At 42.3% G+C, this 144,179-nt stretch overlaps 1 protein-coding gene across 7 annotated transcripts; it reads left to right on the plus strand.

The window, feature by feature from the left end:
* The first annotated feature begins 9,841 nt into the window (after positions 1–9,841).
* Positions 9,842–105,349, plus strand: BCL11B (BCL11 transcription factor B). Of its 7 annotated transcripts, none has more exons than XM_072337332.1 (4): positions 9,842–10,908; positions 23,862–24,230; positions 51,151–51,366; positions 97,955–105,349. In XM_072337332.1, the coding sequence occupies exons 1-4, from the start codon at positions 10,851–10,853 to the stop codon at positions 99,964–99,966; spliced, it is 2,655 nt and encodes an 884-aa protein (XP_072193433.1). In that variant the 5' UTR covers positions 9,842–10,850; the 3' UTR covers positions 99,967–105,349. The 7 variants fall into 7 exon arrangements, with proteins under 7 accessions (XP_072193433.1, XP_072193434.1, XP_072193439.1 ...); XM_072337333.1 differs by having other exon boundaries at positions 23,865–24,230; XM_072337334.1 differs by lacking the exon at positions 9,842–10,908 and adding an exon at positions 11,178–11,400.
* Positions 105,350–144,179: the final 38,830 nt, after the last annotated feature.

Here is a 144,179-nt window from a genome sequence, read left to right on the forward strand (position 1 = left end):
TGCCTGTGAGGTTTCACCCTGATAAGGGATACAGAACAGTTGAATATCCCTGCAGTGTGCCTAAAGATGGGGAATAGGAGGTCCGAGTTCCTCATGGAAGCTGTTTCAGATTTCCTTCCAGGTTGCCCGCTACATCTCAGCCATGGCAGCAACAGTGTCTGAGATGGGTCTTTGTGGAGAGAATGTTCTGAAGCTTGCATCCGTTCCTAGCTGAGAGAAGAACACATTGTGGTATATGGTTTCCTCACGAGGGAGGGCAGAAGGGCAGCGCTGAACCCTTCTCTCAGACAGGGCCAGAGGGAACAGCGTGGGACTGTGCTGGGGAGGGTCAGGCTGAGTATTAGGGAAAGGTTCTTCACCAGAAGGCAGTGGGTATGGAACAGGCTTCCCAGGGCAGGTGAGCATAGCCCTGAGCTGATGGAGTTCAAGGAGCATCTGGACAAAGCTCCCAGATGTATGGTTTGATTTCTGTGCAGTTCTGTGTAGAACCAAGGGATGGACTTAATAATCCTTATGGCTCCCATCCCACCTGGGATATTCTATGATTCAACACAGCCCTGGGACTCTGCTAGCACCTGACCTCCCCCAATTAGCTGCATGATGGTTGGGGGCAGGAAGCTGAGGGGGCTGAGGATGCCCTCCCAGACAACGGTGGGGGATGATTAGGCAGGGACTGGCAGCGTGCTCCTGCTGCTGCACTGCTACCACACAGCGCTTCACCGAGTGGCTGCAGAGGCGTAGCAGGCAAGCAGCAGGAGAGTAGGATGCCACATGGAGAGGAGGAGGAAAAGAGAGAGGTGGAGGAGTAGGCAGAAGGGAGATTCGGTATAACATGGCATGCCAGGCCTCCACTGCTGCTTCCCTCCCTCAGGCCTGCTCATCATGAATTTAATTTGCGCATGGGGTGAGGGGGATTTTGTTGGCATTGTTTGATTCTTATTCTGTGTGCTCCTTTCCATGGCAAACACCGGTAGTGTGCTCATCGCCACGCATAAAGCAGACGTGGTCTTGGGTGTACTTTAGGCTAAGGCCTCGATTCTGCAAACACATGAATAATCAAACATGCAAGAGGAATTAGTCATATGCTTAAAATGACACCTGCTTTTGTCTTCATCCCTCTTCTCCTTCCCCCTCCCAGTATACTTTTGCTTCTGGATGGCTAATTTGAGCTCTATATAGCAATTACATTTTGAATTCAGAAAAGAGCCATCTTTTTAAAATCTCAGTTTAGAGGCTGACCTCATCTACATGCATCCCATAAAACAAGCGGAATTCACATGCGCTTTGTTCCTATGAAGATTCAGTGTAAAACACCTTCTCTAGTAGGAAGGGTCAAGGCTTCAAATGATGATTATTCACAGGGCATTGCCATCTGAAAAGACGCATCTTAACCTGGCTCAGAGAAAACAGGTCTTTGATTTTTAGGTGTGTACTTTTGCAGATGTTTGTTTGTTTACTTTCCTTACAGGTGTTAATTTTCTCTCTTAAGAAATCATATTTGGGAAAGCATGTGTTAATTTTTTTTTTGAGCAATTTAGTGGAAGGCAAGGAAATTACCTGTAATTCTAAAGGGGGATCAGAAAATTCACAAAGTTAGCATAGCTATTGTTTTATATGTATCTATATGTTTAAAAAAGAGATTTCAAAAGACATTCCCGAGCTCTGGTGTGGAGGTTCAGAGTGACAGCTCCTTCCTTCTCAGTAGCTGCAACATCATTACACAAAAATACAGTGACACGGGAGCTGCTATTCAAATGTAGCCCTTCAACTTTGTGACCACAAGTGGGTTCTATTTTGGTCCTTGCTTTTGAGGCTGCTTTTGATGAAGGGATCAGAGTTTTTCAGCTCCCTGCCATTACATGTTGCTGTTGACCTCTACCTTCCTTTAGCTTTTAGAACTTTGTTTCCATTTCCATTTCTTTAGTCTGAAGGTTGGGGATGGGAATCTGTATTCTAAAATCCTCAGTGTCAACCACTGTGTGCTGTTGTACTGCAGCTGACTTTTACCTCTGTACATTGCCTGTTGTCTTTCTAGATCTGAATTGTCCCAGGGAGCCGCTGGAGGGTATGGCCTATGGACCTATACACGTTGGTGGTCTGTGACAAATCCTGACTTGATCAAATCAGCAACAGAGCCTGAGAATTATGTAGGCACCTAATGCCCACTGATTACAGTAAGAGCTAAGCCCAAGTCTGAGAATTTGGGCATGAGTTTTTTTTTCTGGCTTGTTGTGTTCCCTTCATAATCAGTGTTCCTCTCCTTTGGAGAGATTGTAGGCTCTGTAAGGACCTACCTAATATGTAGATTTCACTGTGTCAGTTTGCCACTATCTTCAGCAAGCCACTGGCAATCCAACTCTTTAGTCAAATACTCTGTGCTAATGTCATCCCATTTCTTCTCAGTTTTCCTGGAGCAACCTCCATCCCCAACACCAACTGGGTTGTGTTCTTTCCCCTGTGCAGATTCACCAAAACCTGCAGTATAACTTATTTCTGGACTGCCTTTATCTTTCCTCCCCCCTGAGCAGATCATGGTACTGCCCTTGCTTGATCCCTGGGCAAAGCTTCCAGCAGGCTGCTATAAATCTTTAGTCTGTGTATCTTGCGTTATCTTCCAGTGGCCCAGGATATGGCTTGGTAGTGTAATACTGAGTAATAGCATGACAGTTGGCATTTTAATATGACTGAAACAGAGAGGTCATAATGCTATGGAGAGATGGGCTTCTAGCTTCTAGAATTTGAAGCCTTGTTTTTTATCTCTGGTTCCACACCTTGGTTGAGTGTAACCTTTCGAGGTTATACAAGCACCTTTTTTGCCTCCCTTTGCTTACCACTACGAGAAGTCACTCAAGCATTGCCCACCTTTGTGAACTACCAAAGATGCAAGTGAGACATAAATGCAAAAATAATAATATTGATTTTGTGTTGATATTTTTCCTAAGGAAATCACTGTTTTCAACAATGCAGAGCACATGATTTCATGTTTATTGTGTAATAATAGCCTTGTGTTGTGATGGTAAGTAGGGCACATACAGTTCTTCAGTGATGTACAGTACTCCTTCTTATCTTTAATTAAATGCTATTCACTTGTAGTGGAGCATGTTCTGTGATTACACATACTGTCTCTAAGTAACTTGCCATCAAAACCACTAACTAAACTCAGTGCCCAAAGTGATTTGTGTCTTTTATCCCGTCCTATCTCATGCTATCCTGTTTCTTTTCTGTATTATTTCCAGTTTCCATTTTAAAAATTAAAGGGCAGAATTAAACACTTTTGTATGATATTCCTCCAACCATCTCTGCTTTGATCTAGGGACATGTACCTATCAAGCTCTCTGCCCTTCCCCAGAACAGTAACCCCTGGGGATACCATAGAGCATGGAGATGATACAATTTAATAAAGTCACAATAAAACATCCAAGGCCTTTCATACTTTTTCACTTTCTTTAACTCAATTTATTTTTCATTTCATGGACAGAGATTTAGTCCTGGTATTAGTTTATGATTTTGCTGAAAGAATTACCGAACACATACAAAAAGGAAATATTATTTTTATTATTTATTTCGTGCCATGTATACCATAGGAAAAAAAAGAAAAAGGAAAGAGTTGAAATCACTTCAGTACCGCTGTGTTTTTCATTACAAAGTTATTACATATAGAAATTACTCCAAATTATCTGAAATGAATGGAAATTATGAGGTTTAAATTCCCCAGGTTACTGCAAGCACAGCACTGGAAATTTATTTTGTCATCTTGCTGAACATAATTGCTACAACAAAATTTCTTCCATTTTACAACCGCAGCATAACTTATTTATACCAGTGTTGTTGTAATTTTACATCAATAAGTTGCATGGGAAGGAGTACACAGGTGGTAATTGAAAACAATAATTTGTAGTGGGGTCCAGGTGGAATGGTTGGCTCAGGAAAGACTTTATTTGCTGCTCTGCAAACACTTTGCATCTCTGTGGCCATTGAGTATCACGCCTCTGAAGCTTTGGTCCCTGATCTGAGGTGGCCCAGTCACAGACTCATAGAATGGCTTGGGTTGGATGGGACCTCAGTGATCACCCAGTTCTAATCCTCTGCCATGGGTGGGCTGCCGTCCACCAGCACAGACTGCCCATGGCCTCAGCCAGTCCAGCCTTGAATGCCTTCAGGAATGGGCACTCGTAGCTCTCTGGGCAGCCTGAACTGCATTTTGAAGTGGCAGCTGAGGGGTGAGGAATGACCAGCCAACACTGTGTCACTGACCTGCAGTTCCCGAGCAGAACAAAAGCAGAAGTGTAAGAGATCTGATGGAAGCAGGACAGGGAAAGTGGCAAGTGTGACTCTGACGTCAGAAGCATGACCCTGTCATTGCCACCGGGACCATCTTGAGGGGACTGAGGGGAAAGGAAACCCAAAGCAGCGCTGGGTATCCTTCTGTGTTCTCTGGGGTTATGATGGCCAAGGCCATCTGCTCCCTGTGCAGCCTGACAGCCTTCAGTGAGTGCAGAGATAGGCAGAATCGCTTTGTCTGAGAGGATGCTGTTATTGGATCGTTTTCAATTAAGATGTGAGTAGTTGCCTGAGACATGAGCAATGACGTTTCACATTCATACTTTGCTCTAGTCTTTATGAACAAGAATGTGTAATTTGGGTGCAATACACAAGCACTCCCAGGCCAGGCATCTGCACTTCTCTGTTGTCAACAGGAATAATGAAACTGTAGAGGCTGCTGCTGAATCCAGAAACCAATGAATGTTCCTCTTTGAGTTCAGCCACCCGAGTTAAAATAATAATAACAACAACAATAATAATACTAATAACAACAGTAAAAACAACAGCCACCACCATGACTATATTGCTATGAATATAACCCTATTTAAATAAAATAAAGAAGGAAAAGCATAGAGGAATAAAGAAGAGTAACAAAGGAGATGCGTTTCTTTTCTGATGTTCAATTAGGATTTTCATGATTCACAAGGGTCAGCCTGGAGCATCTCTGCCATGAGTTCAAGATGAAGATTTCATTGACACTTTCAGAGCTTCGAGGCCTTTGTTATTTTTGACAATCCCAAGATTTAAATCTGAAAATCATCTGAGAAAGCAGAGAGTAGAAATTGGTTGAAACTTACTAACTTGCATTTGAAAGCAGAGGAGAGCTCCTATATTATGGGATGTTTAAGTTGCAAGGATTATTTATGGAGGAGGGGTTCTTTCTTCCCCTTCCCATGCGAAATGAGTTGTGCATGAAGCTCTGGATAGAGACAGTGAGACAATGCTGTGCTTTCTCATAATGGAGCCTCTTTTAAAAGTACTTTATTTTTTTGGAGGAAAATCTCTCTCATTCTAGTTGTCTTTCTTTCTGTCTGTCTTTTTCAGTCAAACTGGTGCTAACCAGCGCTGGTTCCCAGAGCTCGGCTCATTGCATTAAGCAGCGATGGCACTTGCTTTCTAAAGACACAAACAATCCTTGGACTGGATTCGGTAGGGAACACGTGCCAGCACTTTTTGACAAAGCCTCCCCAGCAACAGCAGATTTTGCCCATCTTCTTTCCATTTATTTAGGTTTTGTAAATAACAATGACGACCCCAGAAGTGTGTGGATATCCAGGCAGCACCTTACTGGCATCCTCAGCAAACAGGATGCTGTCAGTTTGTGCTCTGGGTGCTGGTGAGGTGCTCTCACCTGTGACTGTGGGAAGAAGCAGGAATGTACTTAAAAACTGAAGAAAGAAAAAGGGACACAAACCTGCATTTTGTAAGATTATCTTATTAAAAGTGATTTTAAAAAGCAGCGTTTTTCTTCTGCTTGCTTTTTCTGTGGCTCTGATTTTTGCTTTTGCCTCTTTTGAATGAAAACAAACAAACAAAAATAATGTTGGAAATTAAAACCAGGCCCCAACCTTTGGGCATGGTTAACAATTGGGAAGGGCTGGAAAATGAGGGGCTCTGCAAGGAGGAAAAATGTAGGAATCAAAACAACAAACAGAACAACCTGGAGCACTGGCCAAGCAGGGCACTTGTGGGAAGGCTCAGAACTGAAATGCTAAGGAAATCTCACTTCTGAAATTCACCCCTGGAAACATCAGTGAGTGACAGACACCAAAAATGAGGGGGCACAGCATGTCTTGAATGCACAGCACAAGCTGCACCTGTTGTGCTGCTTTCCAGAAAGCAATTGGGAATGGGGCAGGGAATAATACATCATCCTCATAAGCCTTCATTTCGTGGCACCCTAAAATATACTAAATGATTGTCACAGAAAAGAAAATGAAGAGAATAAACATCCCGATTTATATATATTTGAATAGGTAACAAGAACAATTTGACTGCTTGCCATAAATGAAAAAAAACCATCACCGTATCATTGCTCTGATTGAGGTTCTGAAGCTCTGTTTATGGCTGCAAAGCGATTTGATACAAAAAGTAAAATAAAAAATAATAATAATAAAAAAGAAAACATTACACGTTTTGAGTTATTGTATCACCCAGAAATTTGATGCCACTTAACTATGTAATTTTCAGAAATGATATAAAACCACTGCAGAAAAAAAATATTCAGGGAAGCCCAAAAGACCTCCTTTTATCTTTTTTTTATATGCGTCTAAAATGAGAACTCACAGAGATCCTTGCACTGTGTGCGAAGGCTGAACTGCCACCTCGGGAGCTTTATTAATATGTATGTAAATATGATCTGGTTGGATCCTGTGCTTCTGTGTCTTTTCACAAGGTGGAGCGGCTAACGAAGCTGATCACATCCACACCCTGTGTTTATTCTTTCTCTCTCTCTGTCTCTCTCTCTCTTTTTTTCCCAAGCAGCAACATTGAAAGATTCAAAGAGAATGAGGATAGCAGCCTCATTTATGTCATATTGTCTCAGCTCTTCCTTCCTTCCTTCCTTCCTTCCTTCCTTCCTTCCTTCCTTCCTTCCTTCCTTCCTTCCTTCCTTCCTTCCTTCCTTCCTTCCTTCCTTCCTTCCTTCCTTCCTTCCTTCCTTCCTTCCTTCCTTCCTTCCTTCCTTCCTTCCTTCCTTCCTTCCTTCCTTCCTTCCTTCCTTCCTTCCTTCCTTCCTTCTCTCATATGCATATCAAAAACAATTTGCTTCCAACTTAGCATGGGTCGGGAAGAAACTCAAATCACATCACACAGAATCTGCAGCTCCAGTTTCTCTTCCCCTGAAAAGTTATTTGAGCAAATGGGGAGAAAGTGGAAATGCATTCGAAATGCACCCAAGTGCCACAACCAGCTTATCCTCTGCAAGGATATTGGGACTTCCTCTTCACGCTGCTATTTACATATCTATATCCGTGCCAAATTTTAGCTAAAGACGTTGTATGATTCCAAAAAAAGGGAAAGAATAAGCAGGAAGCTGAGCGTGTGTGTGCAGAGGGCTCTTGACTCAGCACGCCCCATATGTGGGGTGGAATGGAGTTACTCCACATCGCATCATCCTGTTTTCCCCTATGATAAGGACAGTGCTCCTCGATAGGAACTCTTCAAACCCTTGGTGTATTGGGCAGACAGAGGAGATTGTCTTAATACAATCATCACCTTAATACAAGTTATTTCGTGTGTGCTGGTGTTTTTCCTTTTTAATTTAAAACAAGGAACAAACAGCAAATAGCACCCAGAGAGATAGCCCAAAGCTTGCTCTCTTCTTGCAGGTTATGCTCTCTCTTTCTTCTTTGCTTTTATTTTAACCTATTTTTTTGGATAAAGAGCAGTGACTCCCTACTTTGGACAGGCAGCAGTGCTGGGCCAGGAGGGCACAGAGCAGGGGCACAGCTCACTGCCCTTTCCCGGCTATGGTTCGTGCCCGGCGCCCACGGAGGCACAGAGCGAAGCGATGCCCGGGGCAGACCTTGGAGACCCGGCCCCTCTGCGGCGGGGGGGTGGGGGGAAAGCACAGCGTCGGGGCAGCTGCAGCTGGAGGCGGGTCGGGGGACAGGTCAAGGTTAGAGAGAAGCTGCTATTGATCTGGCTTTGAACGCGAGACAGGGAGAGCAGAGAGACTAAAGGGGGAGCTGTGAGACAAGACATTAACAGCTTTCAGTGCTAATGATCACAAGTGCCAGACAGGGGAGGAAAGAGGAGACTGAGAAATCACTTTGGAATCTTTTTTTTTTTTTTTTTTTTTTTTTTTTTTCCTATTGGGATGTATTTTCAGAGGAGGAGGAGGCGGCAGCTGGAGGCTCCCCCGCAGCCCTGCCCGCAGCCGGGGCGGGAGGGGCAGACGGTCAATCATTGCCGGCCCTTATCTCCCGCTCCGAGCCCCGCTGCGAGCCGCTGGTTAATCAACAGATGCTGCCCGCTAACTTCCCGGCACCGCGCTCCCCAGGGGTGCAGCCGCCTGCAGCTCGCCTGGGAGCGGCCACGCTCGCTGCGGGCCGCACTTTACACGCTCGAGGGCTGACAGTGCTTCCCCAGAACATCGGGGCCCGGGCCCCGTGGGTATCCACATCGCGCGTGTCCGTGCGTGGGGCTGAGGGACCGCCGCTATCACCGCTCTCGTTTGACTTCGTGAGACCCAAAGCCGAGCGAAGACGGCGGAAAACTCAACAGCTGAAGTGCTGTTGGGGTGCCGGCCGCGTGCTGACATGACAGCAGCGGGAGCCGAGCGGGTGCACTGTGCGGTTGGGAGGGCCCGTGGCCGGGGCTGGGGGTTAGTGGGGGTGGGAGCAGCGTGCGGACAGATTTGCTGGAGGACAGATCCTCTCCAGTTATCCAAATTCTACTCAAAGCTGATTAAGGGCACCGAGCTGCTCCACTAAGGCTCTCCAGCGATTTCATACCAAAACATCCACTTAGCACAGAAACTGAAGGACGCGCTGCAGAGCGCTCTCCGGGTGCGTGTTGGGCTCTTCGGGTCCCTGCCGCATCCGCCTCCATCCCCCGGCCCTTCCAGCTTCCCTCTCCCTGTCCAGAACCGGTGCTGAAAGCTCTTTGCACGGACGATTGTTTGGTCGGGGAAAGAAACAACAACAGTCGGAGGAGCAGGTAGAGCGGAGTAGAGGGGAAAAAGTTGGTTCCCAGAATCTCCTAAGTGTGAGCGCACGCAGCTGCGGGCATTTACCTGCGTGGGAAATGGGGAAAGTGCCCGAGGTGCGCTCCTCGGAAGCCCAGAGTCTCCCGATTCGTGGCGGAGAGTGAATTCCACCCAGAGAAACCCTTGCCGCCGGGATGTAAGGAAAAGGGGTGGGAAAGGAGGGTCGGAGCATGTGTGCGTGTGCGGCTCGGGAGTGTGTGCGCGCGTGTCCCGCTGCCATCACGTTTCGCTTTAGGAAAAGAGGAGGAAAACAAATATATATCTCTCCCCAACCCACACAGATAGTGGTGGTGTTGTAAAACTGTCGGGAAGAAAAGCAGGGGGACGAGGAGCTGCCGCGGCGTCCGCGGGGACGGGCGGCCCGAGTCCCTCCGCGGGGAGCGCACCGCGGCGCCGGGGGCGATGGGTACCGGCGCGGCTCCACCGCCCTCACCCGCGCCTCCCCCGACCCCGAGCGGCCCCCGGCAGCCGCCCCCATCACAGGCGCCCCCATCGCGGAGCGGAGAAGTTTGGCCCCGCGTGAGGATGCGGCTTTGTATGTCCCCCCCCCCCCTCAAATGCTCTTTGCTTTGCTCCCAGCGCTCCGCATACCCGAGAAAGCAGCAGCGCACAAAGCCCGGAGCTGCTCCCGATCCGTGCATGTGCTTTAGTTTGTGTGTATGTGTGTGTGTGTGTGTGTGTATGTGTGTGTGTGTGTGTGAGTGAGTGCGGTGTGTGCGAGTGGCGTTTCTTGTTCTCTTGCAGGGTACAATGTTAAAAAGCCACCGCTAGTCGCCCCCAGTGCTCCTACTCTCTGGATCTTTTTGTCTCTAGTGCAGATTAAACGTCACGTCCGCACTTGAACTTGAATTTTATCCCATTGTACAGAGGCAGCCCCAGCCATAGAGAGACAGAGCGCTCCCAGAGAACCAGGACTCCGCCATCTTCACATTGCAATATATAATAGTAATAGCCAGCACCAGCCCAGCTGCACTGGGGGCTTCCTTCCTTCCAGTCCCAGCGCCAGGCGAGGGGGGAAGAGTGCAAAGTGGTGCAGGAGCACGGGCAATCCTAAAGCACCAGGGCAGAGCAGTGCCACTTGAACTGGGAAAGAGGAGACACAGTTTTGGCTGCCCCTTTTCAAACAAATTTCTCTCTAGATTATCTACCCAGCAAGGGTCAATCTCTGAGAAACATTTTATTTTATTTTTTATTTTTTTTTGGCAATTTTTTTTTTTTAATTTTTATTTTTGGCTGTGTGGGCAAATCCCAATTTCAGTACTTTTTTTTTTTTTTAATTCTTTTTTTTTTTTTAATTCCTGATTTTTTTTTTTTTTTGCTTTTTAATTTTTTAATTTTTTTTAAATTATTTTTTATTATTATTATTTTTTAACCCTCCTGGTGGAAAAGCGCACTTTGCCAATTTGCCAAGCACTCTGGAAACAGAGGGGAAAGAGAAAAGTGTACTGGCGGTGCACATCCTCCCAAGTTCAAGAAGAGGTTTGGAAGTCCGAGTGGCAGAAGCAGTGGAGAAAAGACAGAGTGTGAAAGAGATAAAACAAAAAAGAGCGAGAGAGCTTTTCCCGATGATGATGATGATGATGATGATGATTTTTAATTGAAAGGAGATCCCATCCAGTGCACCACAACAGCAGCAAAAGGTGTTTTTTGTTTTTTTTTCCTTTTTTTTTTTTTTTTAATTATTTTTTTTGAAAGAAGAACTCGATCGAGAAGAAGAAGAAAAGACGCAAAAAAGCAAGAGGAGGAGGACCGGCCCCCAACGCAGCCCCCAGACCAGTGCAGCTCTCCAGGCGATGCCAGTGTAAATGCCAGGGCAATGTCCCGTCGCAAGCAGGGAAACCCGCAGCACTTGTCACAAAGAGAGATTATCACACGTAAGTTTCGACTTGGAACCGGATCGAGCCGAAATCGAGGAGCGAAATTAGGGAAGGGGAGGAAGCGGTTTGGGGGGGGGGTGGTAGGGGGGGGTCTCCAGGAGGAACCAAAGCTTCGAAATGACTTCAGAGAGAGGGAGAGGAGAATGGAATTAAAGAGGGGAGGGGGGGGTGTGTGGCTAGGGGGGATGGGCTGGGGGTGGAGGGGGGGAGAAGCCCGAAGTTTGCCGTGCGTTTGCAGCGGTGCGGAGGTGAGGCGGGCGGGCGGCAGCACGGAGCGGCTCGGGGAAGGCGCTGCCGGCGGAGAGAGCGAGGGGAGCGGCGGCGGCGGCGGGGGCGCGGGGCCGGGCCGGACCGGGTCGGGCTGAGCCGGGCCGTCCCCCGGGGGCTCCGCAGCTCGTCTCCCGGCCCCGTTCCCCTCCGCCCGCTCCGGGGAAAAGTTGGCCGAGAGCCTTGCATCGGCGTGACAGCCGGTCCGGGGGGAGGACCAAGGTGGGCAGCAGGGACGGGGCTGAGGAAGTGGAGCGGCCCGGGTAACTTGCTCTGGGAGGCGGCGGGCCGACCGGGAAAGCGGCGCGGGGCAGGTAGATGGGCAGGCGGCAGCGCTGCCCGCCCCAGGTGCACCGCCGGCGGGGAGAACTCTGCTCCGAACGCGGGGGGAGGAACGTTGGGTTCGGCCGGGGCTGCGGAGGGGCCGGCGAGTGAGGGGCTGCCCCGAGTTGCTGGGGGGCTGCAGGGCACGGAATGCGGCCGAGCAGCGGTTCAGGGCCGGGGCAGGAGCGGAGGGTGCACTTTCCCGAAGCTCCCATTGTGAAATGAAAACACACACCGCCCCCCCTCCCCCTCCCTCCTCCCTCAAATAATAATAATAATAAAAAGCTAAAAAGCGAGGAGAGGGAAGGAGCTCGCCCCCCTCCCCCCCTACCGGGCATACCCCCTCCTCTTCGTTCCCAGCCTCGCAGCACAGCGAGAGGGGTGAGCGGGCTTCCGCAGGCAGTACCGGGCCACGTCCCTGCCGGCCGCCCCGAACCCCACGGGGTTTTTGTCACGGGTGGAGGGGTCGGTGGGGTCCCCAGTGCTCTCCGCTGCATCGGACATGGGGATACAAAGCGTGCGGGAGTGGGGGCGGGGGTGCTGGCTTCTACGTTTCTCTCCGAAAGCATCGGACCCGCTTGGTGGGGGGGGGGGGTGGGGGGGGAGTTCAGAAAAAGCCGCGCGCGCCGTGGGGAAGCTGAAGGGAGAGGGGTGGCCGGTCTGAGTCTCCGCACCCCGCCGGGAAGGCCGGACACCCCCCTTGCCCCCCCCCATCCCTCTCCCCCCGAGTAGTCCGCAAGTTGCACTGCTGCGGGGGGCGGCGGCGCGCACGGAGGCAGCCCGGGGCTGAGCCTGAGCCGCGGCAGATCCGAATATTTATGTTCAGATTTTAAAGAATTTAAATAAATAAAATATTCCCCCGGCTTCTCTCCCCTCCCCTGAAAGCCAAGAATAGGAGCCATCTGCCAGGAGCATTTGGTGCTTGCGAGCTCCTCTCTTTCTTTGTTACCGGTGATAAATTTCTGTTTGTAAGATTTCCCCGTGAAACGATAGATAGATGTGTAGATGATTTTTCCAGCTCCCGTGAGATCTTTTTTCTTTTCGTTGGGGTTGGTTTGGAAGGGATGTTTGGGGTCCCGAAATTTCAATTTCTTTCACTGTTTCTGTGTTTCCTTTTTTTTATTCCCCTTTAACCCATTCCTCCCCCACCTCCCCCCCCCCCCCAGCCCATCAGCTGGTGGAACACAAATGAAGATGCATCTGGGCATCAGCTCTCCTTCGGGAGGGGAGGTGTTGGGGGGGGGGGGGGGGGGGAGATTGTTTTTAATTCATTGTTATTTTGGAGCCAGATTTGCATCACCATAAAAGGTGGATTTCCCCCCCCACTCCTTCATTAATCACATTTTTGTTATTAAGCATCCGCTTTGGAAAATGCATTTCCCTTTTCCTTCGTGGTTTATCCCCACCCCCTCCACCACCTTTATTTTTATTTTTAATTTAAGAGGAAGCATCATCAACCCAAACACCACAGATCACCCCGTTCCATTTCTTCCACTTTCCCATCTCAGCTGTGAGGAGATGTGGGGTGTAGGGGAGGGGGTTGAGTGTGGAAAATTGGGTTTGTTGCGCACGTCTGAATTTGTTTGAAGGGGTGAAACATTTCTTTTCTTGCTGCTGTTGATGCTTGGGGTGGGGGGGGTGGGGGTGCTGGTTTCAGAGAAGAGAGACAGGTAGGTTTGTTCTTCCAATTTGATCTCCTTTTCTGATCGCTTTGCTTGAAAGTAAATAATGAGGCAGGAGAGCGTTGAGAGGTGCCGAGGAGCTGCGTGTACAATGGGTTTAGCTGGGAGGCTGGGGAGGAATGGAGAGCAGAGCGGTACGCAGCTTCCCTCCTCCCTTCTGTGTTTATCTCTCTCTCCATCCTAAGGAAGCTGGCGGAGAAATCATGCTGCATACTGAGCAGTGGCAGAAAAAAAGGAAGGTATCCAGGGGAGGAGGGGGTGGGAGCCAAGGGGGCTGCTCTGGGTTGATGTTGGGGGGAGCAGAGGCATTGCAGTGCACTGAGCCCCAGCTGTGGGCTGCAGGAGGGGGACTGCACCCTGCTCTGGTAGAGATGCAGTTTGCAGCTCGGAGAAGGGTACTGGGAAAGTAGTGAGCAGCAGGAAAGTGAAACACTTGCAGCAGAACAAACTCAACCCCAAGCCAAGCCCCTAAAGCCGGGATGGATTGAGAACTGCTTTCTGAAATCTCACATTTATGTCATGTTTAGCTTGGGCTTCTGTTTCCCTCCCCCCCAGTCTCTGGTTTTGGCATCTGTCAGGAGAGTTGCATTTCAGGATGGATCGGAGGTCTGTGCCAGGCAAGGAAAGGGAGATGGGGAGAGAGATGAGAGAAAATGAGAGAAGGGCTTTCTGACACCGCTTAGCTGGAGTTGATTTGGTTTCATGCTCGCGGTGTTCAGAGAAATGTTTAGACCCTGAGTGTAAGGCAAACAAACAAACACAAAAAGCAGAGATGCTGCAGTGGAGCTGAGCCTCAGAGTTGCAGTGTCTCATTAGCACCTTGGTCCTTGAGACTGCAAAGCAAAGCGGCCTGTTCATCCTGGCCAGGCTCACCCAGGCAGCCCTGCAGTGCTTGCATGTGCTGCACAAAAAGGGGAAACACATGGAGAGCACAGAGCAGCTCCAGAACATGGTGATGGTGAACAGAGCAAACTTGGTGGCTGAGCTCACTTAGATGGACGGACAAAGCAAGAGAGGCAATGAGGTAGAGGAGAGGAAACAGAGCTGTAGAGCTGCTCTGTGCAAAGAAGCGTTAGTTTGGTTTGATTCTAACTGCTGATTTTCCAGCTTTGGATCTGATTTTATTTTATTTTTTTTTCTGTTTCTTTTCTTTCTTTCTTTTTTCTTTTTTTCTTTATGAACTTGAGAAATCTGCCTTCAGACCAGCTCTGCATTTGGGTTTGAAGGAAATGCAAAAGGCGAAAGCATGTGCAGGGCTTGCTGACTGCAGGTTTGCAGGAGGCGGCAAAGCGAGAACCTTTCTTCAGAGCAGCAGAAGGTTGGGAGGGAGAGGCACAGGGAGACTGTATGGCTGCAGGTGCAGGGCCAGTTCCCAAGAAGGCTCTTCACTGCCTGGTCAACAGGTTCCCTAGGAAAAGTAATAATTTCCTGTATAGTTTTGCACTAAAAACAATAATAAGGAGCACTCAGATTTTTTTTTGCATGTCAAAGTTTTGCTAATTGCTTCAAGTAGCTTCTCTTAAAATGTGTTTAGATTCAGAGTCACGAGTCCGCTTTATCTCATGGAAAGAAAAAAACACACACACACCAGTGCAACCAACTCTCGTGCAAAGAGAATGCAAGCTGTGACTGAAGGCTTAGAGAGGAAATCGTTTTGGTGATGGCCGCCTTGGTTGTGATACCCGCACAGTGTGCACGGAACGTGTCTTAGAAAGATGTTACATGTGTCGTCTCTAAATAGGGCAGGAAAGAAAGGGGCCGCGTGCAGTTGATTTCCAGGTTGCTTTTCATTTGGATATGTTTGTATTTGATGTGAGACTGGAAAAAATAGTGGTGTGTGTTCATAGTTTCTGAGCTTTTAAAATATATTGATAAAAGTGCTGTGCAGTGACTAGATGGTGAAACTGGGCTGCTCCGTCCTTTGGTTGATGTGCTCAGTGGCTGAGATGGATGTTCAGCGGGTGAGAAATCATTTTGCATTTGTTTGCCGCTCGGCAGATGAAGAGCATATTTAGTCAGGCTGCTTTAAACATTGAGAACCAAAAGTCTTAAAGGTTTTACAACCCGGTTGCCTTTAATGGGAGTGGCCGGAGCCCCAGTCTTGTGCAAAACGTCTGTTTCTTCACAGAACAAAGGGTTGTCTGGTGGCAGATTTGACAATAATTATGACTTAGAGGAGTGCGCTCTGGTAGAAGTCATACAAATTATCGCCATCAGTTCCCGACTCCAGTTGCCACCTCCTCGGCTAGCGAACCTTTATCGCCAACAAAAACCCTTCGCACACAACGTTGCTTCCTCTTCCCCATTTCCTACCTCCATCGCTTCGCGCTCCGCGCTGTTTGTTGATAGAAAACACTTTCCAAAATAAACTTTGCTGGCTGGCAGCCGTGCCGCCGGGCTGCCCCGCGCCAGTGGCGGCTGCTGACGACTAGGGGGAGCTCGGAGCCCGCCGATGCGCGCTGAGCGCCGGGATGCGCCGCGCCGGGAGCGGCAGCCGCCGCGCGGTGTTTGCAGCCTCAACTTGGAGGATCGATTTTCACGCACAGATCTCCCCGGCGCTCGGTGAGAGGGGCTGAGAGGCAGGCGAAGCTATTTTTAGTTAAATCGCGGCTAATCGACTCAGGCGGACGGGAGTTTTTTTAATTAAAATTAGTTTTTAACAATTTTTTTTTCTTTTTTTCTTTTTTTTTTCTTTTCTCTTTTTTCCCCCCTTTCCTTTTCTTGTCGATGCGTGGTGTTTTAATTCTCAGTTTGTTGCTGTCAGATAGAGATTGGGGTAATGCTACCTGCACACCAGCAAGGCTCTGTGCAGGAGGGGAAGTCCGCGTTTGTTTTTTCAGTGGGCACAGACACAGAGAACACAGGAGATGGATCTATGCTAAGTTGGGTGTTGATCACATCTGCAAAAGCCACACTTACCCCTGCCCAGAGGCTCTGCTGATGTGTAGCTCAGGCCCTTATAACAAAAAATCCGCAGCTTCCGCAAGTGAAAATAAATGAAATGAAATGAAATGAAATGAGAAGAAGCATTTCTTTCCTAAAGAGATAAGCACAACCTCACATATACTGTGTGGAAGTTGCAGCTCTTCCAAGCTCTTCTCTGCCCGCCTGACTGCCCACCATGGATGGACCTTAGCGGGACATTCCTTGCTCCAACGTGTAATTTCATGGCATGCACATGAGAAGCTTCAATCGCTGGATGTCAGAGTAGAGTGCTCACTTTGCCCAGTATGAGAAATTAATCAGATGGTGATATTGTTAGCATAGTACAAGCAGATTCTTATTTTTAGTACTTGGTATAAGGATGAAGATTATCCTGAGACAGGAAGGCATGCTTTCTTCTAACCTGAGAGAGAAGTAAATTAGGTCAGATGAAAGATCAGGGCTGTCATCAACTGTACAAAAACCCTTCACTCTTGGGTAGTGAGGGCCGGCAATTTATCTGATGATTTCTCTACTTCATTTAATGTTTGAATTGAGCCTGTTGGAAGCCCACAGCCCATCTGACATAGCACTGACACTGGGAGAACGGCACCCAGAGATAGGAAACCTTCTCTTCTCCCTTTCCATGCCCCTCAAACTTTGCTGATTGCAGCTTTACTTCCATTCCGCAACTGCTAACTTTTACGAAGAGGAACAAGAATTTCCCTCGCCTCCACCTCTGTGCCTCTGCCCCCCGGCACACGCACATGTACATGCATGCTGTCTTTCCTCCCATCTTTCATCCGCTTCTCTCCCATCCCACTCTCCGTGCTGGAGCCCAGCACCAAGATGGCTCCTGCTTCTCTGCCCCAGAGTTTCCTCCTGGGGCAATGACTTCTCTAGGGCCGCAGTGCAGATGTCGGCAGCTCTTGGTCCTGTCTTGGTAGTAGCCTTGAGTGAAGCGCGTGGAAAAACAAACGGTGGCTGGGCTCCCCGCCTGCCTGAAAGTTACTGATGCCATAAAAGCACTTGGTGAAGTATCAGCATTGGCTGCAGAGAGATTTATATATGTGTGCCTTTTTAATGAGGGAGGGAAAAGCCATCAATAACGGCGCACATTGATAAACGCGTGATTCATTCAGCTGCTCCTACTACAGCACCTTCCTCTTTGGTGTTTATTTACTTTCTTAGATTGTAGCTGGAAAGGCTGCACACCGTTCCTCTGCACCCACGGCTGCAAGCCTCAATCCAGCCGTGTGCTCAGCCCCAAACATCAGCTCAGTCTGCTCCCTTCTCTCCTTCCCCAGAACTGATGCCGGCTCCATGCTGTAGACCTTTGCTGGAGCTTTAAGTAGCAGCTTTTTCTTCTTCTTCTTTTTTTTTTCTTTCCTTCTGAAGGAATATATAAAAAATGCCTAAAGCAGGCTGCTCGAAAACAAATTAAAGCAGAGGGACACACTTCACGCGTTGTAGGCACGCGCCAGTAGAAGGGGGTTAGAAGAATATCATCATTTTACTGGCAAAAGTGACACAAGATCGGGGATTTGATTAATGGTGCAGCATTCACAGGGACTTAGTTCTCTGTTTCTGACATATGCAAGTCTTTTGTGTCGTTGCCTCAGTGCAAGAAATTCCTTTTTTTTTTTTTTTTTTTTTTTTTTTCCTGGAGCAGCTGATAATTTGTATGTGTGTGCTGGATATGCCCAAGGTACTTTCCAAAGACTAAGCAGCAGACAGCGCAGGACAGAAAAGGAATCCGAAGTTAAGGGAGAGGGGAAAAAAAAAAACACTGGTTTACTTAACTTTTTTATGACCCCTTTTACTAAGCCACTGGAATAAGCCATAAATTCGCCGAATGTTATAATGAATATGCTTCAACGAGAGCAAAAAAAAAAACACCATAAGGCTTAAGGAAATTGTGTACGAGCAACAGTGTTCCACATACAGTGGAGAAACAGGCTCTTTTGAGCCTGATATTTCTGAAAAAGAACAGGGTGCTCGTGTGTTTAATACGCGTTCAGAACTAATTACAGAATTTTGATCACGCCTTTTAAACCTTTAGGTAAGAACCCGCGCTTCTCATATCCCTTTCTAAGGCAGCTCAAAGCCCTCACCAAAACACCGCTCCTGCCTTTGTGGCACGGAGCGCTCCTTTCTCTCCTTGGTTGTCGCTGAGTTTTAAATAAAACAAATCTATTCACTGGGGAACAAAGCATGCTTTTAGATCCCATCATCACATCCCATTTTATCTGCGACGATTTACAGCTTCTGCAGTCTATAGAAGTCCCTCTGCATTTTACGCTCTCAAAAGCAGTAAATATTTTCTGGTGAACGTATAGTTTACTTAGGAGGCACGCCACTCCCTTCTTCAACACCGCGTGGAGCTCCTGGTGAAATGCCATCTGACAAACGCTGAGATCCGTGCAGATCCTTGAATGTTCGTGGCTTTTGTTCCCTTTTGGTTCCGCGGGGTTACCGTACCGTTTCCCTCCTCGTTTTTCCCAAACCCCGTGCCTTGCTCGTCTCCTTACGGTCGGGCTCGCTCCGTCCCAGGTGTGCGCGGCGGCCCGAACCGCTCTCCGAGTGACTCGGGACACTTCTGCAAAGCCGACCGACCCGCGGGAGACCGTGCGGTGATTAATAGGGGGTCCCCCATCCCCCGGCCCCGCACGACCCCACGCTGAGGGGAGCTCCGCGGTAGGGGGGGCTGAGGCTCCGGCCCCTCAGGTGCCCCCCGGCCTCCTCCCGCAGCTCCGCGCTGCTCTCCGGTGCGCGGCTCCGTGCGGCGCGACTCCGCACGGCAGAGCCGCCCAGCTCCTCCAGCCGCCTTTGTGCACTTGGCGTGCGGCTGAGAGTCTCTTGAAAAGTAGCAGGGAGCTGCCGGCCCGTTTGTTTCTGGGGCTTCCCCACCAGGTCGCCTCTTTCGGCCAACTCAGCCTCACGCTTGTTGTTGTTAATTTTATTTTTAATTTATTTGAATACTTGTTTTTCTATCCTTGGAAAAATGAAGATTTGGTGGCAGTTAAGCTGCACCTGGTACCGCTTACTGTGATGCTGGTGCAAGGTGCAGTTGTGGACTCAACCCTGCACCCTGCAGCTGCGAAGGGACCTGGAGTGGGTTATTGATAAACTTGGGCTGTGAGGGGCTGCATCGCCTGCTATGTGGTGTTAGTCATTGTGCAGTGAGGATCCTGACACCGATCTCTGCGATAACCCAGCTTGGGAACGCGTGATCCAAGCTATTTCTACTAAGCCTGTTGATGTTACAGTAAATGTGACATGTGGGTGTTGATGGAAGGGACATAGTTTTCAGGCCCGCTTTGGGCAACACCCTGACGAGCAGTCACTTATTTGTGCGCTCTCCTGCTTCTCTTCGAAGCCAGCAATAGTTGTGTGTGGGCTCCTGGCCCTAAGGCAATCCCCAGCTCATCCCAAGGTGGCACCCCAACTTGGAGATGGGGCACTAACAGTGCTTCTCCAACTCCCCTGGTATAGGTTTGTGGCCTCACTGCAGAAATGGAAGGTAGTAAGGGAGTTCAACGCACAATGCCCAGCACGAGAGCATCCCTCTTCCCCCTTCCTCTGAATCACTTTGATACCAGGGGAGGGGAAAAAAAAAAAAAAGAAAGGGGATAGGAGCTCACTTTCTGACTCCTTTGCACCTTCCTCTCTGCAGTGCAATAAAAACACAAGAAAATAAATCTCCGGTAGCTGGACCCAGCTTCATGCAAAGCCTGTGAACAAGCATCTACAGGATTGTCCTCTGAGGCCGTTGAGATGATTTTGAGTAGCAGTCTTTTTCACTGCTAATGGGCATGGTTTTGAGACATTTGACAGGCAGAAAGTAGTTAGCATGTGCATTTGCTTTAATGTTGGGCATAAGAGTATTGTTTGCATGGGGCGCGTATGCTGTAATGATGTCACCACGCTGCAAGAGGAGTGCTGGTGGTTTTGCGACAGTGCCTTTGTGGAATTAAGAAAATTGTCTGCTGCATTTTGGCACTGTAGGCTTTGAGATGCTGCTCAGAATCCAGGCAGTACGCATAACGCTTTTCAAAGTAAAGCAAATGATTTAGATCATCCTGTTGCATTAATTTCATGAAGCCACCGAATGACAACAGTGTCTCTGATGTCCCCATAGATCACCCGTCCCTATCACCGTGCTCCCCTGGGAAGTGATGTAGGGCCTTTTGGAGGAGCCTCTGGGCACAGGGATAATGCTGGGCACACCTTAACACACCTGGAAGAACCCGGGCACAAGTCCTGCCTGGAAATAATTCATTTACATTTTTTTTCCCCCTTTTCCCACGTAAGGGAGGTGAGATGTTTTCCATTCTCCTTTTTTGTGTGGCTCGACATTTCCTTCTTTAAATAAATAAATAAATAAATGAAATAAAATACTCCCGAGGAAACACCCTCCTCCCCCCAAACCCAGCTACCAACAAACAGAAATTAAACCACAGAGTCAAATTCAAATAATGTGAAGCGACTCATTTGAAACCCACAGACACAAGTGGAGTCAGAACTTCAGATTGAGACTGGCCTAAATTGCCCCATTGCTATTAAAGGACTCCTTAACCGGCAGAAGATCTCCGCTGCTGTATTAACCAGGCGTGACCTGGTGCGTTATGGGCTGGACTTCCAGGCTTTTTTCTCTTTCCCTTTGTGGGTTTTAAATCTCTCCTGTAATGTTACTTGAATGTAGGTTTTTTAATGGCTTAATTGAGTTGTCAATAGGAAACCTTTTCTTTCTTTTTTTCTTTTTTTTTTTATTCTGAGTAAAAAAAAAAAAAAAAAAAATGCAAATTGACATGGATAAAATGCATCTGAAGATCTATTCAGTATTTTGTTTTTTCATTCTTTTATGTCTGTTTTCCATGTTCTGAATAAGGGATTGTAATATAGCTCCTGCATTGTTGGGTTTACGGCCAGTCTCCTGCTTGACGATTTGTTAAGCTAAAATCAGACGCAGAGTTGAGGCAAATAAAATGTTGGTAGTTTGAAACCCAATTACTACGGATCACGAGGGCTTCGCTCACCGAGCAAACGAAAAGCTGAATTTCGGTAAAGGCAGCGACTGCCAAAATGTGAAGGAATACCAGATGTTATTTTAAAAAAGTGCCATTGCAGAGTCCTTGGAAAGAGAGAGTGAGAGAGTGTAAGTGAATAGGCATATGTGGATTTAACTAATATTCAAATGAACTGCGGAGCTGAAAGGAAAGAATTCTCAACAGTTTAGCTGCTAAAACCTCCTTCATGTTTGCAGAGCCGCGTGGTCAGGACCCTTATCAAATGCAGCAGTTTCGCTACATTTTCTGAAGAGCACAGTTTAAATCGCAGGGAAAATAAATAAATAAATTAAAAAATCCTCACATCAAAAAGATAATAAAGTTGAGACCCGTGCTTTTCCTTTTATTTGTTATATACATGCCAAAATTCAGCCTTTGTAATTTGAGAGACCGACTTTAATCTAAAAGCTTTACAGGAACGTTCCGTGAAACTCGTAACAAACATTTCCCACTCTGCCACCTTTTTCCTTACACCCTTTGGTTCGGTTCCCATTTTCCTGTTGTCTTTTCCAGCTCTTTGTCCCATCTCCCGTCTGTGTATGTGCGTGTATGTCTCCCTCTGTGTATTTTTTCTTTTTTAATATTTTGACACTCTGCTCCCCCTTAATAGGAATTCTTCCTAGAAATAGCATGCACGTTTCTAAAGGACCCTTTTCACAGTCCTTTTCTTTTGGCTCTAAAATGATGTATATGTAATTGGTAATTAAAGGTGCAAGCTCTCTTCAATATAAACAATATTGCTCAATGTTAGATCATTAAAGGGAACCGCAGCACTAAATAATTACCTTTTGCATTGTGACACACTTTTCACAGCCATCCGCTCTCTTCCTGGTAGTCCCCGTTCGGCACAGGGTTATGGTTACATTTTCACTGAGGCAAGGAGGCACCTTTTCATAACATAAATTGACGAATTAATTACGTAGCGTTGTCTTCAAACTTGCTTTAAACTTAGATTAAGGGGAAAAAGTAATTACAGGTTTTTAAAACAATGCGTTTGGTAACCTTGGGGTGAGCTGGGAAGCCAAAGCCTTCCTTTGCCCATCATTGGCTCCATGGGATGGGGTGTGCTTGAGTCCTTTGCTGGGATCTCAGTCCTTCTGTTCCCTCCGTTCTTTCTGTTTTGCTGCTCTGATGTAATTTGTAGTACAGCTGGTAGATACACTAATCAATTATTTATTCTGGAGGGGGAAAACAGGGACGATTCTTTTTCTAACCTGTCCTTTTTGAGGCTCAACCTTTTTTTGTTGTCAGGTAATGCATTTCATCTTCTACCTCTTGTCCCTTTTCTATGATCCTTGTTTGTTTATTTATTTATTTATTTTCCCCAATTTGCTGAAGAATGAGACAAAACTCCTTTTGTCTTCGGCCAGGAGGGGAATCCAGATCTGGATTATGACATCTGCTTATCTCTGTCTCACTTCTCTGAGCTATTTGTGTAACTTGCTTTCCCCAGGAAATCCATAAGCAAGCCACTCAGGCCAATAAAGAACATTTCTCCTACTATTCCTTTAATCCTGATTCGATTAGAGGTCTCACTTGCCGATTTACATACTGTTAGCTCCTCTGTTTTGTTCTGCCCAAATCCTATAGTCCTCACAGAGGCAAAACAGCCTTAGGCAAAAGTCAGTGGAAATTCTGCCCAAGTAAAGACCAATGTTTGTATGATTTGGCAGTTACGCAGCAGAACAAGAGAAAATAAAACAAAAAACAAGTTTTACCCCAGAAGTGGATTGTGATCTATAATTATTTCATCATGTAAGAATTATCTTCAAAATACCCATTAAAATATGCTGCATTTTATTCATGGTAAAATGAGAAATTGCTTATTTCCTAGAAACGGATTCAGGTCACTCAAAAATGTTTTCACAGTCTTTTGAGGGTAATGGTATGAAGTCCACAAGGTCCATGGTCAAGATTTCTATAAAAGCATTTACTAAGCTAAATAGCAACTGCACAGGTATTTGGCAGTGGGAAAATGAGCGGAAGATTTTGGGCTCAGCCAATGTTCCAATGTGTTGCTCTCTTTCCCACTGCACACACTTTTGAAACGTCTTCACTTCTCATGAGAATACATCTTGCTTGCCTTCCAGTAAATAGTTTGCTCTCCCATCGTGCCAAGGGGCAGTCATTTCACATTGCTGATATCTGCTATGGGGCAAGGTGGTGGTATCGATGTCATGTGCCTGACCCTGCTTGCCCAGGGTTTCCCTCCCTGCTTTTTCCCTGCGCTGAAATTAAAGGAGAGGCTTGGGTGTGTAAGACTTGCTGGATGGGGTCTTGGCCAGATGGCTGGGAGATGCAGTGGGAATGAGAAGGTGGGTTAAAAAGAGAGGAACTGTTTCAGAAAGTGACTCAGGGCTTGAATGTTTGCAAAATGGCTCTTTGCTGATCTCCTTGCAGTGCTGGCAGCAGTGGGAAGGAGCTGTCAGGAAAGCTATGCCAGGTCAGCCTTTCCATTTTGTTTCAGGCAGGCTTGGTTGCAAAATATATTGAAATCATTCTGGGAGAGTGGAAAAGCTGAAAAATGAAAGAAAGATCTAATCAGTCTTGGCTTCTTTTGGGTGTGTGTGTGTGGGGGGGCTGAGCCTCTTGCGATGCATCCGTCAGTGTCTGTGAACACTCAAAGCAATTTCTTTCTCTTCTTCCCTTGCCCTTTTCCTCCTTCTTTCTCCTTGTCCATATAAAGCAGAGGCTGACCATGTGGAACCGGCACTCGCCGACGAGGATGAGAGCCTGGCAATAGCAGAGCCGGGTGGCATCAGCATCGCTGCAGGTGGGACAGACCCCGACTTGTTAACCTGTGGACAGTGTCAGATGAACTTCCCGCTGGGAGACATCTTGGTTTTTATAGAGCACAAAAGAAAACAGTGCAATGGCACTGGTGGTGTCTGCTATGAAAAGAGCATGGATAAGAGCAGCCCTCCCCCCTCCTCACGCGCCGAGCTCAGGAAAGTGTCAGAGCCAGTGGAAATCGGGATCCAAGTCACACCCGATGAAGAAGACCGTCTTCTCACGCCTACAAAAGGAATTTGCCCCAAGCAGGAGAACATTGCAGGTACAGCATGTTTTACACTCAATCAACTGCCTAGGTAATCTTTTAACAAAAGCCCTCTAGAAAGTGCCATGGAATGGAGGTTTCAGCCACAGGTCTTTGTAGGATCCATCAGCCTGGAGGTCCCTCGTGGCTCTGGGGTGCTCAGAGGGGCTGTCTGCCCCACATGTGCTTCAGTATACATCTCTTCACAGGGTCAGCTCTCCGACACCAGGGGTTCTTGATCCCTCTGGAGAGAACCAAGGGGCAGTTTGCACACACATTGTAAAGAAGAATGTTGGGGGTGGAGGAGCCATTTCAGGAGTGTCCTTAAGCAGGTAGCAGTGGTGTAGGGAGGGGGACTTCAGTGAGATGCTCAGTTCAGTCCAGTTCAAATGTGCTTCCTAACCCACTGGGAAGGGTGACATCCTGACCACTGAAGTCGATGGAAAAATCCTTTTCCCTCTGGCACCGGTGGAAAGAGGACTTGGCTATGAGGGGTGAGCAGGGCTTCATCAAGTCCTTCTGCTTGGGTGGATTTCAGCTTTCTGATCTGAGTTACTGCCTGTGCTGCCTGTCTTGGGCCTCTGAAATGGTTGGAGTTGGGTAGGGGACACCTCTATTCACATGCACATCCCCAAATGGGATTTTTGAAAGAGACTAGCACAAGCTGGCCCAGATGAGCAGATTGCAGGCATTTCCTTTTCCTCAGCCATGGTGCTCAGATAGGATTTAGCAGTTGGCATTTTCTCAGCAGATCCCCCCGGCTTGGTGGTGGACAGGCAGCAGTGGCATCTGCCTGGGCGAGCTGCTGGGAAACGAATGGCTGCTGCAGAGTGAGTGATGTGGGGCAGCTTCCGGAGCACAGGGTATTTCTTCTCTTTGTAGCACAGAACATGCTGCTTGCCACAGTGAAAGGAAGGGCTGTGCTCCCTGCTAGAGAGTGGGTTTTTTGTGTTACACAGCAGGAGCTCCCCTCAAATCGTCCTTTATGTTCAAATTGACTGCATCCCGTGCAGAAGACCAGTGGCAAATTGTCACTTCTGCCACTATCCCAATTTCTCTAGGAAGTGTCCTATAGGATTAGATCTGACAGTCCAGAAACCTGTCTGTAGTAGAGATGTTCCCATGAGGGGATTCCCAGAAGAGTAGTACTAAGCTCCTATCTTTACAATCAAAGCTTCAGCTTTCTCTCTTTTAGCACTGGAGGTGTGTGAGTCCCTCCCCAGCACCTCTGAATGGTTTGGTCATTGTATAAATGAAGATGTGGGCTTTGAACTGATGCAGTCCTCAGACCTCCAAGTGATCTGTCTCGTAGAAAGAGGCATGTCCCACCCATTGACTACCTCATCTTCCAGGAATTTTTAAGGGTGCAGGCATCACCTCAATACAGGGCAGCTGGTAGCTTTGGGGGGGGGGGGGGGGGTAATAGCAGAGGCAGACTCTGCTGTAGCACTGAAAGCATCCGTACTGTAAGTCCTGACCTCATTCTTACCCTATCCTTTAGAAGCTGTAAATGCATTTCCTGGCAGAGATGAATCCCTCGTGGTGTAACAGCTTTCTGAGGGCTAGATTTCCTTCACAATTGATGGGAGAAGAAGTATTCAGGAGCTGCTTCTCCTCCTGCCTGCTGAAGGCCTCCTGAGTGGTGCTGAGCACTCCCAATACCTGCAAGCTGCTTGTGCTCAGCCTCTTGCAGTGGGTACCAAGCGCTTAGTAAGGTTGGTCCAGGAAAACTACACTGTAGCTGTACTCCAGATCCCACCTTTTACAAACCTGTGCCCAAGTTCAGTCCAAAACAAAGTACTTTAATGTGTATGTTCAGCTCAGAGGGTGCTGTCCCCTCCCAGCTCCTGGGGGTCAGCATCAGCACAAGCAGAACTTTTGCCGCGTGGAAAATCTGCAGGAGGAGAGGGGTGAAGGTTATGTTCACATGCGGAAAAGTCATAGAAAAAAGTATTAAAAGCCAATCTGGAGCACCTAATCTCTTTCAGACTAAACTGAATATCAAATGAAAATACGTTGGAAAGATTCTGAATTGAGAAAAATAAAAGGGTTTATCATTTGATTGGCATTTTCTCAGCAGCGCATGGAGATAGGGACATCCACTAAACAGTGCAGTAATAATGCTTTCTCAATTAGGAACCCAGCTCTGAGATAAAAGGTGCAGTGTCCTTCCATATTTTTTTTTAATAGCAACGGATAGTTTTCAATAGTAGGATAAAAGCCTCACATTACAGCCATGGAGGGTAGCCATGAAAAACCCACAGAAGTCATTCACTGGAAAGGCTTTAGTGGGATATACCAAACCCCTTATTTATATTTCAATAGAAAGGCTTTCTGCATTAGCCAAGAAAATCAGAATCTGCATTTAACATTAAAGGTATTTCCCAGTGAGCGGCTGTAGAGCATTGTTGTTAGATTTGTTAAAAAAAGAGACTAAATACGATTTCATAAAAGGGAAACTTAATCTCTAAGGCAGCTTTCTCCCACCTCGCCACCCCCTTCCCTTTATTTTTTTATTTTTTTGGTAATAATGCAACAGCCTACAGTATTTTTACTTTATATGTGACGAAAGATATTCTTAGCCTTTCTGTACTGCGACAGGAAGAATGAATTTCTTTATTCCACCAAGAAATATGTAAAATAATCCCTTAGAAGTATGGGGAGATATGTTTGTTCAAAGCATTTAAAATGTTATTTTAATCAAAGGCACAAAACACTCTACATGCTGTGTCAGCTAAAGGAGACCATTACATTTTAACAGCAAATCGTGCTCCTTTTCCCCCTCCTAGACAAGCCCCCCCCCCTTTGAAAATAACTTTTTTTTAAAAAATTATTATTATTAAATAAAAAGGCGAAAAAGATTAAAGAATGAAAAAAAAACTTCAGTGGCTCAAATGTATAAAGTAATTTAATATGGTGGAAGCATTAATTATTTTAGCTTAATTGAATTCTGAGGACTGCAGTAGTTGCATTTTTGTAGACAAGCTCTGTTTATTATTTCTTTGTGTAGATTAACAGTAAAGGAAACATAGATAACTTTCAGTTATTTATTGTAAAATAAATGTGTCAATTCATGTGTAAAGCAAGCTGTTCAAAGATAATTGAGTCTTTATATTTGAAGAGGGAAACCAGAAATCACCCTCTCGCCTCTCTGGCTCCCTGAAATATGCTGCCACCGACGCTGCCCTCAAATAGGTTTCAGCTCCTCTCCTTGATCTCATGTTATTTTTGTAGACCTTCTTATTTGGTTGAAATGATTTGTGCGGCCTTCTGCTGTGTGACTAAGCCGCAAAACGTTACAGCTTCCCAGAGCTGAGCGTAGCCAGGGTACATCAAGCGCTGAGCATGGCTCTGCCCCTTGCACCTTTCTTTCCTCTGGGCACAAAGGTGCTGGGATGCAGCCCCTCACCAAGTATTAATCCTGATGCAAGGTGCTCTCTAGTTGTGAGGTCTTCCCTTTTTCTTTTCACTTTTCTTTCTTTATTTCTTGGTAACCCCATTTGCTCTGGTCACTAAATCCCTTCTGACCACATAACAGACCTTTTGCTGCTTACAGGGAGGCAGGTAGAGCTCAGGAATCTGCAAGACTTCGCATGCATGCAATGCAAATCTCCAACTGACATTTCTAGATTTTAGTAGAGATAATGGCAACTTTATCTCTGCAATCAGCTTTTAAAGACCTTCTGATAATGAACTCTGCAATCTTTCCTGGACTGGTAACTTGCAAATCCAAGCTTTTCAAGGGTCTTTTGTGTAGTTACCCCTGTCCATAGGGTATGTGCTAACATGCTAGCTGTCGCTGTGAGGAAGTGCCTTACCTGTAAAGGCTTTTTTCAAATCGGCTGACCTGTTTGAAAATCAGTTCTGCCTCTTGTACGGAGGATATGATAGCATCGAGCAGATGTATCAGATTGTTGTGCAGCAAAACAAAGCAAGGCCAATGAGTTAGCTAAGAGTTATCAGCCGCTGCTTCTTTCACTTCACCAGCAGCAGGTACTCTGGAAAAGTTTGATCACTGCTGTGTTTTGTATCTCTTCCTAGCTTTCATATTTATGAGATCTTGGGCATGACTAGATGAGCAGTTCTTGCGGAAGAGGGACCTGGACATGTGGCTCCTGCTGTCCTGTGACTGATGGTATCTCCCTTTTCTCTGCTCTGGGCAGTGTACCCTCACAGACACATGACAACACCAGCAGCAGAGGTTCGTTAAGACAGCGTTGTTAATTTCTGCAAAGACAGTGCAAGGAAAGAGAAGGGAGTTGATTTGAATTCCTTATTCATCTTGTCCCAGCCGCCAACGCTGGGTTCCATACATTATGTACTTGAACTAGATGTGCATCATGAAAAAAAGGCTCCCTGTCAGAGGCAGGATTTAACTGCAACCCCTGCTCCATGAATGTTCATTTCAGGCTTTTGAATGGTAAAACTGCCAGTGAGAGAAACTAAATAACTCGCATGTGCTGGAAGCCAGAGATAAACACCGCTGCAGGTTGCCATGAAATAGGCTATTTGATATATTTAGAATTGTTATTTTTCTCCAAATTAAGATTAGTTAAATCCATGTGTGTTGTGTGAGTGATTGTTAACTCAATGGCATGGATTATCCTTTTTTCAAATCATGACAGCTAATTATTATTGCTGTCTACTCTGAGACATTCACTTATAATGTACCATTATGGACCCGTGCACCCATATTAGCCACAGGACTCAGGCAGCCATCGTGATGCCTTCACACATGAGGCGAGGAAACCACAGACTGAAAGAAACCCACGGCTGACAGCAGCAATGCTGGGCAGGTTGGAAAGAGTCTCCTGGACACTGAAGGACTTGGGGCCATCCTTAGTGCCCCGCTCCCATTTTCAGGTCTGCTGTGGCACTGGGTTCTGCTTTCAGCCCCTCTCCAGTCTAGTGGGTCTGGCAGCAGTGCCCTGTCAAAGCCAGGCTAGGAAAATTGCCACGCAAGGTAGAAGAGGCTTCCAGAAACGTGTGGTAACAGAGCCTGAGAAACCTGGGCTGCAACTGAAATCCCCTTCATGAGGCTTTTCCAGGCTTGTTCCTTCCCTCGCGCCTGCCAGGCGTTCCCTGGTGGCAGAGGAGTTACCTGGCCTCCTCCTCCTACTCCTCTGTGGCTCTGTCAGGTGTTTAGCAACGTGTTTTGCTAATTGGTGCCTCTGAGCAGCACGACGGATGCTGCGGGGCAGGGGGTGCATGAAAGCGTCAGGCGCAATGGGGCTGGCGGTGGGTTAATGAACAAACCTTCTGCCTCCAGAGGCCTCGGCTGAGCTTCTGCCTTGGGTGACAGGGAGAAAAACAAGGCAGCTGATCTCACCCATAGCCCTGCTTGCGCCAGAGGCAGCACGGGGGCCATGCTGGGGTAGCCTGGCTTTCCTCTGGGGCTCCCTGCCCAGGTGCAAGCCTGGTGGCTCTGGCCGCCCTCCTCTTGGGTGGCTTCCAGGTTGTGTTTCAAGCATGACGAGGGGCCGCTGAAATGTTGACAGTTTGAATCCCTCAGGCTGCCAGTGAGGCCAGGCAGGGCACAGCATGGGGCCTCCCTGTGGTGCCAGTGTTGAGGCAGGAGATGTCTGGAGGGCTCTGCCGGCCACGGGCTATATGTGGGGCTGTGGTGGTAACAGAGCCTCTCAGGGAAGTGGCCCCTGCGGGGGATCTCTGGGGAGCACTCAGCACCCCTCTATGGTGTTTCCCCTGGCTGCAGCGGGTTGGTGGGCTAGAAGGAAGGAAGGGGAAAGGGAAATATTCCTGAAGGTGGCCCAGCAGCCCGCATGGGGATGTGCTGGTGCTGAAGGTCACATACATGTTCCCATAAAGGCTCTGTCTTACAGGCAGTCCTGCACAGAGAACCGCTGCCCTATTGTAGCTTCTCTGAATCATGGATATGGCAGCTTGGTGCTGCCCAGTGTGTCCCGTGCAGGCACTGGTGAGCACTCTGCTAATCTGGGGAATAGCTGAAGGTGAGAAACCTGCTTCTTACGAAACTTATTTCCCCTTGCTTGAACTTCACCACACCCATGTGGCACTGGTCCAGCACTGTCTTCTCATCCTCTTCACTGCGGTTGCCCAGGGCCCATTGGCCGCCCTCCCTGATGTTTGTCACCATGGTGCTATCAGTTGTGTCCTGCCTGGGGTCCAGCCTCTCCATGCACCGGGTCTGGCAGAGGCTTTCCCAGCATCTGTGATAGCCAAGTGTGAAATTAATCACACTGAGTTTTAAAAATAGGCTAAAAAAACAAAACAAAACAAAACAAAAAAACAAACAAAAAAAGGGCATTGAGGAATATTATGCCCTCAGTTGTCCCTGCCAGTTTTTATTTTGTTTTGTTTCTCTTGCCATCCTGTTTTTCAGTTATTTTCTGCCTTCTGCACGTGGTTAGCAGAACTCCCATGGGCAGGCAGGGTGAGTAATGGTGCAGGAGTGGAGCAGCTGCCCATAGAGTCCCACTGGCCCCGTGCTGCTTTGGTTCCCCCTGGTTAACTCCCCTGCAAGCAGTGGTGCGCTACCAGATCGGCTGAGTCGTGTGGGCAGGGACCTGCCCTCAGCACAGGGTGCCGAACTGGAAAAAGGGAGCTCACTGCTGGTGTTTTTTCTTTCTAATCACTCCCACTTATAGTCATCTTACTTAGGCTGTACTTGTGACAACGCTAGGCAAAACCTTTATGACAGAAGTACCGTTTTGCAGGCTGATGAGAGATTTTAAAAAGGTCGCTTGGTCCATTTGTTCTGAAGTGGACATGTGTCTGGAGTAACTCAGTAAGAGGAAAATTTCTTCATTTGCATCAAATTTGCACTGCCATTTCCCTCTACTGATTCTGGACTTATTCAGAGGTAGAGTCCACACAAAATGTCACCCAGCAAAAAGTTTTGTTGCTTTTCTTTGGGATCTCTTGTGAAATTGCTCAGGCCATGTGTGGGAGACCAGAAACTGTGTGCATTTCTTTGATCATTATTAGCATGGAAAGATTGGTAGATTTTTGAAAACACTAATGGTGAGTGATGAAAAGGCACTGGTCAGCCAGTCATTAGTCATTTTTCCTGACAATTTCGCCAGGAGCTGTCAGAAGCAAAGTAAAAGTAGAGCCTAATAATCATATAGACTGCTTTGGCATTTATTTTGATGTGACTAATAATAATAGGAGTGTGTATTTAGAGGAACACTGCCTACAAGAGTGGAGTCTGCATGATTTTGCAGGGGAATTTTGCACTGGAATATAGAGAAAGGAAAGCTGGTTGCACGGAAGCTCTATGAAACAGAAAAGCTCCCATACAGATGCAAAAAGTTGCTGGAACTCTCCCATGGTGAATAAATACATAAAGGCACAGAAATGGTTCCTTCTCTTCAGCAGGACAGAAGCACTGCTATGGCGTGAGGTAGCCTCCCTTCGTGCCTTTTCCATTGATTGTTTTTCTTTCTCAGCCCATGTTTGAACTGTGCTGCCTATACACACAGTGACCAAATCGGCTGTGACATAAAGGCTGAACTTTTCTGGTGTTTTTCTTTTTTTTTTTTTTTTTGAGATTGGAACATTTTTCTATCATAACTGGAGGAAACAACAACAACAACAACAACAACCTTGTGAAGTAATCATACCTTTTGTACAAGAAATGCTTGGATTTCTATGTCACATCACATCACTTGTGAGGGCATAGATTCGGGGCTGAGTTCCAGCTCTGTGGCAGAGTGGGAAGATGGGGGGTGAGAAATACAGGAGAGAGGCCATGTATGGAAATAAAACTGCATTTCTCAGCGGACAACACTGCATGCCTGGAGACACCGGGTAGCTCTCAGAGCTTGGGAGGCACACATGTTCACTCCAATGAGAGCATCATTTTCAGCATGGCTCCTTCTCCCCACTTCCTCCCACCCTCCAAATGGTAATTGGTGGGCTGTGCAGCATAAGTGTTTTTTTTTTTTTAAGTGGGTGGGTGGGGTATCGAGGGATTTGGTGTCTAAGCTCAGGAGTTAAGCCGGAAATCCCAGAGATGTAATGAAAACAAAACGGACTTTTCACTCGCGCTGTGGCATTCTGGCAGTGAGAACACTTTCGTGAGCCAATGTTTTCATTGTAGGTTTTCTCGAGAGAAGTAGTGGAAACGAATCGTTAACCCCTTAACAGGAATAAATGCGGTTGCTGCATCAGGGAGAGGAGAGCTTTCTTGGCTCTCAGTTGCCACACTGGAGAGCTTGGGGGTGTGTGTGTGTTTGTGTGTAGTGGGGAAGGTGGGGTAAATACCGCTTGTAAGAAGTTTAATAATCTTAATGGCAGATGTGAAGTGGTTACTTAGCGGTTGTTGTTTTTTCCTCTTTGCATGTATGCCTTTGCAGAGAGATTCAAGTGTGATCAGCACAAACCACTACTAAGCCCAGCAGCTCTTAAACTCGCTCCTTCTCTCTCCTCTCTTCTGGCATTTGGTTGTTTGTTTCTGGAGTGAGATGTGGGGGACACTGCTCAGCGGTCCCTCAGCAGGGTCATGAAAATGGTGCTGATGGAAAAAGACCTACCAAGTAGCAGATCCCAGTTTTCTTGGAAATGGGAAACACAGGATGTGTGTATGTATTGCAGGCGTGATACAAATATAGCTTTAAATGTCCAGCAGCTTGGCCAGCATTCAGCATTACAGGAATAAGCCCCTTCATTAAAAATAAGGGTGTTTGGGGAGGAAGGGAGGTGGGAGTGATTAATCTAATTTAACTTAACAGCCACTTTTGGTGGAGAGATTGTGTTTCCCTGTCCTCCGTGCTCTGATTAGGCTGCATTTTATTTCAATTTTTTTTTCACCTTTTGATCACGGCTAGCACTTACCGTGTTTCTCTCTCCACTCTCTCATTAGCGTATTTTATCTGCGCATATTCTTGCAAGCAGTACAGAGCATCAGCCCCCTGCTCTAGCTAAAGAGCATCTCATCTACTCTTTAGCATCTCGGAAGAGCAATTAAAATCATTATACACCTTCTTCCCGCTGCCCTAGATCCTCCGATCCGGCCGCTGCATGCAGATCCCGGGACTCTTGGTGCTATGCAGACTTTGGATGTAATTGCAGAGCTACTGTGAGGGGCTGTGCCTCTGCAGCTGACCTTGCTCAGTGTGTCTGGCCTTTGAATAGATGTTTGCCTTCTTTCTTTCCACTTTGACAGCTCCCCCCTCCACACACCATCCCCTCACTCAGCCCCAGCCCACTCCCTGTCTGCTCATGCTGGAAAAGCACTGTGTTGGGAAGGTACTGGTGAATGCAGCTGCAATGAGCAGAGGTAGAGGAGAGCGTCAGTTCTCCTGCAGTTTCCTGTTTGAAGGGAGAAATGGAAGAAAAGATATGCATTTTGAATCTACATTTGTTTAATACCCACTGCTTTTGTGATGGTCATTTAAACAAGGTGGAGTGGTGGGGGATAAGAGAACAAGGCAAGACAGCAGATGGGGATTGAACAACCCTGTTCTTCCTTTAAGACATTTATTATTTTCAGTCAAACCTGTAGCCAGCTAATATAACTGTAAAAGTCTCCTTTGAATTATTGGCAGGGTGCTCCGAAGTCTTCTGTTTGGGCTGATGTACTTACGTGCAGGCAAGATCCAGGTTTGCATTTAGCACCTACTTGTTTTATTTTCTTTATTAAAACAACTCCCGGCTCATTTTTTTGCTTTCAATACCCGCCTTCCGTTTCCCGTTTTCTGGAGTGCCCTATTACTAGCTCATAAAAAGAGTTAGAAACTGAAGGGAAGTTTCCTGAGCAAGAAAGAATCTTTTTTTTTTTTTTTTTTTTTTTTTTTCCCTATGGCTTGGCCTGGAGCCAACCTGTCTTTCAACAAGTAGAGAGCCATTCCAAGTTGAAATTTATAGAGCAGAGTCCAGGTTCAAGGGCTGAAGCCCGCCAACAGCTCCGGTCTCTTTGTTACTGATTAATTCTGCAAGCAGTTCAGCTGGTTTGCTCACTTCTGCCTCCTCTTCACAGAGCTGCATCGATTCCGAGGCGGCTGCTGCTGCTTCCCCTCCTCTGCTTTTCAACAGAGATATCCCCCTTTGCTGCTTCCAAACTCATTTTAACCCCACGCAGTCCAAGCTGCACTGCATCAGCTTTATAGTAAAATTAAAAAATTCTTTGACTGCTTTTTTTTTTTTTTTTTTTTTTTTTTTTTTTTTTTTTTTTTTTTTCCTCTCTCTCTCTTTTTTTTTTCTTTTCCCTACAGCTAATTTTAAATGTCTGGAGCTTCCCATTTCACTTCAGCTCATATTAACAATTGCTTCTTGGCATCGTTTGGAACCAAAGTTCCCAGGTTTTAATTAGTTTACTCAAATGCACACAGCGGGGCAAAATAGTTTCTTTCAGCTTTACCTGCAAAGGATGTTTCCTGTCTCAGCGAGGGGGTTTCCCTGGTGGAGGGATTTGAAAGGCAGAAGTTTTCAAGTGGTCTCAATATGGGGCCCCACAAGAGCGAGTGTGGGAGGTGAGGGGGAAAAACAGCAGGAAGAAAAAAGGAGAAAAATGAAAAAGAGTTTGGGAAAGTACCTTAAAATGAGGACGGTCCCAATCCTGCAACAAACTCAATATCAAATCACAATCTTATTGGAAGCAGTGGGGGTTTTGCCACTGGCTTCAGCGAAGGCACAGTTTCACTCTTTGCTTGCTCCGAGATGTAGGTACTCAAATGGTCCTCTTGTGTTCAGCGGGATTACTGATGTTCAGAAAGTTAAGCAAGTCTGTAAGCATTGGCAGGATGAAGATCCGCGCTGGTACTTTCAGACCGAGCGAAATGCATGTGGGAGGTTTTTAAAGAAGAAAGTGCATGGGAGTTTGAAAAAAGGAGAGTGTAGCTGAGCCTGCCATTTTTAAGTGCCCTGGGGAAAAACCTGGGTTGCTATTAAAAATATCGGAGGACTAATGTGTTACTAATTGTGTGACAATTATCTTCTTTAGAGCATTCGATTGCAAGTCCCGAGAAAATAAAAAGATGAGGATGAATGGCTAGAAATTCAGGCCTGTGTTTCAGTTCAAACATTTCTTTTTTATGAAGTAGAAATTAATGCAAGCCAAGAAGTTCACCTTACTGTGAGTCTTGGTTATTCTGCTCCTGGAAGGCTACTTTTAAGTAGGTTATTTAGAGAATTAAAAATGAGCAACAACAAAGAAAAGAAGCTCAAACCTAGTAGCTGTCTGAGACCTCTATATGTGGCTTTACCACAAAGCTCTTAAATTCTTGTTTAAACATTTCTCCAAAGCTGTTACTCAGGAAATAAAAATGTGTGCTGTTTGTCTACAGCAGATTAAAAGTTTACCTTTAATGTGACAGCTTCGCAAATCCAGTGTCGGAAACATGCCTCTATTTTATGGTATTGTGAAACAGGTCTGGACCAGAAACAATATATTTAACTAAGAGAGAATGAGATAGAATTTGTGGGTTTCTTTTTTACTCTTTAATGGTTTATAACAAGAGACCTCTGCTATGTCTGTCTGAAACGTTTGTGATACAAATGGCTAGCACATGTAAGCCACATTTTGAAACTGAACAGCTAACGTTGGAAAGTCTTAAGTTCAGCAGAATGTAACTTTTTAAGTCTATGGACAACTCTTTGTTAAGATCTGGCAGAGGAATCTAAAGGTTGTTTTTTTCTTTTGTTTTGTTTTGTTTTTTCCCCCCAAAACATTCATAATTTTGGCTGTGGAAAGCTGAAAGGCAGGCAAGCTCTGAGAAGGCTCTCACATCTGCCTCAGCCTGTGCGCCGATTCCCTGGGGTCCCATTTATAACAATCTAACAAGATAGAATCTGCCTTTGAGTATCAGTAAATATGGCTAAAGATCACAAAACTGTACTCATAATTGTTCAAGACTAAAAGGCAGAATATAGCGTGTGATTAATGTTTATGGTACAGGGCCTCTTTGTGAAAAGAAGATAAAGCAATAAACCCCAAAACCCTCTAAAAAACCCCAAGCCCCCACTGCAGCCCCATTGGACTCCATTGCAGAATGCTTTTTGTTTTTGTTTTTCTGCAAAGTCCATCATTCAAGGAGAAATATTTAAGTGGGGGCAGGATATGGATGCAGCACAGTCTGTAAGAGATCTCTGGCAGGGGCACCTGCTTATGTTGGAACAAGTGGTGGGTTGGATGAAGTCTCCATTAGCACTGCAGCTTTGCTGCGGCTGGGATTTGTTCAGAGCGAGGGGCAGACAGCAGCAAGCCTGACCCTTACGCAGGTGGGGTGTTACATCAGCATGCAGGCTGTGCCTCTGCGGGAAGCTTGGGAACTCCTATTGTCCTCACTGTTGGGAGGCTTCTCTGCTGTCTGGAAAGGTTTAGTTTTTGAGTGATAGTGGATGGAGAATGCAATACAGACGGATATGTATCTCTCTTTCATTAGGTCTTTTAAAATGCTTGTTTAAATGTGATCAGTTTGCTTTTCAAAAGGTAAATGACAGTGCTTGAAATATCACTGTTAAAAAGAAAAAAATGGTTGGACTTTGTAAAAGCCCAGGCCAGGTCTTTGTTAAAATTCTGGTTCTGAAGTGGACCAGAGGTGACTCTGGATGAATGCAGCAGGGTGATTGGTGCTGGTTCACACTTAGGGTTGATCCCTCTGCAGCACAGAGCCTAGACCAGGTTCTGCCTGGAGCAGGCAGCATGGGGCTGGCTGGGGTGAGGTGTGACTGGGAATGAATGTTCCATACTTTGGGGAACAGACAGAAAACTTGGAGGGCTAGATGTGCATTTGCTCCAGCAAGGCTTGTTTTTTACTGCAGGAAACAGCCTGGTTGGTGGGGTGAAACAGTAATCTAGGTGTGCAGAGCGCTGTGCTAGCAGAAATACCACCCTGGTGTGCCATTATGGAAGAAACTCGGCATTTCTAAAACTGTGCTCCAGTACTTTTGTTTTCCACTCCGGCCCTGTTCAGTCCCTGCACTTCTTCCAGCCCTGGCTTGGTGATGGCAGTGCTGAGTAGAGCTTTCCTCTGTCTTAACCCTTCTTGAGACAGCTCTTTGCAGCTGACAGGTGGAGCACAGAGACCATCAGCTCTTTCCCTAAACCTACAGTCCAACCTTTGTTCCTGAGAGTAAAGCAAGCCCAAGAATTTGTAGTACTCATCTGGCTCACTGATGTCAGTTTTAACCCTCCCATCTCTTTGCCAGTGCCAGCTTTAAACTGCCCACAGGAGACATGCAGGTAGGTGCTCTCATTTCTCAGATGAGGCAGAAAGATGTGGATGGCTTTCATTTTCCAAAGTGCCTGGCTGTGTCCAGAGGACCATGAAGAAGCCCAGATCTCTCCAGGTCTCGGTGCCATTGGCAGGTCATCCCCCCTACTCAAATGCCGCAGAATTATGGTTGGATTAAATGAAGTGAAATTACAGGGAAGGCACCAGTGTGGGCCAAGATGCTGCTGTTCCTGTCCCGGCCCGCACTCTGCTCATGTGGAAGGGTGGAGGATGGGAGGCTTTGTGCCACTTCCCTAAGCCTCAGCAGTATTGCTGCCATGGGCACAGTGCCAGAAGATGGCTTCTGCCTCCTAATTGAATAAGGATCTTAAGGAAATTTCACTTGCGTGTGTGCGATAGGGGAGAAAGGAACCCCTGGAGCCAGTGCCCTGGGTGAGAGTCTGCCTGAGGTACGGGTAGATTGGCCAGGACCCTGTGCCCTGGATGCCCCTAAGAGGAACTGTGTCTTCTGGCATTGCATCCCCACCACTCGCCACTGAGGAAGAGGAGGAGGCAAAGGGGGGAGGAAGAAAAGAAAAAATCTGTGACAAAATCATGCGACACCCACGTAAATATTGCTTGTATGAATTGGGTCCTTCATCTTTTGTTAGCAGCAGCTTGTTAATTAACAGCAGATTAGTGCTGCTTTCTTCTGACACATGAATGTATTTTGGGCTAGAAAATACTTGTACTCAATAAAACTGTGTGACTGAACAATTCAGAAAGTACCAGCCGAGCGCCGTAATGGATTCCCTTTTCATCCCCTCCCCCCGCCTCCTCCTGCTCTAAATGCAAGCAGATTTCTGCAGTCTAGTGCAGAAGAGACATGTTAAACACAGCTAAATAAATCATGTTTACTCTTGGCGTTCTTGGTAGTGAAAAATCTGTTGGCTGTTTTTACTTCCTTATTTCTCAGCATTTGCTTCCTACCTGTTTTTGAGCGCGTGCCCAGAAATAGTAGTTTTGTCAAATGAGCGGATGATGCCAAGCAGCAGTTCCCTGTGCCAAGGAAGCTGCTGGATTGCAAAACCTGGTGACTTCTTTCTTACGGTGACACTGAGATCCTTCCCCCCCCCAACATTAGGATACAAAATAAAAGTATTAAAATCTGGAGAAGAAGAAAACGTAACTAAATCCCAGCAGTTTAACAGCCCAGATTAGGGAAAGCTGAACTTTTACTACAGAAGCCCTCTTAAACCTGTTGTGGAGGTAAAAACACTAGAGATAGCACTAATCAGAAACAGACATTTTCCCTTTCTTGTTACCTTTCTGTGTCCCTCCACAAATGGTTTGGATTTTGTTTCAGTGATTTTTTTGTTTCCTGCACCTGAGAGTGAGAGGTAACCAAGCCTTATTTTAGGTGAGCTGGCCAACTCCTATTTCCTGAGTGCTGCTCGTTAGTGAGGCCTGTGTAGGATTATTGCTTGAGTTTCCTTAGTAGTGGGGAAGCTACAGGGAGATGTAGGGAAGTCTGTCCATACAGATGTTTTGTGAGACATCTGCAACTGTAGAATTCTGCGTGGCAGAGAGTACAGCCCAAAGGTAACTTTATGCCAAGGTATGGGACCAGTCCTTGACTCTAAGGGCTCCTCTCTGATATCCGGTAGCATCTTTTTAGCCTGCTCTTGTCCTCCTTGCTGTTGCGATCCCTGGTGTCGGTGCTGCTAGATATGACCAGTGTGTATGGTGAACCTGGTGGACTCTTTCTGTTTGGTTTTAAAATTAGAAAAGAAAAGAAAAAATTGTTTTTCCCATCAGAGATTTGCATGTATTTACCCTTTGATCACACTGGAAGGGCCTTATCCTGTCTCCAGAGGAGCTTTAGTTCAGCTTTCAGTAGCAGCAGAGATGTGGTCCGTGCTGAATATTAGCATTTTAATGGCTTGCTTAAAACCATTGCTGCTCTGCTCTCCAGGCTCCGGCACAGGGAAGTCCGGCTCTGGGGCTTTGCAAAGCTGTTGCAGGCGGTGATGCCCAGCAAGAGGGATGGGGATGGCCCAATGGCTGTAGATTATTAGTGCTGTCAATAATAACACATCTTTAGAAGACAAATTAATTCCTTCTTCCTCTCTGCTAAGTCCAAGAAATGCCAGATCACTTTCAGAACAGGAGAAAAAATAAACAGAATCAAAGTTTGCATGTTATGATTCCTGTGAATTTCTGGTGGGAATTCTCTGCGATAGAAATGATATTTCCATAGAGGCTTTGGCTGCCGGTTTGCTTAATTACATTAAATAGTGGTATAAACCTCGGTAGAACATAAACCTCTGTTACAGCCAGTCATTACAATATTGAATCATAACGAATAATGATACCAGTGCTAACATGTAACAACAGCCTTTATTATATTAGCAATTGGAGTGTTATTTAAAACATAGTTTGTTGTGGTGGTTTAGGTGTGCATGCATATTTTCTCTGATCACCTATTAAGAGATTGAAGACTGGATTTGAATTTATTACAGGGAAATAAAAGAGTTGCTTAGAGGAAGAACTATTAGATCACTGCCCGTGATTTTACAATTTGATTGTGCTTGTCCTCAAGGAAGGTTCGTAACACTTACTTCGGAAATGCCATCTACATCTAGAAAATTAGGGTTAAAAGGACTACTTTGTTGAAACTAATTACAGGCTAGTTCAATTTTTTTTTAGTTGGTGACATTTTAGAGCTTTTGCTTGTAAAGCAAGAGGTTACAGAAAGATTTGGTTAGACCGTGATGTACAGCAATGAGCTGCCGTGATGTCTGAGTGTATTGACTTTTTCATCAAAAGCAAAACAAAAACCTACCAGCCTTTATTTTACCAGGGTGATAGACATTAATTTAATATAACTTCCTTATTCTGAATGTGGATATTTTAAGGAACTATTTTGCTTCACCTTGTTTTGCACGCTGTGCCATCTCTGTTATGCTCTCATTTATTTTTTGAATACACTTCCTAGGTAAACAATTTCAGCTTCTGTTTCTGATGATAAAGAGCTTTTTTTGTGTCTTACACTTCTATATTCTGGAGAAATATACTATTCTGCACAAATAAATTGGTGAATTGGGAGTTATGGGGGAATCTAGCCTGGAAAAAGTATACCCATGAAAAAAAGTCCTGTGCTGAGGATGGTTCATGCTTTCCTGAAACTGACTTTGCTCTTGGCAGTTTTGTGTCACATAGAAAGGAGTCAGAGTTTGTTTTACTGTACATGTGTTTGACTTCTCCAGGTAGGGTTTGGTAATCGTATCTGAATAGCACTTACTGAATTCTGGTTGGGTTTCAGTCTTTGGGTGAAACTTTTCATTGTGCTATTCAGCAGCAGGGGTGGGTTTGCAGCATCCTTCCTTGTGCAAATGAAACATGGCTTTTTCTAGATGATTCCCCCTTTTTAACTAACACAATAGTGTGAACTAGACTCTCTGATTTCTGGTTTATTTGTCTGCTTTCTTTTATCAATCACGACCATGTTGTTTGATTTTATTTTTTTTTTTTCTAGCATCTTTTCCATTCAAAGAGTGTTCTTTCTTTACTCAGTTATTCTATTGTCCAGACTGTAGATTTACATCCTGAGGGTTCCTCTAGTTTGGTGGGTTGTTTTGCCATCTCCAGTTGATTGCTCTACTCGTTTAGTTTGACCGTTTCAGTTATGAAATTTGGGCTCACTTGTACACATGCAGCAGAAATGCTTTTCCCCAGAGAGATACAAAACTCAAAGGAACTCTTCATTTTAAACATTTCTATTGCTTGTTTTTCCCCTTATGATCGCTCATTCTGATCTGTCTTTTTATGTTTGGTGTTAGTGAAATGTTCTGCAGACTGTGGTTGTGCTCAGTGCACAAGAGCAAAACTGCAAATTATGTATATGCACATTAATGTGATCCTCCCCCCCTCCCCCCCCCCCTCCCTTCCCTGGCACTGTGAAATCACTTAAAGTGTCATATATTCATTCACACTGGATAGGTAGGCTGTCCTTCACATTGAAATTCGGCACATATAAGGTGCCTGCGCTTACATTGCTTTTGGCAAGGACTGAGCCATAAAAACAAGATCTGCGATTCTTTCCCAAAACTGTGTCTGTGTATGAAGTTTGTCCATCTGTGCTTTGTAGGGACATTGGCATCACCTGATGATCCAGCAGCGAAACAGTTAATGGCGCTGCTGTTTAAAATATTGCTGTTACAGTGTGCTTTTGGTTTCCAGAACACTGAACAAAATCAGGTAGATGTCAGTAGGTGATTTTCACAGATGGGGAAACTGAGGCATAGAGTAGAAAAGTGACTTTACCTGCATTGCTTTCCCCAGATTCCCTCCCATTCCAGGAAACATTTCTGTGACCAAACAACTGAAGACCTGCCAGGGTCTCACTCCTGCCTGACTCTATCGTTGATACTCTGCCTAGGGACACTCATGCACGGTGCAGAGTTTGCAGTTGTGACCAGGGCTTGCACCCAGACAGCCAAGACAGGGGTGATGTCTGCCAGTGTTCATGGCTCCTGGAGGGCTTTAGCCTCTTGTGTACATGCTCCCAAGGTCAAGTGAACAGTTTATGCATAGTGATATTTTTCTGGTTGAATGTATTTTATTTTGCCTTTATAACTGTTGTGTGAAACGGCTCTTTCTATTCACCGAGTTTCTTTATTAATTCCAGGGCCTGTTCCATTGCTGTGATCATCTGTTGGTGTGGTTGTATGTTTTAATTACATCAGGAATATTTGCTGGCATACAGAAATACTCACGTTGTAATCGGAACTAAGAACTTTAATCCCCACAAAGATTTTTATGACCATTGAAACTCCCTGGGACTTAATTATGAGTTGGGGAAAAAAGTTGGGAAAATTGATGAACTGTTTATTGTCAACCCTTTATGCCTTTTGGAAAACAAACTCCCCAGATCAGGGTGATTATTGTTATTTGTTAGTTTATTGTGGTAGCTTCTGGACATTGCAGCTCAGATTGGGGCACCATTGTGTGAGGCACTCGGAGGCCCCACAGCGAGAGCTGGGCTCTGCTCGGAGGCATTGTGGGGCTGAGGAGGGCAGGCATGAGAGGGTGGGAAAGGGAAAGCAGAGCTTCAGGAGAGAATGTGGCTCCTGCCCTGGGGTGTGCACCCACCCAGAGCCTGTTTTTGAGACTACCCTCTGAGCTGAGAAAAAAAACTCAATTTTCCTGTTTTATATTCATATTGCATCTGTTGATCTCCTTTAGGATATTTTAGGCCCAATTCTACCCTCGTTTTCCCTCCTCACTCTCATGGTTGCTCTCCATAATGAGGGATTACCATCATCCCTGGGCAAAGCCTTGTATGGTGTCCAGCATGGTGGGGACAAGTAGCCCCACAGGAGCTCCTTGGGGACCCAGCTCTTATAGGGATACTGCAGCATCCAAACCTCAGAGCTCGTCCAGCCACAACCGACACCCCTGTTGCCTAAAGGACAGGTTTTGGTACTGTGCTGGCAGGCTGCTCCTGGAAAAACACCCGGTCTCTTAGGTAAGTGCAAATCCCCACGGCCTGCCCACAGTGGCTGAGCCTGTAAAACACTATGTGCAAATGTGTGGACAATCTAAGATGTGGAATTTTATGCAGTGAGAAGAGTTGCACGCTCGGAACAGGATATTTAGATATATTAGGATATGTATTAACCACACGGGGTGTTCCAAGCTCCATTTATTTATCTTTGTAAAGTGCTTCCAGATCTTTGCGTGGAAGGCACTAGAGAAATGAAAGGCGTATTATTATTATTATTGTTATTATTGTTGTTGTTATTATTATTATTATTACAGCATCTAACTACTGACAGGCAACTGCAGCTGCATGCTCAATTCAAGCCACTTAAATTTAGGGCTGATTTTTTACAATATTGACTCTAAATACTTTTTCCCATTGACTCTGTATGCTGAAATGTATGTTCACCTGCCCTGCTGAAGTATCATTATTCTCCAGAAATATGTAAATGGGGGGCTTTTAGTGAAAGAAAGAAAATGTGGCATAAATATTAAGCATTCGCATTTATGTGGTAGAACTCAACTGCCATTTAAGAAGGGCTTCAAAGCAACTGACTGCATGAGCTGTTAGCTGCTTCTGTATCATTAAGAAAGAAAATGCATTGATTAAAATAAAGACAAGGAACCTCAGAGACAAAGGATAACAGTTACGGTGTTCAAGGGTCTGGCACAAAGCTTCAGAAAGCCCAAGAAAAGGAAAGCTGAGCTTCACAGTCAAGTTTTTTAATCACCATGGTTGTGCATAGCCACTGCAGCATGTGCGTTATGTAATATCACACTTCTCCCTCCCACACGCACCTAGAGACAACAGGCATCTTCTAAAGGTCTTGGCATATGCAGAGGAAAGACTCCAAGCAATACCTCTGTGTGGCGTTTAACCTTATCTTTACTTACATTTCACTATTTCTTTCTTATTTCCTCCCCCTTCCCTCCCCCCCCCCCATCTTTCATGTAGTGCAGCAATAGTGGATATTTTTGTATCTCTAAAAATGGAGCAGATAGGGGGGGAAGAAATCCCATTAGCTCCATGATGTGTTTTCACGGCGACTCTGAATGTTCCGGTCATGGCCGTTTTGTGCATTTTGTATCATTGTCCTCATGCTGTTGTATTGTTAGTATTTTTATTTTTTTTTAGCAGAGTGGAAGTGTTACATTCTGAAGACACCAGCTAATTATTAAATGGTACCTAGACTGTGCTTTCTTTAGGTTTTTAAATAGGAAGTAATTAACCAGAGGTTTTAAAGCTCTGCAGAAAAGCCAACAGGCCTGTGAAACCTCAGGATCTAATAACAAAGCAGGTGAGTCGGTTTTCCAACACCCTAAGAGTTAGAAGACATCCTTATCCTCACTGTTTCCTGAGTAATAGGAAGAGCTCAGCCACATTTCAGCCTTGTAGCTGAAGGTAGCCCTGAAGTTAACTGGTGGGTTTTTGTTTTGTTTTTTTTTTTTTTTTGGTTTTTTTTCCTAAAGAGAGGGGGAAAAAAAAAAGGATGTAGCTGGCTGCTAATTAGATGTATTTTAACTGCAAAGTCATTTTAGCAGCTAATATTGTTATTATGTGCTTCAGTGTGAATCCTTAGTGAAGCTATTAAACTGTGAGAGCCTGAACTTATCAGACATTTTGTAACGTGGCTGGATTTTTGTATCCTTGTTCAGAAACCTGCGGGGAGGGGAGGACCTTTCTCGCTCCGGCACAGAGCACATTTCTTGCCGGCTGATTACCGGGGTGGGCAGCAGAGACCTTCCTGCACCTTCTTTTTGTACTTCTCCCCCCCCCCCCCCCCCCCTTGCGTTTCCTGGCAATACCATTTCTGCTTTATGCTGCTCTCCCTCCCTCTCCTCGCAAGCAGCGGCCAAGCCCTGCCATGCACCCCGTAGCCGAGGGCAGGGATTTATCGGCAGGGACCGGCTGGGTTATTCAGAATACCGCTGGCTCCTGCCGCTCACATACAACAAGTTGGTGGTTTGAGGTAGCTGCTAGGCTCTCAGCATCAGGCAGGCTCCTGCTTTTGAAAAGCAATAGCCCACAGCAGACGGTGGACTTAGCCATCATTTTCCTATCAGTTTCTCACCCAGGTTTCTTACTTTGTAATTGCTGGGTTGGGTTTCTCAGGGTTTGGATATTCTTCCCCAGTCTTATTGCATCAGTTGCTATTATTCTCCTTTGCGCTTTAAAACAAAGTGACTGATACAATATCCAAACTGATGAAAAAGAACGGGATTTTTTTTCCCCTTTATTTGCTCAGATTTGAATTGGGTTATCTGCCTATCTTGTTTATGAATTTTTGTGCTGTCTTTTCTGCACAGACTGTGACTCCCAAATCTTCCACAGCTCCATTTCCATATTCCTGCGTGCTTGTTCTTTGTTAATCACTTGGCAAGCGCTTATTTGAATATTAAAAATTTCTTTAATCATCAAAGGCAGGAGCACAGCTTCATGAATATTCATATTTTTTTCCTCCTCAGACTGGATTCTAGTTCATTACCCTGCAGTAAAGCCAAACAGTCATCAATCGCGCTCATTACAGCCGCTGGCGTTTTGATTGGCTGCCTGCTGCTGGTAGCCCGCGTCCCCCATCCTCCCGCTTTCCTCCATGAGCTTGTCGTGTACCTGCCAACAACAACAAAAAAATATCAACAATGCAAGAATAAATTTCTCCGGTTGAAAAACAACTTTGCAAACTTGTCAAACAGTCCTTGTCACTTTTTTTTTTTTTTTTTGTTTTTGTTTTACACCAAAAATTAAAAAAAAAAAAAATTAGGAAGGAGAAACTTGAGCTTTAGAGATGAATATTTGTCAAGAGAGTTGACGTAAGTTTCATTTGCATAATGACTTTGTACTTCTGCATTAATAAAATTTGCATATGAAGCCATGTTAATTACTCCTGATCATGCTTTTTGCATTCATGCATAGTAATTTTCTCCGACTTGTGAGAATTAATGTCTTGGCATGGGGGGAGGAAAAGGGGGGGAGTTGGGGTACTGTCAAATTTCTGTGCCAGTGCCCCTCACACACACTCTTTCTCCTTCTTGTTCACCACGTCACTGTTCTTGTTCTACGACTCATTTACGCATTATCATTGGAAATTCTTGGGAGAAAGAAATGTATCAATTCAAAGGGAATCCTTGTCTGCCAAAAAAAACCCCAAAACCGACACAAAAAAACCTCCCTGAGAAAAATGGACCCCCAAATCCCTTCACTGCCCTGCTTCTTCTCTCCCCTGTGAGCCTTACCCTTTCCAGCTTGTGTAAAGTTTTCAGAGCATCAGGAGCTGGTGCAGGGGAACTGCTCCAGCACCTTTGGTAGGGGCTGGTGTGCAGGCATGTGCATCTGGGAGTCACGTTTTGTGTGTGAGTGTGTACAACAGTGTGCCTGCATATACTGCAGTCTTTCTGCCCTCTCTGGGGATATTGTATGTGTTTGGACTTGTGGGGTGTGCATGCATTTCTTTCTTAGTTCCTGCTGGAAATGTTTGTGCCTTTGTGTCTCAATGATGTGTGTGCACGTGTATGTGTGTGCACGTTTAGTTCTGTCAGTCCTGTTGGTGTTTGTATGGACATGCATAGTAAAGAGATAATGATATCGTGTGGGAATGGTCTGTATGAGGTGGTGTCATACAGATGAGACAACTTGTTTTAGAAAAAGCTTGGAAAAAATCTGTTGGAAAGATTGGTGAATAGATCTCACACTTCTGGATGTGTTGGTTCAAAGCTGCTGCAATGGTACATGTAAAACCCATCTCAGAGCATCTGCAGTACTCTCCCTCAACATGATGGGCACAGGGCAGAGATGAGGCTTCAGCCTGCAATCTGAATCTGTAGCTGTTCGCTGTCTGAACAGATGTTTTTCTTTTTATTAAAAGAGAGTTTTTTAATAATGGAACTGAGCTTTAGTCTCTAACCAGCTATTGATTGATTTTCCATTGCCAGACAGGCACGCAGAGACACACAAAAACTTGGTGCGTGTGCTGTTAAAAGGCTTACACGTCTGAATGTGCACATATACAGCCACCCTCCCAGCAGGCATGCAGCACCCTGAGGGGATGCAGCAGCACCCCAGCTACCTGTGGCTGCATTTACAAACAACAGGAGATGCAAAGCAGCATCCTTAAAATTAAGATCAGGTCCCCACTCTGAGATGGGACACTGTGAATGTTGTTTGCAGCTCCATCTTTGTGCTTTGCCTGTGGACTTTTCTGCAGATGTGCTAGAGGAGCGTGGTGTTTTACGTATACTATGTCATATGGCCAGTCGTGCCTAGGCTCAGGGAGAGGGACAACAAAAGGATGCAATTTGTGCCTTGATTGTGCCTTTTGTCGTGTTCAGCTAGGCTCTTATGCTCATTTCCATCTTCTGGGGTCATGTCCAATTTACCTTATTTTCTTCTTTGCAAGTTTAGAAATAGCAGGGAATGAAGGATTTCTCTTGGCAGTGTTGGGGAGGCAACACAACCTGGGAGCTGGTGTCATGTGCAGGCAGTATGTGCCGAGCCTGTTTAAAGCATAAGGACAAAATCCTCCTTTTCTATCAGCAATGCAGATCTTTTATTTGTGCTGTGACAGCCTCTGTGCATGTTCCACACTCATGGTACGTGCAAAATTCCCCTCTCATCCATGCAGAATGATTGCAGAATATGTAATTGAGATCTGCAGTGCAGGTGAACAATTTCCCAGTGATGACCCAGGAGGAGACTCAAATCTCACCCACCATGTCAGTGTGTATGGAGAGATGCAGGGCTGCACCTGTGTGCACACTTACCCTAGCTGGATCAGATTTTCCAAATCAGCCCCTAAGATTGCACCACTGTCCTTGCGGTGTGCTCTCTCGTCTTGCAGATTGTGGTTCTTCCCTTTCTGACTGCCAAGGGCTCGCGGGAGTGTTTGCTTTTTGAAATCAGCGTGCAACACGATGTGGTCAATTGGCTGTAGGGTTTCAGAGATTCTTTGCAGTCCCTCCCTTAATGCTGTGTGGGTTGAGAAGAAAACTCTTAGCATCACCTTAGGATAGCATCTGTCTGTCTACCTATATCTGTGTATGTTATCTGTTTGCCTATTTTGTGTATGCCCATTACCTACAGCAGTTAAATTGAGGAAGCACAGAGAACAGTTTGTTCATTTTTGGCTTTAAATAGAGCATCTATGGGGAAAAATACCACAGAAGAGGAGCTGGTGAGATAAAACATGGGCATGTTCTTAGCGAACACAAGCTGAGTACCGCTGTTATTCTTATGATAGCTATAAAGACGTGTTACACACCTAATGGGGGAGTGCTCCTTTTCTCTGTTCCTTTCCTTGCTGGTAGTGAATAAAATCTCCCTCTTCATGGTTTGCCACTCTAGAAGACTATTCTGTTCTATGTGACAAAGAAACTAACCCTAAAGTGTTAGCAAAGGAAAAAAGGAATTGTCTGGTTTACTTCTGGGGGCAGACTTATCCCTCTGGTCTGGCAGTCCCAGGATCATTGTCTTTGATTGGTGGTGGAACTCCCTGAAGGTCTGCCAGAGTCTTTGTCTATTCTTTTCCCTTTCTTCTCATTTCCTTTCTCACACTAGATTAGCACATTTTAAATTTCCTGATATATAATTCTGAGGACAGAAAAAGGCCTTCTGAGTGACATCTTCAGTTCCATCCCTTCACTGGCAACCAGATTATGTAGGTTCTTCTCAAATTTGTTAGGCACTTTGTTAATGGCTGGCTGGCTTGCACCCAGTATCTCTGTTGGAAGGATCTTACATTGAAAGGGAGTTCCTCTAGATGACCTTAGAAGGTCCCTTCCAAGCGAAATGATTCTATGATTCCTTTCCCCAGGAGGTTAAAAACCTGTCTGAAACCTTAATTTCTTCTCCATTCTAGAGGAAATGTATTGGTTAAGAGCAGGGAGGGCCTCTCCATACTCTCTTGGTGATCTGTTAGCATAGAGTCATGGAAGTATAGGTATTTTAGACACTGCCAGGCTGAGTAGATTGTATAAAATTCATTGCTAACTGAAAGGTGCGACTCACCAGGACTAGAGGATATGCAGTCACGTTCAGGGTAGTGTTGTATGCTAGGACCTGTGCACCTCCACATTAAAACCACATGTAGTTTTGGTTGATGGTGTGCTTGGTGGGCTTCATAAGATTCCTTTCTATGATGGGCTGCTTCCAAACTCCAGTGAAAGCTGTTGTATGGCACCTCAGTGTATGAAGGGCTGAGTGACTGCGGGATCTGTCCCCTTAGTCACAGACATGCCTAGGTGCTCCTGGAGATGCAGATGCTCCGTGCTCCTACACTAGTCCAGATTTCAAGCTTACAGCTTTCTTGGCAAGGATGAGTACCTACAAAGTTCAACTCAGCCAGTGCTAGCCTAGTAATTTTTGTAATGTTAGGAATATAAGATGCAATTGTTAGGTAATTGAAGGGAATTTTTGTTTTGTTTTCTTTGTTCCATGGAAAGGAATGTTATTTGTATGTGTCAAAGTGGCTTCTGTACACACAGAAATCCATGTCTGATATCAATTTGCATGTACCTAGCATGCAGTTCTGCCCAAAATTTACAGGTTTGATAGTAGTTATCATTACCTGCCTGGATAATATTTGCACTGAGATCAAAACAGTTGCAAAAGCCAGGCAACCGAGCCTTGAAATAAAAAATCCTCCCTTGCCCCATGCGCCACAGAGATGGCTTCTATTTAAAGCCAGTGCTCACAAAAGAGCACAAATTTTATCCTTGATGCTTGAAGCTCAAGTATTTACACAGGGAATTTAGACTCTTCACTTGTGGTTTTGGCAAAAGCTTCACACAAATGTTTTGCACTGGTGGTCTCTTAGCCATTTAAGATAAATGGCAAAATCAAATGCAGTCCTTGCAGACTAAAGCGCTGGATGCTGTGCCAAGGATGAACTATTCCTGTTTGCCTCACATGTGTAGCTGTCAGATCAACACGTACGCTTGGTATCTGAACCAGGATTCTTGAGGTGGACAGCTTCCCTTCCAAGTGTTGCTTTTCTAGGGCTGGAGGAAGCATGGGTAAAAGCATTTCTTCTTGCAGCCATGGCATTGCATGTGTATGCAAGGTGCACATGTGTGCATGACAGAATTGCCACCCCCCAAAAAAGGAGAATATTTGCTAAAAGATACCCCACAATTAACACATGTATTTCTCAAAGTAAATGTGGGGGAAACAGTTGTTTATGATCTACCACTGTGCGGTAAATGTTGGCAAATGCCAGCTTTTTAATGGTGACCGCTTCACTACATATATTCATTTAGAAACTGCCCTTAATTAGTAGCCTCTCTTTATACAATAATTTAGCGGAAGGCAGTTTTAAATAAATGGGGTAGCATACAGAGTGCTGCTGTACTACTCGCAGCTTCCCTCTAAGCTCTACTGCTTCTGCACTGGCCAAAGACGTGGGTCTTCCCTGATTCTATGTGTGCATGTCTGTTTGTGCCTGTCTGTATTTGTGCAGGTGTACACTGATATTTAAGGCTTGTGTCTGAGTTTTCTAAGCTGTGGAGCTCCATCTGGACTAGTGCCAGGAGCAGCGAGCATTTCCAGCGGAGCAGGAGAGAGGTCTAAAGGCAGCTTTGAAATGGCAGGTGATTCCTAGAGGGGTTAAAAATAAATAATACAGCTGGAAGTTACAATATTGTTTTTTAGCTATCGGAAAAAAAGGTTGCTCCATTCTTTGCAGGCTCAACAGGGAAGCAGTGTGCATAATGGGAGCGTGCAGAATGCACAACTGGCTGCGGGTCAGGCGGGCAGGCAGCACAGCGGCCCATGAATGCTTCATTCCAGGAGCTCTGCTCCTGGCGTCCCTCCGAAGCCATTTGAGCTCGGAGTCACCGCACTTTGTCTGCGCTGCCGTGTTGAGACCGCTTTAGCAGCAGCTCGGCAGCGAGCCTGCCCGGTTTTGTGTCAGCTAAATGCATTAACACAGCCGTAAAACAATAATCCCCCTTTTGATTTGGTCCCTGAGTAGTGCTGGTGATGACGCTTGCCGCCTCTGGCTCTCCCTGCACTGGGACTGGCTGTGCCCTTGCTTCGCCCCTCTCCATGCCCAGGCAGGCCCAGTCTGAGCTCACGGGTCCTCTTCTTGCACCCTCCCAGTGTGCTGCAGGCCTGCATACCTCAGCCGGGCACAGGCAGAGGTCAGAGCGAGAGTATAGCATGTTAGGCAGCCAGCCCCCGCCTCGCCTGCTTCCCCTGATGATGCCTCCTCTGTCCCTTCAAACTTAGGTCCGACTGACAGTTTTTTCTATTGTTTTTTCTCCAGGGCCGTCCAGGCCTGCAAACCTGCCGGGGGCTCCCATAGCTGCCTCCTCCCACCCTCACACATCCGTCATCACGTCACCTCTCCGCGCACTGGCCTCTCTCCCGCCCTGCCTTAGCCTGCCCTGCTGTGGTGCACGTGCAGTCTCAGTTGGCGGGACTCAGACTGAGATTCAGACTGAGACGTCAGGTACATTTGGATGTCATTGTCAGTTGTCAGGTAATAGAAACATTTCTTTTGTTGTTGCTATCTGAAGGTCAGTAGTGCTGCCAAGTGATGTCGTCTTTGCTATGGGAGAACTGCCTTCTCTGGGTTGTATGGGGAAGGCACTGGAAGTGTCCCAAACACCCTCCTGTCCTCCCTCTTGCCCCTGCACCCTGGCAGAGGATGGGACCTGGAAGAGGTGTGCTCTCCCTCCTTTCCATCGTCCTTCCCCTCCTGCCTCCCACTATCAGATGTCACCAGCGGCTGCTGGGCCGTTTGTGCCACATTGTGAACAAATGTCTGAAACTCTTCGCAGAATGTGATAGCCTGGTATCAAGATTTCATCTCTCTGGGCTGTTTATTTTAAGCTTAATTGGATAACATTTAACATCTGACATCTTTCCCCTACCCCCTCTTCTTTTCTCCCCCTAATCATTTGTATTAAAGGCTTTCCACCACGTCCATGTGCACACAGGATGTATGTGCTCCATGCAGTTTTCTCCTTTGCTTTGAGAAAATGCTCCTTGGTAACTTGCCACACATCCCTCCCCTTTCCCCCATCAGCTTTTTCTTTCCTTTATTCCTTTTGGATGCCTGACTTTTGTCACCGTGAGGAGGGGAAAGTGATGTGGAAATGAGGGCACGCGTAGCTCGCCGGAGAGGATGGGGACATATTGTTGCCAGACCCCCTTATTCCAGACCCAGTGATCTCTTTGAAATCAGTGGGTGTTTCTGAGCATGGCTCAGTTGTAGGATTGGGTCTGTGGTGAACTGCAGGCTGGAGAGGTGAAAATGAGGAAGGCTTAAATGAAAATACAGCTGTGGCAAAATCTACAAGCGTTTATGAGTGAGACTAACTGTGGTGGGCCAGCCCTTGCGGCCCTGATTCACGCTGATATGCATGGAGTTTTAATAGAGAGCTCAAAAAATAATGGAAAAATCGTGTCTGAGGACCAGACGATTTAGAGAGATGGCAGGTCACATACAAAACCTTCGGCAAATGGCTCTTCCTGTTCCCCCTAAGATGGCCTAAGTTAACTATGCTCAATATATTCCTTCCAAAAGCAGTTGTGCTGCTGCAATGTGCTGTATCTCGCAAGAAGGACTCTGCACAACTGAATTTGCTGCAATAAACCAAGAGAAAAAGTTTTTCATCTTGGTAGCCCTCTGTCTTGAGCAACAAAATTTATGCAGGGGGAGACTGAGAGCACTCTGTAGGGGTCCTGTGTAGACCCTGGTAAAGCTTGTGGTGCATGAGGCAGGTTCCTATGCCTCCTGACTGAGGCCCAGCCATTTGTGCTGGCCTGGCAGCGATGTGTGGCATAGTGTGACATAATCATCATGTCCCAAGGACCTGATCTGATTTACCCATGCTTCTGTACACAGTGTGTCAGTATGTGTGTGCTCATCGGGCTTCACTTTATCGACCTCAGCAGACTGACCAACTGACCTGGGATGAGTGTGGAGACGGGCTCTTCTGGGTGATGATTACAGAGTGAGATAGGTGCTCTGCTCTCCCCAGCTGGTAAAACAAACCGGGAACCATCTGCTTTCCTGCTCTGCCTTCACAGGAGCAAACTGCATGCAGCCAGGTAGCTGTAAGAGTGAGCTGGCTTCCCATTGCTCCTTCTGCCAATAGCCAGTGGGGAAGGAAAGAAGCAAAATTAAAAAGGAAGGAAGGAATAACTGATTAAAGGAGGTGGGAAGGCAAGGCTTTGGTGTGTTACATACTTTCAGTTCTCGCTTTGGAGCTACTTTTCAGTAGTGTGTTTGCTAGGAAAAGGATGCCAGCTCTGCGGAGAGAGAGACCTGTTATCATGGCTTCCTGTAATTACTGCTGCAGTCTGTGGCACTTAGAGAATAGGTTTTATCAAAGTGCATGCTACATGTTTATGACAGTAGTTGGTCAATCTCTGCTTGAAAGAAACATTTGTTTCCCTTGAAAAAGAGATTATATCTATTTAACTCTTTCTTAGCTCCTTCAGTAAATGAGCCCAGGCATGTTTTAAACTCTGCAGTAGGAGTTGCAAGACCTTTCTAGCACTTGAAATGTTTTGTGGAAATGAAAAAAAAGTGAGTTCTTTGTGTTGACTAGTAATCTAGGGATGATCCCTGCATTGTGCCCTCTTTTTTAATATAGCCATTTACAATAGTCACTTGCTGCAGCATTAGAGATCTGCCTGTCTCTCTGACTTGATTAGCCTTTTATTCTGTCAGCCCCGTTCTTGCTTCTGAGGAATCGTTTCCTCCTTTTAACAAAAGCCATCAACAGTTCCCGCCTCTCCTCCTCCTTCATCATTTCTTACCTTTCCTGTTTTTCAGCATTCATTTAATTCAGGACCTGGAGTTTTTCAGTGCTGCCCTCAAGCAGGCTGTGAACCTGAAAGCTGGAAGTTGCAGGTATCCCCAAATCAGGTCCTCGTGTCCCAGTGGTTTTGTGCTGGGGAAACCAAGACAAAGGCTGCCAGTGGGGTTTGGGGTCTACAAGTGTGAAAGCTGCGTTTTGCAATCTTGATCAGGACACAGAATTGCTCAGTGAGCTGAGTAGCATTTAGCTGTGCAGATGGGAGGAAAGTGCTCTGCCTCAGAGCAGTCTGTGATTTGTAGGGAAAGGGGCTGCTCGTAGCAACTTCAGTCACAGCAGATGATGCTGGGAAGTCTGCGTGGATGTCCAGTATTTCTCATGAGGGTGTTGGTTGTAGTCCCTTCTGTCTTTGTACCTCACTTTGTGTTCAAGGCACCACAGGGAAAGGAATTTGCAGGTAAAGGTCTGTGTTTTCTGTGATTCTTAAAATACCTGCCACTGGGACAGTTTCTCTCACAGTCTCCTTATTTATTTATTTATTTGCATAAGAGACTTCTGTCTGTCGAGCCGGGTTCTCCTGTTTAAATGATTTTAGTGCCTATTTAATTAGAAGTTGGAATAGAGTCATGAAATTCACGGGGTTGTGTAGCTTGGTCTAAAATATAAATGGGCAAAGCATTCATTTTACTTTACCCCTTGCCAGATTAGGATGCTTTTCTGTGTCTGCTTTTTATTTCATTTCAATGAATTGAAACTGCTTAGAGTAACTGTAAAATGCACACAGGTTTTTTTTTTTTGCACAGCAGAGACATGCAAATGATTGTTGAGAGACGTAATTATGTAAAGGAAAGTATATGCCTGTATGTGTGCACCCATACACTGCAGTGGTTTTTGTGGGGCTATTTTTTCACAATACATCTTCATAAGGCTCCTTCTATGATGCTGATTTATTAATATTGTACATTAAGTCTTAAATTGTCAAAGCTGCCTAAGAGATTTGGATGCCCGTTTCCCATTAAAGTTAACGAGAAACGAGCTTTGCAAATCTCAGCACAGAAGTGCATGGCACTTTACATTGTACTCTCTGAAGAAAAAAAGCCTCTGCCCTGAAGAGCCTACAGTGCAAAAGCCCCATGAGAGGAATTCGGATCAGCATTAGATGAAGTGAATCTCGTGATACAGATACTTTATCCCTTCTGCCTGCACTCAGATACGTACCTGATCCAGAATCTTTGGATCTGGGCACATATGCAAGGGTTTTATACACCTCTGTAAAGATAATTAAATCTGCCCAGTACACAAACATTCAGCCAACCAGTGAAACTGCTTCCTTCCCACATGTAGGCTGATGGAAGGAGATGGAAAGCAATTACGATACTCAGTTGCAAATATAAAAACAGCAAGTGGGCATGGGCAGCAGTGATTAATGGACGGGGCTGTGAATCTGAAGATCTAAAACAGGGGGAGGCATGGGGCCGAAGCTCAGGAAAGTGAAACAAGCTCCTTTTAATTAAAGGAGTCAGCTGTGTTAGTCATTAGGACATTCTGAAAATCACACGATCATGTTGTAAAGTTAATATCAATTTATTCGGCTACTGAAATTCTACTGACTGCTACATTTCTGTTTTCTTAGCAAAGGTCAAGGCAACAGTAAAGGTAAAATAAAGATCTGTCAGTAAATAATACGTTTAAAAAGAATACTTTTTCCTCCTTCAAGTATATTACAGAATTCATTCTGTGCTCATTTTATAACTGGAATCAGCCAATGAGAAAAGCTAGATTAGACCACCTTGCTGTATAAAGCTTGCTGCAGTTAATACAGGCTGTCTAGAAAGCAGTACTATTTCAAAAACTTTTATGTTAATGATAAGGTATGTGCTTGACACATCTCTTACTAGGACAAGAAGCAAGCTTTTGTTCACTCCAGACTGAGCTTTATTAACACAGGAGGGCCAGTGGAAAATATAACAGTAATCACAGCAGAGAACGCAAACTCATCCGACAGCAACCTCTAACTCATCTAGTCCCAGGGCAATGGCTGATCCATTACTCTTCATTTTTTGCTGAGTGGAATCTTAAAAAAAAAAAACCTCAAGTAAAACTTAATTTCTGATTGACTGTGGGTGCTTTTTCAAGAAGAGAAAGAGGAATTTTAGGTGAATGTGTCTGAGGTCAGACAAAGACTGAGGGCTGTATAAAAAAAGGCTTGCTTAAAGTACTGGCTAACATTCAGGAGAGATGTCCCTGTTAGTCATGGTTATGTCTATTTATTTATTTTAGTGAAATATTTAGTGCGTGCTGTGGTAGAATTGACTTTCTGCGCAGTACTTACAGGGTGCAGGGCTGTGTGAGAAATGTATATGCTAAGAACGGTTGTGCATCGGTCTGTGAGTATGCATCTATCTTTTCATCTATCTATCAATCTCTGTGTTCATCCATCTATCTGAGTATTAAAATCATATGTGACCTGTCTGTCTGTGCAGCTCTCTGTCTCACCAGATATTAAACTCAGATCTAAACTCAAAATAGATGGATGTAATCTCAAACTTCTTTTTTGACTCAATGGTGTGTTTGTCAAGGGGCAACTAAGGGACCTTAAAGAGCAAAGAGGCAGATAAAATTAGGGTGCTGCATGGGGCAGCAGTGCTGGCAATTTAAGCGTGGCTGAGGCTTTGTTCCAGACAGGCTCCCTATCACTCTAACTTTGTAAGTCCTAATTATGCAAAGTTAAGAACCAGCAGGGGCAATAGTGATATTTAAAGGTGCTTTAAAGTGGATGCCTGCAATTTCCAGACATGCACGGAAAATGAAAAGCTTTTAATTGCAATATTAATGGGGGGAGCTGAATCTGGTAGTCTCAAGACAAAAGGGTGCAAGAAAACATTGCCTGCAGTAAAGACAATGGCTCCAACAGAGAGTTAACTCGATCGCATACCACTATGCTGAGCCTGAGAGTCTGAACTCTTCAAACGCTCCAAATGGAGAGCTAAATCAAAGAATCCTGTTTCAAATCCATCCAAGATGTTGCTGTTTTTCTCCTCTGACAGGAGAAGCATTTGGAAGTGCAGTTTCTTTCTTTTTTTATAGCTGTCTTAAAAAGGAGTTTGGATGTTTAGCACAGCTGGTGCTCATTACATTATGCACTATCAATAAAATAGCATGTGTAATTAATTTTTAATGCAGTGCTGTATGCAGCGCTTTAAAGCAGTTACTGTATGGGGAGAGCCGACACCGGTCACTGACATCAGAAATATTGAAATAGAGGGCTAGATTTTGCATTTTTAAAAGGTGTATGTGCGAGCTGGGGGAAGGGTAATTCCCAGCCAGCGGTTCTCTGGTCACAATCAAATTTAAAAAATATAGGAACAAGATGGATGAAAGCGCTCTTATAATTTACTTATTGCTATGGATGAATTTATTTCCTTGTAGTTTGCTGAGGGATGGCCGGCTTAGGGCTTGGTGACTTCAGAGGTTGGGTAAGCACCAGGGGACTGCACAGCAACTGATCCATCTTCGTTAAAGCTCAAACGCTTCGCTGCCATCAGGTGGGAGGTGAGGCGAAAGGTGAGGCTAGGAGAAAGCAAAAGAAAGGCATTCCTGTTTGCTCTCACAAGAGCAGTTATTTTTACAGTGCTCCTTTCTTGTGCTTTGTTGTTCACATTAGTAAAAACTCCCTGTTTTGTTTTGTTTTTTTCCTTCTTTTCTCAGGATTCATGAACTATTTGGCTATATTGGTACTTTGGAAGGGAGAGAGTAGCTTTGGTTACAAAGAGGCACCACTGATGGCAAGTTGCCTGCTGCTCTGACAGAAGACCCAAACAAATCACAGCCTTCTCTTTTCTTGGCACTTATGCAGTACTTTCCAGAAAACACCAGCATAAATAAAGACTTCTTTAATCGAGCATGGTAGGCAAGGCTTGGGCACCGCCGTGGCTATTAGTGCATTGAGAAACGTCTCAGTTGTCTAAGGGAAGAGCAGACCAGGCTTTGAGGTTGTGGTACAGTGCACTGTGTCTTCATAACTCAGCAAAGGGCAGGGTATCACTTTTGTGTTTGCAGGATAGGACCAGCCTCTGTTCCACCCTTTTCAAGCAGTTTTCTGCATGCCTCTTGGTGATCACTTCCTAAGAAGATAAGAAATCAAATGCAGGAAGAGAAGGGAGGAAGCAATTGCCTACAAAGTGACAAAATTAGAGGTAGTGTTCATCAGGTGCCTTGCCTTTTGATTGGGAAACACAGTTCTTTCTGGGAGCTGGGTCTTTTTATACAAGTGTACGAGGTGTAAATGTTTGCAATTATTCTTTTCTTTTTCCCTCAGTAAATTGCCATTCACTTGCATATAACATATGCTAAACAGTTCACTTGTACAGCCTCACCTGGCATATTCAGGATGGAGTCTTCTTCTGTCCCTTCAGCAGTAGATTTTTGTCATCATCTCTCTTATCACTTGCTGTCAGATATGTGCGGAAGTGTTTGCGTACTTGCCTGTGCCAGGAAGTGAACTGGGCTGTTCAGTCTGTGTGAACAGAGATAGATCTCTTCAGCACAAATATAATGCTCAGCATCAGAGGAAGTAGGGCAAGCCATGGTGTACGGTGTAGGTAGCTGTGATGAGGTCTGCTCTTCGATTCGTGAGCCAGCAGGAAAGATGGAGGCAAGAATGAGGCAGTGTATGTGAAATGGCTACATTTTACTGTTTATTTCATTTATTTATTTATGTACTTACAGAGGAATTGGATCACGTATTCCTGGCATGGTTCAGGTTTAGGGCAGAAAATGGTTCTGCAAAAAAAAAAATTACCCTCCATCCCTCCAGAGCTGCCTCTTTCAGAGGACCTGCATTCTTTTTTTCTTTTCAGAATGCTTCGTAAAAATAGATGAAAGAAAGAGATCTGTGCTCAGATGGGATGTTTTATGTTCAGAAAAGGATCTGAGTAAAAGAAGCCATACCGGTGCACCTCGTGTGTGCCTGACTGGGCTTCTCTGTGCTGCGTGTTGGTCCTTCTTTCTGCTGAACAGCTAACAGCTGAGCAACTGTTAGCAACATACGTTTTTATACTGTTTGCTTTCTTTTGGACAAGCTTTTTCCAAGCATTTTTGCAGTACATACAGGAATCTGGTAGGCTAGATCATGTCATGTGCCTCTACTATTTATTTTTTTTTTTTATTTTCTTATCTTATTCAATTCATTTCCATGGGTGTCTATTGTAGCTAATGCAACCTGCTGTAGCACAAATTGGGGAAACCAGGCTCAGTGAGTCAGTAACACATGCACTTGGAAGAAAGCGGGCAAAAATCCCATATAGCAAGGACTTACATTTTTTATGAATTCAGCTGTAAGAGTCAGAGGTCCTGGGACTTAAGGAATGAGGTTAATGCAGACACTAAGCGAAGCGGTGGGGAGGCAAAGGTGCTGGAACCACACCATGAAACAGCGCTTTTTAAATTATTATCTGTGCAAATAACATAAGGAACCACAGGTTAGAGAGAGGTCAGTTTACACAACGTATCTGCAGCTTTTATGCCTATTTAAATGTCCATTTGGAGCCAACTGTCGATGCATTGTGTTCAGCTCATTCCCTGGAAACGTGAGGAGAGCATCCCATCCTCTCTGTGTGTCAGACTGTCTCCTTACATCTCCTGTATTGACCTAGATTGTTTCACACGATGCCCTGATCTAAAACTGATCCTTACATCTCCTTCTCAGCTGTGCGGTACTCCCAGGGCACTCTGCATGGAACAGTCTAAGGGATGAGCTAGGGACTGCTGTGACACACGAGTGCTTAGCCAAGCGTCTTTCCAGTATACATCTTCTGACTTCAATCTTTGTTGTACTGTTACACCAGAAGTGAATCTGGACTGTGGAATTCTGGGAAGAACTGAGTGAGAATCAGAGCATTTTTGGGAAAGATGTACTCTTTAAAAGCGGTCACAGGATCAAGATGAAAATAAAATAAAAATTAATGGAATGTGGAAAGACCTCAGCATGGCAATAGAGCCCTTTGCTTGCAGGGGAACTATTTTTTCCATTTACTTCTTCTGAAAGAGATTTTGGGTATTTGCTTCTTCTAAAAGAGATTTGGGGTATTCTCTCCTCTGGTTGAGCAAAGAATTTCATTTCTTATGGCAGAGGCAGGTTTAAAATGCAAATTCTGTCCTAAAATTAGGTCTGAGTGTTTACGGATTGATTAATCTAAATCCTTTATAAAAATGTGTGAACCGTTGATTAAACTGGGAATAGGATCATTGTGGTTTTGCCTGTGGTCAGGACAAGATTAGTAAGTAACTTTCTGCAGAGCTGCATAAAATGTAATAAAAAAAGTGAAGTTCTTTCTCTACTTTTTCTGGTTTCTCTTGAAAGTGAACCAGTGCCTCCATTGCAGGAGTCGATGCAGAGTCTTCAGAACTCTGCAGCCCACTGAAGATAAAACCTTTCCTACCGTAATCAATAGATACGTAGAATAGCTGTGAAATAATCCTGTGAAATGGCTGTGAAGCCCCCAGTTGCCTTCTTACTTTCTCTGTGCATTTTCCAGAAGGAGCAGTGTGAAAGCTACGGCAGCGTTCGCCCCTGCCTCCACCACCACTGTCAAAGTTCATTAGTGCAGTTGGGTGCACTCATAAATGTCTGAGCTCTTGCAGTGTTTTGCGGCCTCCAGCCAGCTAGCCTTCCATCCTGCTCTCCCTATTGTGAGGGAAAGGTTGGGATTTGAGTTGGGCACATGAGGTTTAATTTAGTTAATTTTTGTGTCCTGATAACATCAGCTCAGTAAGGGACAGTAGGTATGTGGGAGACATTGCCATCCCTGCCTTATATAACTTGCTCCCTGCCCTTTTCTCTTAAGTCTGCCAGGCTATGCTGCTTGATTGTAAGCTGGGATTTCTTAAATTTGTTCAATCCTTTAAAGGTAAAGATGAGCAAATGCTTGTGCTGCCTCCTCACTCTCACTCTTCCTTTGCAGATGCCTTTGACCCCTGGGGCAGCAGGGACTGCCAGAGAGGGTGTCAGGGGCATGCAGGGTCCTGGTTATCTCTGCTCCTCTCCTGGCAGTGCCTTGGGTACAGTTTCCTTCCAGCAAGCCCCAGTGAGTCACTGTCCCGCTGCTGGGCTATCCGATGGGAGTGGAGAGCTGATGGTAAAGGGCTGCTCTGCCCGCAGCCGCCCTGCTTGCCGGGCTGTTGCATTGCCACACCTTTCCTGTCCCCTGCACTTCCCCAGACCTTATGTTTTTGCCTCTCTTAACACAGCATTTCAGCTGTGCCACCAAGTAGGTCCTTAATCCCTTGCTGTCTCTGCCCCTGTTTCCTACAGTAATAATTACAGCATTTTAAAAACTGTTCCTTTTTAAAATCAAGTCCAAAGTGAATTTACTTTTTCTTGGTTTTTCTTTTTTTTTTTCACTTTTTTTTTTTTTTTTTTTAATGGAAATGACTGCTGAAAGTAAACACAGCTTGCAACATGCAGACTTATTGGGCCAGCATGAATTTCCTTAATAAGCTGGGGGATGTGTGTGCGCGCGTGCGTGTGTTTTCCCCCCCTTAAACCGTGCAATAAGCGTGCTGTCGCTTTAAATCCTAACTCAAACTTTACTGGCGATTTTACAGAGCCTGGTTTCATTTATAGTGGAGCCAGACTTGCTGTGTGAGAGCCGTCCGCATGCTGGAATTAGTCTTAAGCTCGCTTCTGTGGCGTTGCCAAATTCCATGTTTGTGTTTTATTTAGAATTCTTTTCACGGCCAGTCGAATCTGTTCAGGCACACATAGGCAGTGTTGCGCCCCATGGAGAAAATAAGCAAGTTTGCGTTTTCTTTGGCATAGGCCACGGCCACAAAAGACTGCGGTCTAAAAAAACATTTTTTAAAAGCTATTTTAACCCATAACAGATGTATAAAGTAGGCACACGCATGCCAGCTTCCTTAGTTTTAATTAAAAAATAATTACAGCTTTAATGGGATGCTAGTGACAAATTTGGATGAATGGTGGGTGACATTATCTCAAGGCTTGCTTCAACTTATAAATTAGTGCATTTCTCTTGGCCAGTGGTACAGATGAAATTAAACGAAGGAGCAGATTAATATTTCTTAAAGTTACACTGAACCAAATAAAAAATCAGATCAGATCTAAACCCAAGGCCCCTTCCTCCCTCTCTTGCTCAGATTTCTGTTTGCATGAGATCACAGGACATGGAGAAAAGGTTATTTTCCCTGGCTGAGGAATGATCTGGCTATTGATAAACTGAGCACAGTTCTGCGAGGTACCAGTCCCTTCTGTACTTTCATACTGGTAGCCTAAAAACCAAATAGTGGTGATTGGAGTCAGCAGGCGCTTCTATTTATAACCACAGCTAACTAGCTAACCTAGTACCTCCGAGCCAGGAAATCTTAAATATAAAACCATACATACATGCTGTGTGTTGCAATGGTTCTCTCTGAACACTTCAGCTAGCTGGCTGCCTTTTGGACTGCGGTGCTGTGATTCTTCACATCTTTAGGCTATTTCCAATTCAGGGCTTTTAAGGCTCACCAGAACTGGGGTGGATGCACAGGTTTGTGCAGGTAACAACAGTTTATATTTATGAAGAAATAAACAAAAGGGTAATAAACATGTAATGAGCTAACCCCAGATGGTATCTTCACTGTTATTGCAGTCAGGTGTATGCGGAGCTGGGCAAGGGATTGTGAAGGATTAGCAGGTGAGGCTGCAACTATCTGGAGTTGCTCACCCAGCTATGGTGCTTGCCAGGGATGGGCTTTTTGGAGGGAAGCAGACAATTGCTTGGTGATATATTGCACAGGCAGACGGGTGGGATCACTGCTTGGAGAAGGCCAAGCTCTGCTGCTGTTCTCAGACCTACTCTTTCATAAAGCTTCTCATCTGCTTAACATTTAGCTTCCATTATAAAAAGCCCTGAAGTGCTGCTGATACATGTAATCTAGATGGTGAGAGCTCTTCTCCTCTTTGCTACTGTAACAAATACATGACATTGTTTCCTCATTAAAAAACAAAAGTGTTTTTTTTTGTTTGTTTGTTTGTTTGTTTTTTGTCAAGTTGAAGGAACAGTAAAGAAAGTGAGCATCACATCTTCAGTGGGCAGCTGCACACCTTCCACTGAACTAGTCTAGATTTGTTTGGAGGTCTGTGGATGTTTTGCTATGCATTTCCACATCAATGTGGCAGTTCTCCCCTTCTTGCTTGCTGAAAGCTGCCTGCCATATTAGACTGGGGAAACCGTGCAAGAGGAAGCTGCTTTGCTATGTTTGAGATGGTTTGGTGAATTTTGCTCCTTGGCTGATCCCCTGGATCTCTCAGTATGGAGCTTCTCCATTGGGTGTGCAGGATGTCCTCTGCCTGAAGCTAAACCAAGCCAGACTGTGACAAGATAAGGATTTTAAGGTTTGTGTAACTGCAGAAGAAAAGGAGAGATTTGCCTTTGTCAGTTGACTGAGTATTTCTGTGTAATGTTTCCCTGAGCTTGAGTTCTTCAGAAGTGAAAACGAAGTTCTAGCGCTAAAACTCTGAGTCATACAGTGCAGATGAGAGTCATTTCTGCATTCCTGGAATTTTTGGAAGGGAAACATTACATTCATGTTAATCCTTTCAATTATACCTTATTGCTAAAGTAATCCATGAGGCATTCTGCAGTAGAGCCCTCTGCTATTTGGTTACAGTTGAGGCTTTGAAAATAGCACCTGAAAGCTTTTAGGCTCCTGATTTTCAGTGTCTTAATATTCTTTTCATGTTTTAGCACAGAGGATGATCTAGTGTCTTTTTTATTTACTCCCTAGGAATTTTTTTGTTTAATAAATAAGGCTAATTTGATCTGTTCTGATCTGTCTCAAGTATCTAATTGCTGCTGCAGAGAATGATTAATGTCCAGTTGAAAGGATTCCACATCTCTAAATGAGAATTGAAAGCAGATGTTGATTTGATGAACGTGCACTGCCCATTCCTTGTCTGCAGTGGCTCAGAGAGCAGGCTGCTGAGATATCACTATCTATCAAAAGAGAGATGTTAGATGCCAAATACAGTTCAGAGTCACACACCTATCATGAGCTGAGTGAACAGTTAACAAATAATGTATTCCGGGTACTTTTTTTCTCTGCTGGTGAAATATCTAAACACAAGACAGTGTTATCCTCAAATTGTCAGAAGTCTCTGACAAACTCCAGTTCAGGAAAACGCACTGTGAATTGATTATAGCCAGGTTTCTGAGTCTGGGTTTTCACTCACCAAGCTGTGTTCATATGTTGTCCAAGAGCAGGCATGTTCAGTTTCCAGTGCTATTGCATGCATGTTTCTGATTCCAAAGTAACCTGAACACTTAAAAAACAAAACAAGCTGGTGCTATTCTCTTTTCTATCAGTGGACAGGCTAGGTGCTTTGCAAGCAAGGTCAAGTGCTTTTCAAAGTTTTCTAGCTTGAATTTGTGAAGATCTGTGGAGAGCATACAGTGAAGGAGCAAAGGGCTGAATCACCCGGGAACAAGATCAGTTTCTGTAGCATTCAGCCAATTGGCTACGCATCTGCACAGAATGAGGGCACCAGCGTTTTAGATAAATGCAGGTACAAACAAGATCTCCTCACGTGGACTCTCTAGTTTAGTAATGCATGATGCTTTGCAGTCTTTTCACCAGCAGTGCTCTCTTGGACATCTGAGTATGTCTCCTCAGCCAGTGTGTAAGAGTAGATTAGCAGCCAGGAGGGGAAATTTTGGCCAAGGGCAGACATTTCTGATGATGACAGTGGGATTATCAGTGTTTCCAAAAAACAAGAAATGCTTGTTTGTTAAAGCCTCTTTTAGTTTTACTGTTAACAAAAGAGAAAAAATGGTTACCTTAACAGATTAAGTCACTTTGATTTTATTTTTATTTTTGTGAAATGCCCTTTTCATTTGTATTTTATGTTAAATCACCATTCAGACAATGTCTGTGACTAGAAAACTATTTCACAGCTGGACAGACAGGGATGTGAATCCCAACACAAATCTTCCTTCCTGCCTATAAATCAGCTGGTTTGGGATGTATGTGTGGCAGGAGACAGAGGAAAAGAAAGAGAAGGGGAGACGGTGGATAAAAGGGACAGAGAAAGGACTTGGAGTCCTGGAAAAAGACAGGTTCCAGCATCCCAAAGCTCTGGTTCTGTTAGCTTCTATTCTGTGGTAATGTAAAAGCTGCAGCAAAGAAGAGTACTTGCAGTGTGACCTTCTACTTCCCTGACACCTGAACAGGATTGTAATGCATCAGGCGGTAGAGAATGGGAGAGGTCTGTTTTACTTGTAGCTGTCTGGCTTTTCCATTCGGGAAGTAGCTATAATGACATTCACATCAAATATAATTATTTCTTAAAATCCTTGTTTGTTTGTTTTCCACAGCTAGATTTTCTGCATTAAAGCAACCATACTTTACTGAGATAAAACTTAGCCTTCTGGATGATTCTGAATGATTTTTTTTCCTGGTCTGCATCTGTCCAGCTGCACTATAATGCTAACAGTTCCCAACTGATCCACTGTGAGTGGAGATCAGAGGGTGAACTAAAAGAAAATATATGGAAGGTATCTCCCTAAGAAGATAATACTTCCAGGTTACTGAAAAACAAAACCTGTTTTTTGTCTCCTTTTACTTCTATTTCTTTCTTCATTGTCTTCTTAGCTTGTAAGACAGAAATGAAATTGATGTGAACATGCTTATCCTAAATTAAGGTGGTGAGATAACCATACTTATGTGGCTGGTAGTGTCAGTGGTCTGTTCACAGTGCATAATAAACTGCATTTCTGTGGGTGTAAACCAGAACTTCACCTGCAAGAAGTGGGGTACAGCTTTCAGTGCATTCAGCAATATCTGCTGCAGTGCCTCTAGATGTAGTCTCTGGTCTGGTTGTTCTTATGTCCATATTTGGGGTTAGAAGAAAAATCCTTGAGAAAATGTGTGAAGCAGGATATCCTTTCTAACATGGTGGATTTCTCCACTTGCGGTGAACCCAGCCCACTGTACTGAGCTATGAATGTATATATTTTGCAGGACAGGACTTGTCCGTAGTTTTTTATTGTTTCTGGAAGTGGTCATTTGTGTGAGCACACGTGTTGTGAGTCAGTATTGGTTTGCTCTGGTTGTTTCTTAGCAGGCTTTCCTGTGAATGAAGGTGTGTCTGGCCGTAAGCAAATTGTGGAACTCCCTTGTGTTGGCAGCCAAAAAGGTGCAAAGGGTTTGGGAACTTCCCGTGGAACACACAGCTCACTGCACATCTGAGGAATCCAAAATCCCTGCACAGGCATATACCCCACTGGCCTTACACAACCAAGGACATGGCTGTAATTGTAATCACACATCTAAAATCAAAGGTGAACACTACACACAGGGAATGTCCCTTGAAAAGGCAGCTTTAAGAAACAACAGCAGATTCTCTTTACAGCTTGCAGAAAGGAAAGTGTTTCAGTCCAGTCATTCCCACTGTTATCAATAAAACAACCCTGTATTTTGCTAAAAAAAAAAGAAAAGAAAATTTACTGTTATGAGTTGATTTGAGAATTTGCTGTGTGCTTTTATTGGTATCCCATGAAAACTATTAATGAGAGAAGGATATTCTTGTGTCACAAGTCCCATTCTCCGTGTTTTGGGAAATGTAAATCCAAACCTTGTTTCTCCATTGAGTTTCCATCAGGATCTTGGAAGAGTTCCTTAATTTCTCCATACCAATTCAGTAATGAATTCCCACTCTTCTCTCTCTAATGGGAGAATTACTAGGCTAAATTTTTGGAATTTTCTCTGGCATTTAAGTACTACAATAATATAAACCTACAGAAACATACAAAGTGAATAATTTAGGTTAATGTTTAGGGTAATTAGTCTTGATTTTTGTTGGATGGAGGTGAGACTGAGGGCCATTGATGCTGAATGATGTTTGTCCAATCGTTATTGTGAGTTTTTGAAACCCTCACAAATGTACAGGAAATACTGCTTTTACTGCTCTCTGAGAAAACTGAGGATGCAATAGTGCTCTCAGGTACAGCATCTTAAGACCACTGCAAATTAAGCCACTGGAAATCAATGTGGTTGCACATTTGTAGCTGAGATCGGAATTTGGTTTGGCCTTGCATGGTGCTCTGTGTGTTAATTCTCGCATCTAAACCTGGAAGAAATGGCTTTTTTATTACAGCAGTGCTTGAAGAGACCCCAGGAAAGTAAGGTGTAAATATTAGAAGCTGCCAACAGCTAGTGGCAGTTTCGGCCTAATAAACTGGAAGTAAATAACTTGGTGATTAGCTGGAATTGGCAGGCCACTTAAACACAGCTCTGACTGGGTACACAGTTTTCCCCATTCCCATCTTAACACTCTGTAACAGCATGGTTAGATGCCTGGAAGATATATGAGCCTCAGCAGAAGTTGTTCTGAATCTACCTTGACACCTCTATTTGTGAATAATCTTAATGATGATAACAACAGCAACAACAGCAATATGCACTTAGCTGGAACCTTTCATCCCAAGGAGCCCAGAGCACTTCTAATTTGAAGAGCAGGCAAACAATAAACAATAAAATCTGAGTCATTATAGCAAGAATAGCTCTGCAGCTCAAATGCTGAACTGGGAAGGAAGCGGAATTGGGGCTTCTTGCTGCTGCCCTCACCATACTGTCCCTCTGTGAACCAGGTCAGCTGCCTTTCCTCCAGTGTGTCTCCATGGTGGGGATGTGTAAGGGCTAATAACACGTGAGGCTTAATCTCTGGCAAACAGGTATGCAGATAAAGAAAGCAATGCAAAAGCCTAAACAGGATTACTGTGAATAGACTTATATATTCAGAGAAATTCAGCCCTTGGAGATCTGCTCTAGGAAGAAATATGATCGAATAGCCAGGGAAGAAATGAACTCCTTCAGGGCAGGACCTAGACAAAGTCCATGGGAGTTATCAGAAAAATCAATTGCTATTGATTCTGTGGGCAATAGATCAGGCTTCTTGCTCCCTGACTGCCATTAAGTTGTATTTCAGGAGACAGGAAGGCATTTTGGCAAGGACTGTAAGAGAAGGTTTGGCACAGTCCAGTACTTTTTGCCACTGCCATGCTCCTGCCTCACTTCTATTTTCTTATGCCTGCATACCACAAGTAGCAACAGTGGATTTCTCGTTCAGTTGTCATTTGCTGCCTGAGTTCCACTTTTAACCTCTAATACACAAACTTATTTTATTGTTTTGTTGTTGTTCCTCCAGATGTCTTTAACTTTTTCCTGCACGGGGATGAGGCATTTGCTACAAGGAGGTATTCCCTCTCCTGTGTAATAAAATGACCGGGCTGGATTGGCACTGTGTTTCCTAAGAGAAAAGCTTAAATCAGTGCCAGGCTGCCTGACAGAATTAATACTTCACAGTATTGTGTCACTCCTTTTGCAGCCTCTGCTTTTCAGCTACCCATCCCTCTTAATCTTTTCATTAGTCATTATTTTTGGCAATGGGTGTAGCAATCTGGACTGACTGGAAAGAACAAGTGTATATTGGCCAGGTTTGTTATTTATGATTAGTGACCATCACGTTGACAAGTAGATTCCTAAGAAGTAAAGCTGTGCAGAGGTCAGAAAGAGTGTTTTTTTCTCACTATTCTGCTCTGTGAAGTGCAGTTTCTTGGTAGCTTAGAAATGCATCAGCGATCCTTAAAAATGCTACAACTTGCCTGACATTATGCAGCACAGTTCATCTTTGTGGTTTCTCCTAATCAGCCCTCACAGGTAAATATGAACATTTTGCAGGCAGGGAAAAAACAGGACTTGATTAGTAAGTTCCCAGCCTTCAAACATCTCCTGTGGTCACGTTGCTACATGAACAGTGGGCAAAAAATGACTAAATGGTTGAAAGTGATTTGCTCTTGTTTTGGGTTAGCCCCATAATCTAGGTCAGCAGTCATCAAGTTATCTTGGAGGAAATAAGGCTATTTTGGCCCAAGTACTCAGAATTGAAATATATGGCAAAGTACGTCTGAAATTCCACTACTTAGGAGGGCTAAAACATGTGAATGGAGGTACTGGAGCATTTTCGATCAAAGCATGGGATCCACTCAGCTTTTAACTTCTACTGTAGCTGAAAACATGTGAAATATGTTCTAAAAAAAATAAAAAAAAAAAAAAAGGAAAAAAAGAAAAAAAAGGAAGTAAAAGATTTAAGTACAATTTATTTTATCTTATTGAGATAAAGCACTTGATATCTGGAGCCTGCTAGGAAAGCAAACCAGGGTTGGCTTTACAGTGTGAATCTCTGTTTTCTGAAGAAGCCAAGAATCCAGAACGGCTGCTTTATGTGGGATTTCTTCACTTCTTCAACCTCTTGGCGAAAGTCAGGGCTGTGTTAAGGTAGGTGTGCGCGGTATTTTGCAAGCAGACATGAGCTTGTTCTGCCCATGCTTCAAGCCAACTGGGTGCACGCCAGCCCTACAGCGGAAGCCATACAGCTGTGTGAGTGAGGATGCGAAGCCCAAGCCCTGTTTCTCTGCAGGGCTTGTTAGCTCGGGTTCAGCGTTGTAACCACAACTACGTGTCTTTTGCATCGGTGCTGGCTTGAATCTGGCCAGGCTGGAGTGCAGGCAGGGTGAGCCTTTGTCAGCCTGCCAGATTTCATGCAGACATACCCTTCCTCACCATAGGTAGCAGTTTCTCAGGCACTTAATTTTCGTTGAAGTCAGCATGAGCAAACGTTACTCATCTTGAGTAACGGTTGCCAAAGGAGGTCCTTTGTGTAACGCATAGATTTAGCAATTGAGGCATGGACTTTGCATTACTAATGTTTGGTCTGCTTTCTCATAGCTCTTTCCATTCTCTTGGTCACTGTCAATCCCCCTTCCTGCTAGCTGCTCCAGTTCATAACTGCATCTGACTTCTGTGATACAGTTGTCAACCCTGGAGAAGTCTCTAGACCACATCACTACTACTCCCTCAGGCGATGCACTTTGCCACCAGCCTTGAGAGACTGGTTTGGAGTCTTCTGAAGGTTGTAGAGATCTCAGTAGTGCAGTATGGTGATATTGCCCTTTCCCTTCCCCCTGAGGAAAGTAATGGCAATTCATCCATCAGAGAAGGAGTGACTTCTAGCAAGCTGATATCTTTTTAACTGGGCAGTGTAATAGAGGCTTCACCCTAACAGGGTAGAAACTGTGCTTTGCAGAGTGAAGCAAAAACGGTGAAAAAGAAGATAACACTAGCTGGTGCTTCCAAGTTGTCTGTGCTTTCTTGGTTTCTACAGTTAAAAGAACTAGAGAAATCTCATATTATTTCTTTTTATTGCCTATTACTATTAGTGCACTATTATTCCTTCCTGCTTGTCTTCTAGCTGAGTAAACTTGAACTTTATAGTGATACAAAAGCTTGAAATTGCTCAAAAATATTCACATACCTTTACTTTCTCACTTGCTAATGCTGGGGCTCTGAGGAAGAAAAGCACGACAAAACATGAATGATCTGAGTGTGGAATTGTGGCTCATATGACTCACTAAAAATTCCACAGTGACTTCTGTCAGGTTTCTGTTATGGATTTGTTTCCTAAGGTTTGAGAAGAATAGCATATATTTGCTTTGCATCATTAATTACAGTTTCAAATACTGCTTTTCTTTCTTCTGGAATGAAACCTAAACTTAAACATTTTTGAGAATGGAATTTTGTGTTCATTTGTTAGACAAAATCATGATATTTTACTTCAGTCCCTATGACTTCTGGGTGGATATCAAGGCTATTTCAGCGTCTTTGTTCTAGATCAATTTCAGTCTGATAAATGCACTTGAATATTGGTCTCATGACTGCCAGAACATGTCCATGACCTCTAGACAACTCTCTTTCTCTCTCTTGCACAGTCTTTCGGGTGAAACTTCACTGAAACTCAGCTCTTGAATCAGGTCAGTTTAGCTGTCAAGAAGCTTTGCTACAACTGTTCTGAGCAGGTCTAATCCAGTCTTCCAAGTTGTTCTAACTTTAACCATAGAAGTCAAATCTGCAAGACAGGATCTATAGTATCCAGCAGAAAGGACTGGGCTTTGTACATTGATTACGTTGCTTGCTTGGTACATTCATCCTCAAGAGCTTTTCTAATGTGAGGGACATAAAAAAGCCTTCCAGTTATCTCTTCCATGCCCTGTGTGTTCCAAGTAGATTCCAAATAGGATCTGAAAGTCCAGACATGGGTCACTTAGCCCTGAGGTCCTACGGGTACCCTCTTAGCCCTGGGAGGAATGCAGTGCAAACATACCTTGCAGAGTGAATGCACTTCACAGTTGGAGAGATGTAACGTAATTTGTCAGCTATCACGAAACACTCATTTCATTTCCATTGCTACAGTTTTGGCTAGAACTGCTCAAGCCCTGCAGGGTTCAGTTCACAAGGTTGTATGTGAACTGAACCCTGCTCTTAGGTTGAGGAAGGGTGGGTGGAGAATCAAACCTTTCAGGTTTGCTTAGAAGGATGAGTCTGATAAATTCACACTTTCAGAACTCCTTGTCTTCTTCCTCTTCTCACACTGAGCTTTTTAGTGCTTCTTAATGAGGACTTCATAGTGTTGATGTTAATTCCTTCTCTCTGTTTGTGCTTCTGCCTCTCTGCTGAGTCATCCGAAGTTCTACAGAGTACTTTCCCATCCTTCAAGGCTCTAGGTGCTGTCGCTAATTACCTCTTGCATTGTTTGAGGTATGTTCATAACAATGCTCTGCACTGTAAGTTACATCTTAGCAGATTTAATCTTCTGTTAGTAATTCACATGTGGAATCTGTCAGTCCACTCAGGTTCATGAGAAGTGAGCTCTGTCATTTGTAGAAAATCTGATAGGGATCCAGTTCAGCTCAAGCTGTTGAGAGCAAACACCTGTGCAGTATTGTGAGTATTAATGCTATTTGTAGCAGGATCTGCATTCAAAAAACACCAGCCCAGAATACAGTGGGCAAAATTGTATTTCAGTTTCACTGCTTTGATTCGGTTGTGTGAATATTCGGTGGCATTTTGAAGTCACAGTTTGTCCATAACTGTGTCTCTTTCTGGAGAAATTGTGTCAGTCCCCCACTGTGGTTCAGTGTGGTGGCCATATTCTGTTCTTGCTTACACCCACTTGACATTACAAGGAATTAAATACTTTAAATGACAAGCATTACTAGGGATGGGAAAATAAAAGGATAGGGTTTTGTATATGGTCTCAATTGCCTTAGTGAGTACATGTAGTATACATATTTTTACTTTGTCTGGAGAGACATTTCAATGTGGCTCCTCAAAAAGTTGCTCCCTTTCTCACAGCTTCCCTTAGGTATCCTAAGGAGGAAAAAATCTAAGCCTGAGGGTGATTTAGCTGTGTGGTCCACCTCGCTTTTCTCACAGAGTCTGCATCATTTCACTGTTTAAGTGCAGTGCAGAACATGTGGCTTTGAACACGTGGATTTTGGTGGAAGTCAAACTGACTCTCTCTCCCCTTCATGCTAGAAATGGCAATAGCCCTGAGAAGTCAGAATATTTCTGTCTCGTTCTAACTGTGTGTGAGTGTGCCTGTGTTTCATGTCCTGTTACTGCAGGAAAGAATCACCCATCCTCGATAGCTGTTTTTTTGGTGCTTTTTGCAAACACGAGAGTGACGAAGTAAGGGGGAGCTCTTCCACAACAAATATCATTGCATGCTCTGGGATCTTTTGGAAACAAACCTTTTTTTTTTTTTTTTTTTTTTTTTTTTTTTAATTTCACTTCCAACGGTCCTTATTATTAAGATATTCATTCTTATAACAGGATGTTAAATAATTAAGCCTGTGGAAGGGGCAACATCAACAAATGCTGGAATATATTTAAATAATGAAGAACATCTTTAATTTGTACATGTAAAATAATTGCGGGCCGATGGTAGGTTAAGCATTTGTATTTATTAAAATGTACTTGCCTTTCCTTTAGAGGAAGAAGGTTGTCGTTTCCTATCCTCTCCCTCAGCCTGAGCCACTTCAAGTCTTCCTTCTTTTCAGTCGAAAAGAATTAATTATGCATTGTGGTGGCTTTTCCTAAAAATATGTTGATTGCTTGATTTTGCTTTAGCTGAGAGAGCTCAAGTCATTCCTCTCTATAAGGGAGGAAGAGGGGTGCAGAAATTAGCTGATCTGTATCCAAATAACCTGGTCTTCAGCAAAGATTCCTAGCAATTCAGAATATTGACAGCAATCAGGAGACTCAGGCTGTTGAAACTTCCCCTCTAATTGAACTGGGAAAGGTAAACCAGTTTCAGTGCTCCGCACGTTGTAATTGCAATAATTTAATTTAGCTATTTAACCTGTAATTCAGTGGTATTTATTAAAGAGCATAGGAGAAAATGAGGCCATTAGGAGCCAGAGATGAATACATTGAAATGAAAATGAACACTTCTAACTGCTAGTTGACCTTCGTTTTGTAGCAGTTTTTATTAGGCTGGTCACGGTAATTACTGGAACGTGAATCATGGAGAAAAGTGAATAATTTTGTAATGAACATTTTTATTCATTATCTCCCATTTTCAGGAACCAGAAAAATATCGTGTAAAAGTATCTGCGATGTTTTGTATTTTTTTTTATGTTTTTTTTTGTTGTTGTTGTTGTTTTGATATTATTTATTTATTTATTTTTTTACAAATAATGTTTTGTGGACAATAGCCCAGTGCAAAATATCTTTCCATGGTGAGAATTTGTGTTACACCGAATTGACAGCCCCTTGATGCTCAGCCTGCAGCTCACAGGGCTGCTCAGGGACACTGAGCAGCTCGTAAATCGAGCATCATAACAGCAAATGTAGGGCACAGCGGTCACCTGCGTTCAAACTGAGGAAGGCACATTTTGGAGCAAAACCTGAGGTGCTGAATGGTTCCAAGTGACCCACACTGAGTTGCTTCTCTGGCCCCAGATCCTTGCACTTTGACTCCTGCTAACAGGCAGTTTATAAATCTTCCTGAAGGTCAGCAAGGTGTCTTGTGGAGCAAAGTCAGCAACCATGGAGGCCTCCAAATTGTTTTTATTGGGACGGTGAAGCCTCTGTTAACACCACCGTGCAAGCAGGAGGGCATCCTCCATCCATTTCTCTCCCAGTTCAGCCTGGGGATTTCCCTAGGGGAAGAAGAGAAGAGGAAACAGGAGTGAGTGTCCTCATGGCTCTGCCTCTCACAAGTGCTGCTCTGGGGCTGCCATCTCACCAGGGAGCTGGCTGCCACAGATCAGGATCTGCAGGCGTCCTGCCGTGGCAATGCTCCTGGCCATGTTGTTCATTAAAGCCTCTCCTTTGCTGCAGCAAAGTGTTCGGGGTTAGTGGCTCTGTGAGGAGGAGAACGGGCAGCATTTTGGCAGTTGCACTGTGATTGATATTCTGTTCGCTGCTCTTGAACACTCTGATCGTTCTTTTTACCACTCTTGTTTTCTTACCAGTGTTATTAAACCAGCCAGACTCTACAGGGACTTGGCCTCCTGCACTTTCTTAGTTCACGAGATCTGGAGGGGGGTTTCTCTTTTTTCCTTTTTTTTTTTTATTTATTTTTTTTTAAGATTTTCTTTTGATTTTTTTTTTCTTTTTTGGTCTTTTTGTTTTTGTTAATTGCTGCAGCCTGCAATGAGATGTAAATTCAGTGAGAACAGTGCATTGGGGAAGGCTACTCTTGGAAGAGTTGATGAGCTCCTGAAATTCCTCCAACATATGTGCACTATCCTTGGCCACAGTAATTCTAACATGGATGAGGAAGGTGATCTTATTATTTGCAATTATTCAGCCTGAAGAGCATGGCAATAGTTCCAGGTTTGAAGCTCTACATATTGGAGATGATCTTTGATAGACATTCTTTTCTCTACTCTACTCTACATTAAGCAGCACTGATGAAAAACCAGCTGTATTAACCTCTTAATTTCCCGAAGTATGTGCTTTCATACTTGAAGCTCTTTGATTTTAAGCCTGACTTAGAAAAGGAACACAGGCCTCATTTTGCTTTAAGGAGTTCCAGTGATGCATATGCTTAAGATAATTTTCCTAATTTCTTTCATTGTCTTCACTTTGAGGCACATCTTGGTCCCACAGGCAAATCTCTCAGTGGGGCTGAGACTTGAAGCTTGGTATTCAAATGGCTGAGGCTATGTTCTGTGGGTTTGTGGTAAAAAAACAATGGGAGCATAAGCTGTAAGGTCAACATTCACCTGGGTCAGAAATTGTATGTAACTTAGAAATGGAGACTGAAGGAGTGTGCTTGTGAGGTACCAAGAACCTGGGCCAAAAAGAAAGGATGTGGTATTTTCAAGCTGACTGATTTTCCTGCCATATTCCCTTACCTGTATGCACAGCTCAGAACAGCAATCTGGTAAGGATGTCATTGTTTTCACCAGTTTTCCCTGTTTCATAGTAACTTTCTACCTTACCAAAGAGCATATCCCAAATGCTTTCTGGGGATTGGAAAGCATTCACCCCTCTTTGGAAATTGGCAGCATGATCTCAGGGTGGCTTGCCAAGTCTTTTGTGGGGGGTTTAGTTACCTATGACTAGTTTTCTTTAGAATAATGCCACTTTCTTCTGGGCTCTTGTTGCTAAATGGAGATGTACAAGTTCTTGTCTGACCACCTCCATTCAGTGATCAGCCAGAAAGCTTAATCCAAGGTCAGCCTAATAGGGTTAACTTTTATTATTGATAGCTTTCATCTGCGGTGGCTAGTTAACAATTGTGGATGATATGTGAATGTTAAGTAAATATCACCAGGATATGCAAGGATTTGAAAAGGCTTAATATAGCTCAGAATTATATATATATGTGTGTATATATATATTCCAGGCTGCATTTCTTTTAAAGACATTTATTTGTCTTGTTTACTCAAATGTGTTCAACTGAATGCCTTTAGTAAGGATCCATTTATCTGCCAATTTATACACTTTGCAATGCAAGAGTTGAAAACTTTTACTATATCTTTTTCTACACTTATATCAAAGATACTATAGTGGAGAGTGTCATAGACACACCTGTACAAATATACATGCATTCAGTATACTACTTTTGTGCTAAAGTATTTATTTTTGTTCATTCGTGTATCCCCGTTTATCTGGGAGGAAGCAATAAACTCAATTTTACCACTAAATTTTGTTTGGAAACAAATGCCAGCTTGTGGTAGTGGTACACTTTATCTAGCAAAGAATCTTTTTAAACCATAGACACTGGCACTGGGGACTGTACTATGAGGTAATTGACCTCCATGTGAGTTATACATCCTGTGTCTAAAGCAAGGGCACACGTGATGGCATCAAAATCAATTATCTGACAATCCAACCCCAGTGTAAAATGTTACTGCAGTTTGAATAGACTCATGAAAAAGATTTAGATATTTTAAACTGTTTTCATTACTTAATTCTTTTAAATAGTGCTATTGCAGTATGCAAAGGAATACAATAGTGGTGGTGGATTAAGCTGTGCTGAGTGCAGCTACCACTGGACTCTGTGTAAGAACTCATGAGGGGGATGAAGTGTCATTGGAGTATGTATCATTGATGGAGTATCCACCAGGGCTGTATTAACTGGGCTGACTCCATCGCTGCCATGCAGGTGACTGTCAAGTAAATGTATCTTCATTTCTTCTGCAGTCATCACCCTCTTGCATGTGTCAGGGAGCAGAAGTAATGAACAGATCTGCTAAGCTCAGAGGACAATATTCTGACTCTACCAACCCTTGCAGACCCTTTCCAACGTTCAGCTATTTGATGGAAACAGAAAAGGTGTTTAACACAGAAAACAGGGACGGCGTCTTCAGTCAGAGGCTGATCAGCCAAATGATCATAGCTAAACTATCATGTACTGAAACTTTGAAACTTTTCAATTGCTCAGTTGCTTGGTTACAGGATCATTTGTCATCTATTCTGGTAGCAGGGTGAGAGGTGGGGGAACTGGAGGGAAGGGGGAGAAGATTACATGTGCTGTTGAAAATGCAATGAGCACATTTGATCATATCTAATTCCCATTTATATTACTGTGGACATCCCTACTGCCCAGCTGCCCTCTCAAAGACTCAGAGCTATGGGATTTTTTGATGCATGAATGAAGACTGGGAAGAGGGCCAGCATGCTGTTCATAGGCTTCTTCATCATTTATTACCTTCTAGTTTTAATTGTTTTCCTGCTTCTCTGGAGATATTTATCTAGGAGGAATTGTACTATGCAATGCAGACACACGAGGTGGCAACTGAAGATTGCTTATTAGCTTAGTACACTGTACAATAGATGGATCTTAATAAAATAGAGAAGACTATTTACATTAATAGAAGAGGCCTATTCGTAAACCTTTTATTACTTAAGTGCACAAGTTTAACTCCTGTTTATCCATTATAGAGATGTGGGTTATATAATAATCACCACATAACTGCGCTGTCTGTATCCTTATAGTAATGAAAATCAGATCTCTCCTTACATCAATCTGTTACACTGTATTGTGTCTGCAGGGCTACATTTATCTCTGCTAAAAGCCTCTAGCAGATTTACTGTAGGGCAAAATTTGGTCTGCTTAGTTTCTGAATGGTACTTCAGCAGTGGAAATTAAACAGAAGCCACCTGAAGAGAGATTGATAAAAAGGGGGTAGTTGGCAAAGGAGGGAAGAATATTTTAATTTATAATTAGGAATAGATAGGAAACCCAAATAGAGATTTGAAACTAGAGTGTATGTTTAAACAATAGCTGGTAATTCTGGGAGGCATTCAGATCTCTGATTCACTACAGCTTCAGTGGAAATTCATGGTCCTTTTCTCTGGTTATTGTTCACGGTCCTGTGCCACTTCCCAGCTCCTCTCTATTCTGCCGGAATCCTGCATGCTGTGACCACAGCCTGTCCTCCCTGCAGAGTCAGAATAGGTGGAGGGGGTACAGCAGAACTTGGTCTGCTTTCGGTCAGCTGCCAGCTCCACAGTCTGACACAAACGCTTTGGTGGAACCAGGGGAAGGAGAAGTGGCAGCAAAAAGCCTTGTGAAATACTGCCCCAGCCCTCACTAGCTGTACTTTGTGTTCTTGGAGCACCCCACACTGTGCCAGAGATGTGACAAATCACTCAGAACCTCCAAGGAAGGTCAGGGCTGTAGGCTGAAGCAGGAGTGACCACTTTGATTTAAGTCCTCTTTGATTTGACGAATGAAAAGATGCAAGTCCCCTTTCATGATTTGAGGGCTAGAGAATTAGGGGAGCTTTCATGCCTCTGTCCCACTTTAGTCTTCGTGAAGGCTTATGCGGTACTTCTTTTCTTTTCTTTTCTTTTCTTTTCTTTTTTTTTTTTATTTTTTTATTTTTTCTTTTCCAAATACAAAAGCACAGCTTTGAACAATTGTGCGTGCATTTGGGATTGGAAGAGTTGAAGGCAACTAAATGTAGGGAATCTTCCTCAGAGGAGGAACTGGCTTTAGAAACTGATATTTCACAATCTGCTGCTCAAAAATCATTTTACTATCTCAATACTTCAATAAGCTCTAGTGTTTACCTCACTTCTTTGGGGTAATGGGTAGTGTGGTTCATTTTGTCACCATTAATGTTCACATTTTTCACCCAAACACTCAGGAATTGTCTGCATGCCTGCTACATAGCATGCATTGTTAGTTAATTGGGTATGTGTTGAATTTGTTGGGTCTGTTGAGCAGTCCACGTTGCCAAATTTAGTAGACAAGGCACATTCATGAGATTTATCTATTCCTCATCCATCCTGACAAAAGTACAAATATTGACTCAAGTGTTCAACCATCTCTCTTTACCCCAGTCTCTTCCAGCAAAACCCAATGAGCATGTTTTGTGGATAGGTCCAAATGACCAAGCTTAAGTAAATATACCTTGTGATTGTAGGTATAATATTGAATCAATTAGTCTCCATAACAAGTCATCCGTCTGAGAAAGGAAACAGAATTAGATCTAAAAAGATGATAACAAGCACTATATATGACAGCTGCTCCAAAAGTATTGCCTCCTAAGTTTTTATGTTGGTGGTATGGCAGTAGAGGCTGAACCTTTCTGCCAGTATCCCTTTACATTTTATTGCTGTGTGACCAGAAAGTGGATGTGAGCACAGTGAAGGCTGTGGGTGGTGCATTACAGCAGTGGTGATGTTGACAGTGGGTCACCTCCACTGGTGCAGTTTTACAAGTGTAACATGCAGACTCTTCTTGTTCATGGCTGGTAAAAATGCACAGCTAATAGTGGTGACTAAGTTGAAAGATAGTGTTTTGTAGCTGAGAATTTGCTTTATCACATAGTGTTATTGTAGTATTTGTATTTGTTACAGTTTCCATGGTAGTAAACAGGAAGCATTACTTTTGGAATGACCTATGTAAACATAAATCATCTCAATTTTCTAATTGGTTAGAAAAACACTTTTAATGCCATATATTTTCAATTGTACTAATGTTAAGGTGTGTGAATTAGCTTGGCTTAAAAATACAAAAGAACTGAAGTACCCTAGCAGTAAATCCATGGGTGGGTGTTAGGGAAGATGTGTAGTTCACGTGACTGATGAGATGTTAACAGTTCTGACCCAGTCGCTTAGTGACTGATATTGATAACACCCATTTCTAGAATGCTGTGGCTTTCGTATGGCACAGAATCTGCTGAAGTCTGTTCATGAGTGTGGAACTCAATATTGATGCTTGAAGCACCCCAATTCATTTTTGTGAATCATGCCCTTGAATTTAAAAAGCACAGAATGCTGGTTATGTAATGCTGCTCTGACTCTGGAGGTGCAACATAATTTCTGTCATGTGCTGTCAAGTGCTTCTTCTCATCTGAGACAATAGGAAACTCATCCTTCTCTTAAGGATTTGTCCGCCTTAAAATTAGGAAGCATATTTCTGATAGTCACCCTGCACTATAACTACTTCAATTAAATTCCATTGCTTCCTGTTGTACCCCAGGAAGGTACCTCAGACAATTCCTTGATATCCTAACTATCTGTCCCTGTCAGACCCTCCTGGATGCTGATCTGGTGCCTTCCACCCAACTCTGGCCGCAAGTCAGCCTGATGCTTTCTGCTCCTTGCCTGTAGAGGCACTGCTTGATTTACATACCATATTCCCAAACTTTTCTGAACATTTTCTGTAAATGCATTGTGCTGTGATATTTTAATTAGAAAATAACTTCTCAGTAGAGTTAAGCATCTGCCTGAGATTGATAAAGGCAAATCAGTCCAGACGGAAGGTGGTCAATTAAGTCCTCTGTCACCTGGCTCTCCCTTCCTGTCTCAGGGGTGGAATCTAGGCAGTGCTCTTGGTTACTCTTCGATCCAAAGACAACAGCACTGAGATGTGCAAAATGCCCTCATTTCTCCATTCACAGACTTCAGTCAGACCTAGTTATGGGCCAGATTCAGTCCCATAGCATGCCTGAAGTCAGAATCTGATCTACAGCAATACATTAAATAGAAAACTATTCTGACACAGAACAATGACCCAGGACTGTGCATAATTCTGTGCACCTTGCTAATTGGATGGTGTTATCAAATTGGAGGTAATTCAGAGAAGAACAACAAAAGTGATTAAAATGCTGGCAAGATCATTTCACAGGGGGAGATGAAAAGAACTAAAAATATATGAGCAAGATAAAAAAGGAGCAAGTAGATGGGTATGATTCATATAACAGTGAGCATTAGGAGTAATTCAGGAGCCTGACACTCCCTTCAGCCCTCCATTTACAGAAAGTTTGGAGTGAGGGCTGGAGCACCTCTCCTATGAAGAAAGATTGAGGGAACTGGGTTTGTTTAGCTTGGAGAAGAGAAGGCTCCAGGTAGACCTCATTGTGGCCTCCCAATACTTGAAGGAAGCATGTAAACAGGAGACAGAATAGCTGTTTACGAGGGCTGATAGTTATTGGACAAAGGGGAATGGTTTTAAACAGGGGAGACAGGGGAGGTTTAGGTTAGATATTAGGAGTAGTTTTTTTCACTCAGAGGATGGTGAAACACTGGCATAGGTTGCCCGAGGAGTGTGTGGATGCCTCACCCCTGGAGGCATTCAAGGCCAGGCTGGATGTGACTCTGGGCAGCCTGGTCTAGTCATTGGTAACCCTGCACATAGCAGGAGGTGATCTTTGATGTACTTTTCAACCCAGGTCATTTTATGATTCTATGAGTCTAGTATACCTATGAAGGTGGTGGGGCTTCGGGATCTCTCTGATGCTAAGTTCCAGGTGCATGTTCAGAATGTGAGCTATGGCTATGAATAAAGGGTAAACTGAATGAAGCGTGAAATGAGTATTAGGAAATACTTCCAGACCACGACTGATTTTGAGGTTGTCTAGTGTTCTTAAAAGGTGGAAAAAATGTTTCAGCAACAAGGAAGCTCAAGGAAGGATAATTTGAGAAAGAGCTGCCATATCTGACTTGTTCTCAACCCCAAATTTTCCTTCAGCTGTTAGTTAGAACACAGGCATCTGCAGAATTGGTAAGACTTCAGTTGAAGAACCAGCTGGGTAAAAGCAGAGTCGGACCTTGCTGCTCCTATTGCTAGGTAGTATTTTGTGATGGTTAGCTGCTGAGATTGGGGTCCTCTTGGCATTGAAAATGTGCTCCAGCAGACTTGCAGCAGATTTAAGGATTTTAAGATTGAGCTAGCTTTTCTCTCTCACCTCACCAAGATGTCAAACTCATGGCCACAGGATCTTGCAGAGTGTAAAGGTGACAGCTTCAGAAAGGGAATGGACAAAATCAGGGAGGTAGGTTGGAAGGTGGTTGATCTGGTCTGATCAATCCCTGACACTACAAGGCTCTAAATCACTGTTTACTTGGAGCTGGGAGGCTGAGTAGGGAAAGCCTGTGAACGTTTCTAGCTTTTAGTTTAACTAAAAGGGTCTTTCAGACAGATAATCCAGAATACTTCTGGGTACAAATTGTTTTAATTGATTGTCACCTCAGTTTAGCTGACCTGTTTCAGTCTATCTGTTTAAATTTACTGTGAGAAATTTCCTGATATAGCCAGTTTTAAGCTGACAGAAATAGAGGCTACACTGGGGTTTGTACTGGTTAAAGTGAGTCCTTTTGATTAAACTGGTGCCAAATTCTGTGTGGACAAATCCTCATATTGTAACAAACCCACAGATCCTCCCTTTCCTCTGACAATCATATCAGGCTGGTGAGTCCTATGGACCCAATCTAATAGAAATGGAATTTTTACCATGCAAATCTTATTACCTAAAGTGCCAATGAAACTAATGGGATTTTGGATAGTAAAAAATTCTCTGTATGTGATATGTAGTTTGGAATATAAATTCGTTGGGATGGGGAATTTAAGGAACAGGAGCTGTTATTTCATGTGTTCCTTTGTGGCTTTGGTGGACCTGCTCCTCCCAGCACCCTGCAGTTCCTCCGTGATTTCTGAGGGACCAAAGTGCTGTTTGAAGCTCCTTGCTGAATTTGGCTTTCAAGATACTCCACTAAGTGCCCATTTATTTAAGAATTTACTTGGGGGAGGGGAAGAGAAATAAAAAAAATATCCCAAATGCTCTGCTCCAAGGACAGACATTTGGAGAAATATATATATATACATATATATATATTTTCCATAGGGAACATTTTTATGTATTTATTTATTTGCTGTGGAAGTTGGCTGAATGCATCAAGAACCCAGGGAGCACTTGGATGTACTTTGACAATACTTGGATTAAAAACAATAATAATAAAAAGTTGAAACTATTTGGATAACATTTTGGTTTACTCTCTTTCTGTATACATGTGCATTTTTATACACACGCATATATATGTGCATTATATATGAGTGCTGCTCCAAAAGTAATGCCTCCTATGTTATTAAGCTGGCCTAGAACATCAAAGGCAGTTGGTGATGGTACAGTAGTTGAGGCTGAACCTTTCCACCAATATTCCAATCCATTTTGTTGCTGTGTGATGGATGGCAGCAGAGGGGCAGTCTGATAGAATGGCATCTGGCATGGAACTGCATATGAAGAAAAGGTGCGTCACTGAATTCCTCCAGGCAGAAAAAATGGCACCTATTGGCATTCGCAGACCTCCGATTAATGCTTATGGAGACCAAGCAGTGGATATGAACAGAGTGAGGGGAGGTGATGTGTTTCAGCAGTGGTGGTGTTGACAGTGGGTCAACCTCCACTAGTGCAGATTTTAAGGAGTAGAGCATGCAGGCTTTGTTTGTAGCTGGTGAAAATGCACAGTGAATTGTGGTGACCATGTTGAAAAATAGTGTTTTGTAGCTGAGAATTTGCTTTATTGCATAGTGTTATTGTAGTCTTTGTATCTGTTACAGTTTCCATGGTAATAAACAGGAGGCATTACTTTTGGAGTAACCTACTGTATATGGCGTAAATTCTATATATGCAAGCATTCTCAGACTTCCACTCTGTGTGGCAGCTCTCACACTGAGGACTGTGTCAGAAAGTAGATGTAAATTTAATAACCAAGATGCTGAAGCACTACAACATATGAATCTCACTCCTAGAGTGTTTATATATTGTGATAACCCAGCACCACTTGCAGAGGGTTTTATGCCCCTCTCCATTGCTTGGGCAAGATTCCTCATTTTTCTATGAGCTTAGCTTAAGTGTATGATTAGGCCTAAAATCTTTTTAACCCACTGTTGCGTCATTTTGGTGGCAATCCTGATTATTTGGCTTCCTGTCACCTTGGAAGCGAAGATGCTATTAATGATACCTTGATTTGTCTATTTATTCTAATGAAATATGCAGAAAAGGCACGTTGGAAAAGTAGAGAAAAGAGGAGGAGGTCAGATAAAAACAACTGCAGTCTGATGTTCGTTTTTGTGGCATTGATAGTTATTATTCCCAAAGAAAATAATGTCCTTTTTTATTTGCTTTTAACATTTCGCCCTTGGCATCTGTTCCATCCATTGTGGACTAACCTAGAGTCTGTTCTCTGACTATGGGTTAAAGCGAGCACTTACTGAAAAGCATTCTCTACTTAATTACTTTTCCTTCTTCTGGAAGCTATTTTTTTTTTTTTTTTTAGTCACATGTTAATTGTGTATTAGTAGGTCTTTCTGATTAGTTGAAAACATAATGAAACCTTTGTAAACAACGGGGAGAAAGAGGGAGAGTGGGAGGGCAGCGAGGGGGAGAAGGGGATGGAGGAAAGAGAGGTGCGAAGCGGGGGCTGGGGGCGGGGGGTCGGCGAGTTTTGAAAGGTGCAAATAATGCCAGTGGAAATTCTTTTTTCTTTTTTTTTTTTTTTTTTTTTTTTTTTTTTTTTTTTTTTTTTTGAATGGCAACTTCCCTCGTCCAAATTAATCAACTCACTTAATGAGAAATGAGATGCATGGAGATGCAAATCGGAGCAGGGCTGTGAGTGCGGCGATCGGGATGGTGTGGGGGGGCAACGCCGCAGCTGGCCCCGAACAAGTCATCCCTATTTGTAAAGGGCACGGAACTGAATGACGGGCTTGTTACCGGCTTTCTCTCCACTAGCCATAGGTAAAAATGCTCCGTTTGTTCCTCCGGACTGCTTTGGCCATGTAGATGCTCTGCCTCGGCTACCCCTTTGGTTCCCACAGCGCTCCCAGTGGGATGCAAAATTTGGCTATGTCAGGAAGACGCTTAGGTCTGGGGGCTCCAAGAGGTGACATTAGTAAGTTCTCTCCCCTTCAGAAAAGGAGAGAAAATATTAAAAAAGAAGGAATATAAACATCAGTCAGGACCCAAGTCAGTGCGGCACGAAGGCCAGCCAGCGCAGCTCAGATTCAGTGAATCAGCTGAATCAGGCCCACTTCTCAAAGACATTTCTTTTTTTTTTTTTTTTCTTTTCCTGGAAAGCTACTCCTTAAACACAATTCACATTGGTTGTTTTAAAAAGGACTATCCTCTGTTTGCAGCGCTGCATTTCGAACGGGCAGAGCCCTCCGCCCCCACTCCCTTCTGTTGCTGCTTTAAAGAGCTGTGCTTACAGGGATTTTGCAGCTCTCCGCGTGTTATTAGAAAACGTGTGGCTGGGACGGTTAAAATGGGAGTGCTACTGTATGCAAGAGCAATGTTCACTGTAAGCAATCCAAGGAAATCCTGCCAAGGCAGTATATGAACAGCAGCCAAACAAAACACAGGCGCCTTTCCAGTGAAAACCAGCACACTTCTGCAAATAGAGGAAAAATTGACTTTCTGATTTGGAGTGTTTCTACAACTAAGAAGAATTACTACAGTGATTGTTCTAAAAATATTTTTTAGGCAGTGCATTCTCAGAGGGGTTGGGATGCTTAGCATTGTTTAATTACGCTTCTCATAGGTGATCAGTCTGAATTTTATAGAAACAAAACATGAAGTTTTTAGCATCTTCTTTTATGCCAATGTTGGCATCATTTTCCACAATGTTACAGTGGCATAAACCACCACCTATTTAAGGAGCAAAAATTGTATTTTTATCTGTACGTTTCAGGAAGTACGATCGTATATTCCACTTCTGTAACTTCATAATCATAGATTGCATTTGAACCGCTTCATCTAGAGCAGTCCCCAAGATGCCTGCTATGTAAGGGATGACTGTTATTCTCCATATGAAGTATTATTTCATACTACTTTTCTTTCTCCAGTAGTGCCCCCCCCATCCCCACCCACCCCGACATCACTACCCTCCCTTAATATTCAGACTTTAAAAGCTTCTACAGATTTTTCTCCTTTGTTCACCCTGTCTCGGTTCTTCTTTATGGGACTCTGAGTTCTGCTGGAGCCCTTTAGTGTAAGATGTGTGTGCAGACATTCTGGCATCCAAAAAAATCGCATAATTGAATGAGATTTCACAAATTTGTTTATTGTCAGGAATAAATATGATATTAAATAGATGTTCTGCAAAGAGTGTTTTTGCAAAGAATTCTTAATAACACAGCTTAAAAATGCAGTTACTTTATCTAAGCTGAAGTACAGAAATAGGATAGATCTGCAGAGAATTCTTTTTCTTTTTTTAATTCCAAAAAAAACTTAGTATCAGCATAAGAAAAAGCAGCTAAGTTGTCGAGGATTAATTTCAGTTTATGTATTTCTCATATTTCAACTTTTTTTGTTTGTTTGTTTTAACTAAAGGTACAAAAGATACTTTACTAGCTGTGTCTCCATTTATTCCTCTAATATATTTACATCTGCGTTCTTTAGGCTTACAGCTGCTGTGGAATCAGTTCTCTTCTTTTAACTTCACCACCACAAACCAGATTTATCCCTACATTGAAGATTGTGTCTTGAGACTAACAAATCCCAATGAGGAAGAAGACCCCCATGTGGAGCCCATTGAAGTTAGTGGAAAGATTCACACTGACTTTAGTGGGCTTTGTGTTGGGATAGGAAACATTAGTTTCCTTTTCCTCTTTGGAATTTAACTGCTCATATCAAGGATGAGAAATTTTCTATTTAACAAACCTTTAAGCTGCCCTAATTTACTAAATTAACTTGTGCTGTATTTCCTATTGAAGCAATAGTTTCACCCCTTGGGGTGTAACTGTTGTATCTGCTTCCCTCAGGATCAAGCTGCACATGTGAAAGTCTAGTTGGAATAGCTGGAGAAGGATGCACCTGTGTCCTGTACTCAGCCCATCTCTTTCCTTCAGGCACAGTGCAATATTCATAGCCATTCTTACACAGAGCAAATCACTATCTATCTTTATCTTCTATCAAGTATCACCTATAACCTACATTTATGTCATAGACAAATTGGTATATGTGTAGATATATATATGTATGTTTATAAAACATATATATTATCTACATTATTATTATTTAAGATATAATCATTTCTGCCTTGAGTGTGGAGGATGTCATCCACCGTGATCAAATTAGGACATGGGAGTTGTGACATATGCCGTGTCAAGGCACAGCAGCACAGTTCTGTATCTTTAAATGTTGATGTGTAGCAGTGAAACCAGGTGAGGTCTGGCCCCAGGTGCTGGCTACTGCACGCTTTGCTGAACAATTTTTAAAGGATTCAGATTGGGTAGTTGAAGGAGGAAAAAGTAGGTCTTTTTCTAAATAGACTTTTGTGTGCGTGTGCGTGTAATATGTTGTAGGTTGCTGCAATGATTAGAAGGCTGATTGACTTAAGCTTCGTACATTTGTCAAACAGCATTTTGGCATAATCCAGCCTTGACCTGGCTTCCCATGATGTATGGTGCTGGTTATCATGGAGACCCAGTTATGCCAAACTGGAGGAAGGTTTTGTTGAGACTGTGCAACTCATGTCACTTGTGGTTCTATACAAGCACTGTAATAAGGGTCCTCAACAGCACTGTTAGGAAGGGAAAGCTGGGATGCAGAAGAGGTGTTCCAAAGACTGCTTCTGCTTTCTCTGCCTGCTCGTGTAGTGCCTTGATGGCATGAAAGCAACAACAGCAAAAACAACCCAAAAACAGCACTATAGGAAAGGTTTTTCCTTCATTTCTTTCAATGTACATCCAGTTTGGAGTCATTTTATCTTCAAATCCATCACTCAAATTCTGTGGTCACAAGAGATATGACAAAAAGGTGAATTTGCACATAATTTGGAAAGTGGCCCACAGTGGAGGTGTATGGCTTCTAAATCTAATTAGAGGTGTAGTTTGTTACAGGCAAAAATTATTGATACACAAGGAAGGTTTTATTCCGAGACATCTGTAGGTTGGCAGCTGTGCCAGCCATGTCTGCTCTTCTAAGTAAGGGAAGCTGCTGCCCATCCAGGAATAGCAGTATTTTGGTGAGAAATGCTGAGAATATTGGTTGAATCACACCGGGAAAATATTGTCATTATTTTTATTATCCCTGCTCTTCGGACAGATTTGAGATGTGTCTTATGTATGTCTGTGTGCGCAAGTGGATAAGGTGCGGAGGGAAGGCTGTGATTTTATTTTTTTTAAATCACACCTCCTTAGCATTTTGTAAGTATCAGCATTCTAGCAGAGCGATTTGCTAATTGCGCTGGAAGACCCACTTTAAATTCAGGAATACTGAAACTTTGAAACTGTAACATTTTGACTGGCGAGAATGACCAGTCTCCTTTTCTGTTCCGCAGCGAGCTAGTTGAAGGAAGCTGGCATTGTCGCAGAGTGAAAGCTCTGCAGAAGTGCCGCAGGTTTTTCATATGGAAATGTGAAATAATGGGGTGATTAAATAGAGCTGTATATTAAAGTACATCTGACATTAGAATTAGCATAATGTGCTCTAGCCCTAGGCTGAGTACTTTATTTGCCATCTGCGTCGGACCAAAATCCCCTGGGGAAGCGCTAAAATATTCTGAATAAACTCAGCCCGAGTTCTTATTGAGAGTAAAATACCATTTGTGGCACGTCGTATTGATTCGTCTTAATTGCGGTGCAGAAAAGAACATTCAGTTGCTGATGACTTTTGTACTCTGTGACAAGTCGGCTGGAGTTATTCTAACACTGCAGTTGGTTAACCTGAACAGACTGTCGTGCTCAGAGAAGGAGAAAACCTTATCTTCAGTAGCATAAACTACAGTATCATCTCCCGGCTTTACTCCTGCCTATCTTGATGCAGCATCCTTTTTTTTTTTTTTTTTTTTTTTTTTTTTTTTTTTTTTTTCTTTTTCTTCTTTTTTTCTTTTCTTTTTCTTTTTCTTTTTCTTTTTCTTTTTCTTTTTTCTTTTTTTTCTTTTCTTTTCTTTATTCCCTGAAAACAGCAGCCAACAAACGGATGGGGAAATAGGGTTTCATTGCATAAATCCAGGCAAATGCACATTCTTACCTTGTTATTCTCCATCCCCACGCTTCCACCCCCACATCTTCTTTAAATAATAATAATAATAATAAAATAATCCAGAAACATCTGACCAGCTTTCATCTAAGGAAGTGAAAATCAGTGGAACTTGTCCTTGAGGATCCATCTCCGGAACCATTAGTTCAAGAGATTTATTATGTATATTTTGTAAAAAGCTGTGGCTTCTCCTGCGCATAAGCCCACAGTCTTACTCGGTTGTAATGGTTTGATTTTTGTCAACTCTCTGCTCAAATAGGTTGCTGAATACCTTTGAAAAAGTGCTTATAACATGCATAAAAGATAAATATTTCATCTGAAGGAAAATACTTTGATGCTCCATGCAATTCTGTAACATTCATAAGGTCCAGTTTTTACCCTATAATTGCCTATCATTATACACAATTTACATATTCAAACATTCTCTACAAACCTTAGTCTAGCATGTTTTTATTACAAATTCAGATCAAGGGAATAACCTTTAACTTCAGAGACAAATGAGACAAATTTACAAGTGCATGTCTGCTGTTTTCTTGTGTTTTATAAATCCCTGCAGACCCGAACACTTTTGCTATAACGCCACTCAGAACAATATACATATATTACTACTTGTTTGTAGTGCTTCAGTAATGAGTCCCCTTTGTATTAGATAACCTATATAATTCAGCATCTAGGCCCTCCATAACGTCAATTATCTCCTCATAGCTAAATGTACATTCCATTAAAACAAGATTTACAGCCTTTATAATACTTCTTAGGATTGAACGTGGAGATTTTGTGGATTTAAAGAAGCAGAGATGGGAGTTAGCATTTGTTAAAGAAGCAATGAATTAAAACAAAAATGCTATTTCATTTACTAACTCTGAATAGACACCTAATACCCTTAAGAAATAGTTGTAGTAAAAAAGACTGAAATAATCCTGGGGAAAGAAAACAAACAAACAAACAAACAAAAAACAGGAAAATTTGCTTTCACCCTATGGCTTTTTTTATTGTTTCCTAATTTACTCTTTATTTTTCCATTATATGACATGGACAATTTCCTTTATGTATCCTCCTTTGAGCCCTTATTCAGATTACTCAGAATTCCTGCTTGTAAGATGAGAAAATGGCACCTTAGAAAAGTCGTGGGGGAAAAAAAAAGAAAAAGAAAAAAAAGAAAAAAATCCCTGCACTTGCCAGTTTTCAAACAAAACTACTTACAGGAAACCGATTTAAAGGCAAGCTGCTGGCATATTTCATATGTTGTAGAAAAGACTGACATTATTTCAAATACATTTGAATACCTTATGCAAAGAAAAGGCCTAAAAGTGTCCTTGAGCAGTACAAGGGTTTTTCATGAATGCTGTAAATGGGATCCTATATATAAACCCACCAGCCAGGAGTATTCCCATGGTCTTTTCATCTGTACAGTGGGTGCATTTTCCCCTCTGTATTATGTTCCCCATTTTCACTGATCGTTTTCACTATTTTATGCAGTAGTTTTGTAAAGCATCCTCACAATCAACTAGCTAATGTCTGAGGTTCAAAGAAACTAACTAAAAGACACAAAGCTGTTTAGATGCTAAAGGTGGAGTCAATTGAAACAGCTGTATCACAAAGGGCTATTTAAAAGTTAACTCATTCACTATTGATCTTTTGATATTGATTTTCCTGTTTGCTTCTTACTTTCCACACTTCTCTCTTTCTCCGTTTTATAAATTGCCCTTGTAGTTCAGAATTTAACACCAATTAGAAGAAGTTGTTCTGAGATGACAAAAATGTTTATCTTCCATTTTAATAGCCCTTCTGGGCCAAAATCCCTGTGTTGAGAGTTCCAGTTTTTTGCTATACAGTTCTCTTTCTTTTTCTGAGCTAACTAAAAGCACTTCTTATGTGTCTGTAGGCTGAACTTCCAGTAAGCCACGAGCTGTTTTAAGGAATGAGAAATTGGACGTCCAAAAGGAAGTTGCCCAAAATGACTATTGACATTTTATACCTAAAAATATAATAGTGCCATTTTGTAATGCACTAAACATTAAACTGAGCTGCACATTTGGCTCACTTATGTGACTCTGGCAGTATGGTTCTGGTGTATGATTAAGTCTCATACAAAATGGGCTATTGAACACAAGCTACATCTTCAGCCAAAGGTCGCCTGTGTCCATTAAGAAGCAGGAAGCATCTGTTTGTGTTATGCATGGCTGTAGCCTGCAGCATACTCCCTTTTTGCAAGTATAGATGCTGGAGAGGACATGTAAGATGCTTTTGGGGAAAGTTAAATGAAGACAAAATCACAAGTTAGTATATTCATATAAGCCTAGATAAGATTCCTGTTTGTGATGACATAGTATAACTTATGAGGGAAAATCTTAGATGTCTGCAGTGGTGGTCATCAGAGCTACTTTGAATTCACAGCAGGATAATCCAAATCAGAGTTTGGATAAGCGTACAGTCATAAGGCATCAGGTTGATATCTCAGTCTTTCAAGGATTCATGCTCTTTGTTCTCAGAATTGTGAGAGGACTGGTTGTAGATAAACAGCACAGCAGTGTAACTTCTCAACAGTGCAATTGGCAATTAATCTTTTGGGTTTTCCATGATCAAATAATGCATTTGATGAAAAGATATTTGTTATTACAAGAATGATAAATAGAAAATTTGCTGTTCTGCCTAAATATGGTCAGTACTGCCCTCACCACTAATGGTTTCAGAAAACAAGAAAGGCTCTCCAAACCAGGGCAATATTTAATCCAGCAAAGAACTTGGCAGTTGGCCTTCTTAGCATAGAAATAATTAGTTGCATAAGTATATTACTAATATTAATGCAATATTAGTATATTCCCATATGGGTGTCAACCAGTGACATTGTAGATCTTTTTCAACAGGTGGAAAATGCTCGCAAGAATATTCACATTGCTAATTAAAATTAGTGCTGGGAATAAGAGGGACTTGTGAGGTTTGTAGGTGCTCTTGGCATAAAGCTTCTTGAATAATCTCTGTAGAGAACTTGCAGTCCTAGCAGTCAAGGAAGAAACAGGATGGGGAAAGCTGTAAAGCACATAGGTAGTGTGTGGGAGAAGAGCACTGCAAGAAGGCATGCTTTTTTTTTTTTCTTTTTTTTTTTTTTCTCTTTGAAGATGGCACTGGAAGAGATAGGCTACTAAAGTCAAGGCAAGAAAACAGGGCCAAGTATGGGATGAGACAGGATTCTGTTACTGAGAAGTAATACTTCACAATTACTTCTCCTCCTTCAGACATTTATTTTTCCATCTACCTCTTAAAAACATTTCATTTTTGTTTCCCTGTTGCATTCTTGCCTTTCACCTTGAGATTCTCCATTTTCAGATGATGACAGGCCCTATGGCCCCTCAGCTCAGGCTCTTGCACCAACAACCTTCCTATCCTCTCCTTGACTGAGATGCACATCAGGTCGGCTGAGCTTTACAAGAGAGTGTGGCTGCTTATCTGAGTGGAGAATTGGAGGTGCTTAGGTTGTAAGACTGCAGGTGTCTTGCGAAGTTATAAAACACCAACTTCTGCCACCAGTTGATGCTTACTTTATGAACCATTGATGATAGTCCCCATCACCCTCACCAGGAAGTGCTGCAAGATGCTCTTGAGCCCTTTTTTTTAGAGAAGGCAGTGTAGAGATGGATGCACTGTGTTAGCTCTGGGGATGAACAGAGGAGTTGCACTTGTTTTACATCTTCAGCTTTTGCTGCCGTCAAAACAAAATGAAAATGAAGAGAAGTATAAAATGAAATGGTTCCTTTGCATTCTATGTTTAAAACTAATGGTTGCATTGAACTGGCAGAGGTGATCCCCATTGAGGCATGGACTCTGTTTAACACCTTGGTCTCTTGGGAAGACTTCTAGTCACTCTGTGAAATGGAGGTAGCAGCAATTCCTAACACACCAGAGAGTGCAGGGAGGGCAAAACTCTCAAAGCTAGGAGTGTTCATCTATAGTTGCACTCAATCATATTATCTTTGCACACCCAATTTTGCATCAGTTATGAATCAGTACGGTCCACACTACAGATCCATGGAAAGTATTCGGCCCTTCTCTAGGTGACCTGTCAAACCACATATAACCATAAATTTTCTTCACTATGAAACACTAAATCTTTCCTGTATTTAATGCACTTCTCTTTAATGTCAGTCGGTCTTATACGGAGACTTGTTAAACCAGTGTTCCCAATTACGACATTTTAATTTAATAATAATTCAATTAAAGGTGTGTTTTTTATGGAGCATCTATGCTGCCTTTATTGGTATTATTAGAGTAACTGTCATAATAACAAGGAGTAATTATTTAAATGCTCATTAAAAACCAAGTGGTAGAGAAGAAAGTAACTTTGGTAGAAAGACTGTAGGAACTTGATACACGTCTGTTCCTGAGTGCTCCAATAAAAGGTGTCCTTTCTTTAAAGCTTCCAAGTTTCTACTTTTCCCAAACTTCTAAAGGTGCTGTAAAGCAGCATTAAAATTCCTTACCATTTTTATTGCTACTGTTGTAACTTCGTAAAGGAAACCAGAAACATTATCTAAAAAGTATTGCTAGAGGTAAAGAATGGCAGTAGTTATGTGGACCTGACTTGGTACTCTCTGCCATCCTAGCGGGGGCTATAGATGGGTGATTAAAAGCAGAGGGGAGTTCATTCTCTGTTACAGCTAATGCAATTATTTAGAAATGCTGAGGGGAGACTTTGTAAGGCACTGGATGTCACTGTAGCCCAGCAGAAAATAATGAATTCTCAACAGTTGTTATCTTACACTGATTATTGTTTGATGGTATCCAGAATAACTGAGGATATTTTGAGGGAAATTTATCTCCAGGGCAAAGGCACTCAGCATTCAGCTGAGGAAGTCGTGTACCAACTGGGCAAGGAAGATTCGTGTCTCACTGAGTGATGCAAGTTAGAATGTAGAGGACAGATAAGCCAGGGAATTCAGGCTACCTAGTACAGTGCGATGAACATCCACAGACTCAGGCTGATTTTCTAGGTTGAGCAGACCTACCTGTGTGCTCTCAGTGCCCTTTGTGAGGGCAGAATTTGTTAGGAAGAATACAAATTTAAATTTGTTTTGTGCTGTTCATGAAAAAGAAAAAAAAAAAGCTCATTATTACTTTCATATTTTGAACAGAACATAATCTGTCATGCAGTAATAGAGGAAACTCATTTTAATATTTCTGGAAAAGACCATCTTTTGACATGATACTCAGAAGATATGAGTGTTCAGTACATTCACTGTTTGTAATCATCTACTTAGGTAGTTGCTGGGGAGATTTTTAATCTACCAGAGAAGTCCTAATATCTTCCAGTTGAACCCAGCAATTTCAATTGAAAAGAGGACCATATTTTAAACACTGAGGATAGTCAACCATTGCTACAAGCTAGCCAGATACACAATAGATTTTTCTCAGCTGGCATTTTCAAATCAAGCTGATGGAAACACATGCTAAAATGTCTGATGTCTGATCTTGTTCAACTGCAAATTACCTGCCTAGATGATACCCAAATGGCCTGTGAGGCTCAAACTAAATCTCTTCCTGTGTTTTTGATGTCCACATAGGTAGGACACAATATTATGATCTTAAAGTGAAGGAAGCAAGATTTAGGTTAGGTATTTGAGCAGACTTCATGATTTTAAAGAAGAGGAGGAATAAGATGGACTTTAAAAGGTTGCAGACTCTCCATGAGGGTGGCCTTTGAAGTGGGGTAATTGAGCATCTACCATGCACAGAAACAGATGCAAAGATATGGACTTCTCTTGGGTCAGGAATTTGACCAGAGTAACCCTTAAGGTTTACCCAGTCTTCTCATTCTTTAATTTTGTAGTCCTTTCTAGCACTAAAATCAAGATTTCTGAACCCATATGCTGGTATCTCAGTAGGATTCAGCCTTACAGACTATGAGGTGTCTCAACCCCAGTGGTAGCATTTGTTTGTATTTAGTGCAGCCTTGAAGCCAACCAGTATTAAGGTAAAAAATTATACTTGATCCCTTGGTCCTTAAAATCAGGACTTTTTACAGAACCCATGTGCAATTCATTGAACAGTATTAATGAAGTCTTGGCTTGTGTTTAACTCTAAGCACATGAATAATTTCATCACCATCCAACAAAGCACTTCAGCCTATGCTTAAGTTTCCCTGATGTTGATTACTCACATGCTTAAAGTCAAGCACATACTAAAGTGATAAAGACTGCACATGGCAAAGCCTATATAGCTAGTTGTCATAACGGCGGTATTTAGACAGACTTCAGTGCAGGTGGCTAGGGATTAAGATAGCCATATATCAAAAGTAGCCTTATAACAAAGAGTTTTATAGTGTAGGTGCACTGCATTATTAAATATAAGGATCATTCTTGAGCAATACGTGGCTGTTTCTGGGCATATTTAAAATATTTAGTGAATTTTTGAATATAAAAATGTTCAGAGTGGATCTTCAAAGACTTTTTGACATTGTTCTGTTCTTAAAAGTGAGCATCTACACTGCTCAGGGCAACTTCTAGGCAAGATAACCACGAAGTGATAATATGGAAATGGACGTTTTATTTTATTTTTATTGTTTTTTTTAAAAGAGTCTAGGGAGAGTCTTTGAGGGCTGCAAAAATTTTATATATATATGTGTGTGCTTGTATATGTATATGTATACACACACACACACGCAAACACTCATGGAACAGTTAGAGGTTGTTAGACAGGTTGCCTACAGTCAATTTTGCCATTGAGTAGTGGTCTCCTGAAGATAAGTGTTCAGAAACATGAAATCTAAACAAAACAAGAAAGGAAGACTATTTTATGGCTTCTGGCTCGTAAATCTTACATCACTAATAGCACTAATTTGCTCTGTATGAAAGAAAAGTGAGTTTTCTTTTCTCACTTGGATTTCATGGAGGTGAAGTTTTGGAGAACAAAATGAAACATCTCAGTTCCACATAACACGTAGTAGCACGCATCCAGCCGGCTGCCATTTTGAGGGTAATTTTTTTAATCAGCCATTTCAGTTTTAGATTGGCCTTGATCCTCAGCTTGCCCAGGAATTCTTCTACTTACGTGTGTGCCTTTGCTGAAGTAAATGTGTTGCTGTTGCTGTCATCTAATGCACAGCTGCTTTCTTCCTCCTGTCAGCTCTTCAACTAAGCAGGGAGAATGCATGCACACACACACACACACTTTATTTTTTGAAAGGAAGAAAAAGAAACCAACGAAAGAGAATGCATGCTGTGACTTTAAAAATGAAAGAATCAAACAGCTGTGGGTAATAAATCGATTAATTAGAGTGGATAAAATGAAGGTGAAGGGTGCAGAGCACTCTTTAATTTGAAGATATATGACCTTGTAAGATGCTGCACTTCATTTGCTATTAGATCACACTTCAGAAAGGGTTTTATTAAAATCTATTCTAGGGTGAGCTGAGGTAAAACATATTGTTAAAAAAAGCTTTTGACAGAGTATGTTATATACTTTAGTCTGCTTCAGTGATTTCTGTCACTTTTTATACTACACATGTTGCCGTGCAAGAAAAGTTAAATGTCTAGACATTTTCATCATATTTCTGTAAGAAACAGAAATTTAAATATTTGAAGTAATAATGGGAGCATTTACTGTTGCTTTGGCTGCAGAGCTGACATAAAACTCCCTAACTGCCTGAGTGCTGAGTAGATTTTAAGGGATAATGTATCAGTTCCTTTCAGTGTTTGTACGTGGCTTTCATTAATGTCAATAGCAGTTACAGGCACGTTTTTTTTTTCTCCCAAGCACAGTACTGCTCCCAAACTTGTTTCTTCTCCAACAGTAGTTGCTAGAGATTAATCAGAGTGTCCGAGTGCATCCTGTGCAGCGCGGTGTGAAGGGCTGGGGTGTGGGGCTGTGTCAGTCAGAAATGCTCGCTGTGCTGGGTAGAGTTTTTCTTGGCTGTGGACTGCTGGATTCTCCGAAATTGGGGTCTGAAAGTGCTATCCACAGCAACAGCCTTGCAAAATCAATAGGAGCAGGAGGAACTGCACTACATTTATCACAAACCTTTGTATGGAAGTCCCAGTCTGATAGATGCTCGTTCCTTTACGCTTTTATGGATGTTCATTGGGTGATAAGATTAGATAGACTGACAGGCTGATAGGTAGGCAGATAATCCTCTAGCCTCCTTGTCTAGGGTTTTGTAGGTTTTGTTAGCGGCAGCCATTCCCGCAACAGCCAGAAGAGGGGAATTCAGCCAGCAGCAATCCTTCCTTTCCTTGTGTGCCCCAGTTGTAATTTTTTTCTTGCCTGCTATGAGTCATTTATCTTTACAAAGGTAGTTTGGATGATACGCTTCTGCTCACCTTATAAACTCTTCTATTTTAAAGCTCAAACTTTAATTGTGATACCGCAATGGGCTGCCAGCTTCAGACCCACGGTGCAACGGGGAGGCTGGGGTGCTTGGGGCATTAAGCAGGTATTGAGGGCAGCTGGGCAGAACTTGCAGGACATTCAGTGCGTTTGGGTGCAGGAGGGGTAAAATTCATAAACAAGCAAACAAACATGTAAGCTATCTAACAAGAAATTAATTGTAGATTTTTCAAAGTGGAGAGCTGTTCTTTAAGAAACCCCACTCTCGTTTTAAAAACAACAAACACCAGATCACAGTTTTCAAGTACACATGTACTTATAAAGTTATTGGAATGTTGAAGATGCATGGAAAAAGGGTTGGGGGAGAGGAAGTGCATTTTGAAGATAGCATATAATTTATATTGTGCCCAGGACTGGAATTTTCTAGCTAGCAAAATTATGACTGTAGCACAGACTTGTTCACACTTGTCCTTTATGTAAAGCTGAATCAAGGTTAAAGGAATGCTTTCCACCTTTGTGCAGACGTTCAAAGAGCCTAGAAAGGCAAACAGAACAATGCTTTTGGCCCCGGTGAGCATTTCTGCATTGGAGAGCAGGCTTAGGCTCAGAAATTCTTGGGACCCAGTTCAAGCACGGCCCGACATTTGTTACTGTTAATTGCAACTCTGCTGTCAGCTTTGATTACTGGATGTTTCATTTGAGTGGCTTCTTGGTGTTTTGGCAAAGAGAATGTCGAAGTGGTTTATGCAAGGATATGTTTTCCAAGCTCCTGTTGACTCAAATAGGGCTTGAGCTGCTAATACCTACATACTATTTTAAAAATGGAAGCCTTGGCATGACTGAAGCATGTATATATTAAATTCAGCAGGATCTCAGTGGACTGCTGCACCGAGTATATAAAATACAAAATGAAAGAGTGGAAATGATACTGAAGCTCCTGCAGGTGCCCCATAAAACCTACCATACTGCATTTTCTTTGATTTTCATACATAGTCATAAATGTCTTGAAACAAATTCCTTTTTAATTATTTATTTATTTATTTTGTGGAATAAATTCATGAAAGGATTTGGATCCTCACATGTCTTAAAAGGTTTTATTTGCAAGTTAGAGGGTATAAATGTATATAGCACCAATGCGTATGTGTGATATTTGTCATACATGTTAACTGAATAAGTGTGGTGAGTAAATGTGCTGTTCAACAATTTATATCAGTCAATACATTGCAATTAAGTCCTTCTTTCAGAAATGCCAAGGAGGAAATATGTTAGCAAAATAAAGCACATGCCAACTGTATTTGAATGTTCTCCACTGTATTATTTTTTGAGTGTTCTTTCTGTTTTTCTTTTACAGGTAAAGATGAGCCTTCAAGCTATATTTGCACAACATGCAAGCAGCCTTTTAATAGCGCTTGGTTCTTGCTTCAGCATGCCCAGAACACACATGGATTCCGCATCTACCTGGAAACAAGCCCTTCCAACAGTTCCCTTACTCCACGCATCACCATCCCACCTCCTCTGGGACCAGAGACTGTTGCACAGTCCCCGCTGATGAATTTCCTTGGAGACAACAACCCTTTTAATCTTCTGCGGATGACAGGACCCATCTTGCGTGAACATCCTGGCTTTGGTGAGGGTCGGCTCCCAAACACGCCTCCGCTATTCAGCCCACCACCTCGTCATCATCTGGATCCACATCGCCTTAGTGCCGAAGAAATGGGGTTAGTTGCCCAGCATCCCAGTGCCTTTGACAGAGTTATGCGTTTAAACCCCATGGCAATTGAGTCCCCAGCGATGGATTTCTCCAGAAGGCTTCGAGAGCTGGCAGGAAACAGTTCCACCCCTCCGCCAGTCTCGCCCAGTCGCACCAACCCTATGCATCGCCTGTTGAATCCTTTCCAGCCAAGTCCTAAATCACCTTTTTTGAGCACCCCACCACTGCCCCCCATGCCCCCAAGCAGCACTACGCCTCCCCAGCCTCAGGCCAAGAGTAAGTCCTGTGAATTCTGTGGGAAAACCTTCAAGTTCCAGAGCAACCTTATTGTCCACCGGCGTAGTCACACAGGAGAAAAGCCCTACAAATGTCAGCTATGTGACCATGCTTGCTCCCAAGCCAGCAAGCTAAAGCGTCACATGAAAACGCATATGCATAAAGCTGGCTCCATGACAGGCAGGTCAGATGATGGACTGTCGACCACAAGTTCTCCTGAGCCAGGCACGAGCGAGCTCACTGGAGAGGGACTGAAATCCAGTGAGACAGACTTCAGGAATGAGAGTGATCCCTCCCTGGGCCATGACAATGAAGAAGAGGAAGAGGAGGAGGAGGAGGAAGAGGAGTTGGAGAATGAGAGCAGGCCAGAGTCAAGCTTCAGTATGGACTCAGAGCTGAGTCGTAACCGAGAAAACGGTTCCAAATCACTGCCAGATGAGAAATCCCTGGTCCTGGGAAAAGTGATTGAGAATGTAAGTCTCGGTGCCATCCAGCAATACAATGACATGCTAGCTGAGAAACAGAAGAGGAGTAGCTTCATGAAAAGGTCTTCTGACCAACGAGACCTGTGTCCACGAGACCTCTGTCCAAGAGACACAGGTGACGAAGACTCGGTGGTAGGAGAGCTGGACCGCACTGAGGAGGGGACGGTCAACGGAAGAAACTTTGGCCCAGGTGAGCCCTTCCCAAACTTGTTCCCTCGGAAGCCAACACCTATCACAAGCCCCAGCTTAAACAACTCATCTAAACGAATAAAAGTTGAGAAAGATTTGGACTTGCCACCAGCAACAATAATACCTTCAGAAAACGTTTACTCCCAGTGGCTGGTAGGGTACGCAGCATCGAGGCACTTCATGAAGGATCCGTTTCTAGGATTCACAGACTCCCGACAATCTCCCTTCGCCACTTCTTCCGAGCACTCTTCGGAGAATGGGAGCCTGCGTTTCTCCACCCCGCCGGGGGACATGCTGGATGGGGGGCTCTCAGGGCGCAGCGGCACGGCCTCCGGAGGCAGCACCCCCCACATCAGTGGCCCAGGCCCTGGGCGACCCAGCTCGAAGGAAGGGCGCAGGAGCGATACATGTGAGTACTGTGGCAAGGTCTTTAAGAACTGCAGCAATTTGACGGTGCACCGTCGGAGCCACACTGGAGAGCGGCCTTACAAATGCGAGCTCTGCAACTATGCATGTGCCCAGAGCAGTAAGCTGACGCGTCACATGAAAACGCATGGCCAGATAGGGAAGGAGGTCTACCGCTGCGACATTTGCCAGATGCCCTTCAGTGTTTACAGCACCCTGGAGAAACACATGAAAAAGTGGCATGGAGAACATTTGCTGACAAATGACGTCAAAATTGAGCAGGCAGAAAGAAGCTAAGGCCCCCCTCCCCTCCCCCGCTAGGTTAAATTTCAGGGGTCTAGGTAACATTTTATTTGTACAGTTTTAACTATTGCCAACTGAGAAAAGATGACCTAACTTGCCTCCGTAAACATTACTTAGCATAACTATGGTAGGTGCCAGACTTTGGCACTTAAATATAACCTGTGTCTACAAAGTTCTATTAAACCCAAGGGTTGATTAAGGCAGTAAAAATTGTGGAGCCTTTTAACTGTGCAATAATTTCTGTATTTATTGGGTTTTTGTAATTTTTTGGCATGTGCAGGTACTTTTTTTTATTCTTTCTGTTTAAATTTCTTTTAAATTTTGTTGGGTATCCCTTTTTAATTTTACCCAGTCGTAGCCTGAGATTACTTGCATTGTAGGGGAGAAACATATCTTTTTAAATTATAATTTTTGGGCCGCTGCTTTGTTGAAATTTAAGCTAAGCATGTGTAATTTCTTGTGAAGAAGCCAGCATTTTAACAGATTTTTCTTTCTTTTGCCCCTCCTCCCCCTTCTTTTTCTATTCCTCTTTTTAAATAACCCTGAAGATTAGGGAAAACAAAATTGTACAGCGGATAACAATCTTTAAAATTAGCACTTTCTTTTGGAATTGGATGGAATATGTAGCACTGACAATTTCGCTAATGACAGAGGCCTTTTCTAGATGGATTTCAACCTTAAAATCACGTCAGCTAAAAAATCATAGGTGCAAAAGGCAGCTACATTCAAAACAAACAAACAAACAAACAAACAAAAAACAAAAAAAAAACAATAAACAATAACATTCTTAATTGTGCATTATTATTGGATAGATTCTTCTTGCTATTAAAGCTATGGCAACAGAATGGCGCCACATTGTCACTTTTGGGGGTCTTTCCCTCCCTCTTCCCCTCTTGCCACTCTTCCCAGAGACAGTAAAAGTACATCTAGTTTATGGTAACATTCTTTACAAACCTCAGAGGAGCCAGATTTTTCATTTTAAACCTCATAAACACAAAGCTGAGTCTAGGACGTCTGTATGTGCCTCTCCTCTAGTCCAAATATGCTGTAGTTAAAAGAATTAGTAGAGGATTGGGCAAGTGGCAATTTCTCAATGAAAAGACTTGACTCATAGTCTTTTGGTTTATGAATGGAAATATCAAAACTATCTTATATGATGTACAATGGTGTTATGCTTTTATAAGGAAGGAAAAAATAAATTCTAGTCCATCTACTTGTCTTGGCAAGATTCTGCTCCTACTGAAGTCGCTAAGAATTTTCCCATTGACTTAATTAGGAACAGAAGTTAATTGTATTTTGAGAAAAGCGTCAAAACAGAAAAAAAGTAAAGAACAGAAAAATGCACCTGCTCTACTTTCAAATTTCCTTTTTTTTTTTTTTTTCAAAGCTCATTATGCCTAATATTAACAAACAGTGGACAATTATGGTTAGAGATTTTAATTATGTTGACCCGCACTTTAAAGCTTTTGTTTGTGGTTAAGACAAAAATGGCTTCTCGACAAGAAATTACGTCATATTCTTCTATTTGGCCCAAAGGTGGGTTAAACTGTAAGGGAACAGCTGAGATTAAGTGTCAGTGTTGCTAAGCATGGCATTCACAATACTGGCACTATAAAGAAAAATAAATAAAAATAATTTATTGGACAGTTTTTGTACTGCCATTCAATTTGACGTGAGTGCCTTGAAAACTGATCTTCCTATTTGAGTCTCTTGAGACAAATGCAAAATGTTTTTGTGAAATGAAAAGACTTTAAAAAAAAAAAAAAAGTAAAACAAGAAAAGTACGTTCTTTAGAAAAAAAGAGCCACATTTACTTAAAATAATAATAATAAAAATTACTGGTTGAAGATAGTGGACGTGAAAATGCCATAAGACCCAATCAAATGAAGATGTATACCCAGCACAACTTCGGACATCCATTAGCTGAATTATTCTCAGCTTTTTTTTTTTTTTCAGGACAACGCTGCTTAGGAAATGGAATGGAAATGATTTACTGCTGAATTAAAACTCAAATGACACAAATTACAAGTTGTTATCATTGAATGAGAAAAAAAAAACAATTCAGGAACAACGGCTAATTTTTTTTTTAAAAGTTAAATTTAGTGCACTCTGTCTTAAAATACGTTTACAGTATTGAATACATACAAGGGTAAAAAAGAAATTGTGTGTATGTGTGTTTGAGCAATCTTTTTTTTTTTCAAAGTTTGCTTAATAGGTTATTAAAAAAAAAAAATGCCATAATGGCCATGTGTATATTGTTTTCTTTTGGTGACGGGGTTTTAGTATATATTATATATATTAAAATTTCTTGATTACTGTAAAAGTGGACCAGTATTTGTAATAATGGAGAATGCCTGGGCATTTTACAAAACCAGAAAGAAAAAATAACAAAAAATAACAAAAAAATAACAAAAAAAAACAAAAAAAAAACACCTTTTCTTTTTTCCTTGAAAATGTTGCAGTAAAATTTAAATGGTGGGTCTATAAATTTGTTCTTGTCACTGTAACTGTAAAGTCTTGAGTTTTAGTAAATTTTTTTCTGCCTTGGGTGTTGAATTTTTATTTCCAAATGTATAGAATCTTGTATTCGGGGATTACAAGGTGATTGCTACACCAAGTAGAAAAAGTATGTAGAAAAAAGTGCTTAATATTGTTATTGCTTTGCAGAAAAAAAAGAAAAAAAAAAATCACGTTTCTGACCTGTACCTATTTTTCTCTTTTTTTCTTCCCCCCATCCCCATTCCCTTCCCCTTCTGGAATGGATATTGATATTGGTTGATTCATATGATGTAGGCACTTGCTGTATTTTTACTGAAGCTTGTAATTTTTTAACTGTACGCTTGTCCTTTTAAAGGGATTTAATGTACCTTTTTGTTAGTGAATTTGGAAATAAAAATAAAAACAAACGAACAGGCTGCCATAATATATTTTTTTAATTTGGCAGGATAAAAATATTTCAAAAATAGTAAAAAAAAAAATAAAAAAAAATTTGTATGTGAAGTCCTTATTGTACAGGAAAAAACAAAAACAACAAAAAAAAAGGGGGTTGTTAGACGACCTTTGAGTAAAAGAAACAAAACAGAATAATTAAGTGCTTTTTTTTAATTTTGTTTTTTTGTTTGTTTTTTGTTTTTTGTTTTTTTGTTGTTGTTGTCGTTCAGAAATAATTTTAGTTGTATATATATATATATATTTTATTTTTTTTTGTCAGAAATGGCCTACAAAAAAGTGCTGTTCCCACAGGGCTCTAAATGTCTTCAAAGTTGCCTGGCCCCCTTGCATCAAGGTTTTTTTACCAGGTATGGTTGAACCAGGCTGGATGGTTATTACCTATTTGTGACAAGTGAAATTCAGTTTCCGTAAGGGTGTCTGAGGTGACATCCCGCAGCTTCCCCACAGGTTCGAGAGAGAGAGAGAGATTTTTCCCCCCCCCCTTCCAAAACAAAAAGATGTCTGACACATCTTCCCTCTCCTGGCCACCCTACTCACTGCTCCCTGCCCAACTGCCCTCTGGAAGAAAGGCGTTTTAATAGCAAAAAGTGTGGCACATCCACTTTGACACAGGTAAAATGATCTGCTGTCGGTACAGTTGTAAATGGGTTGATGAAAAATTGGTCCAGGCACAGCCCTTTTTTTCCCTGTCAGAACAGGACCTACTCCGTGTACAGGTCTTGCCAGTCCATGTTATTAGCTGCTTTGCTGCTGTTCACTCCGAATTGTACATTCCATAAATTTCTGAATGTTTGAGGGACTGGGATGAAATTCTGTGCCTTTTGATGTCTCTTTGCTGTTCTTTCTCTCTCTCTCTCACGCTCTCTCCCCGTTGGGTCAAAGGGAAGACAGGTGACAGAAGAGGCACTGATGCTCTAGTGAAGGGGAGAAGGAGAAAGTGTTCACCGCCCTTGGAGGAAATGACGGTAAAAGTAAAGCAAACAAAACAAATTTCCATGCCAAATTCTTCTGCAGCTTTCATCGGTGCAGAACGGCTGGAGCAATTGGAGAGGCATGGGTGTGACAGCAGGGAGAATTTGGTCCAGCTACCAAACAGTCTTCCTGGCTTGAGCAACGTACCCTCAAGACTTCTGGACAAATTCTGGATCTCAAGCTGATAAAAATCAGGAATTATTCATCGCTCTTACTGCTGGATTACACCAGAGCAGCTGAGGCAGGAATCTGATCCCTTAAAGGCACATTTTCACATTTTGATGAAAATTCAGATCTCTGACGTTTGTATAAAACCAGAGACATGTTGCAGAGCTCAGCAGAATCCTCTGGACGTACATCAATGTAATGCAGATCAGAAGTTAACAGTCCATAATTCAATGTATTCAGTCCGTGGTTCTTTGCTTTAAGAAAGAATTCACCTTTCATTTTAGTGTAAGCTGCTAAGGACCTCTGGTTTCTATTTTATTTTATCCAGGACTGCCAACACCAGCAGTTGTCTAGTCTTGTGACTTAGATCATTGAAACTAACAGTAAGTCACCCCAAAAGCACAAGGGTTGTGTTTCTGCTGACTGTAGTGATAATGAAATGGCCCTCCTTTTCTTCTTGCTTAGGAGAACTGTAGTTTACTAGGCTATAAGCACAATATAGCGTAGAGGTAAAATAGCTAGAATGCTGCCGTAGTTCTCTTCACAATTTAACTAGTTTTTATTATTATTATTTTAAGGTGGAGCTTATTACTTTCATTGTGTCTAGTCCTGATGCCTTTGAAGTCTGGAACAAATCTCCACGTGACTCCCTTGGCAACAGGACAGGCTTGAGAACCTGGTTTGAGGAAGAAAAAATACTGATTTTTTTTTTTTAAGGAAAGGGTCAAAAAATCAGCATTTCATCCCAGTCCTATGTAAAAGACAGTCCAAGGTTTTGTTTATCACAGGCAAACTCATTTTTATGGTGCTCTTTGTATTTTAGAACTGCAAAGCAAAGTAACGTTGATTTAAGTTGTTTGCATTTGTACCGGCAAGGCAAAATATTTTTATTACCTTTTTCTATTACTTATTGTATGAGCTTTTGTTGTTTACTTGGAGGTTTTGTCTTTTACTACAAGTTTGGAACTATTTATTATTGCTTGGTATTGGTGCTCTGTTTAAAAAACGAGAGCGCTTTTTTTTTTTTTTTTTATTATGGATAAAATGTTGAGATGGCTGGAGGTCATTTCAATATGGCTTAGTGAAATATTTATTGTTCCTTTTCTTCTCTGTACAAGATTTTTGGCCTTTTTTTTCTGTTTTTTTTTTTTTTGTTTGTTTGTTTTTTTCCCTTATTGTCACGATGTTGAGTTCAGCATGTGTCTACCATTTCATTTGTACGCTCGTTCAAAACAACGTTTGTTCCAGTTTCAAGTTATAAAAATAAATTGGACATTTGACTTGATCTCCAAATCTTGTCTTTCCTGTTTTTTTGAAATTGAGGGGTGGGAAGAGGGAAAAAAAGGAGCAGAAGGATGTGAAGAGTTGGAGCTTCAGTAAGGGTCACAGAACTCATGCAGCGTTCTCTATCCGGTTTCATGGGAGTCCACCAGAAAAGAAGTCATGTTTGGGAAGGACATGTAAGCACCTGTGTGATGCTAAGCATGTGCTCAAATTCTACTTACCCCCCTTGGATTCAAATATAATGTAAAGCAGTTTCATGGGTAGAGGTCTGGAGAAAAGATTGTAGACTAATCTTTCAAGTAGTCAAATTTCTCATATAAAATTACATGTGGGGCAATTACTACTGTTTTCTGAAGCCCTTGAGAAGAAATTTGCTCTTGTGTTTCCATCCAAGTAAAGTTAATGGTGTGCTTACTAGTGCTCTTATGCCCCTAAGACTGGTTAAACTGTTTAGCTCTTTGACGGCAACGTTAAACCGGGATGACATGTACTGATTTAACCAGAAGCTGGATTTGGGCCACAAACTGTGTGTCATTATGTGAGCAGCACCAAAATATAACTTCAGCTTCCCATCTGCTCCTCCTCCTCAGCTAGGGACAAAGACATGCACATTCACAGGCAGCAGTGTGCACAGTTTGCAGTTTGAGGTTAAAAGCTGACAGTTCAGGTAGTTTGCTGTCCAGATACTCTTTATCAAGCCAACCTGATAGCAAATGCATGGCAATCTTAAATGAGAAAATTGTATTCAAGCCATTACTGGAAAGCTCAGGAAAGATGTGGTGTGCCGTAGACCAGATTCTGATTTCCTGGAGGCCTTGGTCCAACAAACCACGCAACAAGGCTGTGATTCAAAGCAGGTGGGTAATTGAAACTCATTTCAAAGGAACTGTGACTTTAAAGTATTTGGCTCAACTCAGAAGTCAGGAGGGGAAGCTCAGTGGTTTGGGCTACAGAGAAGCTCCTACAGATGGTCCCTTCCTGATCTCAGGCTCCCTGAATCCGCAATCTAAATTTAGGTACGTGCGTAAGCACTTTGCTGGATCAAGCTTTCAGAACAGTATAAAAGCTACAGGCTTTGAAAGTTGCACTCGTGAAAAACCAGTGCAAATGAAATCAGAACCTGACTCTAACAATTACACTCTGTTTTGTTCACGCTGTAGTACTCCAAATGCCACACTTTTTGGAATGTATTCTGCAGTGGTCTGAAGAGGTTGTTACAGTTTACTTCTAAACTTTGTACAGTTTGCCTTTGCAGGGGTGTTTTTGACACCCCATAAACAGGACTTAGCTCTTTACACTGCTCTGTTGTTTCATTAGCTCTGAAGGCACTGCAGGCTTTGCAGATGTGGCCCTGAAGTTGTATGATGCAGCAGCTCCTGTTGTTCATTCTGACCATGGCTATGCAGGTTTGGGAGCATGAGAGCATTTCCACCCACTGCCTCTGCAAGGGCAGGTAGTGTCTGCCCAGCGAGGAGAAGCACAGACAGCCTGGATGTGGTACTGTGTTAAGTCACTGCTGTTGGATCCAGAAAAGCTTGTCTAAGGCCTTATAACACACACACTGTGCATGAGGGAAAAAGCAGGATTAACAACTACTGACAGAGGAAATGTAAGAAATGACAACAAAAAAGGCTGCAAACAAATCTGAAGGAGTCTTGCAGCATCCTTAAGCTGGATGTTCCTGCTTCATGCATGCTTGTGCAACCCAAGAACTCTATTATAACCAATAAAGGCAAAAGGTTTAGGAAAACCTTTGTAAAATCCAAAATCAATTCAATGGAGTTTAAAATTTGTTATGGAATGAGAGGTATTTTGAGTCAGCATTATAATCACTATACTAAAGAAATGTGTTATAGTGTTGATTTGATTTCTGAAGGGTCTTATTCTTCATACTATTTCTCCACCATGTTATTTCTTTGGGTCCAATAGATTTCCTCTTTATTTACAGAAGTACACCTGAGACTGAATCTGGATGTGTTGATTTACATGTAAAACTTCACATAAATTACAAGAACATAGAATAGAATAGCAGCGGCCATTAAACTCTAACTTCATAATTGAGATGATTCCACCTGAAAGTGAAATTGAAGAAGAGTTACATTTATCCTATCAAAGCACTGAAAGACACCATGTGATCCATCTGTCCAATTAGAACAGCTTGAAAACCGAGTACTCAAAATGAAAGGCTTGTGAACAGACCAATAATTATACACAAAAATCATTCAGGAAATAATTTTGAATAATGAATATATTTGAGAAAATTGTGATCTATTTGCAGACAACTTGTAAGCAAAAAAGAGGCAACATTTGCCTAATAGTTGATTTGCTCTGAATTATTCTCCTAGCTCAGCTAAATGCTGACCTTTAGTTTCTTAGTGACAACATGGATTTCACCGTCTGACAGATGACAGACTGCTCTCCAGTTAAGGATCACACGTGTTGGAGGTGCTCTCTCCTTTTGTCCATTCACTACCAATGAAAGATGAGTCTTTTCAGGATGTTTCCTAAACATGGGCTCATGCAGAGCAGAATAAAACATAATTTTCTGCCTACCCATTGAAAATAATAATAATAATAAGCATTGGAGTGTAAAAAAGATTCTTCATCCAAATTTGTCGCTGTCCGTTCCCCCATGGATTTAATCATGGAATATAACAATATGGTATTACATTTATTGAAAGCGGACACATGCCTCAGGGCTTGGTTGGACTGTAGTCTGAGGATGAAACTAGTTCCAAAAAATATGGTTCTAATTCTTTTACTTCCCATACTAATAAGAAGCCCATTGCAGACAATGTACTGATTTACAGATTGCTTTTACTACACGAAATTTAGATATGGGTTTTATTTATTTCTTAATCTGTCAGGACACCTGCAAAATACCTCCTCTCCAACTGAAGACCACATACATACTTTCATATAGAGTTCACAAATGTCAGTGCTAATTAAAAGTCATAGGCATAATCACAACCCCAATTAACATGTGAAGGAAAACAATAATGTTTTCCAGGTTTCTTTCATCCATAAGCAAGCAAGGAATTAGAATAATAAAAAATACATGTTGTTCTTCAGAAACACACAAAGAATGGATGTCCAGTGACTTACAGGTTACATGAATGCATGTAGAAACTCCGTATACATAACTTTAAATTCAAATTTCATGTGAAACCGGGAAGGTAAAGTACAATATTAATTTCATTTGAATTGCTCCTAATTAGCACAGAAGTGTAAATGAGGTGATTTAAGCCCACGGCACTCTGCCTTTAAGACTGTCAGTTGTTTTAGTAAAGTTGATTTAAAATGATTATTGCAGTGATAAATGAAGGCAACTGTGCTCCCTTCAGAAGTCACAATTGGAGTAGCCATGCATGTGGCCAATATCCATTTGACATTCTAGTCGGTTGTATTAAATCCCAAAGGTGCCAATGATTTTTACTAGAAAGAAACAGAGCAGAATACAGTGAGAAACCGGACCATTCTGTGGCACATTAAGCTTCCACAGTACCAAAGTACACCTGCTAGGCATATTGATAATTCTTTTCCTCACTATGTTTGCCAATCTATGTGAGAAGATGAATATAACTACCCATATGCTGGGGTCATGTGAGGCATCACCTTGTGTGGGTCAGACAGCTCTGGGTCTTCCCATTGCTGTGAGATGTGGAGAGAAAAATGTAACAAAGATAACTCACAAAAATCTAAGCAGATATGGAAAAACTTAGAACAGGCACTCTGTGAGTACCTCTTCTATGAGTGGGAAGAATTTCTGGAATGAAGAAGAAGGCCGAAGAAGGAATCTCTTTATCTGATATATTCCCAACATGAACCATCAGCAAAGACAGGGGAAACTGATAGTAATAGTAATAGTGGTTTCCATTTGGGATGTGGCTGCAGCAATCTAATAAGAAACCAGGCATTTATCACAGAATACTCTGAATTTTTAGCACTGATGTAACATAGTGTATGAGCTTCACTGAGAAAAGCACCATTCCTGTTAAATACTCACAATGACTGACAGAACATAATGATACAATTACAGAATTAGAAGATGAGAGGGGAGGAGATGTTAAGAGATATAAACAAGAGAGGAAATCGTGTTTCACATGATAATAATGTTCAGATGAAAGAAATTTGTTGGAGAATCATTGGTGAATCAAGCCAGTTAGACATCTCAAAATTCCTAAGTGAAATGGGAGTTTAAATCTCATTTTGGAGGTAACTTGAGTTGTAAAGCCCACAGATTTTTAACAAGCTTTGCATTTCCAAATAGATTTTGAAAATAAAGTGATGGTCTGATGTTATTTTATAAAAAATTCCTATCTTAGACAATAATCTGCCGATATTTTTAATATCTGAACATTTTTGAATGTAGAAAAAATTGGAATGCAAGCCTCATTCTCATTCTGTGAATTGGCCTTATCTTCACTGAAGAGAAACACAAATTCTGAATCCCCATCTTTCAGGTGTAGAAACCCATTGTAGTGCCCAACAGGTAGTAAGAACTGGGGGCAGTGACTGAATGATTTCAGTAGATATGAAAAGCACCAGAGTCATTTCCAGATCAATACCGCTTTGTAAGTGTTTCAGTAGTCCTATGGAGAAACTCTCAAGATGGCATCCTGGTAGGAACCTCCCTGTGTGCAGAAAGTTCCAACTCAGATCCACTATTTGTCTCATTACAACTCCTAAAGTAATCATTTAAAAAAACCCAAACTACCAGTGATTAAGTTTCCTTCCTTCCTTTCTCCAAACCATAATAGACCACTGTCAGGTATAAATCAGTATTGCTCTGTTGTGCCACAGCAAGTAGGCTTATTTATAATGGCTGATTATCTAAAATAATTATGAGAGAGTCACGTTATACTTTGTATTATCCATCTCAACTTGGTAAACTGTTGTAATCTCTGATACTTTTGTTGTTGTTGTTGTTTGGTTGGTTGGTTGGTTTTTGTTTGTTTGTTTTTGGAAAGACTTATTTAAGGTTTTTACTAGAGTTTTTAAAGCAAGAACTGTTCTGAACGAAGTTACATTTATTGCTTTGTGATGCTGTGTGGCTCTTTGTAAATCAGGTTGACTGTGTATGTCAGTAGGAACTTCTGTGATGTATGTGAAGGATCACCCAGCAGAATTAAGTAGCTTTTTTTGTCATTCCAGTCTGTCATAATCTCTCAAGCAATTTTTTTTTTTTTCTAGAAGTACGTTCATGTCCTGATATGCAAAATCTTTGGCCACTGAGCTCAAATGATTTTCTGTGCTCAGAGACACTTTTGTTAACTGTGTAAGCAGATGTGCAAGACTGGACTTTCCTTTCTTCCTGAACTTCTATGTGAACTAATCTGTACATGTAATTGTGCCTCAAGGGAAGTTTCTTGATTCCTGTGAAACACTCCTGGCCCAGAGGACTGAAGTTCTGCTTCTGCAGTTCTCCCACACAACAGCTGCTTATGGAGCTTAGGCAAAAATAAATTCAGATCCTCTGAGTACAAAGGACACAAGAGCAACCCACATACCTGCAAGTGTAGTATGGCTTGCCTCTATATCTTCCAGCCTCACATTACATTTCCATTTGTTTGACTTCTTGTGTACTTTTCGCTTTCTGTTCAGGTTATCTTCCCAATCCCATGTCTTGCCAAAGACCTCAGACAGAGAGGATCTGCTGATGTGCATTGTGGGTGTGGATTTCAGACTGGGTGAAAACAAGATGCTTCTTCTCCTCTGACTAAAGCTATATGCACAATGCTTCACCTACCAGTAAAACATGATGGGAACACTTTGTTTCAATGAGAAATAATCAGGAGAGGGAAAGAAATGATCAGAATTATGGAGTGAACATTTGATGAGGAAGTATTGAAACTATTTGCATTGTTTGTCCATCAACAAACAAACAAACAAACAAAAAAAAAAACAACAACCCAAGCAAACAAAAAACCCCACAACAAAACCAAAGGAAACCAAGCAAACAAGCAAACAACAACAGCAAACAAACCCCAAGAAGCAACAGAAGAAGGAGCCAAAGTGAAGGACGGAAATGACTGTTGAGGCAAAAACACGCTGTAAACATGTTCTCCCCCTCCATGGTTTTGTAGCCCCAGAAAAAAGAAATACATCCAGTATATCCTCACGAAGACTTTCACCTTATGAAACTGTAAGATTCTTTTACTGGCAGTTCTTTCCCTTCCTCACAAGCCAGCGGTCATATGACTCCCTTGACTGGTGCCTTGAAAGAGCAAAGATTTTTTCAAATATTGACTAAACAAAGGAGATCAATGGCAACACTTGCCTCCACATGAAGTGGAGGACCCAGAGTTTGTCAAATATCTGTAGCAACCTGTGGTTCAGATTCAGATGTGATTTAAGCTGGTGCAACATAACCTTTGAAAAAGTTCCTCTTTCTTCCACCAAACCTTAATTTAGCCCTTAATTTAACTCAGAGAAAAATGCAAATTAGCCTAATTAAACATACAGTTCAAGCAATCAAGGTACTGGTTTTATATTATATTGATCTATTTTAAAATATCAACGTAGGACAGTTAAAAAGCAAAGGGGGCAATTAATGTCTTTCCCTGGAAAGGTGTGAAAGGTACCTGTCACGTTTCATTAAATGTATTTATTCTTTCCTTTCAAATTGTCTCTCAGTCGAGCAGACCACTCTTCTGGGTTAATGGTGACAGAAGACAGCAGCACTGTTGTAAGCACCCAAAACAGCAAATGTAGCCTATTAATGAAAGACTGGGAATCTTGACAATAAAATACTTTATTGGTGGTGCTTCTGAAATAGCCCGTACTTCCGTAATTGCTTTAGGAAAACAGTAGTAGAGCTTGGTACTTCTGGCTTTGTGAAACACTTAACATCTTGGGCAGCAGATATAAACAGTAGGAGAACAAAAGTATTATTCAACTGGCTTTATGAATTGGAATCAGAAGTACAGAAAAATGGTTTGTTAAATATGATAAAAAAATATTTTTGAAGTAACCAGAAATTTTGTACAAACTTCCTGAGTAATGTTCCTGTGATTTCCAGTCCTGTTACTCAGTCCTAAAGGAATATTCATCCTTTTCTAAATGAGCTGTTATGGCACATGACATCTGAAAGTTCCAGATTAGATGTTTTTCCATATAATCTTTAGTGAGAGCCTATCTGAATCAGTAAAAATTTTCCCTTTGGTTTTCAACAGTAAGATAAAATCTGCAAGGGGCAAGACCCTCCTCCACTTCCCTGGGAGTGAGTGACCTGTGATTCTGTGTTACCACGTCGGATGCTACAAGACCAACCTGACTGCAGGCAGACAAGGGCCCTGCCTATTACTTGGACTGCCCTACATGCCAAGAGAGCAATCTGGGACTGAGGAAGGCTTCCTTCTGGATTTGTTGCACTGTAAAGGGTGGAGAGAGGGGCTAAAGATGGGAAGAAAGGTGGTGGACATGGAGGAGGATCTTAGTGTACTTTCTGGTGAAACATGGGCTGTGCCTTGTTTGTGTTTCTGTAAATTCCTCTGGAGTTACTACTGCAGGGCTGCGATCTCAGCTGTACAGTTTGCAAATAACCAACAAATGTGAGCAGTCATAAGTCTCTGAGTTGTGACCTTTGATGGTGAAACAGATTTCCCTTGTGATGCTGAGATTCTCTGACAGCTGAGCTTGACTCCAAGTTTACATGTTGTGTTAGGCCAGCATCTCTCAGGGTTTGTGGTTAGGGCAGCCTCAGTAGCAGCCACTGTTAAAACAGTTCAGGCCATGAAAGATGCTGGGCTACAGCAGCAATTCTTCAGGTATTTCTCCAGCCGGAAATCTGCACATCTCTAAGCCTGACATTTTCTTCACTGCAGTATGAGTTTTTAAGAAGTATAATTTATGCCAGTGCCATTTAATGATGCACCTTTATCCAAAGATAAAGCACTACTCGTGTTGCTTCTGATTTAGCCTTTTTGGCCTAGTTGCCGCAGATCTTTTTAGCAGGGGAAAGGTTGTCTGCAGCATGAATCCCCCAACCAGTGAAACTACTTTGTCTTAATTACCTCAGGACAAGAGAGTGCCCCTGAAGCAATCATCTTTGTTTGTTAACACACCCTATCTGCTGCACTATTCCCCATAAATAAAACATGACCAAGATTACAATGTCATGTTCCCGTGGACTCCAGACCCTGGTAACTGCTCAAGTAGAATGCACAAAAACATCCCACAGCAACCCAGCACATATCGGAGGGCATATCGAAGGAATGCTTCTCATTCCTAAGCAACCGTATGCATACTGGCTTCTAATATTAAACACGTATGCTTGGATGCTAACGGATGTATAAGGCATACTCTTTCTCACCTTTGTCTCAAGTAAACAGCAGATCCCAGGCCAGATCTCTAGTTGGTAAAAATCAGCAGAACCTCCACGATTTGACCCAAGTGTTTGCCTTTTGCATATTATCTAATTGAAGCCCTTTCCAACCATGTGAACAGTTTCCATGGCATTTGTGAGAGGGTTATAGGTGACACCGGAAGAAGATAGAAGGGTTCACAAGCATTTTATCTTGCCTTTCTCCTACTTTTTTATCCTCTGGGCTTGCCCCTTGGGACAATGCCAGAGTTGCTGTGCCAACCTAGGTAAGGATAAGGCTTAATTGCTTAGGCTAGGACAAGTGGAAACCATGGTCAGATAGACTGGCATCTTGAATGCCAGGGGAGGAAATGTAACAGGTATCAGCAGTGAATTATTTTCCTGAATTTAGATTCTTAGTGGAAAAAATAGAAGGAAGAATCACTCCTGCACGTAATAGTGTCCTACTCAGTGGTCAATCTCATTAAAATTAAGGGCCACTATAGGGTTAAAAATAGTTTAATGGAGGTTAAGAGAAGAGCAGTGCAAAATCACCTCCTCTGAGAATAATTTTGAGTAAGGGACAGAATGAAGCTGTCCAGGTAGCTCAGAAATGCCCTCTTGCTCAGCAGGAGGAATGCCCCCATTTTGCTGCAATTTTAAGGGCCTTGAGCTCATGGATGCCAAAGCTGCCTGGAGTGGGTTGTAAGACAGAATGGAAGGAGGGCTGGCCTGAGGTCTGGCACCTGCTGCTTGTTCTGCTGGGCTGCTCCAGAGCCATGTGGCTTCAAAAGGGATGAGAAAGGCTCTTCTGCCCTTTGGGTTGTACAAGCCACTTGTGTTACTGAAACACTCTATTAGGCCTGCAGTGCACATCTACGTGTACATCAGGACCAAATAAACTAATTTCCTTGTATGTACTTTCACTTTCTCCAGTCTGGTGTTTTCCAGTCTTCTATGTTCTGTCCTAGAAAATAAAAATTAATCCAATTATTTTCTGTTGATCCACATATTAGTTACAAAGACCAGTGGTGGTACTTGCTATTTCTAGTGTTTCTATGTTGTTTTGGTTTTTTTTTTTTTACTTGGGGAAGGTCCACAGGCAAGGTCAAGGGTGTCGAAAGCAGACAATGAGTAAAACTGTGTCTCTTCATACAATAAAAGGCATAATCTGTTCTTGGTAAAATTGTGTGGCTGGGTAAGGATGTGTGAGATGGAAGTAGCTGAAGCCAGAAGTGGTTCCTCACCCTGTGTGTAGGTAAGCTGCAGAACACCTTGATGCATATTTCTAGAAGTTTACATGCTTTAGAGGATAGGATTTAGAAGCTTATTGAAGAGAAGATCCCCGAGGATTCCTGAACACATAGAAGCCATCTCTGAGCTAAGAAGTCAATAAGCCATAAATGGCTGGAGACTGGAAGACTGTTTGGAGCAATACTGTGCATATTGCATGAATCTTAGACCCTTCCCGAGCACCTGTTTTTAGCTGCTGTTGGAGAAAGAAAATACAGACATCTGATTATGTACAGTGCATCTGTGACTGTAGAGGAAATGCTAAGCCATGGCCTGAAAGGGTGATTGAGTACCTGATGAGAAAGCAGGGCCAACCCAGGGGAGCTCAGGTGCATGTAATGCTCCAGAGTGACTGGAAGGGGTTGAGCCAGGATCTACCCCTTCCCAGACGTCATTCAAAGGTTGACAGTAGAGGCAAGGGCATCTTTGGCTGGAGTTTTTTTGCTGTCTTCTAAATGTAATAAGTTTTTTCCTTCATTTCTGTGTCTGTTGCATTTGGGCTTGTTCTCATTTACAATATCCAAAGCTTTTGCCACCTTGGTATTTTTGTGGTACTTTCCATCACATTATAGCATTATAGTGGTCACATTCAAGGGCTGATGGTCAAATTAGACAGAGTGGTGTATGTTCTTCATGGCATTTTTTTGAAACAGCCTTAAAAGGCCCTGGAGGTCTGGGCTACCTTGTGTGTTTGCAATTGTGATGCTGTGATGTTGTATTTGTTGATTCAGAATATGTGTTATTATGGCTCAAAGTACTTAAAAAGAATAATAATTCCTCCATGTCCAGTCATTTTTAGCATCTCTGCTCACAGAATCAGTTGTGCCAGCTGTCCTGGTGTTTTTTACAAGAGAGACAAACATCTCCTGCAAACAGGAACCCACAGCTCTTTATATAGGACACCAAACAGACATCAGACAGGGCACACTGCTGTCTGACAGGCTGCTCCATGGATTATCAAAGGCAGCTGCCTGCCAGTGCCTTGACCTACTGTACGCTTTGGTCAGGCCGCGCATTTCATTCATTTGTGATTTCAGACATGCTTTTTGAAGGCAAAATCTCTTTTCTCGACTAGATGCTCTAAACGCAGAACTCTGAGTCTCTGTAGAATACTCCAGTCCTTTTAATGATTTTTGCCCTGTCGCTTATTGAGTTCTGACTTTTTCCTGGCGCTGCAATAAGAACATTATTTCCCTCTCTTGTGTTTTCTTCCTACCACTGACTTTTAAGTTTTGTTTTGTTTGTTCAGTGTTGTCGTGATAACTCCAATATTGTTTTTTTCTGGTTTCTTTTCTCTGTCTTTATAGCTCTGTCCCAGTTTAAAATAATCAACCTTATTTCTTAAGCTTAAATCTGTATATCTGCCTTCTTATCTTCTGAAGTTTCTTTGTTTCCTCAGTTGCAGCCCTGGCTTTTATCTGGCATATCTCCCTTGGCCTCTCTTGGCAATTTTCTGTTAAGCATCCTCTATTTCTTAATTTATGGCACCATTATTCAGACGGGTGTTATGCTGAGATTTGCTCGATTTCGTCAGTCAGGAGCACGCACTGGAAGTTATGTAAGCACTGTTGCTTTTTTTGTCTTGTTTGTTTTTTATTCAAATGATACACTGTGTTAAGATGCTTAAAAAGAGTGGAATGACAAAGGATGACCAAAGCAACAGCATCATCTCTAGTCTTATGTTTACTACATGAGAATCTGTTAAGGACAACGGCTTTGATTTGCTGGGGAATATGGGTTAAGAAAAAACCAATCCCCATATTGCAACAAATCAGCACCGCTCTAAATCTCCCCAGCTGAGTGTTTGGCCCTGGCTCTTAATTCATTTATCTTGTTCTGAGACCTATCATCTGCAGAGTATTTCAGTCATTTTGCAGCTGGGAAGAGAAACCTGTTTGGGCAGATATCTGTGTCCGTGCAGAGGAGTGAAGGTGTTCTGAGCCTGCCCATGCCCAGGTGTGCAGCAAAGGGTGGAGCTCCTCAGCTGCTTCCTTCTCCCATGGACAGGTGTGTGGGATGCAGAACAGTCAGAGAGGTTACATGCTGCTGCTAGGTACTGCTTTCTGCCCTGGAGGAAGGGCAGGAGGAGGCCTGTGTACCTCAGGGGTTGTCCTGGAGCTGCTTAGCCTCCTAGGGCTGCTCCTGGGCTGGCTGACTGTCATCTCCTGCTGCTGTTCCTGAGCTGTGCCTTAAGCCATGATCTGGGCTATAATTTGTTGATTAAAGGGTCTCATGAAGCAGAAAGAGCTGCTGAATTCTGAGTCCTAGTAAGTAAGAGCTGGTGATTTAGGATGCAAGAGGACTCTGCAGTCACATGTTGTGTATAATACTGGTGGTGGGAGGCCACTGCTTTCACGTGCAGATGCTACGGAGACTCCAGACAGAACCACAGAGTTCACAGCCAGAAACTGGCCTTGTAAATCTACGCTGCCAGTTTCTGCAACAATGAACAAAAATGTAATTGTTTAACCAAATGTATGTGTCATAACTTGGTGACCTCAGTGAATATGTTTTAATTAAGTCCTTTTGTTGCTTTTCACTCATTTTTCCCCTGAGCGATTCCAAGTTTTTAAAAACAGCCAAACAAAGTCTGTTGTGATTATTGGGCATCTAACAGAACTGTGAATGACCCACAACTACATAAACACGATATACCAGCTCCTGTCTTTGGCTTTTAGGCAGAACTAGCCATAGCCTTTACTGGGGTAATGAGAATCCAAGTAACAGTGTTATGTACTGCAATCATCCCCAGGGGCAAAGCTGAGCATCAGAATCAGCTGCTCTGAAATTGCATTTCCCCTGAAGTTAGTGGAGCCAAGCTGATGCGTATCAGATTGGGATTTGGCCCAAGGATATTTGGTTTTTGCCTTGGGAAAGGGACAGTCTGAAATTGTATCCATCAAGTTGGAAATCTGGCCTAAAGGCGTGAAGTGCAGGAGATGTCTGGAGGATAATGGGAGATGAGCTGCAAGTGGGATGTAACTGTGGAAGCCCTGCAAAGAGGACTGAAGGAAAGATTTGGAAAACCTGGGTGATGGGGAAGATATATAAAATGGGATACAACAAAGGAAGTAGGGAGAGAATGAGGGAAGCAAGGGAATGAAGGACAGACTAGAGAAACAGAGGCTTTCAGCAGGGAGCCCTGAGAAAGAGAAGGGTTTTGAGTACAATGAGGTTTCAGTGCTAGGCAGCTGAGAAAGAAGTGAGAGAAGGGGGAAAAGTTGGGAAACTGGAGGTGCTGGCTGGGATAATAAGCCAAGAGAGTACTAAGAGGTCCCAGCAAGACAGAATGTGGTATAAACTGAGGTGAAGGGCTAAGAGTGAGGCTAGTGTTCTGGTTTTCATTGCAGAGACAGATGGGGAAGGAAGCATGATTGAGCAGGTAGCTGATCTGCATTTGCAGATCTGTGCAGAATTTTCTAAACTCGGAAGAGAATCACAGAGAGACAGACCGCTGAAAATAACTAAGTGGATGATCTCATTCCATTATTTTTAACTCCATATGCCATTGATAATTAATTTGTCTGACACTCTATTGATTTTCTGTCTCTTGTTTTATTGTCAGTGTTTTGTTTGTAATATTTATCTGGTAAAGTTATGATTAACCTGTATTGCCCCATCCAAACAGATCTGTGCATGCTTAGAAGTAAAGTATAGAATGATGCTTTGAAATGATGTTGACAATGTTCAGTAAAATGCTCATGCATGTGCTAACAACAACAAAAATACCGAGTGTTTTCATGGATTAAGGTAGAGCTTGTGTTGATGTTATACTGAGCGCTGTTTTGGGAATGCATTGGTTATCTCATCATGAAACTATGTCTGTTTCATCCAAATCTAAGACAAAAGAACTGTATTGTAAAGATCCAAGATAATCTTCTGTAGATGTTCACCCAATTGATTAGCATTTCTAAGGGAATATTTGTGTTCAAGCCAAATCAGGATGCTTTGCATTTCTTGAAAGAACTTCCCCTCTGATAATGCTGGAAAACTTGATATACACGTGCTAAGCATGTGAGTGTATGTGTGGGTTGTTCTTTTCCTTCTTTTTTGGTGGCCTAACATTGCTTTCATTGTCTTATATGTGAGTTTTCCTGTTTTTAAAGCATTTAATACTGTTTTCGTTATTCAGGGCATCAGATAGGTGTATTTACACATGCAAGCATGGGAATCTCCCTTTTTTTTCCAACATAAGTTTTCCCTTCCCTACTCTGAACCTCATTCATCAGGGATACCTGTAGACAGTTTGCAACAGAATAATCAAGAGATGCTTGACTCAAATGAGTAACAATGCCTTCCTGTGCCCCTTGGAATCTGCACCCTAAATCAGAATGGTAAAATAGCTTTGCTTTACCATCAAGACAGCCAGTCAGCTGTAGACAGTTCCACGGAAGCACATCCCAGCCGCAGTGAGAGTGCTCACAATCCCCGTCTCCTCCTCCCAGATGTTTGTTCTCCTGTGGCTCAGATACCCAGACTCTCCAAAATGTTTACTCCACCTGCAATTTCCCTGATGACTGTCCAAAACCGTCCTTCTCAGCTGCCAACAGCTCTCAATACATCCTGGACAGGCTGACTAAACATCCTCTTTTCTTTCATGCTATATGCCAGCAATCATGGCCATGCAGTGTTATTCTTTACCCTGTGACTGCTCTGACTGCTCCTCCTGGGTTTTTGTAGCATTATGGTCTGGAGGGACCTGAGTCCTTGAGTTCATTTGCTCCTAGCTTAGAACCTCCAGCCTCTGAATGCATGAGGAAGTCAGAGACTTAACTCATCAAAGCTCTCTCCTGGAGTTGAACAGTGTGAACATTTGTTGCAGAAGTGCCTTCTGGTATTAAGTAAAGCTACAATACATGCCTTTTCTCTTATTTTCATGATTCATAATATGAGAATCATTAGGTTTATTCATTTCTGATTAGAAATGGGCCAAAACCAAAGCTCCTCACTTGGATTCTCTGGGGGATACCTAGGATTCTTGCACTGAACTTTGCAGAAAGTCCCATAAACAGCATTCTAGAGATGGACACTGATGGTTTCATTTTTCTGGCTCAAAGGAGCACTCTTCTACTTGGATAAATATGCAAGAAGCACAGTCTTTAGAAAGCTCTCTGTAAATGAAAACAAAAGCCTAAGAAGCAAAGGGCCATCATAAGCCTCACGTCCTTCCACTCTGAGTGTGAGACTTGCTTTGTGACCTTGCTTTATCCAGTATGCAGCAACATGTGCAGACAAAACCAGAAGAAAAAAAAAATCCCTAGGAAAACAAGAGGCCTGGCGCCGTATCCTCCTCCTCCATGGGGAGATGATGAGAGAACAAAGAACATGTGATGGATGTGAGACACACCACATAATGTGATGTCCTCAGATAGTCAGATGAGCAAATAACCAAGCTTTGACAGGACAGAGCAACACCTGAATTTCTACAAGAGATTTCAATGGAAAGAGAAGATACCGGGGTGAGTGTTTCGGTGTCACAGTATTCTTCTTACAGTGAATGTTCATGGATCATCAGTTTAAGTTGGTTAGTATAGACATGTTTTCTTCTGGACATTTCATGGCATTCCTAACTTTATTAAAATCATGTGTTGTACTGCTCTGCTTTTTTTTTATTATTATTCTTCCTTGTATGTAGAATGTCCTAGTTTGACTGCTGGTCCGGTGGCTATTTTCCAGGAAAACTGTTTTGTAACAGCTGGCTCATGTTCCTTGACTTTAGCTCATAGACTATCAGAGTTGAAACTCTGCCTGTAATCGTGTAGTGGAAACAGGGCATGTTTTTAACTTACACAGTGAGGACGAACCTATGACAGCAAAAATCACTATAGAGAAGTCTATAGATATGAAGAAAAATAAAAGTGACCAGATGAAGAAATTTTTCAGTTCTGCTACCTCATTGAACCTACAAGTGCAAATTATTGGTATCTGATGTGACTACTTGTCTGTGATAGACAATTTTCACGCAGAAGGATTAATTGTAATCAATTCCAATACTTTCCAAAATAAGGAACTCTTTTCAGCAGGGACAACGAATTTCTCTGTTGCTTTTAGGAAGTGGGGCTTTGAAGAGAATCCTCCTGAAAATTAAACTTCAGACAACCAACAGCCATCGTTTAATACAGTATGACATATATAGCACAGGGAGAACAGAAATGATAATGAGTTTTTGGAATTTGCTGCCCATAACCATTATACATACAGGGGCCATTCAATCTGTTGTAGAGGTTGTTGAAGATGATGTTTTTTATGGAGTCTTAAGATCTGACTGTGATTTTTAATTTTTTTTTTTTTTTTTTTTTTTTTTTTTTTTTTTTTTTTTTTTGAGGTATGATAGAGAATTCTTCACAGGGCAAAGATGTTTGTGAAACATTCTAGTGAAAATAATTAAGAATTTCTTTGTCCCTCCGAGTTCTGCCTAGATGAGGTTTGGGGAAAAGCTTATTGGGAGGGCTCAGTGGGGTTATTGGTTAGCTAAGGAGCTGCCTGTCGTCTTCACTTCCTCAGTTGATCCCTCTCACATGTTTTACATTGTTCTAAAAGGACAGGCCAACAATTCAAGGCGGAAGCAGCAGCAGCTTCTTTACTTGTCCCAAATTTGAGTTGAGACAGGCTGCTTTCTAGCCTTAGATTGCTGAGTCTGGCTCTAGTTGCTGTCCCATTGCAATCTGTTCTTTCTGTCTGGGGTCAGAGTCAGAGGCTCTGATTAGACATGGCAGCACACTGCTGGGCAAGTATGCTATGCATATTTGAATCTACCTATATACACTTTGAATGGAATTCTTAGCCCCCCTGTTTTCTACCCTTGTGTTCCATCCTCCCTTGCAGAAGTTGACTAGGTAGCTGGGTGGCATCTCCAACCATGCACCTGCTGATTTGAGACATACTGTTCTAGCATACATCTAGCCTGCTTGGTATAAGTGATCTGGAAAAGGAAGTAAAAAAATTCTTAAGCATGAGCCTTAGCAGAGGAAAAATGTAATCTGAATGTGTGTTTTAGCTCATTGCAAAAAAGACAGTGACTGTGCTTACAAAGAATGAATCCATTGACTTGGCTTCCTCTTGGAAGAGAGTGCCTTGACATAGCAAGTGAACTGCATGCTCATTTGACATGCAGGAGGACATAATGTTGCTAAGCTGTTAGAAGTGGGACATTGTAAGCTGAGGGACAGGTGTCTGTCTTATTAGGGTTGTCATGTTATGATGTCAAGCTTTATGCTTTGTTTACTATGGCTACTTGGAATATGGTAAGCTTCATACATTGGCAGCATTTTCCTGTCTACCCACAATAGTGTACAGACATTGTGCTACTTGATTGTTCCTGTGCTGGGTGGAGGTTGATCTCAAAAGAAGAGCTGATTCAAAATATCAGAATTTTCCATTGTACATAATAAGAAATTGAAGTGTTAGATTTTGGGTCATGGTGTACAAGAACACCACGGCAAAAAACCAACATGTATTGTTTCTGCATATAAAAACTATAAAAACAAAAGCAACAAAACAAAGGCCTGCAGAAGCCAAAGGATCTGCTAAAGAAAAATGCGAAAACCACTTTAGAGAGTGGAAAAAAAGCAAAAAGTCAGTGCAGCACTAACAGGTAACACAGAAGGTGACAAGTTACATGTTTCTTCAGAACCCCAGACAATGCCCTCTCTTTTACAGCTGTTGTCATTTTGTTTGAAGGACATTAGTAGCTTCATTGTTACTGCACTCATGGGAAGAAAGGAGAAGAGGCAGCTCCTAGAAGTTGTACTTCCCTGAATGGAAGTGTTAAGGGTTATCAGATAAGATAAAAAGGTGAACTAAGTGAAGTGATGTCCTTGGTATTTGATGTTCAAGCACAAAAAGAGAGAGCACAAAAGCAGTGCAAGGTTCAGGTTTTAGCCCTTCCTACACATAGTGTCCTCTCTCACGAGACAGTTATTGAAAGCAGAGTTCTATTAGATAGGAAACAGAAATATATCACCTAAGCATTCTGTCACAAAACACAATATTCCTTACTGGGAAGCCACCTTCTCTTCTATGCTCCTTGCTGTGCTTAAAATAGCCACGTTAAATGTGGTTAGCAGAAATGTCTTGTGTACTAAAAATTCCCATCAGTTTTCTAACTTAACAGTGTTTGAACACCAAGTCCACTTCTTTCTTTTATGTGCTCTACGAGCTTGCTTCCCTAACTTTCTCGGAGAATCACGGTGTTTTCTTCTGGGTTTAAGAGTTACCTTTTCCTTGCCAATATTGTACAAAGTCTCACGTTTACCTTGCAGGCATCTTGATGCTGGTGCCAATGCAATTTATTCTTGTGATGACAAGAGACTGGCGTGTACTTGGTTCTTCTGTTAGTGGGGTGTTTTGAAAGTCTGTTCTGAAGTTTACTGGTTAATTGTCTGCTATGTTTCTTTCTGTATCCTCCTAAGTGAGCCTCAATACCACCTTGATATTAATGTTCCTAGTTTGTAATGGGTATGCGTCTGTGGTATTTGTGAATGATATCCCCAGCCACTGCTGTGTTATGTGATTGAAGCTTTATCTGATTTACATATGTACCTTCAGCCCAAATATATCTCCTGAGATAAGATTTGATCCCAGTGGGGCCTGCTGATGGTAGTTTAGAGACATCACTAGTTCATCAACTACTGTATGCTTTGAACTTTGGAAGTCTCAATTTTTGTCTTTTCCTATCACTCCTGATTACTGAAAAACCCCTAAAACCAGAAGGAATATAGGCATGAATCTAGATATCTGCCTATTAAGGCCTTATGTGAGGGAGATGTTCTCTCTGTTACTTTATTTTCTCCCTGAGGTTTTCAGTAATAGGCTGGAAATTTTTTCCTTTCTCTACTTGACCAGCTTTCACATTTCCTGGTAAATTGCACAAACTCATTGTGAGCAAGCTTGTGCCTATTGTCTGCAATTACAGAGTGTGGGATAACGTTTGTGATGAAATGCTTTACTGCTTTGTTTTGGATGGTCACTGTGGTGGTGTCTGACAGCTTGTCTAGTTTCCAGGAGGGTTTTATATTTAACAGTTTAGCATGAGTGTATTCCTTGTTTTGACCAGATCATCTTTTTTTTTCTAAAGATGCTGTTCTCTGCGGTGCCCTGGCCAGATTCCAAGTCAGAGAATAATTTTCTGTCTACAAAAATCCCTCTTGAAGTTATGAACAGTCAAGTCCTAAAGACTCTTGAATTTAATTTGACAGGTTAAGGAAATGTCAGCTTAAGATAATTAGGAGAAAGTCTAAGATGCTTTCTCTCTCTCTCTCTCTCCCTCTCTTTTTTAATTTCCCTATTATATTTTATTCTTTTTATTTTTGAGGAAACAGAGGTTTAGCTTTTACAGGAAAAAAAACTCTGGAAGAGACTTTGGAATGTTGAATGCGTTTCTCCGGTGTTTTGTCATATCCTCTGTTTCATACAGCTGTTGGGGTGTGTATCTCACAAATCAATTTATATCTCCATCATGAAGAAAATGTTATGATATTGAACTCTTACATCATTCTGTAAGTCATGTTTTGGAGTGCAAAGAATTTTCAGTTTAAAATACCTCTTTTTTTTCTTCTTTTTCTCTGTATAATAAATCTCTTGATTTGAAGAAGTAATTTCAGGAGGAAATATTAATGAAAAAATGACAGTTCTCTCTAATTTACTTTATAGGATTTCACTCAGTATGTTGATTTTTTTTTTATGTAAATCCTTACAAAATAAAATCTTATCAGATTTCTTATTGCATAACTGAAACTGCCCACTCATCTTCAATATTTGAGTAAAAGAACACCATGCAACCAAATGCGTATTGGCTATTTTATGGGAAAGAGAAATGAAGCAGGAAATTTAAGAATGTATTGCATCGCATGGAACAAAATAGTTAAAGGTTGACATATTATTTTTTTGGAACAAGAAAAATGGAATTAGTGACAAGTCCCTTTGAGATCCTTTGGGATGGAAGATGGCACATAGTGGCAGGATGCACAGTATTTGCTCTATTATTATAATCTTTCTAATTGTTCAGAGAAATAAAATGTACTTTGCTTGCCATCCTGTCCCTCAAATTTCCATCCCCTCTTAGAATATGCATTTGAACAGTATGAAATGATGTTTTGGCAAGCCCTGTTGAAGATAATTACACAGACACTTTATTTAGGTCAAAGCAACTGGGACTACGTTTTCTTCTTCCAAGTTCCTAGAGATTGTTATTTTTGTGGAGGGGTCATCTGCATAAGTTAGAAATGAAGAGGCCCTTGCATTGTGTATGAGGCGTAATTTTGGGCTTTTTTTTTTTTTTTTTTTTTTTTTTTTTTTGTCTGTTTCCCTTTGATCTGCAGAAAATGAGGGAAACATCCTCCAGTTTGAATTTCAGAATTAGATGAATTCTGATTTTGAAGGAACACAGTGTGCTGGGAAGAAAAGGGAGAGCAGGTTAGTCTTTTATAATGCTTTCTGTATGAAAGGAAGGAAATATTGTAATAGCATGTTGAAACAACAAGTGCATTGTGTGTACATGTGCACGCGTGTGTGTGAGTGCATGCATGCTCATGTCTCCAACTCTGTGGTTGAAGTTGGCACAGAGGGCCCAACTAATAAATAAAGCTCTGATGAGTTGTGTTAATCATTGCTGCTCTTGGAAAACCACTTTAGTAGGCTTTACTTTGTAAATCTCATACATTACTCAGATGTTTAGCTCTCTCCTTCTGGGGAAAGGTTTTGTAAACCACATGTGTCATTTCTCTTCTCTAAACAGAGGAGAACCTTATTTCGGGATTCTCCACATATACGAGGTAAACTTGTAACTTTGCAAAAGCCAGTTCCAGGGTATGCAATAGAAGCAGAAAGTTACAGATAGCAGAATATAAGGTTTATTTAAAAAAGAAAAAAAAAAAAAAAAAAAAAAAAGATTGCCAGCAAATTATAAACCCCATGTGATGTTTAAGCATAGGAAAAGCTGTGACACTCACCCACCATCCAATATCATTCAATTCAGCAGTGTTTTGGAACAGGTGAATTTGGCTCAGTCTCTTTACGTGCTAAAGTAATACCTTGTGAGAGATACAGTGTTATCTATGTTGATATATTCCAAATAAGTTAAGAGCTATGATCTCTTCATGTTTTTCCACTAGTTGTATATTTGAAGTGTTCCATATAAAATTGTTAGGTAACAGCATACCATGGACATAACTCCATTACTCCCTGACATTATAATAGAAATATTCCCTATGTTTTTATATTCGCCCTATGGAATACCTATATACTTATTTATATATCTATGAAGGCAAAACTGTATATATAGAGCTGTGTGTTGTTATCTCTGTATGTATTATGAATCCTGTGTTTTAAACATTAGTTCAGAAAAGCTCTTTCTGTCTTGAAAGTACAAATGAAAAGTTTATTTTTTCCTATATTGTCACAGAGCTACAAAAATCTTTGTCAATCTGCAACTGTGTGGTACTCTGGCTGGTGACCTGCACAATGAAGGGATATCAGCACGCTCCTGCCCTTATGTAATAACTTGCTGTTGGAAAGATATTTTCCTTCAATTTTAATAGATTAAAAAAAGGACAGTTGCATTCTGTTGACTTAATTCATGTCAATATGCTGCCACTAATACTTCTCTCAAGTAAGGGAGCAACCACTTTTCTTCAAATCATTGCTTGATCAGCCTTCTTGAAGAACATCAGTTTTAATGGTTGTGTGAATGGATCTAGTAGGATCAAAATAGTTATAGTACATCTAAAGGGAAGGATCTACCCTATGGCAAGTAGCTAAAGGTGAGACATCCAAGCTTGTACTTGTCACTCTAGGAGACTTCTGTCATCAGTGGAGAGAGACAAGCACCCTTGGAGATGCTTCTTAAATGTTAAGATGGAACTTGCAGTAACTAGCTTAAATGAAGGCTCTTACTGTGAGTGTCTGAACTGAGGTGAGAGGCAGTTCTGTGATTCCAGGGTCCTATCTACAAGGATTGAAGTTATCCATAAGGACACTATAGAAATACTAGTATGTATAATATCATAATTTATGTGTTAATAAAGATGGTGGACATCTAGCAAGGTCTTCTAAAGTGTTCACATTATTGGTGTTCTTATGCTAGATGTGTGTGTAAAATATCCAGATTATATATATATATATGTATATATATATACACACACGTGTGTGTGTATGTGTGTGTTTTAAAGAATGTAACATTTCTTAAATCAGAATTAAGTAGGAGTTAGCTTATAATCATTAATCTTGAAATGATGCTTTTAAGTCTTTTGTTACACAGGGATGACAGGTTCCATAACATCTTATACCATGCATTCTTTGCAGTTATTTTCCATTCCTATATCTGTTACTTTATGATAGATGCAGAAGCAGGGGGATAACACAAGACCACAAAGAAAAGAAGAAAAGAAAAAAACTTTTCTAAGTAAGTTGATGCAAGTTTGTACAGCCCTTTATTTACTCAATCAAAGGACTATATGGCTGTCCTGTGAAGTGGAATCATTTAATTAGGAAATGGTACAAGTATTCAACCGAAGTGCTACAGCAAAATTCTGTAATTGCCACATGGAGCATCAACTGTGTCTTCTTGTATGCTGTCTACTCCTATCAGATTGCATCAGTCTGATCTATTGTGCCATCAATATTATTTTTCATATTCAAAAGGAACTCCAGGGAGATTCTGCAGCCTTGTCAGACTCCTGAATAATTTGGAGTTGAGTTGGTCACAATAGTTTCAATTATTGTAAAGGAAAATGATTAAAAGTCTCATTTGCCAAAATTAACTTTTGACTGTCGTTCATTTAGTAGCTTCGACAGAAGGATCCCAGGATCCTGAGAGACTGGATTTTAAGACAGCAAATGGAATTCAATGGTGGTAACTGTAGAGTGGTTGTATAGAGGGAAAGTTTCTCCCCCCATCTAGTGTCCTTCTCTGTTCTTCTCTGTATACCTACAGGCAGGATGGAATAAATACACACATGTTGAAGTCCTTTTGCAGAATTGTTCAAAAGGATCAACTGAAGAGAGGCAAAGGGAATATTAGCAGTGATTAGCTGAAGAACAGAGGAATAAATCAAATGGGTCATTAAGTCACTGTGCATATTGGTGGCTTTTCTATATCTTGAATACTGAATGCAATTATGGTTACCCTGTCTCGTAAAAGATAAAATGAAAACAGTACACAGAAATGTGATGTGCTTTCCTAGGTTTAGAAACTACTTACATACAGTATGAGCTAAAGAGCTGGACTTTGTCTTAAAAGCTTCTGAAAAGAAAGGACAGAAGTCTATATTACAATACAGGAGAGTCAATTGAAGCTTACATTTGAAGTAAAAAAAAAAAACAACAAAACCAACAAAGTCTTCTGTGTGTGTGTGTGTGTGTGTGTGTGTTACACTGGCAAAATGTAGACTAGAGTATATTGGAAAAGTAAAAATTGGTTAAAAAGAATTAGACATATTCACTGAAGTCCATCTGCGGCTGTTAAACTGTCTGTTGCAGAAGTAAACTGCTTTTCACAGGTTCTTTAAAACTGATTGGTGCAAGCTGGGAAGGTAAACTAGAGAAAAGACTATCTGTCTGGCTTGGATCTCCTCTATCTACTATTTTCCTAAGCATCCATCACTAGGCACAGGCTGGGCAGCTTGCCATCTGAACCCGAGATGGCTTTATGCTCTCACATATTTAAAGCTTAGACATCTTGTCTTATGCTAGATTGATTTTATTGTTTTTATTACTTTTATATCATCTTGAGACCTTTTGTTTACCAGTCTTCCCACCATATTAAGTCCAGTGTCAAACAAATCTGGAAAACAGTCCCCGGGCCTGAATGTAAAACATGTTGTGGGAGAGACTGCAGGATCCTGGAAAGCAACTTGCTCTTGCTCACATAAGCACTCTGTGCTAGTCAGGAATGACTTTATCTACCTGTGGTGAATTCTTGACCTTGTTAAAATCAATGGTATAACTATGTTTGGCTCCTAAAGAGTGAGCTCTTCACCCTTTGTAATGAAAATCCTGTAGACATTAGTTAGTATACTGTATTCTGAATTATGATATATATTAGAATAGGCTAGTCCAGACTAGAAAAGTAATTAAAGAGTGCTCTTTCCAATTAACGGAAGCCTATTTACCTTACCTTCAGAAACTCTGAACTGCTTCCATCACTGAGCATGATACTTATCACACGCTGCCTTGGTGATTATCCAGTAAGGAGCCGCGACTCTGAGAACCCAGGAGAGGCAAGAGACAAACCTTAAGAAACAGTGTGCATCTTGCAAAATCCGTTTTAAAATGAGTTCATCCATTTTTCAGATAAACAGATTGCTGCCCTGCATGTTGGTACTCTATGTCTTGCTATGTCTGAATTTTCTACCTGCATAAGTTAACTTCAGCATGGCAAGCCCCTAGGGAACATAGCAGTGGTTGTGGAAGGGGGACCTGGATGTTTTTGGTTATAAAATGTATATCTCAAATAGAGTAGGAATTTTAATCCAGATTATGATGTTTGTATTCTTTTCAAGTTAGTCCACATAAAGGAAAAAATATTAACATCTTAAATCTATGGTAGCAGGAAAAAATATTTTCTGCATTAAGATATAAATGTTCAAGTTAATTTTAAATGTTACATGTTTGTTTGCTTGATTTTCCCCTTCCCCCTCCCCCCTCCTACCCCCCCCCCCAGTTTCCTTTATGGGATTTCTCTTATCTCATTGCATTTCTTGAATAAAAATCCTAAGTCTTCAGAATAACAAGAGCATTGGTACTTTCTTCCAAATTAACTGTACTACACTTATTGAATAAATGCTTAGAGATTTGGAGCCACATCCTTGTGGAAACTGAATCAAAGGAGCTTTGTTGATTTACACAGTCTGAAGACTTTTCACTGTGTTCTGGGCTTTGCCACTAAACCCAGATTTCATGTTATGGGAATCCATGAGTTTCCATCATCACTGTATAACGACCTCTCTGCTTCCAAAAGCTAAGAGAAATACAAATAGGCAGGAGAACATTAGTACTGGAAATTGTTTAAAGTTAGTACGAAGGGCAAACTCTTGCATTTAGGAAATAATATCTGCTAGAAAGTGGAGATTCATTTTTACAGAAGACTGTGTCTTTAACATTATAGGCATTAATGCATAGAGATGTGTCTGAGCCATTGGCAATGACGTAGCTGTGAAAAAAGGCAGATTAATTCCCAGATAAGATGTACTTAGGAGATAAAGCAAAGTATTAAGAATACTGCATATGTATTAAATGGTGGGAAAATGTATACATGGGTCTACTGGGAAGAATACAGCGAAACAACCTATTTCAGGAAAAAGAGACTGAAAGAGCTTGGTAAGAGAAGCTAGTGTCCTGCCTCAGTCGTTCTGCTTGAGATCACTGTCCGGCTTCTTAACTGTAACATCACTGAGGCCATCATTCTGTGGTCAAATGATGACCGAGAGCTTCATGAAGATCCCCACAACTACTGTTTCTGATGTCTTTTGAGATTTCACAGCTTGCTTTCTCACAGATGAATTTTAATATCTCGGTCCAGCATCTTTAGGAAGGAAAAGTAGCATACTGAAACTATTTATTTCCTACTGGCTCTCCGTATGGATATTGTCAGTGTAAGCTGCTTCACACAGAGATATTCCTGGTGAGAGCATAACAGTATTTGCATGAAGACTGAACAGGGGTTAGTTCTACCTAACCTTAGGTGCCCAAGGTGCATCACATAGAAGCCCAGTCATATCCAGAGGGCAATCAGATCTCAGGTGGGTTGAAATACCCGGGGGAGATATCTCTCTTTTGGCTAGGCAGCATGATTTGGCACTCAGCTTTGGTGTCTCAGATGCTGTCTCTCTGACATCTCATAGGTGAATCCCTGCCCCTTCTTCAGGATGGTTGGTGAGCTGCAATTCGTCACCTCAATGTATACTGACTTCAAGATAAAGATGAGACCTGCTTAAAGGACAAAATCAACAGTTGATTTGTCACTGATTTGAAGGCAGGAGGACCGGATTTAAATTAACATTCCCAACAAGTGTGTGGCTTCTTAAAGTGTACACCTGGCAATGAATCCATAGCTCTCAGGGCAAAAAGACAACAGCATGGTAGTTGACTGGTTCTGAGTTTCTTTACCGGTTGCTTCTACATGATTAATTCAAGGTTCTGAGGAAGAATTACTTCCAGGTTGACTTTTCCACCAGTTGGAATCTCTCCTGTCAGGATTAAGCTGTCTCCCACACAATTTAAAAATCTCTTTGATGTAGTCTGTATCTTTCTCTAGCTGCACAGCAAATACCTGGGAAATTAAGCCCTCCAATGGGGAGGGTATCCTGTGGTTACAAGTATCTTGAGAGTTGGTCCAAGAATTATTATTCTTGCTTTCCTCCAGTCTTGGTGATCTATAGCATTTACCTCCTGTAGATTCCCCTTTGATTTTCATTCCTTTTGTCTTTATCCAAGAATTTCACTACCCTATTCTCCATTTTCATACTGTCGTCTGCTGGCATTGGAGATGTTTTTCACATAGGAAACCATCCCTCCTCTGTCTCTTCCCGTTGTGTCTCTTCTATATAAATTGAACCTGTCCGTACTGATATTCTGGTTATGAGAATCATTTTACATGGTTTCACTTGCACTTGTACTTTCCATTATTTAGTGATACTTCTAGTTCTTCTTGCTTGATTCCCATACCGAATTTCCATTCACATAAAGCCACTTTATGACTTTAGTGCTTTTATTATTCATCTTATATTTCAGAACCTCATCTTCTCTTTTATTTTCTTTTTTGTTAAAAGTACATCCTTGATTCTTTGGATTAAGTTTCTCCACTCAGCTTATTCTGAAACCCACACAGCAAGATGATTTTGTACCCGAAAAGTTGTCACTCTATCTGCTTTAATGGGGACCATCTAAGCAAAACAACAATCTCTTGTCACAGAAGATAACCAAATGCTCTCTGAATCTAAAATCTTTTTCTATAGTGATCGGTGTCTCATATCTGTCTTCTGTTTTCTTTGCCAGTGAATTGTATTGGAAAGCTCTGAGAAAAAAATCACCTGAGATGATTTCAGCTTCATTTCTTTCCATGTTTCTTTTCCTTGATCTCTGAGGAGGTCTTTCATCTTCCCTAAACAAAATTATAGCTGTTTCTTAAATCATGAGATTGCTTATCAGCAGAACCTTCCTTCTAAAGAAATAAATGAAAGGAACAAAAGTGGGTGAATATGAAGCAAACGTTTCAGTTTTCTATAGTTATCAGTATGCTGTTGTCTGTGGCTTGTGGTATTACTGTGGAAATACTGAAGCATTACTGTGGAAACAGGGATGTATGTTACTTAAAAGGAAGATGATCTACTGTCAAATGTCTGCCAAAAGAAAAGGAGTCAATTTCTTTATGAGCCCTCCCCTTAGAAAGAACTGTCAAAAACTGAAAGTCCAGTCTGATCCATCTTAGTGCAGGGTTTGAAGGTTGAGCTCAGGTCATTGGAATCATGCTCCAGCCTAAGAACTCTGGGGTGTGTTCCTGGGCTGTGCAGGATCACTCAAGGATAAGCAGAAATATTATTTGTATTTTAACAGATAAATGTCAGTTAGCTGTTTTCCTGTTTTAACAGGGAATGCGAATGATGATTCCTGAGTTTCTGTGAGGTTGGTTCACTTAACAGCACTCTTTGATATTTGTGAAATGCCAGCTTTCTATGAATATAAGAGTTTGGCAAAGAACGAGAGAACTATTCATTAAAATTCAGAAGTACATAAATGACAAATAAGGAAGTAATTTAGAGGATGTATTTGGCATGTGGGGTGTGGAAACCAACCAAGTAGACTACTGCTACTTTGACTATATTTGAAGTTATGTATTTAACTCATACTTCTGATCCCAGGCTGGCTCGAGTCTGAAAGGGAAACATTTTCTTCTCTGTGCATGTTTTGTACTGGGGTCAAGTAATGTACTCTGGACATCTGTGAGGCCAGGTCTGAAGACCTGGGGCATCTGCTGTCAATGCCCCACAGAGTTAAAAAGTGCGAACGCTGACATAACCAAATGGCTAATTGGGTAAACACAGTGATGTAACCAAGAGCTTAAATTTTGATGTCTGTTGTCACATGAAGACAGAATGAGTGTTGTATATTTTTTTTCTCAAGAAGGGGCAAAGGCTTCACAATATTATCTTTCTGCAAGATTAGAAAAGCCTGATTTGCCTCTGGTGTACTTGGAGTTGACTTGGGTTTGGATTTCAGCCTGAGCAGGTCAACTTTGTGGAGTATCTGTGCTGCCTGGGCTAGAAGCTGTGGAGTGCTGGATATTCCTTGGTACTTCTGCTTAGAGTAGATGGATGAAACTTGTATTTGGAATCACCTGTACTTGTCATGATAATAGTGCTTGAATACACTGTAGGCACATAGGAATTGAGTGGTTTCTACTCAAGCTCATGTTGTCTATCAGGCAAAAAATCTTTGAGATATCAAACCTTCCTTTGCATAAACAATTGTCTTTGCATGCCACAATGATTGTGCAGACTGCATTACAGATCTGCACTGGACTCTGCTGCCTACAGTTTGCAAACATGCCTTAGTTCCCTTCTCACAGGCAGCCTCTTTCATGGGGAAAATCTAGTGAGTTCAGAGGAAAGAAAATATGCAGTACCATGAAAAAATACAGCAGAATCTATCAGCTCTGCACACAAAGGAGAAATATCAATCTATTAGTCCTTACAGTAAGTTCAGTGGTAAACATTAAAGCCAGGAAGTACCTTCACTGGCTTGCGTGCCGTTTTGAGGTACACAAACTGCATGGTAACTTCATTGTTCTCAATGATAATTAAGTCACTACATTATCTCATCACAGTGAGTCACTTAACTGGCATTGCTATTGCAAGATGGGAAAATTTACCAACCTGGAAAATTATGGGTCAGATTAACTCCTAGTGTAACATTCAGAAGTATTATGCCCTGAATACATTTGGCCCACCCTTTGTAAATTAGATTGTGTTTAATGTGCTTCGGAGAGGAGATGAATCAGAACTGCTGTTTAAAAAAAATAAAGAAGAATGAATAAAAACCGTCTCATGCTTTTAGTTTGCCCATTCCTTAGGGCAAATGGCTGTTGAAGTTGTGGAAATAATCTCTTGTTTTTCCAGAAAAGACCTACCTGTAGCTTCAGCAGTAGATCACCAAGAGAGCGTAACTTCTGTGCTAGGTCATGGGAGTTCAGCTCAGAGTTGTACAGTAGAAAGAGCATGCCTGCAGTCTCTTCACGACATCAGACTGCTGTAAGTCAGCCATGCACATGGCCCTGAAGGGATATCTACAAGGTACTTAAAGCTATAACATCAATCACAAAGGTCTGAGATGGGAATTGAGTCTAAAATATGCAATCATATTTGAAATGTGATTTAAAGCAGGCCATAGACATCTATTTTTGAAAACCCTCTGTGACTGAATTTTCCATTTGATCGTTAAATATTTTCTGAAACGAAGGAAAACAGAAACCGTTGATACTGTGATATTTTTTTACTGATGACTCGAATTATCCTTGAGTGACAGCTCCTTAATTCGATTGCAGGAAAATATGGACATCGTGCCCAGGTAAACACTCATTAACTTTTCTTGACAGCCCTTTTGAAATTAAAGGGAGGGAAAAAAAAAGAAAAAAGTCGTGCCAAGTTGCTGCCAGTTTTGGCAGCTCTGGTCTTGCCCTGACTCCAAGCCCAACAAGCCTTCATTTCAAGGACACAGGTATGACTCCAGTGCCATGCATGTCCCTGGCTGCAGTGCCACAGCGTTCCCAGCTGTGAAACGGGTGCAGCAAAACTCCCGGTGGGTGCAGAGTGGAGCTCCTCTGGCTTCATTTTGTGGAAAGAGTTAAATAAAGATGAGGGTTTGGGGAAGCAAAGTGTGAGCCTGTTGAACTTGTTTTTCTCTCCCCCTGAGCTGCCCAAGTTTACAGTCTGAGGTGCTATCTGTAGGGCTTCAGACAGCAATAAAAGGAAGCCGGAGAGGTTCCCTGACAAAAGCCTGAAACCCTGGTATCTCTTTTGTTTTCACCCTCGTCTATGGCCACTGACATTACTCCCTTACACCATGGATGGATAATAAGCCCCCTTCTCAGGAATAGAAAAGCTCTTATACATTTTAATGTGACCTTAGACAGTGCTTTTCAGAAATCACAGGCACATCTGACTACACTTGAGGTTGAATTGAGCTAATGGCATTCACCTCATCTTTAGATGCAAAATTGGAAGATAAAAAGACCTTGATGTGAAAAGGAAAGGGGGGTTGTCGGGAGCGGGGGTGGGGGGAAGAGAAGCAGATTAGAGATATTGCTTAAAAATCTTATGATTGCTAGTTGATAACGAAATGTCTCCTTCTCTTTCTAAAAACCCTATGGGCTTGCAAGATGTCCTTGTGCTTTTATTTTTAATGATAGAATCTTTTTATTCCCTGGCCAAGGAAATTTCAATGTTGCTGCATATGTGGCCAGGAGATACGTTGACCTTTAGCAAATCTTATTTTTAAAATCAGATGGAACAGTTATTGCAATATTCCAGCCCTGTAAGATTAAAAAAGAGCTTTCTCCCTCTGTAATCAGTCGTGGATTAAATTTATTAAAGGTGCAGTATCTCTTTTTTAAATGACACTTGCCAGTCATACTGAATTTTAATAAGCCGTTTGAAGATGTTGTATCCTCCTGATTTTATTTTATTTTTTTTTAGATCTGAAACCAAGGCATTATAAAATGAGTGGGATAACTTATTTGACTAGCAAAGAAACTTGATGTTAACAGGAGAAGGGCGGCAGACAAAAGAAAGCAGCTGAAACATTAATGAATGATAATGCTGAGCAATAAAACATGCAAAGGAGCATGCAAGGAGGAAATTCAATGAGAAAAATACAATTTAAAGACCAAAGTAAATCTACTCAGTGAAAAGGTGCAACTGGCACAGAAAGAAAGGATTTAAAAATCAAGTGGTGAGTTGGTTATAATAATTTCAGTTCTATTCCTGAGCAGAACTGTCTGCCCGTTGGGTACATATGCACAATTGGGAAGGCGAGACCAGTCAATCATATCTGAATGTGTTTGTGTTTTCCAAGTACAGAGAGTTGCTTGAGTTTGTCCAAAATATAGGTACCGCTATAATCCTTTCTCTTGGGAGCATACAGACTCAATAGATGGGCTCCTTGGCACTGTTGTTGAAATTTTCAAAGTGAAGTTAGAGTTATTCACCCGCTTCCTTTAGAGTGAATCTATTTTGAGCCTTCCTTGAAAATCTTAACCTCTAAGTGTGGGTGCAAAAACACTGATGGCACAGGAAATGTGGAGCTTACAAGGACACTCAGCCGATGGTTCTTGTTAAGCATATCCATCCTTTCAAAATAATTAGCAGTGAGTTCTAATTAGGAACCTGATGTACGCTCTCAGATTGTGGCTAGCAAGGGAGTCTTTCTGCTGACCTTCACAGTCCTACCTAGCCAAAATTTTCAGTGATTCTGAACTTCCTTTGCAGAATTAATCTGGATGTGTGATAATCACCATAGAAACTTTCATGGATGGCTCCTGAAACAAAGCAAAAAACAAGATTTACATTGCTGTGTGCAAAGCCCGGGAGTGTACACAGTGCTGCTGCAACTGATTCTCAGTAAAGATGATGCTACAGGAGTTCTCATCAGATACTTGCTGCTGAGCCAGGCTTATGGCTCCTTTCTTAGCAATGCCAGGGGTTGTTAGAGCATCTTCCAGCATCCCTGCCTTTACTTCCAGGTTTCCTTTTCCATCTTCTATCTGTTATTCTGTAGGACATGCCCATTATAGAACTTAGATATGATACATGTATATCTCCAGGGCAGCCCAGCTGACACCATGTGTGATAAATTTGGCCATTCCTGTGATGCAAAGACTCTTCATTTTTTCCTTAAATAAACACTGATTTTTATTTTTTTTTTCATACATAAAACATATGAAAATAAGAAGATACCTAACTACTTGTACATTAACGTTATAAGGAATACAGCAATGAAGCTAGCTAGGAAATTAATTCAAGCTAGTTTGGAAAACTGCAGCATCATTACCAGCTAACAGGATCTGAGCATTAACTACCAGACTGCATTTTTTTTTTTTCATTCTTTTGTGATTTTTACTATTCATAGGAAAACAATTATAATTCAAATGTTTTTAAACTCAGGTCCCTTCCCTTCCCTTCCCTTCCCTTCCCTTCCCTTCCCTTCCCTTCCCTTCCCTTCCCTTCCCTTCCCTTCCCTTCCCTTCCCTTCCCTTCCCTTCCCTTCCCTTCCCTTCCCTTCCCTTCCCTTCCCTTCCCTTCCCTTCCCTTCCCTTCCCTTCCCTTCCCTTCCCTTCCCTTCCCTTCTTTCTCTTTTTCCTTTTTCCTGCATCGTAGCTTATGGGTGCACCTAACATTAGGCCATTGTTCTTGCCATAATTTTCTAAATAAAAGTTATTTGACGATGGTCTGTTATTTCTTATGTTTTAGAATGCATTTTAAATAGCTTTATAGATATTACGCAATGCCCCAAGCACTTCGGTGAGGGAGTACTTTATAAATAAAATTATTATTATTATGCTTAGTGCACATGTCAGCAAGTGTTCGTGGGAAGTAAGTGACTGGTACCCTTGCCCTCCAGAGACCGAGTGCCTTATTTCTTCGACATGACTTTCACCGTCCTGAAGTCTGGGTAAGAATTAGAGTCACTTCTAATCTTGTTCTTCCTATTGGCACAAGGAAATGAGCTGTCATTGAGTAGTACTGGCAATGAAGGGCCAGTTTTATAATTCCTTCTACATCATATATTACAACCACATTCACCCTTTTTAATTTGAGGGCGTGATGTTGTCAAATGGAAAAATAATAATAAAAGAATAGCTCCTTAAAATTTCAGTGGGATCTTCTGGAGGGTTCATGGGTGTTGTGTGCATGGATGTGTGGGTGGACTGGTAGAAAGGAGCAAATATAATCTCAGTGTGTGTCAATAATGTCAAAGCTTAACAAGCATTTTGGTGCAGTATGTGAAGAAGGTGTTGTTCCTAAGTTCTGATGGCGCAGACTTTGAAATCTGCAATTCTTTAATAGATAATTTTTTTTCCCTTTAGATGAACTTTAAAGAAAAATGATAATGTAAGCACTGCTAGTTACTCTAGGTTGGGATTTAAGATTACAGCATTTAGTAAGATTATATATTTGATGAACAAGGCGAGGTGGTGTGTGTCAGCCTTTGAAGGGGTTACCTCGCTTAGGAAGTGAGTATTAACAGCATCTCAGCCCTACCAAGATTAATGTCAGTGGAATCAAAACTGGCATTAGCAGAGCACTGTTGTCAGGAAGCTCGCAACAGTTCAATAACTTTAACACACTGGGTAGATTTTAGAGTGTGTGTCAAAGACTAGGACTGCTTAAAAAGGCATGTGGCAAGTAGGAAGTTTTAATATAAAGATCATAAAAGATTTGAATACCAAATGTACAAGTGTCGAGTATTACTTGTGGGTACTTGTGGAAAAAAAACCCTTCTTTATTCGTTTTCTATTTTTCCTGACCTTCCCACCCCCATTAGTTTTTTATATATACATTTAGATATTAAGATATTTATTTATTTATTTATTTATTTATTTTAACATAGTGATTCCCATTTGTGGAGAACTGCTACACGGGTCAGGTGGAACCTGTACATCTGCTTTCTCACTTACAGGTATAGCTGTCAATGAGCCTGGTGAGAAAATGTGGGTTGCTAGCTAATAATAATAGGAAGGATGCAAAAAAGGGATAAAAACGCTTTTGCTGGTTTTGCTGAACATGATGCTGTATACCGGGCTTGCTTTTCACTTGTTTTTCTCTCTCTTTACTTTTCCTGTAAATAACCCTTTCCAAACTACGTTCTGCAGTGAAAGAATGCTGATGAAAGCTGTCGATATGCATATAGAAGCGTATTTTTAGGGGTACATAAAGAATCACATGTGAGGGCCGTCCTCTTTTCCACCTCCTCCCCCGAGGGAAGGAGCAAAACAAAATCCCGCTTCCAGTGAACGGCGCACAAAGGCCGGTGCCGTGCCATCAGCGTTCCGGGAAGGCGAGCTGCGGGCTGCGGCAGCGACGGGGAACCCGGAGTGCCCGTTGTGCCCGGCCCGGCCCCTGCCCTCCCTCCGGGGCACGGGAAGCTGGAAAGGGAGTTGTTTTTACGCCGTCTGAGGAGCTGCTCTCCTCCTATCCCACCCAGCCCGGGGATTGCCTGTTTTTGGTAGTGATGTAAACTAGGAAATATTTATTTTTTTGGCTTGCTTTGTCAGACCTTTTGAGCTGAAATCATCAGTCTGTATGTAACGTCTGGGTTCAGCTCCGGTTTGCATATGTGCATGCTGCAGAGTTCTCGGTTTAAATCGGGAGCTGCAGTTCGACACAAATGCTCCTGTTTCTTTGGAGGAACAAGGTGAATTTCTACGAAACTTGAATTTCTGTGAAACAGCAGTCTGGTTTACAGGTCACATATAGCTAATATGTTGTGCCACGTAAATCTGTAGAGGCATTAAGTTTGGGGTTGTCTGTGCTTTTGGGATCGGAAGAGAGAAAAATTCATTTGGAGGGAAAGATTTATTGTTGCTGTCCTTCTATTAATTTGTCTCACTAAACCATGAAATCTTAGAAAGCTAAAATAAAATGAAGTAGCGTGGAGTGCTTATTTGCCTCTGCTATAGGCTTTTTATAAATGAAAGAACTTGGTTGCAAATGATCCAAGGTAATATTTTAGTGCAAGCCTTAAACCGCACACTATTATTATCCATTCCCATGGTTCTCTCTCTACAAATCTGCATATGTTTTCGCTGCCTTTGCTGTTGTAGAAACACAGTCATTTTATCAACTTTTTGTTTTACAAGTTACTCTGGTCTGAAAACCTAAATCTGACTTTTTGCCCCTCTTGATGCCAATAGCTGCCTTTGCTCTGTAGTTTGCTACTGAAAATCCAGAACAGCCAGGAGTGGAAGAGAAATACATAAAACCCATGAAAATTATTTGCTTTAAACATGTGAAGTGTTCCAATAATTTTAAACAGTTTAATTTAAATTTTAAACTGCAAATCTTCAACCTCTAATCACTTCTAAAGTGAAGTGGTTTTAACCAAATGTGAAGTGCGGCAGTGTTTGAAATGATTACGCCTGGAGTAGATGACTCTAAAGTTTGGAGAGGGTTTCAAACTACTTTTCTTTTTTTTCAAACAAGCACTTGCAGAGCACTGAACTATTCTGGCTGAAGGGGACAAGGGGACTAGAGTGATGCTCCGGTCATACTGCTGGGGAGGGTAGCAGTCGCGCAGCAAAGGGATGGTTAACACTTCTACATTCACAGCTATGTTTTTAGGACTCCTTCCAGTGTTAGTTTTTCTTCAGTATTTTTATTTTAGGGCTTTCAGTCTTTGCATTGTGTGTTTTTCTTGTTGGAGAGAGAAAGAAACTTAAACGGGAATTCAGAAGCTGGTCCAGTGCTCAGCTCCAGCTGGAAAAACACATGTGCTGGCATTCAGCTCCTGTAAGCTCCTTTCTGACTATTTTGAATGCTGGCATTGTTACAGTGGGCAGGGGAACAGCCATGATAGCCCAGGGTGACAAATTGCTCAGCCTTGTGCATATATGTTTTTGCCTGGCTGGTTTTTATTAGCATGTAAGCGTTGTCTGCGGACTGCGCATTCCTTCCCTTTCATTTTCATGACTGTCCGGTCCAGATGACTGACAGATTGATTCACTCTGTGATTTCCAGCTTTTGATGATTAACTCCTTGACAGCGGTCCTTATCTTTTATTTAATACTATTATGATGATGATAACAAAGGGCTGCACGTAGGGCAGCGTGGCAGTCGGAGTGGGTGCTGCCTCCTTTCCGCCTGTGATAACTCTGTGTTAACGGCAAAACAGAATGCAGCTTTACATGAGGAGAAAGAGGAACAACTGCTGAATCCGATTAGTTGGGTTACTGCAGTAGGTCACTGCTATATGCCAGGAGGTAACTATTTTGTGCCTTACTCCTCTGAGGACTTTGGTTCTCATTTAACTTTGCTGAGAAGAGTAATCCCATTGATTTAAGTGGGGCTGCATGTATATGTGTAAGAACCAGGACCTTATTATGCAGAGAGAATATAAATAAACACCGACTTTTCCCCCTTTGGTTAGAAGGAGGCTCTTGTAAATGAATGAAATCAAATGAACAAACAGAAAACAGATGAAAGAGAAAACATCCCTTCTTCCTGAAAGAAAAACGTTTGCATGCATCGCTTCAGATTTGGCAGCCTCTTGTCTCTTGCAAACTCTGTTTTTGTTTGCTTAGAGATGGCTAAATTACTATTTTTGATACCACTTAGGACCATGTGTGATAAAAGGGTTCTTGTCAGGTTTCCACTGGAGCTGGATGAGATTTCTCCAGCATGCCCCATACTCTCCAACAGAGAAAACTGGGGAAAGTTGCAAGGGAAGTAGACCCTCTTTTATGTAGGAATGTTCATAACAGCTATAAACACACTTTGTGTGTGTAGATCAGAAATAGATGTTGAGGAGAAAGCCTTTGACTTTGCACTGTCCAAGAGCTTAAACCTCTTGTCCTTCAACTGGTTATCTTGGTCTACTGTTCAATGTAATAGGTGATTTTTGTTCACTTTTGCTCTTGGAGGACGGAGGTTGATAGAGGGATGTTAGATGCAGAAGACCAGTTTATCTCCTACTTCATGATTCTCTTGGTGGAAGACAGACTTGTTGATTTCTCAGCCATCCTTTCCCCATGCTAGTGAAATAATGCTTTGTTGCTTTGATTTGGAGCAGCTGCTTAGGGAGTATTTCCCACCGATGTTAAGGTGACAAAATGGAGATTATATCCTCAAATGCCTTCTCAGACACATATTTTTCCTTCTCTGCCTTGCTGAGAAGGAAGTGAGGCTAGCAATGGAAATGTTTATACCAGTAGAAAATATTCCTCTGATTTGGAGATTCAGCACTGACAAGCAATGAAGGCATGGTATTCCTTTATGCCACTCAAGTGGAGCAAAGGCTTGAGGTGGGGCAGAGCCCTGTATCCCTGTTTAGCAGATGTTCTTCTGTCATGCATTGAGATTTTCCAATCTGTACATCTTGTGGTTGGACACAAGTAATACCAGATAAAATCAGCCCTCTCAGTGGGTGGAAAAGCAGTAATGAATGTGTGAATACTGCCTGGGAGCATTCACATTCTTCATTAAGGCCCTGGTATACTGAGGCTGGTGGAAAGTCACCTGTCATCTTTTGTGATCAGGCTTTTAGGTGTATGTCAGTGGTCAGCAGAGGTCCTTTTACTGGTAGGTGCTGGGGTTTGAGCTCTAAAGGTGCAAAGTGGGAGCTATGATAGCACAAACTAAGAATCATGGCTTCTATATTTCTGGTGAAAGCAGACTGTCACATCCTATAGACTGACTACTGATGATGGCATTTAGCAAAGGCTGTGCTTCTTCTGGTCAAAAATGTGCTGAAATATTTCTTCCATTAAACACATATTTGCAAATGATTCTGTAATTGTATGAAAACTACCCTCAGTTATATCATTCTGGTCAGGGTTTGCACCTGGTTGATGTGATAATGACGAAGTGAAAAAGTGTGTGAGAATATGAAGTGCCAAATTGACAGCTGGATTTTCTGGCGTCAGACAATAAATCAATAGTGCCATTCTGACCATGAAGTGCCTGTTACTGGGGATAGTCTCAAAACCTAAAGGGGACTGTGGTCTGGGAACAAATTTGGGGCTTTCGACCATCGTCTTGTATAAGTCAGTATTGCTCCCTTCAGGTAAATAGAATAATGGTGAATTTCACTTGCAGTAATCTGGCTTGGTAGTCTGTGGGACACTTTTGAGGATATGGCCAACACTTCTCCCCTTGCTTAGGGGAGATGCTGTGCCTTGGTGGAGTTAAAGCAGCTGGCACAGATGTTGCCTGGACATCTCTCTGGCCACTTTCCCATCCCAGACTCTGTCATGGATGGCACCAAAAATTGGCTGTGCCACCATTCAGCATAGTGGGCAGAACCAGCGACAGAGCGGCCCTGTGGGCAGGGACAGCTCCGAGGAGCGCAGCAGAGAGTTGGACACTTCCCATCACTGCGCTTTTCCATCAGAGAGGTCAAGTTTAATTTGCTGGCTGATCTCTGGTGGGGAAATTCATTTCTGCTCTGTCTGTTCAGATTGCTGTGACACCCGCCCATGCCTGTGCTTGCTGCACTGTTTGGCTGCCAGGCACTGGGGATGGAGCTGAGTGAGGAGCAGTGATGGAGTCTGCCCAGATGTACCCGTGTCCTGTGCAGACCCCAGGAAACCCCTTGTAGAGGAGACTTAAGATTGCCTGGATTTTGTTCCTGTCTTGGAATCTTAGAACTTGAATAAATGTGATTGTCCCAGATCCTCTCCTGTGACTTTTGCTTTATGTTCATCATAAAATGTTTTCAGTTTGTGTGAAGAAGGAATACATCCAAAAAAAAAACCACAAGGGAGAAGGTGGACCTTTCTCAGCTCACCTCGTCCTGCTTGACTGGGATAAAATTCCCCAAATTCTACATCTCCCTCAGTGTTTTGTCTCTGGTTTTAATAACTTTTAATCACTTTCCTCGTTAGCCTGATTGTTCATTTTTCAGTGTGCTCCTTTAACTGCTTATGTACCTCACAAATAATAATGCAAAGAAAGCAAACTAATTTATTAGAAAAGTAGAACCACATGGCATTCCATATTGGGCAGATTTTGTGATGAGCAATTAATTATTTCTATTTTCTTCCTCCCCAGTTTAAATACAGTTTAAGTTGTTGATGTTAATATTATCAAACCCAAATTTTTACATCATTTGCCAGGCTTCACAGAATTAAGTGGATTTCTTTAAGTGATAATAGACATAATTAATTTGGTGTATAAGTTGCTTCCTCGCCTTTGAAGTTAAGTAAAAAATGAGATGTTAAGACTGAATTAGTGATGTTTAATTGGAAACCATTATAAAAAATAAACTGCGTGTATAATGGCTCAGTGAAATAGAAAAAAAAGAGTGTATGTATAACAGGAGAAACTAACAATTTGCAGTTGAATGTTTTGCTTTAATAGCTGTACGGGTGGCAGCAGTGATTTTGAGCACAATGGAGAGAAGGCAGAGGGACACAGAAAGGGCAGGGCTGAGCTGTTTGAACATGATTGACAAGAATAGTTACGTGGAATTTCTTTATAGGTCATGCAAACAGACAGAATGAAACCATTGCTCTTGAAGACAGCGC

The sequence above is a fragment of the Excalfactoria chinensis genome, chromosome 5, assembly GCF_039878825.1.
Source record: "Excalfactoria chinensis isolate bCotChi1 chromosome 5, bCotChi1.hap2, whole genome shotgun sequence".
NCBI classification, from domain to species: domain Eukaryota; kingdom Metazoa; phylum Chordata; class Aves; order Galliformes; family Phasianidae; genus Excalfactoria; species Excalfactoria chinensis.

Excerpts from the sequence above, each read along its gene's own strand:
- BCL11B (XM_072337332.1), top strand. The coding sequence starts at position 10,851 with ATGTCCCGTCGCAAGCAGGGAAACCCGCAGCACTTGTCACAAAGAGAG. Across the intron at positions 24,231-51,150 it reads CAAGCAGGAGAACATTGCAG|GGCCGTCCAGGCCTGCAAAC; the intron begins GTACAGCATGTT and ends TTTTTTCTCCAG. Across the intron at positions 51,367-97,954 it reads ATGTCATTGTCAGTTGTCAG|GTAAAGATGAGCCTTCAAGC; the intron begins GTAATAGAAACA and ends TTTCTTTTACAG.